At 41.7% G+C, this 109,684-nt stretch overlaps 5 protein-coding genes and 1 non-coding gene across 12 annotated transcripts; 3 read left to right on the forward strand and 3 right to left on the reverse strand.

Moving 5' to 3' along the window:
• The first annotated feature begins 3,831 nt into the window (after window positions 1-3,831).
• trnaq-uug lies at window positions 3,832-3,903 on the forward strand. Its single transcript has one exon. It is a non-coding gene; the product is annotated as a tRNA-Gln (tRNA).
• Window positions 3,904-4,121: 218 nt separating this feature from the next.
• LOC120731771 (tensin-2-like) lies at window positions 4,122-36,723 on the reverse strand. 5 transcript variants are annotated; one of them, XM_040028989.1, is made up of 27 exons: window positions 35,747-36,723; window positions 26,637-26,742; window positions 26,505-26,542; window positions 17,006-17,038; window positions 16,859-16,908; window positions 16,513-16,696; window positions 16,343-16,393; window positions 16,048-16,170; window positions 15,884-15,948; window positions 15,557-15,640; window positions 15,325-15,437; window positions 15,092-15,152; window positions 14,750-14,825; window positions 14,185-14,314; window positions 12,163-12,228; window positions 11,764-11,880; window positions 9,698-11,086; window positions 9,435-9,585; window positions 8,475-9,337; window positions 8,207-8,338; window positions 6,864-6,956; window positions 6,591-6,668; window positions 6,400-6,477; window positions 6,140-6,308; window positions 5,909-5,977; window positions 5,606-5,635; window positions 4,122-5,417 (listed from the first exon to the last, which is right to left on the reverse strand). In XM_040028989.1, the coding sequence occupies exons 1-27, from the start codon at window positions 35,867-35,869 to the stop codon at window positions 5,273-5,275; spliced, it is 4,617 nt and encodes a 1,538-aa protein (XP_039884923.1). In that variant the 5' UTR covers window positions 35,870-36,723; the 3' UTR covers window positions 4,122-5,272. The 5 variants fall into 5 exon arrangements, with proteins under 5 accessions (XP_039884923.1, XP_039884927.1, XP_039884925.1 ...); XM_040028993.1 differs by lacking the exon at window positions 35,747-36,723 and adding an exon at window positions 27,069-27,305; XM_040028991.1 differs by lacking the exon at window positions 5,606-5,635 and having other exon boundaries at window positions 35,747-36,722.
• A 3,418-nt stretch (window positions 36,724-40,141) lies between these two features.
• Window positions 40,142-51,192, reverse strand: eif4ba (eukaryotic translation initiation factor 4Ba). Of its 2 annotated transcripts, XM_040028996.1 has the most exons (15): window positions 51,079-51,192; window positions 49,199-49,339; window positions 47,830-48,035; window positions 47,256-47,372; window positions 47,086-47,140; window positions 46,817-46,963; window positions 46,273-46,395; window positions 45,860-46,117; window positions 45,486-45,747; window positions 43,574-43,662; window positions 43,219-43,480; window positions 43,033-43,070; window positions 41,834-41,963; window positions 41,369-41,441; window positions 40,142-41,280 (listed from the first exon to the last, which is right to left on the reverse strand). In XM_040028996.1, exons 1-15 carry the CDS (start codon window positions 51,089-51,091, stop codon window positions 41,203-41,205), a joined length of 1,992 nt encoding a protein of 663 aa, XP_039884930.1. In that variant the 5' UTR covers window positions 51,092-51,192; the 3' UTR covers window positions 40,142-41,202. The 2 variants fall into 2 exon arrangements, with proteins under 2 accessions (XP_039884930.1, XP_039884931.1); XM_040028997.1 differs by lacking the exon at window positions 41,834-41,963.
• A 3,091-nt stretch (window positions 51,193-54,283) lies between these two features.
• On the reverse strand, window positions 54,284-57,961 carry LOC120731774 (keratin, type I cytoskeletal 18-like). 2 transcript variants are annotated; one of them, XR_005695413.1, is made up of 7 exons: window positions 57,414-57,961; window positions 56,083-56,165; window positions 55,838-55,994; window positions 55,582-55,746; window positions 55,372-55,497; window positions 54,871-55,161; window positions 54,284-54,558 (listed from the first exon to the last, which is right to left on the reverse strand). XR_005695413.1 is itself a non-coding variant. In XM_040028998.1 (7 exons), the coding sequence occupies exons 1-7, from the start codon at window positions 57,867-57,869 to the stop codon at window positions 54,519-54,521; spliced, it is 1,248 nt and encodes a 415-aa protein (XP_039884932.1). In that variant the 5' UTR covers window positions 57,870-57,961; the 3' UTR covers window positions 54,284-54,518. The 2 variants fall into 2 exon arrangements, 1 of the variants encoding a protein (XP_039884932.1); XM_040028998.1 differs by having other exon boundaries at window positions 54,941-55,161.
• An 8,534-nt stretch (window positions 57,962-66,495) lies between these two features.
• Window positions 66,496-71,932, forward strand: LOC120731776 (keratin, type II cytoskeletal 8-like). Its single transcript, XM_040028999.1, has 9 exons — window positions 66,496-67,037; window positions 68,305-68,513; window positions 69,081-69,141; window positions 69,278-69,373; window positions 69,471-69,635; window positions 70,082-70,207; window positions 70,347-70,567; window positions 70,674-70,714; window positions 70,942-71,932. Exons 1-9 carry the CDS (start codon window positions 66,585-66,587, stop codon window positions 71,250-71,252), a joined length of 1,683 nt encoding a protein of 560 aa, XP_039884933.1. The 5' UTR covers window positions 66,496-66,584; the 3' UTR covers window positions 71,253-71,932.
• A 15,166-nt stretch (window positions 71,933-87,098) lies between these two features.
• Window positions 87,099-91,169, forward strand: LOC120731777 (keratin, type II cytoskeletal 8-like). Its single transcript, XM_040029000.1, has 9 exons — window positions 87,099-87,508; window positions 88,812-89,020; window positions 89,119-89,179; window positions 89,282-89,377; window positions 89,486-89,650; window positions 89,759-89,884; window positions 89,974-90,194; window positions 90,284-90,336; window positions 90,444-91,169. The coding sequence occupies exons 1-9, from the start codon at window positions 87,185-87,187 to the stop codon at window positions 90,530-90,532; spliced, it is 1,344 nt and encodes a 447-aa protein (XP_039884934.1). The 5' UTR covers window positions 87,099-87,184; the 3' UTR covers window positions 90,533-91,169.
• Window positions 91,170-109,684: the final 18,515 nt, after the last annotated feature.

Here is a 109,684-nt window from a genome sequence, read left to right on the forward strand (position 1 = left end):
ACTACAGATGTTTTTATGCCAGGTTTTCTATCTGCACCGCAGAACTAGCATATCCAGAGCCCACCAGCACCTTAGATATGTGTCATAAGCTTATTAGGTGTTGATTCATGTGCAGTAACTGGTAGTAAAGTGTGTGGGTGTTAGGTTAATGCTCATGGAGAGTTGATCCTTGTCCTGTGGCTTGGGCTATTTCCAAGTCTGGCACCAGCACTGGATCAAGCCATTCTGCTGCAAGGGGTTTATTTGGCTCCACAGCACCCATGTCAGACATGTATCCTGGCCCAGCCATTTTGTGTCCTCAAATGCTCCGGCCCTTCTCCGTGAGCTGGCTTGCTGTTTGGAAACCAGGAGAGTGGAAATAATAAATCAGAAACACTGACCCACTAAAACTATGGGAATAGTTTTCGTGGCACTAGTGCAGACACATAAATAACTTTCATAGTAACAGAGCTTAAACTGAAATATGCTCTAAGGACAGCTCGATTTCACTTTTGGCTATTATGCCAGGACACCAGCTGATCACACAGCCAAACTGCAATGGGGCTTTATGTGCACTTTGTGTATTATAATGCATTATGATATTTTTATTATAGCCACAAGTAAAATAATTTGCTAAAGTGACCAACTTTACAGAGCAACTGCAAATCTATTGTGCAAAATAGTGCTGATGCACTGAAAGTGGAAAATTAATAAATTACAGAGGACGTTTGAGGGACAGGCTCAGAGGTCTGACAGCAATTGCAGAGCCTCCAAGGAAAGCCCAGCAATGCCAAATGTGTCTGCCCAAACAAACACATTCTACATGTCTTTTGAGAAGAAGAAGAAATAGTATATCCAGAGTGATCAAGAGTGGCCTTGGGTCCACCAGATCATGTAAAGTACCTGAGAGCTTTTGGAGCTAGATTGTGAAATCATGTGTTGATCAGCTAGTAGATGTCCTGCTGTGCAATGCAGCATGCATCCATGTTATGCCTATGAAACTCAGGATATCCTGCTTGAGGCACTGCCACCCTGTTCCACTTACATCTGTCATCATCGCATGCCTCGGGCTGCTGGTCAGAGCCCTCATGGGCTCACTTCCCCCAGGCAGTGTAGACGGTCGGCACTTTAGACAAGCAGCAGATCAGCTGAGGGTGCCAGCACTTTAACCCCACAATGCACTGTCTCTCAGAGAGAAAAGCAACAAACTGTAAGTGAGAAGATAGTTGATTACAACAAAGCATTCATTATAATTCCCCTCATCCACAGGGGACCGTGTCTGAGCACCATTATGTGCAAGTGAATCCTATACTTGGTGACAGGCAGGCTACTGGTGGTGAAAATGGGCACTTCCTCCACTGTTGTTCTCAGCAGTGCATGCTAACACCTACGGCAGTTCTCAGTGATCACACATATCTGTGGCAGAGCCTCATGTTTATCGGTCTGAGAATGACACAACAGCCGCCACAGTTCTCACTGAAGAAGAAAAAAGTCTAAATATTTCTGCACTTAAGCAACAGTCCAGTTTTTGAGAAAACCCCCCCCACAAAACACATATCTGGATGCAGAAATCACAAACATAAATCTGACAGTTTTGGATAAAAATATAGTCGTGTTATGAAAAAAATGCATTTTTATGTAGAGATGTAAATCCATCCACATATTTCTTGTGATATGGTTTCAAGTGACGAGAGTGGAAGTAAATGCGGCCATTGCCAGGAAAGAAGAGCCCCTTAATATGGTGACAGGGGAAGATGAAAGGCATGATGCTGGGATTCAGGAAGCAGCAAGGACAAGGAGGAAACAACATGATCAATATGTGTGACGTGGAGTCAGCACTTTTCGGTTCCTTTGGCTCAGTATTACTGGGTAATGTAAACATCAAATTCAACATGGCTCTGAACATCTTTAGAACCTTTGAATCTGCTTGAATGAGAGTAACTGCAGCAGCTGCATCACTGCATGGTGTCCGGGCTGCGCCATGCTGAACTGTAAAACTATACAGCAGGTGATGTAAACAGCACTGTTTTTCAGCGGCAATAAATGGCCATCCCTCTAGGACATTTACCACGGGAGGTGCGTGAAGGAGAGCAATAAAGTCAGGCAGGACCAAAAACAACCCAGTTCTCAACTTTGCTTTCTTCTTCTTCTTCGTCTTCTTCTGTTTTTTTTTTTTTTTTTTAATTTAAAATCGCTGCTAGAATTTAATTTGCAGAGCTAGCAGGTTCAGAACAGTATAACCATCAGTCTGGTAAATTAATAACTGAATATCGCCTTTGCCCATTCCACCTTCAGTACCTGTACTACTATATACTAATTTTAATGTACCTTTGTTTGTATGGTCTGTTGAAGTCAACAAAACAAATGCAGTTCTTATTATATGTGACTTAGACTTTAGTGATCTTTAGTCTGCATTCACTCTCTGACTTTATAAATTCCTTTTTCATCTTCATTTTTTAAATGTATTTTATAAATGTATTTTTTTAAATAATTACTCGGGGTTGGGCGTTAGGACATGGAAGCTGTTCCTGGACTTTATAAGCCACGCACACGCAAACACACATTGAAGACAGTTACGTGAGTTGTTACATGATCCGCTTCTTGACTATAAGGGTGCGGCGAGACCAAGCATGTTTTTATTCACAAAAAATCTTAAAGAGAAATCCTGGACTTGTACTGTTTTCCCTTCGGAACCTCGCCAGGAGCAGCAATGTGGAGATCCAGTTGCTTATTAAAGTTCCTCTAGTTCCCTCTTCTGGAAGAAGCAGGAAGGACATGTCTACTCGTCACACGTGGGTCCTTGTGATATAACAAAGCAACAGTACTAATGAGTACTAAAGCCCTCATTGCTTCAGAACAGCATAGAGCTATTCAGCCATAAATCCCTGCGTGCCTGCCAGAAAAATGCATTTTTATGCAGTAGTTGAGCTTATTCCAGCAATCGTAACAAAGAAGCCTTTTGTTGTTTCAAAGAAACGAACGGGGGAAAAATACACAAGCATAAGCAACTTATGGCTCTCAACCCTTTCAGGTGATTTAAAATTTGAATATTGGACAGAGAACCTGCTAAACAACTGGGCTTGAAAAATACATAGGTGTGCGGTTATTAAGTACCCTGGAATACCTGATGTAGTTACTGTGTCGTTATGTTCATTACACAAACCCTTACCTCAGTACACTATGTCCATGGCGCTTCTAGTGTCGATTTGAGTTGATGGCTTGCGACTTATTTTCTTGGATTAATAATTTCAAATGTATGTAATATTTCTCACCTATAATGCTATTGGTTAAAAATAAAGCCTCGCTTTTCACATGCATAAAGCTTCACGGTATATTAGATTATAAATTTAACTGAATCCACACTTAGCACTAATGAAATTGGGGAAACTTTATTTTGAAAACGACGCTTTTATTTTGTCAAGTCGTATCGGATAACGAGTAGCTAGCTAGATTCTAAAGTGATTATCCCGTACGATATAGGATTGTATTGATTTTATCAAACATGTCGGTTAGGCAGACGTGGTGGACAGTTTGCATTTTTACATTGATGCTTCGAATATAACGAATTAGCTTTTGTTTCTTATTCCGACACGGTCAAGTCTCTGAAGCTATGATTGTTAGCTTGGTTAGCTTTATATATACGTATATATGTGTGTAACCAGCAGTGTCCGAACACCAGATAGATGCAGCGAAAAGCCCAACGTTAGGTAAGATATAACCGGAGAATTAATGTGTTTAATCCTAAACGACAGGTTAACAGCGTAATTATTACCAGTGCTGACATTGGAGGAGAGTATGATGAAACATATATACGTGTACTTGAAGCCGTATGTGCGCAGCGTTAACGTAACCGGTCCCATGGTGTAATGGTTAGCACTCTGGACTTTGAATCCAGCGATCCGAGTTCAAATCTCGGTGGGACCTCGTCCTTTTAATCGATGCGTTGTGATTCCTGTCGTGCCTAAATTATGCGTTCAAAGGCTGAGATGTACCAAATCAAACCGGCAGCCAGATGTTAGCAATTAGAACGTCACAACTAAGCTATCACCTGTTCTTTGTAAGTAACACAGAGAAGATGATCCTTTAAACTGAAATTGTCTCAAGATGTGCGTAACTTATAACTTTAATTATGAAGACACTACTTGGTTTCAGAACACTTGCTTTAATGTTCTTGTCAAATATGACACACATCATTCTTTTCACCACCTCAGACACCTAAAATATATTACTTCTTGTACATAAAAATCCAATATGAAAAATAATAATTGTGCTGAAGTCACCTAGATACTGTTTCAGTGTACAGAAAAAACACAAATTGCAAAATGAAAAATATATTTCAAAAAAGAAAAAACAACAGTTCAAAATATCACAATAGTCTTTGGTTTTAAGTGAAACAGTTCACTCATGAAATGATTATTAACTAAAAACTTCTCTATGCGCTTTTATTATGACATTACCAACATAAGAAAAGTTGTTCATATTCATGTAATGCTTATGACCTCTTAACTTACTGCATGTTTGTTAAAATCTATTTTAAGATTATATTTTACATTACAAAATTTTTTGCTAGATAGTCTGCATTTTAAATTCTGGTTAACATAATGCTCTATTGTAGTTAGACCTTTATTAGTATTCATGCTGTGAGGACAAAACTGATAATGTTTCACATTTATATGTAATGAGTGAGTTAAACTGCAGCCACACCTTTGCCTTAGATCATCAGAATACACACTTTCATGAATTCACTTGCTTTACTCTTTCCAGTGTTTCATAAGTGCAACTATACCAGTTTACCCTTGAACACATGACTCTTACTTCCTGCCACATTCTGAGCCCTTTTTCTTCAGCTTTTGATACTGATGTATGGAAAATGTTAGGAAAATAACATGGATGCTTGCTCATGCAGTTTCAAAAGTTTGTTCATCATGTGAACACTTTGAAAAATGATAACATAAATGATTTTTAACAACAATAATAAAAATAAAAGATACAAACACAAAACAAATTAAATCTCTTTTTCATTCTTATTCAGCAAATATCACCAAGTTCCGGTCAATCATTGGCTATTCCTCTAAATAATACTTTGACCTACAGAGCAGTGATTTGTCAGAATTAGATTCTCTTATAAAAACAGTCATACAGCCAAGCACAGTGATGCAAATTGTATAAACGCAAACAAAAATGGTATATACACACACTTCATGAGAAAATATGTCAAAAACCATTTTAATGTCTTCCCCAGATCCCTAACAGTCCAGAGAGGTTTTTTTTCCCAAAAAATTCTCAGTTTTTCTCATCTCCGTAGCTGTGGTCCCAGCATGACTTTGTTGATAAAGTTGACGATTGCTACAGCTGGTTGCTCGGGGTCCATCTCTGCAAACAGGTGACACACATTCTCTGTAGCAGTGCCTGTCCGTCTCGCCACAAAGCCAAACATCCTGCACCAGAGGGCAGACACAAGAGGTCAAAAGAAAAAGCAAACCCCATTTAACACTGAGGGAAAGTCAATTTTCTTTTGAAAAGCGAGTAGCAAATCCAATGGTGATCAATTGCCATGCAAAGAAGCACATAGTGCCAGCTGGTATTGTCACTGATAAGGGAAAAACACTGCCACACAAGCACTTACTTGCTTGACGTGCTATCAGAATTAGTCCACCTGAAGCACGGGTACACAAATAGAGACAAAGTGACAAGGACACAGAGACTGTTTTACTAGGGAAAAGAGTAGCAATATACATCCATTTCTCACATAAAAAAGCGAATATGCAACTCACAAAGAGAACTTATATTAGAAAAATATAAGTCATTACAGCAGCGACAAACACACGTCTGTTCCCACCTTTACTAAAGATAATCAACAGTGACATAGAAACAAGGGTAGTTTTTTATTAACATGGATAAAACTGGTTTTAGTTTATCAGCGACCCACCTCTGATCATGAGGATCAAGACTGCTAAAGGTGATACTGTTGATTGGGTAGTGTCTCCTAAAAAATAGCCTGTGTAAACATACATAACATTAAGTCTGGCATGAAAGAAAGACTTAATACTTCCTATGATTGTTTAATACAATAACAAATACCACAAAATTTACAAATAATACTCATTAAATGAAACTGACGCTCTTCCTAATATGTAACATTGTAGTGATTCATAAGTACCTTCTTTTGCTGTCGGTTAGTGTGATACCCTGAGAGGACACTTTGAAGTGGACCATGGTTGCCACTGGGCGTGGATTCAGAGACAAAGTGAACTTCGTTGCCTTAGAAACTGCTTCGGGCCCAGTTAACGACTCTGTTTCCACAGAGTTCAGGTAGAGGACGTTGCACGCTGGTTCATTAGGGAAATGACAAAGATTATTATTATTATTAATATTATTCTTACAGGTCAACGTTGTGAAAATATGGAGCTTGAGAAGTACCTGCTCCTTGTTTGAGGAGCTCAGCTGCAGTGCTGGTATTTGTTGCACTCTGCATTTCCTGAAGCTCCCCAACCAGATCTGAAACATGATGGATTTCATTTAAGGCTGTAAAATGCCTCCTATTCATAGAGGAGCATTTAACTGTTCTCTCATAATAGATTTAGTTTGACATCTATTTAAAAAATTAATACCTTTTTCTGGGATGTGAAGAGGACATGGCAAAGAGATGGGAGTAATTGAATGCTGGTACACCAAGGCGGATAAACTTCCTGAGACAAAAAAAAAAAAAAAAAAGGTTAGAAGATTGCAAATGTGACAGATTAGAAGGGATTAAAACACAGGAAATTGAGGCTTGGAATGTAGTAAATATTCAAAAACTGTATGTAGATTAAAATGCTAAGTTTCTCACACAACACTGAAAATGTGAAATAAATGGCAGCATTTGCATCTACAGTGTAACTAACCAAAGTAGGACTCATTCTGACAGCCCTTGATCTTCACTCCTCGCGGCCCAGACTCAATCAGGAAGTGTCTCACCAGCTGTTCCAGAGGATCCCCTGGGAGACAGGAGATTGAAAAGGAAGGAAGGATGAAAAAGGGCTTGTTTTGCTGCCAAAAATCTTCTATAAACATAAACGAAAATACAGCATAATGTAGCTGATATCTTTTATTCTGACCATATTATATTTATTATGTTCACCATGAACCATTTTAATACATTAACACACTGTATCACCATCACAAAATAATTTATTTGGCGTTTTTCAAAATGCAGCCATCAGTGTGTCTTTAGATGCTTTGGTAAATGTCCATTTTATTTCTTTATTTCTTTCTGTGTTCCAGTTTGCATGCTTTATGGGCCCTTTATACCAGCCGTTTTCAACCTCACAAACAGCACTGCATAGCAAAAGTGCCATACATTCTTTGGCGCAAGTGGTCATTTCGGCTGATTATGCACCTCTCAACTTTTGTAACTTCACCCAGGATCTGATTTATTTATTTATTACCAACAGTTTAACTATATATCAGTGCAGAAAATCATAGATTCACTCATAATACAAAAGGAGACATTGCAACACTGGTTTTGACTTCCTCTGATTTGGAGGTTTTGTCTCAGTGGCGACACCTATTGTTCAGGAGAATACTACAGTGACAAGTTGTGCCCTAGAGAACAGTAATTGAGCCCTTGGCAACCATTGGCCTCTAGGGAAAAACATGTATTCACTAACAAGTTGCCAAGTTGGTGGCTGGAGGAATTGAGGCACAGAGGTGTACAGTGCTGTACTGAAAACGTCCGGACATCTGTAGCTTGAATGGAAGACGCTGAAATGTGTGCAAACACTTGCCAACTGTTTGCTGCAAACCAGACACATAAACTGTCAGCCTTCAGAGTAAACATTGTGCTTTCTGAAATGTATGGGTTGCAGTGGTAAGGCACAATTTTACTTTGAATGCAGAGGTTCTCTGTTTCCAGTTTGTGTTGCACTCATTCAAGTTTCACTGTCTCTTGTCGAGTAGTCATTGAGTGATTGCAGACAAGTTGATACCTTCCATGCAAACTACTGTGTGCAGCAAACATTATTGTTTGCAGTTATTGCCTTGGTTACTAGCAGATTGCTGCTAACAAAGAGGTTTTAGCTGCAGCAACGAATTTCACCCAGCAGCAGCCAGCAACCTCCAGGAACTGCTTGTCAAATTGTTGGGCAATACACCGGTTCACTAGTGAGAGGTTGCCTGGGGGTCGCCGATCAGTCTCTAAGCCTGTGTGACTGAGGCATTATAAACAAGCTAAACTTATGATAGATACCTTTGCTCCAAGAGAAGTTGGCATTAGGAGGAGGGGTAGCCACCTTGAGGGCCAGGCCATAGGCACCCTGGAAGGAATTGCTATCTCTGATGAGGAAACTTCCTGGCTCCTTGTCCTTCAGCACAGCTATGGCTATGGTAGAAACATTAGAGCTATGATGTAATGGCCCAAAACAGACACACTGACCATAATACGAGTTAAATACGAACCATCCTGATGTATTAAGTGTTCCTGATACTACCAATTCATGTTTCATTAAAGCTCTCACCTTGGTCTCTGGTGATGCCTGGTTTGTACCAGTACTTGGAGCTGTCCTGGACAAACTTAGCATTGACCCTGATGTCTGGCTCCTCCCGGCAGCTGTGCTGTACAGACCCCCTCCTCTGCTCTCCAACAGCAGGGGAGAAAGTAACATGATGTGTGGGGGAAGGCGCTGAGGAAGCCCGAATTAGAGAGTTGTGTCCATTTAGGGATCCTGCTGTTGTGGAAAAGCGTTTCTTCTCTGGGAGCGGTGGCTGGATGGTGGGGATAGTGACTGCAGTGTACCCAGTGTATGGAACATGGGGGACATTTAGTAATGAGTAGTAATAGGATGCTGAGGGAAAGTTTGGTGTATGGTATCCATCGGGAACAGGTGAAGGCGGTTTGGTGTCAGCTGAGCTGTCTCTGTCTGGAGTCAAGCTTTGTCCTGCTGTGTCTGTAGCAGATGAGGAGCGCAGAGGAGAAGACTGTAGCTCCAGGGAACCAATAGGAGAATTTGGGAAAGTGGTGGAAGGGCTAGAACTTAAACTAGTTGCTGGATTTATGGATACGCCTCTGCTGCTGTCTGATGGGCTATCATTAGGGAGGGCAGAACCATTGAGTTGCACTTGAACTGGGGTGATAATGACAGTTGCATAGCTTGAAGCATGTGATGTGTTAGATCCATGTGCATGTCCCGTTACCTTGACTGCTCCAAGCTTACCATCAGGACTGCTACTTTCAGAAGACTCACCTGATGTTTGCACGGGGTTGACAGGTATGATTGAACCTTGAGTTTGTGTTTCTGTTGGCTTCACATTTTTGTTACTTGCGCTGGACTCTTGAGGTGTTGATGTGTCTTGGCTTTGAGAAGGACTGTCGACATTTACACTAATGAAAAGACCACATATGATAATTTTCTTCATATCTTTATATGTAGCTGTATTTTCCAGAATTGTGAGATCTCAGAAAGCAAAGTTTCACTCACCTGTCTTCTGTGTGTGTGGGGCTGCTGCTACCAATCAGTGTGTAGTCATGGTCAGAGTCTGGTCCAGGGGTGCTTGATTGTCCATTAGAATCAGACTTAGTTTCTGAATGTTGGGATATCTCATCTTCTGCGTCTGTCTTGGCCTTTTCAACTTTGATAAGAGAGATTAAAATATATGAGATGAAAGTATAACATAAGAGAGTGATGATGATAAAAGAAGGGAAAAAAGCATGTTAACCCATCCACTTAGTCCTTTCCTCTACCTTTGCGATGCTCATTGTGCATTTGGTCTCTGGATCCCAGTGGGGTTTCGGGCAGCTTTCCTTTTGCAGGTGATGGGCTATTAGCAAGAAGAGGGGAGGCTGATCCAGAGTGATATCCTGAGGCATAACCTCGACTCTCATGGCTTTCAGCTGGAGATGACTCATAAGGTGAGCAGGGGCAGGAGTGGCGTGGCTGTAAGGGCGTGTGGTATCCACTGCTGGCTCCATCCCGTATATCTATTAGTGACTGGGGGATTGGGTAGTTCTGGTGAGGTGCAACAACAAATCTAGGGTGCTCTAGATTTGGACCTCGGTCCAGAGAGGGTTGGTAGAGATGAAATACAGGCGTATTGGATTTGCACTGCCAAAATTCTGCCTCTCTTGCTATGTCCCATGGATTTTCAGTTTCCCATTGTGGAGGTACACCTGTTCCTTGAGACCAGTGTATTGTTTCTGATTGGTCTGGGTAAGCTGAGTGTATTGTTTTAAGTGAGGCTGATTGATGTTCACGTCTGCAGGAGCAGTCTTGCCAGGGACAACCAGAGGACTGTGCAGGAGAGCCAAAGAACATCTCTCTGTAAGGGCTTGATGGCTGCGGCTGGTTGGATAGATGAGACCCTGGGACGTGGCTGGAATAATGAAGAAGGTGACACTCGTCCCCAGTGCAGAGTCTATTTGAAGCTGGCAGGGTGTGGCTGTGTGGGTGGGCATGATCACGAGTGGAATAAGGGTAACATGGCCTATGGACAAAAGGTAGAGGTAGAGGGGGAGTTGAACGTTCCCATGGCAACTCTGGTAGAGGATGGACACTGTGGCGATGACAGAGCTCCATATGAGCTGAATGAGGATGAGGGGACACTGATTTGGATGGTAAAACTGGCAGAGTTTGACTTTTTGGATGATTTTTAATGCTTTTGCAACGTCCAAGACAGTGACTGTTGGGAAGACAGGGCTCTCTGTCCCTCTCCAACCCCATGTCACCACACTTTATACTTGCTTGTCCGCAACACAAGTGCTCTCGTCTCAGCCCTCCAGGACCCAATGGGTCTGTATCATCTAATATAGCTGTTTCTCTGTCCCTTTCTTTTCCTCTTGTCTTCTCTTTTGTTTCATCTTCCCTATTGCTTCTCCTCAATGGATAGTCAATATTATCTCTTTCATTAATGGATAGAGCGGTGTCAGCCAGGTGATCAGAGGGGACTGAGGAGTAGCTGGAATTTGAGGTGTAGGTGAGAGTCTTGGATTGGGTGGAAGTTTGAGTCTTCACTGTTGGGCTGGTAGTGAGGCAGCCATTGGTTGATGCTGGTGAGGCAGTTGCTCCTGGTCCACGTCGCTTCCTCACTTGGGCGTATAAGCTTCCATCCAGCGGTCCCCTTGTATGAAAGATATCTAATAAAAACAAGATGGAAATCTGATTCCTCCTTCTTTATCTAAAGCCCATAGTCAAAATATGAAGAAAGCTCACCTTCTTTCTATTCTAATGTTTCTTTCAGGACACAAGAAAAAGAATCCAGTCATTAGCAGGTCTAAAAAATAGGTAACTACAACCTCAGATGAACTACAGAATATGACATACTACACTGGGTCATTATTTATCCGACTAATACTGAGCTAAAATGAAGAAACAGTGTGTCAAAAAATAAGTATATTACTGTTTCTAGAGAAATTAAGGGGAAAATTAGTCCAAACCTCAATCCAGTTGAAATGCTGTGGTGAGAACTTAAGAGAGTTGTGCATAAATGAATGTCTGCAAACGTCAACGAACTGAAGCAATGCTGTAAAAAAGAGTGAGTCAAAATTCCTCCACAACTATGTGACAGACTGATAAAGTCATACCAAAGATGATTACTGCATACTATCACTGCTAATTGTGGTTCTACAAGCTACTGAATCATGGAGTGTACTTAGTGTTTCATTGGACTGCGTCTGCAGTTGATCTGAGGTTGTATTTATCTCATTTTAAGCCCTGGTAAGGACTAGATGATTTTTTATTAAATAAAACAGAAGACTTAACAGAATTTGACCATGGCTGTAGATCTTCGATGTATATGTAAAGCATTTCTTACTTTCCATGCTGTCTTCATGATGCAGATTGAAATTCTCATAGGAGTCCCATCTGACAACAGGATCCGAGGTGTTATATTCCACTTTGATGGAGGTGTCATTCTGGTGGTATTCTTGACCTCAAACACAACGTTTTTATTTGAAACATATTTACACATAGCTCATTACTAATATATTAGATTTTATTAGTATTTATGAGTGGTGTCCTGTATGTGTATTGTTTTTACTTTATATAGCTATTGTATTAAGCCTGCTGGTATAGCAGAAGCTAAAATCAAGGAGTTTCATGCCGTAGAATAGAAGCATAAAGTGTTGAACTTAATTTAAAATGAGAAAGAAGAGACTGGGTGCAAGGAATGCATGAAATGATTCAAAGATATGCAGGTAACAGTGATATTTACCTTTTATTTTTTCTGGTCCATTAGCGAAGATAAACTCCACTGTAGCATCAGGGGGGAACCTGTCATCTACAGAAAGGCAAACATAAAGGAGTGACTAAAATATCCAGACCGTAACTACAGAGAGACACCAAAACAAAGTAAATAAATAAAGATACTTGCTTTTACTCTCAGCATAATGGAAATAAATAGGCCAAAAAAGGAAACAGAGCACGGCGCATCATAGAAGTCTATCTAAAATTAGCTTGTTTTTTAGTTTCATACATAAGTGTGGATTTAATATTAGTTGTATATTTTATGCATGAGTCAGCATGTAGCACTTAGAGGTACTGTCCTTAGACTGCTGCTTAGTGAACCACGTTAAACCATTTCTGTTTCATCTAAGCTGACGCTGTCCTTTGCTATTTGTCTCTGAAGACAAACAAAACAATGGTCTGAGGAATAAGTGGGTCTTGAATAATACAGTCATGTAAACAATTTCAAGTTTGCAGCAGAATTATACAGCAGAAAGTTTCCTTTTTGTAGTATTTTATGCTGTGAGGCAGAGTCTAAACAACCATGCTGCAGTTATTTAGAGTACTAACAGTACTAACTCCCCTTGAAGATGGGGTGGAGCCAAGGGATAGCAAAGGGCGGCAACAATGACACAGACTAAAGTTTTACAACCACACACAGCAAGTAGACATCAAGTAAGCCTGCTGGGGGTGCTATGCACATAATTACAGGAATAGAGTTACAGACAGTAAATGCTCCTTTTCAGAACCATTGTAGCTAATGTCTTTATATGTGCACATTTCAAAGAGCACAAGTCATTTCAACAGTAATTATGTTATGAGCTTTACTAACAGTTACAGAAGAAAAAGTTTGGCTAATGCTCCGGTTTTAAAAGAAAATTCAATTAAGAGTTACATAAAAAGCTTATGATTGCTCAAAAAAGTTGAGAAACACTTTGAAAATAAATCAGATCTCAACAGGGAAAAAAATCATGCTGGATATCTGTCCTGATATGACTGGGTAATGTGAAAGAAAGGATGCCACATCGTTGGATGGGAAGAAAATTATCACCATGTCAAAGACACCTCAAAAATCAAAGTGAAAAAAATTATGATGCAGCAGGCTAGTCCAATTTGTAGAAATTTCGTTGCAGCAAGTCAAAATTGTAGTCAGTAGTTTGTATGAAGCTGGGCATTGTCGTGCACCAGGAGGAACCCAGGACCCAGTGCACCAGCTTAGGGTCTGATAGTGGGTCTAAGGATAACATCCCGATACATAATAGCAGTCAGGTTGCTGTTGCCTAACCTGTAGAGGTGTGTGAGTCCCTTGATGGATATGCCTCCCCAGACCATCATTGACCCACCATCAAACTGGCCATTTTGAACAATGTTACAGCCAGCATAAAGTTCTCCATGGCTTATCTGGGCTTTTTCACATCTGTCACATGGGCTCAGAGTAAACCTGCTCCCATCATCTCAAATGCCAGTGAGGCTCCAAGATGCCAGGCAGTGAGCACAGGGCCACTAGAGGACGTCAGGGCCTCAGGCCACCCTCCTGAAGTCTGTTTCTGATTGTTTGGTCAGAGAGATTCACACCAGTGCTCATCCTGTTTCTCTTTGCAGAAAGGAGCAGATACTGGTCCTGCTGATGTGCTAAGCACCTTCTACAGCCCTGTCCAGTTCTCTTAGAGTAACTGCCAGTCTCCAGAAATGTAACTGGCCAAATCAATACTCCAGAAGTTTAACTGACTTAATGCTATACTTTGATTAAAAACACTGTTCTTTTCATTTTTGAGCAGTGTAGACATAAGGAATGATGACATACCTCTACATTGCTGTTATGTCTGGAAAACAAATGCTTAAAGTGAGTTGCAGAAAAAGTGACGTTGTCTGAAACAACTGACTGTAGTTACCAGCATCAGTTTCTATGCCCAATTGTCTGACTCTGTCATTGCTTCAAGCTGGCATTTTTTTTCTTGCCATTCCATGCTCCTCCAAACAACTGACAAACTTTGGACTTGTAATTTTATACCTATGCAGGCTTGGTCGAGTTCACTCTTGCCAAACCACAGCTGGGCTCCATGAACAGTACAGGTGTGGAACTGGACTCTAAAGACCACCTCTCTTTCTGTTGCTCGTCTCCGCCAGTGGTAGCACTTTACCTATGGACAAAGATGCATATAGAAAAGCAGTGTACAACGATAGTCTCAAGATATTGATAGCAGCCCCTTACACTGAGATAAATAAAATGCCTTCTTTTATTCCTGGGCTGCTAAGGACTTGAATATTTTTATCCTCTTGATGGGAGAAAATGAGCATGCAGTCTCGGGAAGATTTAACTCTTAAGTGGTTTAAAAATAATCAAGCACTGTTCAAAAGTAAGGTTACAAAAGTGCATCAGAGTCAGGAGGGCAAAAAGTGTTTTGTGTAGCCGTTTTGTTAAGCGTGGATAAAATCCTGACAACAGGATTTAGCTTAGCAGAAGTGCTGTAGTTATTGCAGTGATGTACTGTATGTATTTGTGGATACGGAGAGGATATAAATCAAAGAAAGGTTGTAAATTACTGACATACAGTTAATCATGTGCTATTTCTCACCATAATGTCCCCCTTCAATAGTAGTGCTGGCTCCATAGTCACGCACAGCTTTCTTGCCCTGGAGCTTTGTGGATCACTAGACACACACACACACACACAGGTACACGCACACAGAGTAGAAAAAATGGACAGTCCATCTTAAAATACATAAAACAAGTCAAAACATGCCACAGTTGGGTAAACACTGGCAAACAGCATAAGCTTTAACATAAGCAGAGTCCCAGCTCCACCTAAACACAGACAGAGTCAACATGTGTGAAAGAGACTGAGGGAAGGAAAGAAGTCTGCCCACAGGAGGTGAGCTGAAAACACACACACACATATAGCTGACCAGTTACTTACTAGACTCCTGAGGTATACACCAGTTGAAGAGACTGGTAGATTTTCAGGAAAGGATAAAAACCTGCAAATACAGAAACAAGTTTAGGGATAATAAAAAGGGTAAGAATTTGCAGACAGAGGCTTTGTTGTTTTCTCCCCCCCCCCCCCCCCCCCCAAACATTGTAAAACACTGACTGTTCCCACTTTCACACTGAAAATTACCATTAAAAAAAAGTGCAGCCTATAAAACTGACCTCCTCCTGCCTGGAAGTTTGGTAGTGAAGGAATGAGGATTTGGTGCAGGAACAAGGGATTGCTGTTCATTTTGATGGTACCTGACAACAAACCACCAAAGTAGTAGATGTATCTGTCAAAGATAGGTGAAGAAATGGTGTGATGACACAGTGACTGAGGTGATAACTGCAACACAACAAGAAAAGATTAATGGCGGGCGGAGGAAATGGATGATATGCAGGGGATTGACACCTCTTCTGAGAGGACTGCAGGGACGAGGAGACTTTATCTTCACAGAACTTCCTCATGGCCAGTGTGGTGAGGGCCTGGTCGGCTCTGTGAACACGGGCAGAAGTGTATTAGTTCATTCATTATTTCTTGAGGTTGATGTTGATGAGGTGTATGCTAAGAGGAAGTCATGAAATCTGTTGGTGGCTTTATCTACAGATTTAAACAAATCCACAAAGATTGTTTTAGTGGCTTTTTTGGACATAAGGGCTCATTTGTGCAAACAGTAGATCCTTACATATGCTGGCATATTGAGGCTAAGAGCAGACTAATAATCAAAATGCAGATTACCCTGCTGATATCTTGCTGTAGTGCATATAGGCTGCCACAATGACCCCTGTTTTTCCTTTGTTCCCCTGTCAAAACAAAAATCAAAGGGATTATCAAATCAGTTTTACTGGTGTTATAACTTTTTAAGCGCTAAGGAATCAGATGAGTATTCAGACTACACTGACTTTGCAGTGGAGGACCACTACATTGTTTGGATCAGAAGTTAGCCACGTCTCCATGGCCTTACAAACAGCACAGATCCTGTCCAGGGGTGGAGCATGAAGATCGGGCCAGGCGTAGTCCTGCACCTGCATCGCAGAGGAAGATATTTCAAATACTAGTGGTTTTATGCTTTGTAAAGTATTTTCATTAACCCTAAATATACATATAAATGTACCCACAGTATATCACATACATTAATCATGCACTTCGGTGATGTCTTAGTAGCCTGAGTTATGTGTCAGATGTGAGTGCCTGTACCTTTGGGTAGAGTCTGGTGATGTCATGTCTCTTCTCTGATAAATTTAGAAGCTGGGGGAAGGCAGAAGAAATTTACAAATCCAAAACGCCAATGCTTGAATCTAATATTAAACATTGTTATGCCTGTTTTGAATTTTATGTTTCTTATTGTTTCAGCCTTTCACACTGACCAGAAACTTATCTTGGTGCTTGGATTTCAGCATGGAGGCCACTTCCTGTAGGTTTCTGCGGTACTGCTGCTCCTCCAGGTCTGGCAGGAAGAAGACTGAGATGATCCTCTCTGTGATGTAGGTGAGGTCAAAGTCGTAGTGGCGCTCCATCACATGCTCCATCACCTGTTCCACACTTTTACTTCTGGACATTGTGAAAATCCATTCTTTTAGTTCAGGCAGAGCAATAATTAATGTCCTCACTGTAGATTTTGCTGTTGTCTGTGTCTGTCTGTTATAAATGCACAAAAATGCCTTTTTTCTTTGGTTTGAATGTGTTTGTGTTTTTGATCAGGCTTTGCGGTACCTTGGTATGGAGCCTCTCTTTTTCTGCGAAGTTGATTTAGTGGAAGTGTGCTGCGAGACAAGCAGAAAAAGATCTCGGTGCTGCACTCACATCATCATAAAAATTTCTCTGTGACAAAAAACATGTGATCCCCCCCCCAGAGCCTACCACTTCTGGTGTTGAGGTGCAGCTGGGAGTCACCTGAAAGGAAAGAAAGCACGTGGTTGTTTCTTTGCAGCTTTAACAGACCCACACATATACATTGGGAGGAAGCAGCTCATGCCAAGTCATGTGTTTGGTTTAATGCTTTTGGTGCAGCTCCAGCAGTACAGATGAGGAGATGGAACGCTGTGGAATGAGGAGAGCTGATGAAGAGGATAGTAAAATTCACTCTCGCTCTCCTCCGTCTCAGAGCAGCTGGTTTCAGGAAGAAGCTGTCGGTCAACAGATGCAGCTGTTGCTTATGATGGACTAGTGATGGATGACACACGTAGAATGATCTATACACTCAGTGGTGCGCACAAGCGTAGATGTTTAGAAACAAACTTCAACAGCTGCTCATGTGTACATGTGTGTAAACAATTGTAAAAAACAAAAACAACAAAAAGCCTGAGGCCAAAGAGTGTTCTGTCAATTCTCATTCATTGCTAAATGGTGTTTATTGTGCTGACCAGGCAGCTGAATAAGCAGCTCAGGCTATTAAGAAGTGCTCAATAAAAATGATTGATTTCACTTTTTCATTCTTTTGGCCTCTTTAGAAAGAAACAGTGATAGATAGACTTGAGGGGGACTCAACATGTGGCATCCAGTCCTTGTAGTGATGAGCCAAAGGTAAGTTGCCAAAACTACAAACACACGTATACAGATGGAGAGAGACAGAGGGAAGCCGAGGTCATTTGAACAGAAGACAGCCACTGCTATGACAGTAAACTTTAACAGGTTCCTGTAGCTTCCTCTGTTCTGGATTATTTGATACTTTTCGGACTCATCTGGAGGTTCTCGTAAAATGTAAAAATGTTTAATGTGGCTGAAATGATAGAAAGTAAGAGGGTAAAGAAAAATGGAAAGAAACGCATGGATAAAAACGAAAAACATTCAGTAATCCAGTGCAACTAAGGGCCCCAGTAGTGCGCTTTGACAGGTGACACCATGTCAGGTTTCAACCTTTGAACTTTCCCACGAGATTGAGCCGCCCTCTGTGGCTGTGTTGGCAAGTGCTGACAGGCCTCAAGCAACAGGTTAACTAGTCAAATGCCAATCACAGTGAAACACAGTGAAAGGAAAACAGGAAAATCTGCGACCATGCAGGATTACATTCACTAGCTCTGTGGTGACATAACAATACATTAAGACTGTGGCTGCTTTGAACACTGTCTTTAGTAACCATCTGCTGTCCAAGCATCTGGTCATTATCAAAATCAGTCTGCAGACCCCATGGCCAGTTGACTGGTTAGCATCTAGCAAACTTTTATTTCCATGGCCTGCGTTGTAGCCAGCAGACAAATTTCTTTTTCCAACAAGGAATCAGTGTGTTTATGAATGCAGATTATTTTTATGCAGATTATTTTTGGATAGGCAAAGGTTTCAGGGTTGCATTTAAGCTATGCAATCCATCTCTCCGTGCAAATTTTATTCCTGCATGCAACCAGAGCCTGCTCTTCATGATAGATCAAACTAAGTACACAAAAACAGAGATTTTCTTGTAAGAAAAACCTCATCCTTTACCAAAAGGTTCTATGTCTTTATGCACAGCATCTGTCAAAGTAAGCCACTAGTACAAGCTGTGTTTCTTATTGAGTACTTAGTAATAGATGGCTTAGTTAGCATTAGCCTGTCTCTTCAGGCTCACTAATGTGTTTGTTGTTTTCATGTTCAGTGTGTGTATCCTTATAGTTGTGCGTGTTAGCTCAGCTTGGTTTTAAATAGACACAATAAATGTTATGTAAAATGCAGCACTGTGATGTGACGATCACCAAATTAAGAGCTGAAGCAGCTGCATCACGATTGCTATTCAGCTTCTCAGAAAGAGACTATATTACACACTGGTGCGCCACCACTCATATGTTGTTGGCTCTTTGCATGCTACAAATAACAAAGGACATATTAAGCCACTGAAGTTCTCTGAAGGTGTCTATGGTATCCAAAACTAGACATCAGCAGCAGATCGTCTGAGCGCTGTATCTTGTTGGCGAGGAGAGGTTGTCAGTCTGACTTATTCCTACTGCTACACTATTGTCAGTGAGTTTTCTGAGAAGTAGAACACAATTTATTTTAAGTCACTTTAAAAGAGCTTTGAAACCAGGAAAATTGGATTAGTTTAGTGTTTTGGCAAGAGGACAGTCGAATTGAGATTTCTACCCAAAATAAAACTTTCAAATTTCACAGTGCACATTTTCTAATACACAAAAAGCAGATTACAAGCAACGTTGCAGTGGTGACAAGTATTACACGCAGAAGGTTTAGGCCTGTGTGACTGGAAAAAAGGGGGACGTAAATGAGCATGCAACCTAGGGAGGAATGAGTAAAAAGGGGAGTGAATGGGAAAGAGCACAATTGCTGCTTCATAAATTAGCTCCTGATGAAATTATAAGAAGGTCGTGTTATGTAACATCATGTACCTCCTATAAAGACAGACAACCAGCATAACAACACTTATTTATTCAGCATAAACGTGGGACGCTTTAGAGTCACTGAGTCCATGAAGTAGTTATAAAACTTATAATAGGAAATGAAAGAATGCAGAGATTCAGCCACAGGGGATAACTCTTTTCTTAACAGGTTTAATAAAGGTTGTTACTGGATAAAGTAGTCAGTTCCTGGAAGGAACAGTGGGAGACAGACATAACACATGCATGTGTACCCATGTATAAACATGAACATGCACACACGCACACAAAGAAGACCAGGGTTTGAACCCAGAGGCATAGAACATAGAAATACAGCAGGAGAAAGACATCAGAGTCAACAGGAAGCAATTTGCAACAGGATGTCAGCGCTGCTCGGCCTAGGTTCACACGTAACGCACACACAAATCACAAATTACACGCAGAGCATACACGTGTCTTTGGTAGCTCTGCCAGCCTCAGGGTCTTCATTAATGCATGTGGACTGTAAGCTGGAGCCACTGGGAAAGGAGCCATCTGGTTCAGTTTGTCTCGTTGATCAGTCAGCAATTACTGAGGTGCCAGTGACAGCACTCGACCCCTCTACACCACCCCCCGCTTCAGGGGACTCGATGACTGTTACTGAACTCATTAGCCGATTGATTTATCAGGTGAAACGTCATTTCATTTTTTTTGTCAATGAGAAATGGCAAACATCCATCCATTTAGTTTCTTTGGTTTATCTTGGTAAAAAAAATGGTAGTGCTGAGCAAAGCAAGCAATTGATAACAAAAAGATGGCCTTTTTGAGATGTTTGCTTCCTTGCTGGCAGCTAGATGCCAATATCGATGCCACTCTTGTGTGCATATAAAATAGGACGCTACAGCTGATAGCTGTCTCACAAGAAAGAGTAAAAATGAGGAAGCACCAAAATCAGTGAAAATCTAGCTCCTGCTGTCTGCTTCCAGTCTAAATCCATCTCAAACAGACAGACGTGTGATAACTCTTGGCAAGAAAGCAAATATTTCCCCCAAAATTATCTTTGAAAAGCTCTTTAATGTTTTCTTTCACAGTGTAGCTTAACAGTAAATAAATAAATAAATCCTTGACTTTTAATCACTGTTTAGATCCACACTCTTTCCAGATGAATGTGCCTGATCCCATCTGCCGGTGGATCACTGACTTCCTGACGGACAGGAAGCAGCATGTGAGGCTGGGAAAGAATGTCTCGGACTCCCGGACCATCAGCACCGGCTCCCCTCAGGGCTGTGTTCTTTCTCCTCTGCTCTTCTCCCTGTATACTACCTGCTGCACCTCCACCCACCAGTCTGTCAAGCTAATCAAGTTTGCAGATGACACCACCGTTATTGGACTCATCTCGGACGGGGATGAGTCTGCCTACAGGAGGGAGGTTGAACGTCTGGTGTCCTGGTGCAGCCACAACAACCTGGTGCTGAATGCCCAGAAGACAGTGGAGATTATTGTGGACTTCAGGAAGCACACAGCCCCACTCCCCCCCATCATCCTGACTGACACCCTCATCACCTCTGTGGACTCATTCCGCTTCCCGGGTACCACCATCACCTAGGACCTGAAGTGGGAGCCCACCATCACCTCTGTCATAAAGAAAGCCCAGCAGAGGATGTACTTCCTGAGGCAGCTGAAGAAATTCAACCTGCCAACACGGACGATGGTGCAATTCTACACTGCAATCATCGAGTCCATCCTCACCTCCTCCATCACCGTGTGGTACGCTGGAGCCACTATCAGGGACAAACAGAGACTGCAGCGTGTTGTGTGCTCTGCTGAGAAGGTGATTGGCTGTAGACTCCCATCTCTGCAGGACCTGTACACCTCCAGGACACTGGGGCGTGCAGCTCGGATCACAGCTGACCCTTCTCACCCTGGACACAGTCTGTTTGACCTGCTCCCCTCAGGCAGGAGGCTCCGGTCCATTCGCACCAGAACCTCTCGCCATAAGAACAGTTTCTTCCCCTCTGCTGTTGGACACATGAACAATAACCATATGACTGTTCCCACCACTAACGCATGACCCTACGCTGTGTTCACTGCATCATTCCATGTTTGCACTGATCCCCACCTGCACTCATGTATATATCTATCTACTTAGCACTTTTAATTCTTATTTTTATGTTTATTTAAGCATTATCTGACAGTATGTTTTGCACTAAGTAACGCAGCAATTTCCTAATGTTGTAAACCTGCTCAACATTTGGCAATAAAACCCTTTCTGATTCTGATTCTGATTAAACTTTCCCTCCTTTTAATCCCATCCACAGCACAGCAACTGCAGCTGGAATATGAATCTGATCTGACCACTGCCACATCCTGAATTATTCCTGGGAGAGGAAATCCAACACAGAGAGATCTGTCACAGCAGGGAAGGCAGAAGATAAATGTGAGTGTCTGAGACACAGGCGTCAGCGTGCCATGTAGAGGGAACGAGCTTCAATCTGACAGTCAACTCAGAGCTGACATCATGCCCCAGAGAGGGAGAAGTGAGTAAGCCTTCAAACCAGAAAGTGGAAAAATCTAAATTACCAGGTTTATTCCATGTTCTGTACTCTCACAAAAAGTCACTCATGCCCAAAGTTGCTGAAAGCTAAAATAAAATCTGTGGGCTTTTATTTTTAGCGGCTGGAGAGATTCAGGAGGCTTTACCTGAAACACGCTCCCTTTCTTGTCTTGTTAGCAGTCTGCCTTTCATCCTCCTGTCATCTTTGATCCCTCGTTTCTCTATTTCCTACCTCCTGGAGTCTGTCGCCCCCTTCTAATCCCCCCTCTCTGCCTCACTACTTAAAAAGCCATGGAGCAGGATGACCACAATCATCCCTGCCATGAAATGCAGGCATGTACTCCTCCTGAATAAACAACGGCAGATGACAAAGAGCATCTCGATAAGCATCACGCGCATCAAAGGCACAGCACCAACTAACTAACAAAACTGACCCATGGGATAAAGCAATAAGAGCTCAAAGTGAAAAACCAAATGTCGAGGGAACACAAAGTAGACATAGGAAAAAAGGAAGACAGGAAGAGGAAAGAGGAGAGGCAAACAGGGACAGTAAAAGAGACTGACCGCTGGCCAGGAGAGAGATGTCAACAGCTGAACATGCCTCCTGACCACTGACACAGAGCAGAGAGATTTCTCAGAGCTATTTTAATAGAGCTCCTTATTTTAGACTAAATGTCCCCCAGAACACTTACAGGCTCATTTTGTCTATTTGTCTGTCAATCATCCCACAAAGTCTCTTTTTCAAGAGATCTGGCAGTCAATTTTGAGGAATGTGTCACGTTGCTGCCTCATAACTAACATACATTTGGAGCTGGTCCCATTGTCACCGCATGCCTTTTGACATTCAGCAACTGGAAAAATAGCAGCAACTGAATCAAAACTTTCTATCTGCATCCCCTGCGCAATACAGTGACATCATCTAAGCAGACACCATTTTTTTTAAAACATTGTTACGACCCTGTTAAGAAAATGGGAGCTGTATAATTCCTGGAATATTAAACAAAGCATTACGGTGTGGCTTAGCCTCTCAGGAAATTAAAAAATATAAACGCTTTGAGCGTGCATCTGTGTGCACCCTTGTGCACGCCGATGCTTTATTGTTGCTAAGGTGAGTAAAGCAGTAAAATTAAATTAACCGTGATAATTATTTGTGGACAAGTACATCATGGTTATAAAAAGCAGCAGCAGCAGCACAGTGACAGTGATAAGCCACCACCCTAATCGAGTTACAAAGATAAATAATCTGTTGGGATTTTGTAATAAACGGCATCCACTTTAAACATCTGTTGACTTCTCGTCTACCTTGTGCCCCAGCTGTGAGACGTGCAGGAGAAAGTGGGCGGCTTAAGACAACGGAAAGGAGAAGAGACTCAGAAAACCAGGACAGCTGGTCAAGAGCTAGACTAATAATCAGCATCTGCTCGAAGAAGAAGAAAAAAAGGAAATCCAGCCTATAATCTGTTGAGCATTTGCAAACTGATCTGAATTCACATCATTTCAAACTCATGACCCTATGTCACTTCATATATCAGCACAAAACATTAGGAGAACAGCTGGTGTGCATGAGCAGACAGTGTAAAACCATCTGTATTTCACTGCATGACATTAGGATCCATCAGATGGTGTCAGGACAGGTGACTGGGTCCCTTTGTCTCTGGTATCCTTTGGTCCTAAATGGTGACTTTGCATACACACAATAACAAACAGCACAGCACTGAGGCAGTAGACGGTAATCTGGAACCTGCATCATCATATCTACAGGATTAATATTGATACAGTTAACAGTAATAAAGTACAAGCAAATAAAAATACACAGACACAGTAGCAGACACATGCACACAAATACATCCAATCAAACCCTTAACAAGTCTTGCACAAAATGTATTATATATAAACGAATGAAACACAGATTAGGCCCAGTTCCCATAAACTACTAACCTGCTTGACTGTCTCATGAAAAAGTAAGTCTTATGAATCCATTCTCCAGTTTAAATAATTAAAATCAGCGTATTTTTGTAGGTCACAGCAGGAATCTCTGCTTAAATTTCTGCACTTTCCTTAATCACAGTAAACAAAATCCTCTTTCTGGGCAAAGCAAGAGCTCTCTGGCTACGGCTTTAATGGAATAATATGCACAATCACATGCCGCACAGTTTGAGCTAACACCGTAGAAAGATGGTAAGGCTGTTACTTGGTAGAAAATAAAAACCTAGACAAGCTGAAACTGATGCTGCAGCTGCAGGCGAACTAAAGCAAAAAGCTGTAGTCAGTCAATATAGAGCGGAGCGTGTTTTTACCTCACAACAAGCAGCTTCAGTCTTTCCCTCAGCCTCTGAGCAGCGTTGTGTGTAGAGTGTCATACACTACCTCCCTCTCTGCTCACTCTCCTTCACCAACTAAGTTTGCCCCCCCCTCCCTCCCTCTCTTGCATACACTTGCAGAGTGCCAGCAGCACATGCAACATAGCGTTTCCCCTCCCGATTTGCCTGTGCCTTACGCACAGAAGGCAGCGACGCACATCAGCCATGCAAGCACTTTCCCTCGCACGCGTACATCAATACGCCACATGCAGACAGTGGGTGCTGATGTACAGTGACCTCTCCGGTGCCCCGAGGGAGAGTGATGACAAGAGGCAGGAGGACAAATAGCAGCGGGGACATACACTTGATGAGATGGGAAAAGACAAGACGATGCGCAAAGGATAAAAAATAGGGGGAAAAAAACATACTATAACTGTAGTGGTGACTGCCGTATCACACTGATGAAAGGATCAAACATTTGAAAAGGAGATAAGAAAAAAATGACACAGAGAAGGTGGGAGATGCTTTAACTGTGACGGCAAAACATCAGAAAAAGGAGAAATCTAACAGAGATTAAAGGTTAGAAGAGATGATGACAGTGAGACGCAAGAAATGAAAGAAGTGAAAAAGAAGGTGGTGCTATAACATGTTCTATAGCAAGAAGACAAACAGCAGAAACCTACGAGGGGTGGGGGGTATTGGTATATGAAGCACACCAGTCTGAAGCCTTGACCCAGTGTTCCTTTTTATTTATGAATAGCCCCAAATGGGACTGATCACACGCACTCTCACACAGACAAAAACTGCCTCCCCAGCTGCCTCTCACTTATTTGCGTCCCCTGTGATCACTCACTCGCAGGCATCTGCGGCACTCGCGTTATTTTCTATATTTACCCGCTCAGACTTCTCCTATCCAGACTGATCATCATCCTGCGTGACGATATCCACTCACCGTGGCACCCGCCCTCCTGCAGCCTCCGAGAATTGTTTTTGGCTGTTGCCCCGGTGACCGGTGGAGGGTGGATGCATATGACAAAAATAATAATCCTCTTTTAATACGCGCAACTAAGTCACAACAGCTGGTAGAGGCGTGTCATACACCATTAGAGTGTGCGAGTTACCTTGGTGAAGAAAAGAGCAGAGAAATATATATGACAGGTCCTTCTGTGTGGCGCTGAGAGGGCAGGTGTGCTGCTTTTGAGTGCATATATACGATTTGTGCTGCTGGATACTGAGTGAGACAAAACAGTCCCGCTCCAGCAAGGTCATGAACTCACTCAGTGGCGTGTGACACTGAGGTGATGTGAGTGGGGTCACATGAGAGTAGAAGCTGCTGCTGCCAATGGCTTGACATGAGCTGTGGATGGAGAGAGTGCTTCTCTCACACAGTTTAAATGAAACAGGCCACTCTTTGGGGGACTCTATAAGCAAAGGTCGGGACATCTTACTCAAAGTGTATAAGCAGCTTTTTTAAAACCAGGACTTACTAATGCACATATGCCGCTGTGGTGAAGCTCAGCTGAGCTTAAAGTGTTTACTGGGCAATTTCCTTTCTAATCACCAACAGACAAATGCAGATTGTCTTACGGCAGAGCATGTGGTTTGAAGCTGTGAGCACTAGCTTCGCTGAGCTTTGTGAGTGCGTTTGTTCAGAGAGCACTACAAAGTGACTGCTTGCAAACAAGGGCTTTCCAGTTTTCCAGTTGAGAATCGTATTTGGCTTTCTTATAACAAACAGCAACTTATCTGTAGACGGACACACAGACGGCATTTGTTTGCAACGTGCATTATCCCCTGAGACTTCTCGTCTAGGCTCGTCCTCACTGATCCCTCACTGTTCATTCAGACCACTGACAGCTCACAGATCCCTGTTGCCCCTAACTGATCACCCCGAGAGCTATTTTCACAGTGCTAATGATGAGTAATGATGTATCATATATACAGTCATGACCTCTAAAGCCACAGACTTTATTAAGAGTCACTTTGAAAAACAACGGAGACTTTCCGGGTGCTTGAGAGCTCACCCTCTCATCCATGTTACTGCATGGATGAGTGCAGTTCTGGAGGCAGGCCTTCTTTAACCAGACATCTAGGTCAATGCACATGGCTTATTCCACTTAAGACTAACATCACATTAACGTCGGTACCCGACAAACCTTTGAAAAAGGTGCACAGTTTGCTCTGGGCAGGAGGAGGTAAGGTATGCAGGTAGAAAATGTATAGCTCACCTTGGCTTCACATGTCTTGTGAACTGTAACCTTGCACTCTGTAAGCAAAAAGAAGCAATAATTTACTCCGAGAGTCAGCGAGCTGCTCTGACCTGCATCTAGATCTGCTACCACCCTGAGATGTGGACTCACCCTTGCAGAAAGCCGCAGGGGTGTCAATGTTGTGCTTGCACACGTCACACATTCGTCTCCTCTTTAGTGTTTTCAGTGTGAAGGCATGGTTCCCTGACTTGGAGAGCTGCGGATACACAGGACAATCAAAACTGATCACCACACACGAGACATAGAAATGTTACAAAGGACGAAATAAAGGCTCCTCCTCAGTGGAAATCATTCATTTAGTGAGGCGGTAACTGTGTGCATGAAAGCAGCTTGAAACCATCGATCCCCTCGTGATAACATGAATAGTAGATTGTGGGCCTGCTTAGGTTTACCAAGTTTCTCAATTTGAGTTTAGCATTCTTCCATCTGAAGCACTAGATGTTCACTATCCCCTGCGTGGCTGCTGTCAGTACAGATATGCGCTGGTTTAGTGATACACCAGCATGAGCACTGGTGTCCTACCTGCTGTACGTTCAGCTTCCTCCACTAATATCAGCTGTCGTATCATGTTGTCTTTGAAGGCATCCTGTTGTCTTGTCTTTTAACTTGTCCTTATTCTGTCTCAGTCTGGGGGCTAAGACTGAAAAATGAAAAGCTTTACGTGCTGCTGTTCCCAGTCGACTGTGCAGTATGGTCACAGGCAAGACGAATAGAACCTAACAGATTCTGTCAGGGGATAAACGTGTTTTAATCTTTTTATTATTTCACTGATCACTGACTTCCTGACGGACAGGAAGCAGCATGTGAGGCTGGGAAAGAATGTCTCGGACTCCCGGACCATCAGCACCGGCTCCCCTCAGGGCTGTGTTCTTTCTCCTCTGCTCTTCTCCCTGTACACCAACTGCTGCACCTCCACCCACCAGTCTGTCAAGCTAATCAAGTTTGCAGATGACACCACCGTTATTGGGCTCATCTCGGACGGGGATGAGTCTGCCTACAGGAGGGAGGTTGAACGTCTGGTGTCCTGGTGCAGCCACAACAACCTGGTGCTGAATGCCCAGAAGACAGTGGAGATTATTGTGGACTTCAGGAAGCACACAGCCCCACTCCCCCCCATCATCCTGACTGACACCCCCATCACCTCTGTGGACTCATTCCGCTTCCTGGGTACCACCATCACCCAGGACCTGAAGTGGGAGCCCACCATCACCTCCGTCATCAAGAAAGCCCAGCAGAGGATGTACTTCCTGAGGCAGCTGAAGAAATTCAACCTGCCAACACGGAAGATGATGCAGTTCTACACTGCAATCATCGAGTCCATCCTCACCTCCTCCATCACCGTGTGGTACGCTGGAGCCACTATCAGGGACAAACAGAGACTGCAGCGTGTTGTGCGCTCTGCTGAGAAGGTGATTGGCTGCAGACTCCCATCTTTGCAGGACCTGTACACCTCCAGGACACTTGCGGCGTGCAGCTCGGATCTCAGCTGACCCTTCTCACCCTGGACACAGTCTGTTTGACCTGCTACCCTCAGGCAGGAGGCTCCGGTCCATTCGCACCAGAACCTCTCGCCATAAGAACAGTTTCTTCCCCTCTGCTGTTGGACACATGAACAATAACCATATGACTGTCCCCGCCACTAACACATGACCCTACGCTGTGTCACTGCATCATTCCATGTTTGGCACTGATCACCACCTGCACTCATGTATATATCTATCTACGTAGCACTCTTAATTCTTATTCTCATGTATATATCTCATGTATATCTCATGCACATATCTTTCTACGTAGCACTTTTAATTCTTATTCCTACTTTTATTTTTTCATGTCTATTTAAGTGCTATTTATGACACTATGTTTGCACTGAAGCACCGCAGCAATTTCCTAATGTTGTAAACCTGCTCAACATTTGGCAATAAACCCCTTTCTGATTCTGATTCTGATTCTGATTATTTTACCGTGGTCACTGTTTTAAGCGTCTCCATACTGATCAACCACAACTTCACAACTGTCAGGTGAAGCAAATAACAATGATTGTCACATTAAAGTCCTGCTAGTAAAACATTCACATGGGTTCTCGCATTCCTGTGCATGTTACTTTTACACATCGTATCCCCAATTGTATCCAAAGTCTGCCTCACTCCTCCTTTGGTGATGGAATTCCCAAAAGCAGTGGCCTCCCCCGGCAGTTCAAAAACATGGAAAAAGTACCAAAAACACTGAGATGTCCCGTAAACTCCCCTACTCCAACTTTTCACCAACTAAAAACAAATATTCCCCGATGACTGAATCCTCATGTTCCCCTGGTTTGACCTCTAGTGTCATTGTCAGGTTAACCTTTTTTCCTATTGGCCATTTCCCTGACTAATTTATGATCAATATTATGAATACACACATGCATTGTCATCATCTCAAAGAACTGTGTTGCCTACATACATACTGACTTTGAAGATAAATCTTTTTCAGCTAAACAAAAGACTAATATTTAACTTACATTTAGTCTCCCTGTTAGTCTGGCTTAAGTAGCTGGGGCTTCTCCTCTTTGAAGACAGGCTCAGTTTCCTGTCAACATTTCAAGGTGGTACCACACTGGGCAGTCCTGGCAGCTGTGTAAACCCAGGGTTTGAGCTTCTTTACGCAAAGCCAAAGGTACAGTAAATCTGACATAAACAGGCTTAGTATGACTGTTCACTCTCTCTCAGAAAACAAACAAACATTATTTTGCTTAATATGGTGGGAATGATGATTGGCTGCATTATTCTTCATGTAAGCACTAATAAAAAAAATGATCATTTGAAAGCAACGATTAATTTGAATGTCTTTAAGGCACATCCACACACAGTTGTGGTGAAGATATGCACTCTAATAATTTCACCTCCCCGACTCATAATCCATGGATTTTTCTTTTTATAAACTCATACTCAACTGTCCCAGCGAGAAGCGGGTCAATGTTTATACAGAGTTATGGCAACGCCCTCCCAAAGCAAAACCTTTTGACGGCATGTGAAGCAAATTAAACCATTACTTTTTTCCTTGAGCAGAGGACGAGGAGGGGCCTGGAAACATCAGGAAGGAGATGGTGTGAGAGTGCGGTATGTGTAGGAGAGGTGGAGGACAACAAACATCCCATAGTACCACTACATGCTGAAATTTCCCTTCATGTTAAATGCCTGTATCTAATTAAAATAAACACATCTCAGCTGAGACATTTTTTTGGACGCCTTGGTTTGACTTTAACTCGGGAAGGTGAACGCCGGTTTGGTCCCTCTCACAAATGATTATTGACTGGCCTCGCTTCCCTCACCGCCTTAAACTGTGAGTGACGCTAAACTGGAATATTTTATAAAGGAGCCTTGCCTCTCAAGTGGAGTGTACACCGTTTAAATCCTTAATGACAAGCAATGTCAACTGAATGTTTTATGCGGCCTCACCTTCAGCTTTTGTGCGGCTGCTTATAATGCGAACGTAAACGCAGCTGATTTGCAGACACTGCGCTTTGCAGCACACCATATAACAGCTGCAAAGTTTCTGACTTGCTTCATTAAAAATTCCAAATGCTCTTTAATTTGACGTTTACTTGCTTACTGAACTCAAGTGTTTCGAATCCAATTTCAGTTGAAAATAAAGGTTTACCAAGCAATAATATTTAAGTCTCAAATTAAAGCACTGCAATTTATTTTAATCTCATTTTAAATGACCTCACGGTTAATAATCAGGAGCTTTAGAATAATACTTTTTTCTTGAAAATACACTTATTTGCTGTCTTACTAAGCGTTAGACGAAGGCTTCTCCTGTTTGTTCGCTAAACATGGGATTACATCCAAGAGGTGGTTAGAACATTACTGTTATAATTGTTTTTTATGCCTTTATTTAATCACGTCTCGATTATTGTAATTAATTCACTTTGTTCACTAGTCTGAAGGAAGCTTCTTTGGAGCGTCTGCAGGTTGTTCAGAGGCTTCTGTCTAAGTCTTTTAAGTACTCACATGTCACACTGTTACTAATTCAGTTACACTGGCTCCCCATTAACTTTTGGGTCCACTATATGATTGTGGATTAGACTTTTAGAGCTCTGCATTGACACAAACCAGCATACATCAGTGAACTTTTACATCCATACATGCCCAACCTGTCCCCGAAGTCATGCAAGCAGGGCCTGCTGGCTGTGCAGGATACAAGGCTGAGAACTGAAGGAGCATTGGCTACTGTGGCCTCCAAACATACAACTCAACCCCTCTGAGAGAGCCTGAGAGCTGTGGACCCAGTGATCTCTTCTAAAAGGCAGCTAAAATTGATCGATAAAAATTGATTATTGATTAAAACTTTAAAAAATTGGGTAACCTTTTGTTTTGACGTTTTAGCATTTTTGTTGTGAAGCAGTTTGTGATATTTCTTTTGAAAGGTGCTAAAGTTTTACTTGCCTGCATGACAGTATGAATGTGAGCAGAGGGAGCTAAGCATGCTATTTGATGGTGGGTAGGTGGATTAGAGTGGGCATATATGACTATAGAAAAAAAAAGTTGCTAGAATCTCAAATCCAGTGGTCAATTTTCTTCCACTTATGCAATACAGGTTTTGTGGGGGTCATCCCTCAATCAACCTAATCCCCAAGCATGTCTTTGGACTGCAAGAGGAATCCCATACGACACTGCGAGAACATGCAAACTCCAAACAAACCGTCCTTGAGTCTAGGGTCCTCTTGCTGTGAGGCCCCAGAACTAACCACTGACTTTGTCCAGTCATACTGTTCATACAGTATGGAGTGTAGATTAACACAGATCCACCAAAGAAAGGATTTCCATAATGAAATCACTGTTGCACTCATTTTCTCAGGCTGCCTAATATTTGTAACCCATCTAGCCACCAAGCCCTCTGAGATGAATTTGGCTGCTGCCTCTGATGGACCGCGTTACCATCATGCTGTACGCATTGATCTCAAAAACAAGAGAACGGAGTACCGAGTCATCTGACTATCGACACGTGCTCATATAAACGGTAACATCCAGTGAATGTGATGCATCTGGGTCTGTGTGTGTGGTAGTGTGGAGTATATGGGGGGGAGGGCTGAGGGCATATGAGGGGAGAGGATCACCATCATCTCATCTCAGCCGTTTACACTCTGAATGTTCTTATGTAACCCGTGAATATTGGAGATTGAATCAATTGGACTAATGCAACCCAAAGAGATGCGGTACACACCAATGCATGTGTCACTTCACAAGTCTGAGATCGCCTGCAGAAATGTTCCCTCGGCTACGGCACTGCAAAAAAGCTACAATCATCACTCAACGTAAAGCAAACTGAATAAAAATTAAAATAAATTACGGGAAAGGATAAAGACAAAAATCATTCAGCGGCATAAAAGCAATGTAATATGTGTAATACATACCTTAAAAATATTTTGTATGACATATGGTGACAGTACAAACTCTAATAGCAGTGAAGTAAAGAACACTTGCAATGAAGTCACAGTTAGATGGCACGTGACTAACAAACATTGCATCATTTTTTCCTTTGTTTTTGCCGCGGGTCAAGTAAATGACAAAGATTTTTAATGTTGCAAATCTTTGCCACTGAAGAAAAATCACTCAAATGTGGCTTTTTACATTTTTATTATAGAGATATGGCATTAAAGCAGCATATCAGTTCCACGCTATAACCGTGGCACTTTCCATCTGTTGTTGCCAGTAAGTCAGAAAGTTGGACCTGAAATATCAGAATGGGTCAAGGCTGCTACCCAGTGGACATACTGTGGCAGTGCAGCACATTTTCCAACTGAGGAGGTTTTCACTGTTAAACTTATTTGAAAAGCATTGACAGCTGTATATATTTTTTTCATCATGGTGATGTAATTAGTTTGGATGTACTGCTTTTGTTCCAGCGAACACATTCTTGTTACTGCTGTACTTATATTATGCAGTGCACTGAAATTTGGTTTGAAGCTCTTACAGAAGTTTAGAAGATTAAGTTAAAGCTATAAAAGTATCCAATAACTACATGGTAGCACAATAATACTGTGCACCAGTTCAGCAGGATGAGTAAAGTGGCATGTGCCACAACATCTAGTGTGAAAATAAATAGTTGATGGATCAGCAATACAGTGTGTTACATTGGAAGGATATTTCTAGTCTTTATTCGTTCTTGGCCGGGTTCCGAGCAGCCACAGCTCTGGGGGGAAGCTATTGTTCAGCCTGGTTGTGTGGGTGCGACAGATGGCAGTAGTTCACAGAGGTGAGGGCATGGGTGTGTGGGGTCCTCACGGCTTTCCTGAGACACCGATTCCTAAAATATCTGAATGATCCCTCAATCAGCTGACACACACGTTTTAAGCCATTCATTATTCATCTGACATTTTAATCAGAATCTTAGGGAACAGTCTAGTTAAATAATAACCTTTATAAAGTACTTTTGGTATGTGAGCAGAGAGCACATTTAGTGGTAGTTATCTGTCAATTAACTCAGGATAAAGAACAGTCCTTTCCACCTATTCCAGCTTACTTAACAACATTAAGTAAGGCGAGCCAAGTTAAACAGCTTTGGAGAGATGCTATCATCATGAAACTGAAATGTACGGATTTAAACTTGTACTAAAAACAACATTTTCATGTGAACTGAACATGTCTTTTCAACTTTGAAGTTCAGTTGTTACAACAACACCGTCATTGTTGTTTGCTCGTCTAAAAGTCATTCGATCTTTAAATTTTTCCCAGGTCACATGTCTTACTGAGGTGTCGCCTCAGGGCGACAAATCTTCTCCACATGATTTGAAAGTTGACAGCCGAGCCCATGATGGCAAAGCCCGCTTCTGCTTAACTCTTGCTGCACATTGTTTGGATTTTGTTCTAGCAGCCCATCATTATGGGTCTGGTTCACAGTGTTTCTGAATATAACTATACAAAAGGATTTTGTTCCATACAGAGGGACAGAAAATTACACATCGGGAAAGCATTTTTAACACCACGCTCAAAACATCAGGGCGACAAGAAGGACGCTGTCAAATAACTGGAGCACAACAAGACGGCCAAAGTTTAGTTTAAACTGGAACTGCACAAACAACTGTCGAGGCATTTGTCATAAAAGCAGTACAGTTCAAAGCTGAGGTGATGCTGACAAATGCTTTGTCATTTTCATTTGACTCAGACAGTAAACACAAACTTTTTGGCACGATTTGCTAAATGCTTTGAATGCTTTAAAAGTTTGAATAATTTGAGCTTTCTAATGAATTTTACTGAGTTTTTTCAACACTAGGACTGAATATAAGCTACGCTGTGCTGCACAGGTGTTTGTTAGATTATGCCCAACCCCCTTTATATGCAGTGATACCAGTAAGAAGGATCTCTGTTTGCACGGACATTCAGTCTCCAGAGGCTCCCGTGGCTATCAGCAGTGTTGCAGTATTGCATTGCAGCATTAGAACCCCACCCCATTTGTTTTTTGCAGCCAAAGTCTGTGTCATTCTCCAGGCATCTCCACTGACCAAAGAGCCCGAAGGACTTCCACATCTAACGTGTGGATGAAGAAAGGGACTGAACTGCATTTATTAGGGCTTTGTTTTGTTTTTTACCCTGGCTTTTTAAAATGAAGCTGTAATGCCGCTTTGTGTCATGAGAGTTTTCTGTCATGTGCCTCAATACAAAACTTTAGTTATCTGAAATATACACTGTACCACCGCCTCACATTGGCAAAAATATACAGCTGCAACCACATACGCACACACGCCTGCACGCATGCATGCATGCACGCACGCACGCACACTGTAAATAAATACAGAGTACAGTGACACACACACATGCACGCACGCACACCTCCTTGGCACTAAATGCCTCATTTCTTTTTTCAGCGGCACCTCACAAGTGATGACATGCTGGAGACCAGGAGTCACAAAACTCTCACACACACTCACACACAGACATACAATCTGCCCAGGAAGGGACGGGAGCAGGTGGCGAGCCAGGAGTGTGCTCAAGTTCTGGCTGGGTATTTATAACCTGCAGGAGTAGGGGGCTGTCGCCTCTAAAAGTTATGAAAATGCTCAAAATAGGAACAAGAATTAGTTCAGATTTTCATTTGTGTGAAAGAGAGGAACCCCCCCCCAAACCAAAAAAACCCAAACTCCGGCACTGATAGTTGCATGTACAGATTCACACACTTCATTCTTCTCCACTTCATACGAGTCCACCCATTCAGCTGGGACTATGTCATCATAATTTGGCATGCTCTGACACACACACACAGGAAAACACAAGCAAGGGATATGAAGCCACAAATGATCTAATGTTTTTGTTACAGCAATATCTCCAATATCAGAGAGAAACTACACACTCGTCACACAGATGTCTGAGCTTTCAGCTTCATTTCACTGTGTGTTTTATTAAAGATGCACAACTTTTTTCATTTCCTATTTACCTTTTTTGTTCTTTCGCTCTCTTCTAACACTGACACAGAGCATGCCACAATGTGATTTACTCTGACATGTGAGAACACACATATTCCAGTGCGCATACCTTTATTTTAGATTCCATAAAAGTCTCCCAGGAGGCTTCATGCATGTGGAAGTGTAGCTTGCACCTAAATCCATACATGTTCCTAAATAGAGGCTGCAGACAGGCAGGCGGTGGGTCAAAACCAGACAGTAACTTATACCACTTCCTCCTGAACCTTTGATACCCGAGGAACATCATTTAACAGCGATCGCATGAATCCTCCCTTCCGCTGCTCTGCATACCCCCCTTTTTTCTTGGTTCACTGTTGATGACTGTGGTTTTAGTTTACAGTTTATTAGCTTTCTTAGCTCACAAGCTTCTGAGAGAGGTCTAAAAGGAACATGCCAAACACTTTGATCCCTTCGGTATGCACACTTCTGTTTATGATGTGCTGCTGGAATATTTCATAAGAGAGACAGAGCAGCTCTGGAGTCCAGGCCTCGTCTAATTTGGAAACACAGTGGCAATTCTTTGGATTCCTTTGGTTGTTATCAAGCATGTGATGAGTGTATAAGTTCAGCCTCTGCTGCTGAGTCAAATGGCAAAGCAGATCGAGCGGGTGCTGTGGATGTAAAGTGAGAGCTAGAGTGTTTCAAACGGACTTTAACAGCTGATCTCTAATGACCTGTGATTTTACTTTGTGTTTATCTTCAAACTGCACACGTTTGAGGATGGAACTGTGCACAACCAGCGTGTTGATGGTTACTCACTTACCTCAGCAAGCTGAAGGATTTCAGGAGGTACCTCAGGGTCTGCCTTCACAGGGATTCCTCCAGTTTCTGTGTCATGTGCGTGCTTTTGTATCCCCACAGTGCTCGTACTGTGAATGCACCCCATTCTTGCAGCAAACACGCCTCTTGCACCTCTAATCTTTAAATTTCCTCAGCTCCTCGCGAGTGATTTCCTCTTCTCTTCCACCCCTTTCAGCACTTCATGTTTTCTCTCTTCTTGTTCTCCAGCATGTTCCTCCGTCCTTCTCAGCGACTCCTCACACCTCTGTTCTTCGCCTCTGACGGCTTACCCTGCCTCGAAACCCACCCCAGATAACTTTCCACCCCCTGACTTCTCTTCTTACAACCGCTCTTTCTCCCTCTGTCACCAAGAACCTACCCTTCAACCCACATCCCCTTACACTCCCCCTGCGCCCCTTGCTCTCTGACTATCTTCACTCTGAAAACATACAAGCATACACTCACCGCCTCTCTCTTCCCTCCCGCCCCCCTCCACCATTTCCACTTGCTAATAACTCCTTCTCTCCAGCTTACAGACCCTCAAATGTCTTGTGCTCTACACTTACAGACCCTCCAGTCTTCCCTGTCTCTCTCTCTCTCCCTCCCTTGCTGTGCGGGAGAAGGGGGCAGCTGTTTTGGCTTGTTGATGTCAAACCCTTCCCTTATGCTTTGGCTTTACTGCAGCTCCTCTCACGCTCCTCTTCCTCATGGGAGAGTGATTAGTTTGAACCTCTTTCACACATGTCATCCTTCTGGTCTCTGTGGCTTTGCTCATGAGAACTTAACTGCTGGCTTGATAGCACTGATCACTCTTCTCCCTCTCCGCATTGTTTCGAGAAAAAGTCTTCTATCTCGGCGTGTCCCATGGGCGTTTATGTAGCCTAAAACGTAATCAGCTTCACCTCCCTGTTTGACAGGACAAATGACATCATCACCAACCTCGCTTTATTTCCTCACTTGGATGCAGCTCTCTCTCTCCACTGAAATTAAAACAATGACACACTCTGTGCTTAAATTTTAGATCTGTGTTCATTCCTTCAGACTACAGCTCTCTCTTTCTGTTACACACACACACACAACTGTAATCCTCAAACTGGGCTCCCCAGACAAAATACTGCTTCAATCTGGGGGTTTTTGCAGTTGGGAGGGGAAAAGCTTCAACAATAAACTCTTTTTAAAGCCACATTTTTAGGGCTTGGCTAGGCTGTACAAAGCAGTCTTTGGTTTAAATGTGAGACAAATCTGTGGCCGGGAGCTAAATTGGGCATCAAATCATCAGCATCTACAGCAGCAGTGAGAAGAAATCAGTGATAGTGAGAGATTAAAATCTGTATGCTATAAATTCAGATAAAATCAAAGCAGCTTTCTTTGAAAACTTAACGTGTGGACATGAACCTCTGTCATTTTGTGGTGTGAAGTGGAAAAGGGTATGTAGGACCCTCCTGTGTGTGCCATCCTCTTAACTGTCATGGCGACAGGTGTGGGGGCTGGTTATGTGTGGATACAGTGGGGGAAACAAGTATTTGATCACCTACTTGACCTATTTGTAAGTTTGCTCGCTTTCAAAGAAACGAACGTGCTTTGACTTCTATGGTAGTTTCATGTTAAAGGGGAGATACTGAATATCAACCAATAACCCAGAAAAAAACACATTACACAAAAGTTATAAACAGATGCATGTCAATGAGTGAAATAAGTATTTGATAATTTTGTACTTGGTGGAGAAATCCTTGTTGGTGTGATCTTTCTTGTAGTTGGTCACCAGGTTTGCACACATCTCATGAGGGATTTTGGTCCAGTCCTCTTTACAGAAACTTGGCAGCTCGAAGCTTCAGTTTCTGCCACAGATTTTCTATCGGACTGAAGTCTGGAGACTGGCTAGGCCACTCCATGATCTTAATGTGCTTCCTCTTTAGCCACTCCTTTGATGCCATCTTCAGTGTTCTGACTGAAGGAAGGAGGATTTTACACATTTTACTTTCTCCCAAATCTTTCCTGAATGATTTAGATGCTCATTAGCAAACTTACGATGAACCTGTACAACTGCCTTCTTGAGAAGGGGGACCGTACCACGATTTCAATCTATTACAATGTAGAGTTTTACCAGTGGTGACTGTGGTTCCAGCTACGTTCAGATCAAGTTCCAAGTTTTGGACTGATCCACCATTAGCTCCATGAGCTAAGATCTTGCACAGAGCTCCAGATCAAGGGTGTCTGATGGTCATTTAAATTTCACTCACATATATTTCACTCAGTGACATGTAAATAAATTTAAAACATTTTAACTTTTGGTTGATATTCTGTCTTCCCCATCTCAGCACAACAAAGCACTCAGACCATGATTCTGCTCGCTAAAACTGCTCAACAGGACAGGTTATTGTAAAAAACACTGTTTTCCCCAATGTTCATGTTAAAACTGTTTTCACTGAAACAGAGTACCACAATGGAAGGGCACTCAGATCTTTACCCAAGTAAAAGGAACAGCACTGCAGTTTGCTACCCCTCACTCTCCCAGTTGATGCACCTATGGTATCATCTTTCTTGATGTGTTCACAAGATTTTCAGAAAACGTGACCTTTGACCTTGAGGTCGAGGACACTGATATTCAAACTCGACAGAGATTTTTAGTAGACGCACATATTGTATAAGTTTCAAAATCCTACGTTGCCTTGTTCTGAAGTTGTCACATTCACAAATTTGGATGTCCCGGTGGGGTGGCGACAATACCCCATCAGCCTTTTATGGCTGAGAGACAATTAAAATAACACTATTACAAAAAGTGTTTGATCTAAATCAGGGGTCTCAAACTTAAATGAACTCCACTCTCATCTCATTGGAGGGCCACTTTAGTGTTCAAGTAGTACAAAACAAACAAACAAGAAAACACCCGCAAATATTTCTGAAAATGTAGAGTTTTGTTTGTTTCTTTAAAATTACAAATATTGTACAACAGGACAAAACTACAAACGTGAAGGCAGTTTTTTTCCTCACTCTTAACTAACTGAAGCCTTTCATTGAGCTACCAAATAGACACATTAGTCCTCTCTTTCTGACCAGACATGTGGCGGCACTTCTGCTATCATTTTGTTCGTATCTAAATAAAAATGCAGACTAAGTGCACACATTAGTTTTTGACTGCTAGTGAAAAATGTTTTCTTTACAAGTAACTATCTCACTGAACTAACACAGACAATCCCTCAACATGTTTGTGCTCTCTGCTCATATTGCCCTCATATTAAATCATTTTTTTGCTTTTTAAACAATTTATTTTAAAATTGCCTTCAACAACAAACAAAAAAACTAACTTCAAGGGCCAAATTGCATCATATTTCTTCACATCTATATAGTTTGAGACCCTTGCTCTGAAGGATGCACGCTTAAGCATTAATCTCATGTTGCAGCTGGTGCACTATTAAGCGCTTTATAAATCTCATGTTGCAGCTGGTGCACTATTAAGCGCTTTATAAATGTGAATGATTATTGATTGAAATCAATGTTTAATATTTTAAAAGTCGCATTTTGTATGTGAAACCTGAATCCATGGATGACCTTTAATGACGCTTCTCCTTATAGTTTTCAAATGTAAAACACTGAAATCATACTGTCCAATGCTACAAGCCTATCCCAGCTGTTATTGGTGGGGGGTGGGATGTACACCCTGAATAAGCTGTTGATCGGTCACATGGCTTTTACACAAATGTTCACATCCATGGCCAATTTAGAATCACTATTTAATCTGATAAGCATCTCTTGGGACTGTGGGAGAAAGCCAGAGTACCTGGAGAGAACCCACAGTCACAGGGAGGACGTCCCGATTCGAACCCAGGATTTTTTCTCTGTAATTCTTTCTTATCTAGGCTTTGAAATAATGTGGAGTGTGTTCATGCACACACACAAACACCTGCGTTGTTTTCCATGTCTGCTTCCCAGCTTTGGCATTGCTACATCATGGCCACTATTTTTGCCTCATAAATATTTAAAAGACATAATTTGCACGTGCCTAAACACACACCCTTTGTGTCAATCAGTATTCTTTCCGATATCCGCTGCAAAGAATGGTTTGCTTTGAAGAGTCTGAGAAATCCCTTCTTGCATTAAAATGCGCACCTCCTGTGTGTGGAGGAGGGTGGGTGGGTGTAAAGCTCAGCAGGATCCTAACCAGCTGCCACCAGGAGCCGGGGCCTCAGCAGGGGGCCCGAGTCTGAAGAAACACTGAGGAAATCTTATGCCTCACAGACCACACCGGGAGAGCAGAAAGTTGGTTGAAGCAACTCAGCATATAGACAACCGTGTTTTCATGGGTGATGGTAAATCCCGTAGGTGTCACAACAGTATGTGCTGCCCACTCAGCATAACAAAAGGCAGCAGGGAGGAGTTGCATTTTCCCACATTAGAACTTTAATAATCATACTATTTGATTTCACATGATGACCCCAATTTATTACAAATTGGAAGACAGGTTCATATAACCTCATGAACAACCCCCCCCCCCCAAGCAAATCCACCCTTTCTCCATAGATTTGTACTCCTTCACGGGCAATGAATGATTTACACAGATCTGTTAACGTGACTGGATACTGGAGTACCATGAGCATTTAACTGGTCTAATTCTAAGGTATAGAAACAGAGGGACATCTGTACAATGATGGGGATTGTAATAATGGCACTTAATTGATTCTCACGGTAAAATTGTGTGGTGGCTTTTTTCTTTCTTCCTTCCTTCCCTGCAACTGTGAAAATATAAATCCTGCAAAAATATGTTTGGGAATCCTTTTGTTAACACCATCGACCAGCTTATTTGTTGAATGGTGAATCACATGATTGGAAAATTTTTAAATTAGCAGGTTTTGTCTCAATGCTCTTGATAATGAGTACTGGAAGACGGGATTTTCAAATTTCAGCAGTACACTTGTATATTTTTTTAAATACTCTATAACATCAAATTATTTAATAACGTATACAGAAGGGCTTGTAATGATGTTTTGCATTTCTAAAAAGTCAATAAAGGAGAGAGAAAAAAAACCCAAAACACATTTATAAGCTCCATCTTCAGTCATTAGATGCGCCTGTGATCCACAAATATACAAAAATCATTTTTCCCCACTTTTTCCATTTATTTATTACAATTAATTCAATCTTATCCATCACGTTTTCATGTGTCATGTATTCCTCTGTTCCATTTAAAACAAGTCCAGTATGTGACTATTCTTTAGAACCTGAAGAGTCCTGAAGGTGGAGCAGGGGGAGGAGGGATGGGTGAATGGTTTGAAATTAAAGGACAGGTTTGTAGGAGGAAAACAGAGAGGGGTGATGATTCCCCGTCCCTTCCCAGGAGCCACATCCATGTGAGGAGATTTTTTTTTTTCCCATACGCTATGTGAGATTATTATTTTTTTCTTCTTGCATTCATCGCCTTCTCTGTATCTCGTTGTTTTCCCTCTAATCGGCGTCATCTGCGTCTTCTCCTTGGTCACCATCCATTAGCAAAGCGGCGTACTTACTGGCTGAGCTGAACTTCTGCAACAAAATAAGAAAAATAATCAGTACTTTGACAGCACAGTGCAACTTTGCACAGATTTTGATGTGGCTGAGCTACAGGACTTACGGGGGTTGGGGTCTCTTCGTATTTCTTTGGCTCTGGGGGTGGTCTGGAGTCTCGGTCTCTTCTGTTGTCCTTTCTAAAGGTCAGAGTGAATGCTGACGTTAGGAAGTATCTGCACTAAAAAAAAACTAGTTGCGAAACCTTTAATGGCCACAGGTGAAAATAAATAAAGAGGAATCTGCTCGTTTTCATCTTCTGAAGATTAACAGCCATTTCAGAAATTTCAGTTCTGATTCATGTAGTTCTGACATGAATTATTTCTTGTGCTACAATATGGGGATCATGATGATTTGGTGTAGCACAGATAAAGCATTCATGTGCACACCAGGAAACCCTGTCTTCCCAGTGACCCACAAAAAAAAATAAAAATGAAAAAACAAACCACAAAGCACCATCAGTTGTGTAACCCGAGCACAGATGCCTGAAAAATATCCTCCCTGTCTCATTAAGAACTTTGCAGTTGCTAACCTGTCTGCCTCCTTCCTTCGGTCTCTGTTGGGCCCCTCTCCTCGCCCCCGCCCAGCTCCAGGCCCTGCAGGCCCCCCTCGTGCTCGTGGGGGCCCCCGGTCCCGACGCACACCATCAGCCTTGTTCTCATCTTAAAGAAGAAGCCAGACAGTTGAGTCAAGGGGGGCTTGGTGGACGGTGTACAGTAGACTACACTCTCAACGCACTGCAGCATAAACAGCTACTTTGGTTGGATTCAAAATGTGTTAGTCACTGATATAGGGCCAAATGAGAGGTGCACAACTGCCCCCACTACAAGAACGGGCCTCTGAGAAATCTGATGCCGGCTTGCAAAATGTGCCAAAAGGTTCCAAAACTTTAGAAAATAGTGAGAGCCACCTTGTGGCACCACAGCCATGAAGATATTATTGTTCTTGTAGTGTTTCGGCATGCACGTTCTGAGCAGGACCCGCTCCTAGCAAGACTCTTTGACAAATGCGTTCAGCACGATTTCTAGTAAGTGTGGAAAGCACAGATAAAAGCTGCACACCACATATGGTAAGTGAGCAAGTGAATCGATGAAACACTTTCTAAGGAAATCTGCTAAATGCATGAACAAAGCATTTGCACGACAACAAATGAAGTCCTGAACTATTCCACTTCCTTTTTCTGAGAATCTTGTGCTTTTCACAGTCTACAGAAACAAACAAACAAAACAAAAAGAAGTTCCCAGCTCTTTTTCCTGGACCACTCAAGGATTTGAAAAATCACTCTGTCATCACCTTTCAGGCGCCAATACTTACAAGATGTACTCTATAAGCACGTGCAAATGCTTCAGCTGTTTTTTTGTGCTTTTTTTGTTTCTCAGAGCACAGATGGGAAAATACAGCTGAAGCCGATTAAGTGCACCATACACTGATGATGTCGAGAAGAGCCAGACAAGAAGTCAAAGGGGACAGGAAACTCAAAACACAACTCCTAATATCACCTTGTTGACTGGAAGACCTAACCAAACGCAAGTGTGTGACAAAGTTTACTTTTCCAGCATGGAATGAGATGGATTACTCACTGTATTCAATTAAGACATGCAATATACTGTTTCTGCTTCACTTCTTCAGTCAGATTGTGCTTTTCTAAGATTTCTTCATTAGGTAATCGATGGAGACACCCTGGTAACTTGTTTTCGGAGTGGGGGAAATCCCACTGTGTTTAGCACTTACCCTTTCCAGATCCTCTTTCATCTGCAGAACTTGAGGAGCTAAAAGGAAAGGAGGAACAGTCAAGGCAAAGTATATTAAGGCTGTAGGGAATTCAGAGCATCAATTACTCAATCTACTACAATCTACTCATTCATTCATTCAAGAGCAGAATTTAAACATTGCAGGCTTCATTCAGTGAGTGCTCACCTGAACTTGGGAGGAGCTGAACCGCCTGGGGAGACCGGGGAGATCGGAGCTCGACCATCGCCCTCATTAGAGCCTGTGCTGGCTGCACTTCTCTTGGCCCATGCATTCTCCTTGGGAGGAGGTGCAGGCATCACCTTCAATGGCTCTTTAGAAGAGCTGGTGGAGGGGGGCCGGGATGAGGACCCAGGGGAAGTGGAGCCACCTTCTACCCCGCTGAATACCTCATTCTCACCGGAGCGCTCGCTATCTCGACACCGTGACCCTAGTGGGAGAAGGCAGTGTTTCAGTCCCAAGTAGGACAAAGACGAAGGAGAGATCGAGAAGAAGAAAGGAAGCAAGTGAAGAAACATCCCACCTCTTCCAGAAGTGCTTCCTTGCTGTGAAGACTCACTTCCTGTGCGGGATCGCTCAGTATGAGATTCCTCGTTGCGCCAGCTCGGGTCCCTAAAAGCAAAAAGGAAATCTTTATTTTCTTTCCTTTAGACCTTTGGGTACATTATGCAAATCAAACCACTGATGTCTGAAACCCAAACCACTATTTTAAGCACTTTGTTTCAGTGTAGCTACTCAAACAAAGTGCTCACACCACATGAGGGGAAGGACAGTTGAAACACTGCAACACTAAAACTAAACAAAATTTAAGACATGTTTTGGCTGATTGTAAACTGCAAATGGGGTAACAGGGTTTAAGCAAAGCAGGCTAAAAACACGGAAAAGGCCAAGCAAACAAGTTTCTGAGTTTTTGCAGAGACTGTGGGGCATCTGAGACAGACTGTTTCGAGTGCAATGTGACGACCCGACCAATAGTAAAGCAAGAGCAAGAGTTCAGCCCTCACAGTTCTGCTCTATGCAAATGACATGATTAGCAGATTTTCGCAGTGGACAATCGTGAACACAAACCCTGCTGCAAACAGATATTAAAAATATCAGTTGCTGTTTTTACCTTCGAGGAGATTTTAAAAAGTGTAACATGCAAATATTTGGAACTGCTACTATTATATGTAAAAACTTGAGCAACTTGTTAGGCCTTAACTTACTGATTACACAGACAAACATCTGAGAATTCTGGATGTAAATGTCAAGCAGTCAAATCAAGACCAACGTGAAAGGCGAGTTGCAGCTATAACAGAACAGTGAACCAAAGAACATCTCAGAAATCTACCATGAACTCTTCAAGAATCACAAGATGAGGCTTTGAGTGTCCGTCAAGTTGTAGGCAGATCTTATAAACATGCCATAAACATCTCAGAAATTAAACTGAGCTGCAAGAACTTATTCACGAGTGACGGAGAAGGGGGCGGGAGATCAACAGACGGATTGGTGCGGCGGCTGCAGTGATGCGGACGCTGTACCGGTCTGTTGTGGTGAAGAGAGAGCTGAGTGTAAAAGCGAAGCTCTCAATTTACCGGTCGATTTACGTCCCTACCCTCACCAATGGTCACGAACTGTGGGTAGTGACCGAAAGAACAAGATCGCAGACACAAGCGGAAGAAACGCGCTTCCTCTGTAGGGTGGCTGGCCTCTCCCTTAGAGATGGGGTAGAGCTGCTGCTCCTCCACATTGAAAGGAGCCAGTTGAGGCGGTTCAGGCATCCGACAAGGATGCCTCCTGGGCGAGGTGTTCTGGGCATGTCACACAGGGGAGGGGGCCCCGGGGCAGACCCAGGACACGCTGGAGAGACTATATCTCTCAGCTGGCCTGGGAACGCTTGGGTGTTCCCCTGGACAAGCTGTAGGAGGTTGCTGGGGAAAGGGAGGTCTGGGCTTCTTGATCCGGCCCCGGATTAGCGGAGGAAAATAGATGGATGGATGGATGCAAGACCAGAAGTGAAGGATTCTAATGCAACAGCGACAACAGCTGTGGCTCTACTAATTGCAAGGATCGATGGTCTATGCCTGGCTCCTCCAAGGTACTGTACCCTAAAGTGCTCCCGGTGCATCTGTATGAATGTTAAGTTAAAGAAAGCATTTGTATGAATGTGTGTGAATGAGGCTTAGGGTAAAGCAGCAGAAAAGCACTTTGAGCATCAGTCCAGTTAACAGAGACTCTGGCTGCAAAGAGCTTGTACAAGCTGTACAAGTCTCCACAGGATGCGTCAGCATTAAACACTTAATCATTAACATTTGAAAATAAAAAAGGTGCTCTCCCATTTCTGCATTAGGTCTAATTTACTTGTGCTTGAGAAAAAAAAAGGCAGAAAATTTAATGGTGTAATAAATGTACAATACTACTACATTCAAACATTACTCATCAGCCTCCCTGCTCACCTGTCCCTCATCTTTCTGTCCGGTCCCCTGCCTTTGTCCTCCTCCAGCTGCCTCTGCAGTCTCTCCTCCTCCTTCTTCAGCCTCTCCTCCACCTCCCTCTCCTTTGCTGCTGTGTCAACGGGTTTTGCTCCGCCAAAGATGGACGAGGCCCTGCTGCTTGAGCTTGAAGTGGCAGCAGGTGAAGTGCCACCACTGCCAGCGCTTTCCTCCTCTTTAGGTACACTACGAGGCTTCAGGTTCAACTTGGGTCTTTGCTGAGGAGCTAGGGTTGGAAAAGATAAAAGTACATACGTCACAAATGCACAACTTAACAAGATTTTTCCTGAAAATTAAGAATATTGACAAAGGATAGGATTTATACAATGAAATCTCACCCCTCTCTTCACGCCTGTCGTGCCGGTCTTCACGGTCCCCGTAACGATCCCGTTCTCCGTAACGATCTCGATCTCCATAACGATCCCGGTCTCCGTAACGATCCCTGTCCCCATAGCGATCCCGGTCCCCGTAACGATCTCGATCTCCGTAACGATCCCGGTCCCCGTAGCGATCATTGCTACCCTGACTGTCATCATAATCACGGCGGAAACCACTACCAAAGTTACGACGACCTCCTCCACTACGAGAGTCGAAACCTACACAGACAGCAGACCAAAAAAGAAACGTGAAAACAGAACGCTGTAAACACTAAATACAACCACAAAAAATAAAGATTTATTTGGGATCAGAATGTTAAAGTAATCTGGATCTTGTGCCTAAGAAGCAGTTTCCAGAACTTATACAAACAAACCTCCATCATTGTTTCTGCGGTCCCTGTTGTCATAGCGATCCCGGTAACGACCTCCTTCATTACGATCACTGTCCCACCGCTGGCCATCTCTGTGACGATCAGACTCGTAACGGTCACGTGATCCTGCATTAGGTCGAAAGTAATGGGACGTGACACACTGAACAGCTGATTGGATGGTGTTACCACACAGGTATTTTATATAAACAATTCAAAATTAAAGACAAAGAAATAATAAAATAAATAAATAACACCTGCTCCTCAGTTTGAAAGCTGAAAACCAGGGCTGTGACATAAAGCTAAGGCTAAGTTTCACAAAATTCTCCATAGTGCAAAAGAAGCCACTTAATGGACTTGCTGTAATTAATTAGTTCAGTCAATATACTCAGAAATTAAACTTTCATGCTTCAATTTGTGAAACTGAAATGGGAAAAAAATAGTCTCAAAGCATTCTGTTTTTCTGTTTGTTTATTTAGGTATATTTTTGTCTTTAGAGGGAATCTTATGCTATCGTGATAAAGCTCCAGCAGAAGCATATTAGACTCACTGTCTCCGAAGGCATCATCTCTCCTGGGAGGTCCATCATCAGCATCCGCACTTGGTCGAGCTCTCCAGTCACTGTCTGTCTTGTCAGGACCCATGTCAGCCATTCGCCCACCTCGGTCTCGACCACCCATAGGTCCGCTGTCTCTTTCTGAGATGTGAAGAAGGAGAGGAGACGCTGTGTTAAATTATCGAACACTTCAACGAGGGCAATGGAACGGCGCGTGACTGCAGAGGCAGAGATGATCAAAATGTCCAGGAATAAAAGTGTACCTTTATCATTTGACTGGTCTGCAATATCCACACGAATCCGGCGGTTGCCCAGGTTCTGTTGGCATGAGCAAAGAAGTAGTTTGTTACAACTATTATTTACTGATCCTTCCTGCACTATGGTGAAAGTCTCAGACTGTTTAATTGTCTTTTCCAACTTCAGGTTCTCTTACTTCCTCGCTGAGGCTGAGAGCCCTGAGGAGGGATTCTACGTCGTCAAATTCAGCATAACCAAAGCCTTTCAGCCTCTCTGGGTTACTGGGCTCTCGAGGCAGACGCACTGCACTGATCTGGACACAGAGACAGTTAAAGTGAAACACATTGATTAATAACATAACGCTCTAATTACACTCATGACAACAGAAACACACTACCCAAGTTTTCAAAATGCAAAATAACAACAGAAAAAAAAAACAACAACAACAACAAAAACTTTGTGTCGTTGATGTGACACGTTGAGGAACAAGTGTGAAAACAAACAGAATAACAAAGTGGACCTCTGCATCCTGTTCTTTTTTAAAATGCAAATTCAATCTTGCTGTTGTGTGGACAGCCCCACGTAGATGTGGACTGAAACTTCAGAAATTAGCCACACGTGTAACTTCAAAGTGATGATCTGGGAACCTGAAATGTAACTGAAACTGCAAAACCAACACACACAGAACTGCTGGCATCCTAAATGTTATTTGCCTTGGCTGTTATATACAATTATGAGTGATGGCTGTGTGTATATCTTGCTAAACCTACTGCCAAGCCGCGGAAGAAGTCTTTGATTGAGTCCTCAGTGACATCATAGGGCAGGTTTCCCAGGAAGGCGGTGTATGGCGGGCTGCGGGGGAGCCTGGCCCGGTCAATATTGGGCTCGCGAGCTGAGCGAGGCGCTGTAGGCAGAATGGAGCGGTCGATGGGTGGTGCCCTGTACGTGTCCTCCTCCGTGTGCCAGGAAGTCGAGACTGCAGAGACATTGGAGGAATCTTCAAATAAAAGCTAATATTTGAGCTTCCTAAATTCATGAAATGCTTTCACTTTAAAAAAAAAGAAAAAAAAGAAGCTACCTATACTAGGGTTACCTGTGAGAAAACAAGAGAGCTCATTGCATAGAGATCACAGTTTTACATAATGCAGACACTTAAGAAAAAAACAAACATTAGGTGCCATTGCCTGCTACAGTGCTTGTGCAAACTGGCCTGCGTTCGCATTCCCCTTAATGATCCAGACTCGACTACGCATCAGTTTGTCTCATCATCTCAGCTCCTCTCTTTCTAAACAAACGCCCCTCATATGGCGTGCAGCAATCACATTAGTCACACAAACTGGAGTTTAAGGGTCACACACACTCAGGTGTGGTGTAGATAGCCTAGTCTCAACATAGAAGCTGGAACAATTAACATACAAACAAACAGGGCATTGCCACTGACGCTGCATAAAAACCAAACTTTGACTTGGTAAATATGTTAATTAATACTTTCTTATAAATAAAATACATGCCTCATGTAACTACCCCCAGCTTGGATTAGTGTTATCACCCTCGTATTACAAGACATTTATATCTGCATATCATATCTATTCATATCTCACCCAGCTCATTTTCATGTAAACACTCTGCAGCACATTTCACATCCTGCCACATGTTTGACTACATGTGTTACTAGAATCGCCAGTTTGACCACATTCTTCAATTTTCCCAACGAATCTAAAGGATCTTCTGAACAAGAGAGAGAGAGCACACCGATTTTACTACAGTAATTGCTTTCAGGGCATTTCCACTGAGACTGGCTTGTCATACATAATATCTCCTTTAAAACATGTGACTGAATCAACAGCTATGCAATTAAAAGGATATCTCTGCCTACTGATTGCATAGCTAACCTGACTTACACTGACCATTTTGTTACCACAAACCACTCCGGCAGGTTGCTCCTTCAAATGCAAATAGCTCAGACAAACACTGCAGCCTTCAATTCAGAGATTTTGAATTTGCAGTTAAGGGGAAAAGGTAGAGCTAAACAGTCGTTACCAAGAAACATAATGCAGACTGTTTTTTAGTTCACCTACTGTTATGAAATGCTGCTAAGATATTACGATATTCCCTGTGTGCATTTCAGTGTGTGCTCACCATCTCCGTCCAGGTCATCAGTCTCATCCGCCCAGCTTGTGGACTTGGTCGGATAGCTGGGGGCGACGCTGCTGCCTCCACTGTCCTCCGCAAGAAAGTCAGTCAAAGTGAGGGTCTTCCCCTTCTTATTCTTCTTCTTAGCTGTAGGGAAGAACACAAGAGTAAGTAATGGTTACCTTGCCCATTGTGGACGTCTCTCTATGGAAGCCCCTTGCAAACAAAGTAACATATGGAATAGCTGCAGACTAAACTACCAGAAACTGCAGCATCTCAACAGTTAAAAAAAAAAAAAAACTACTAATGTTTTTGCCTTAAATGAGAGCTGCTGTTTAAATAGTGACGCTATTTTTAAGGTTTAGTAGTGAGATGATGTACAAGATAAGAGTGGGCCCCAGTGTGCGTGTGATAACAAATACTTCTTTTGCTACAAAAAAACAAAACTGCACACACACGAATGGGGAGTGGTCAGCCTGTCCAACAGTCACTGTGCAACAGACCAGAAAAGGCTGTTTAGCTCCAAGTCAGGTGAGAACCATAACGATTTCAAAACAACCTTACTGCAACACGTTTTTGAGGTTTGACTGACTGAATCATGCACAGACCACAGAATATTCTTGACAGTGTGTCCCAGTGCCAGCAGTTACCAGCCCCCAAGGGAGATGGGGAGGGGGGCTCGCACACAGTTCATGATGCAGGTTTTGACTTGGAAAAACAAAAACAAAAAACAGGGGGTGAGAAAGCTGGCTGGGAGCTTTATTGTGAAAATCCCAGCTGTCAGGACATTCTTTTGCACACATTATTTCAAAACCTACACAAACGCAGAGACCAACAAAGACTGTTTACAGGTCTGGTCCAGAATATTACACTAAGTTGTTGTTTACGGCCGTCAGGTTTGATCAAAATGGCTATAACCGCTTGTACTTTGCAAAACCAGCAAGCAAAATATTGGCTGTGGTAGCCTGCTCAGCGATCCTCACTTATGTGACATTGGTGAGCTAAGAGCTGCGTAACATTAAGTTTCAGCGGAGCTGTCTTCTTCTAAAACTACAACCCCGCGGTCAAACTGTTAGGGTAACTATACGGGTCTTTAGCTTGCCGTATACACTGATCGCTTTTGTCTTGGCGGCTATGCGGGCTTAGTCAGCAAAGGACTGCTGACGGGGGAAGTATCCCTGCTTAGCTGGCTAGGTTTTACGGCCTAGCTCGCGTCGCAGCGCCACGATCCAAGTGCGCCATCAATCGCGCAGGACTTGGCCGGCTAGGGAAAAAAAGATAGCTTAAAGTTGAGAAGGAGCTAGGGAAGTGTTTAGAATGCGGCCAAAACAGGCTCAGCTGCCCCATTTCATCAAACACCGACACCAGGCAGCCACGCTTGCACACGTGGGGAGACTCTTCGGGCAGCCCGGACTCCTCGGCCCGACCCCTCCTCCACACATCGCGCTTGCGCCCGGCGCTTATCTTGCTCTGAGCGCCACGGCGAAACCCGCTACGGTCATACAATGTGCCAGCTCTGCACGCAGTTCCGAACATTTCACAGCCTGTCAACCACGTCCACTGCGCACAACAACGCTTAAAGTCAAAAGCGGACTTCAGCAGCCGCAGTAACCGTGCCCAGAGGTAAATGCTACAAGTTCTCGGGAGGTTACAACGTTCACATTTATGCTAGTCGTTGCTCCGTTCATTCGCCTATGTCTGGCAGTATCGTCTTTACCGAGCCCAAAACAACCGGGAACCCCTTTTATACACGCGAGACAACGACGCGGAGCGATAAAGCGAAGAAAAAACAACCATCAAACTTCACGTGTTAAGTTGAATTGAAGTAAAATCCTCTTAAATTCTCCCCCGAACCAACCCGGATCGCTCACCCACATAAACCTCACCTGACGCCGCCATGTTGGAGAGCGAGTTCGTAGTAGTTCCCGGATGAAGGCGTCAGAGGTTTATTATCGGGAGCGCGCATCGTCGTCCACGAGAGCCTTGCCTCCTCCCTTGTTTACTTGCTGACCCACATCTGCTGCACCGCTGCTCCGTGCTCTGCTCAATATTTGTCGTATTTGTCACCGAACTGGTTGCAGCTTTCCCAGCTGTGTATTTATTTTAATCTTATAGCAATTTCAATCCACCTTTTCTGATTTTTTTTGCTTAAAATTCTAATGAATTAGTGGTAATAAGCCATTAAGTACTGACCCGTGTCCCAGAGATTATAGAACTTTTCTGAGTTTTCGTTTTTTACCCTAAAACATAATAATAAAAACCGTCCAAGTAGCATTTTTTTGGTTAAAGTGGTTAACTTTATATCAGCTCTTCATGATGGCTTGCATCTTATGTACAGGTTTGAATAACTGCCAGCTATCAGTTATATTATGCTGGTTTTATGATTATATCATCCAAGGTTATAGTCACTCCTTGGTAGGGATGGGTATAGTTTAGATTTTATTCGATACCAGTAACAAACCGGTACTTTTGAAACGGTGCTGGTGCTTAAACGGTGCTCAAACCTGTTTTTAAAGAATGGAGAACACAAAATTGGTCCAAAAACCTCTCATGTTCAGCTGTGTTTTTTTGTAAAAAGATAACAATGTTAGCCTTTTCTGCAGCTATAGGGCATATATGGTATCACTCTTGGCTGGAAGCAGTGCTTAAACAATGGAAAAAACACAAATTTTGTCCAAAAACCTCTCATGTTTAGCTGTTTCCCACTTTTTCTTTGGTCATTTTAGCCTTTTTGGCCAGGGTGAAGGGAGTATCTGCCATCAAACAAGAAGACACCCGCATGTAACTACAACGGTGTTTGCTAGTTCACCTTACATGCATTAATGCAGACCTTCCCAAAGTGTGGGGCCCGCCCCCTGGGGGGGGGGGCGCAGAGCCATTGCAGGGGGGGCACGGCATGAAAAGGGAAAAAACAAAACAACACAATGCTTGGACACTGCTAGCACGGGGCGCCCACACAAATGCAAAGCAGGAGATGAAGCATCGTTGAATATGTTTCCAAACCAACTTCATTCAAAGCCAAAGACTAGAAAATATGGTGAAGCATATCTTCCCTTTGGCTTCACCTGCACAAGTGCCGAGGTAGGTCTCCCCTGCAGAATTGGTCTTTCCTATGTCGGGAGCAGCGCTGGGCTGTTCAAATCACCGACAAACAGGATCCCACATTCTTGATTTTTAGTTCACAAACACTTGTTGTAATAAATAACTACTCCTGACATTTTGGAGATGTTAGCTCTTTATACAGTAAAGTTACAGTGGGATACAAATAATATCAGACTGATCCTGCCACGATTTGTTTCCCCCTGTCTAAATCACGGACAAACAGTATCCCACTGTTGTTTATGTTTTTAAACCCATTTTGCACAGAGAGGTATTTTTTTTGAAAAATGTATTGATAGCAATGTTGAATATTATTACACAGGAAAAAAACAACTACATGTAAAAGAAGTAAACCGTGGTGCTTCTGCCTTTCTAAATAGAGGGACAGTAACTGCGTGTTTATATGTAAGAGTGTAAAACCTGAAGATAGAGACAAAATACTGTTTATCTGCCATTCTGCAATTCCTCTCATGTAAACAATAACGTGGCGCACAGCTGACGTGAAAAAAGGCACATACCTTTGACGTTGTGTGACAAACTCTGTATTCCTCGTCCACACGTAAATGCAAAAAATGAGTTTTAAAAAATCTCAGTTTTCGGTGTGGACGACACAGCTGCGTTTTCAAAAATACCCGTGTAGGTGCGGACGTAGCATAAAAGAGTTAGTAGTTTATTTTCTTACCTGCAGATTACTTGTATTTGCTTAATTGTTTATGTTTGAGGTGTGAAATAAACCGCAATTGAGCAAAATATGTGTGTGTGTAGTTGGAGGATGTGTTAGTACGTGCGTGTGTGCGCATGCGGGGGGCGCGAACATTTTTCTGTAAAACAAAGGGGGGCCCAGCGAAAAAAGTTTGGGAACCACTGCATTAATTTAATAACGTGGTTAGCCTACTCAATGTAAATTACACACGAACAACATTAAGCTACTCACGCAGAGAAGAACGGCTGCTGCTGCCGTCATCATCCGTCATCATTTCTGCTACACTGGCAGGGCTGGGGGCCAGGACTCTCCTCTTCGGGTTTTTGGGGGATGTTGCATAACAGGCAATCCACCGGCAGTAGATGTGCACGGTGTGAGGTCTCGCAGCAAGCTATCAAATACAGCGCATTTCTCGGCTTTTAAAAAAAACACTATGCGTCGCCAGGTGTTTCATCGGATTTGAGGTGTTACCTCCTTTGACAGTATCACAGTATCAGCTTAAATCACTTGTTGCAGGCTGCTGAGTTTGCATCTTTTGCTGTGAAGTACAGCCAGACTTTGACTGCCTCTTTGGGCATTTTGAATGTGTAGCTCTGCTCTAAAAGAAAGTACGTACCTGGACCCGCCTACTATCCTCGGAAACGTAAAATGATTGGCTAGAATCTAAAGCGTATCACAGCTCAAGAAAAAAAAGCACCGAAATAAAGCACCGAAATGTGCGCTGCTTTTCGGTCTGGTTACTGCCGTTTATGTCAGAACCGGTGCCATCGTGGCACCGGATACCGGTACCCATCCCTACTCCTTGGTGCATATAAGTAGTAAGGCAAATTCTTATGCAGCCACCTAGGTGGCTCATTTAGGACTACTTCTTCCCCCTAGTGGCCACTTATCATGTTGCATTTGTAAGATTCACGTTACAAATTATGGCCTTTTCTCTGAATGGGATAAGCGGAAAAGAATGGATGGATCGTGGCTCATATGGATGGATCATGGCTTTTATTTCATCATAATATTTTGAGATGCAGCAAATGATAACACAGATAACAATTTCCCTGAATAAGATAGCAATATAGTCAAGCAAATTTGTGGATATTTTCTTTTTATAAATTGTTGGTTTCACCAACAGTAATGATCAGTTAATTTATTATTATTATTATTATTATTATTATTATTGTTGTTATTATTTATTTATTTATTTATTTATTTATTTATTTATTTTTAATTTAGTAAATGCCTTTACCTACCAAACATGAACTGAACTGAAGTGAGAACCAGACAAAAACTGTGAATTCAGGTTTAAGAAGTGGTTTTATTTGTTTTTATTTTGCGGTCAGATCAGGCAGTGATCCATGTTTCGCTGTGGTGGAATAATGCCTTTATTAAAAACTGCTTAAATTAGGGTTCACTTGACATGTGGTTATAGTGCAAAAAATGTCAAAACTCCTCCACCCACCCCACTCATAATTAATGGGTGTGGGCAGATTGCTTCCATTGTTGCGTTGACTCCCAATCCTTTGTTCCAAATTAGTCGGCGGCCTCCAGCTCGTCCAGTGCATCCTGGAGCCTGTGCAAAACACAAATGAAACATTTTGACTTCCAGAATATTCACATTAAACTGGCCTTGAGACCATAACCAGCTGAGATTTCTGCCTCGCATAATGTCTTGATGCATGCATCAATCATCCAGGTAAGGAAATCCCAGAAAGTTGATTCTGTTTATCTAGATGTAGCATTTTGATTCTGCTCATCTAGATGTTGCGTTTTCAGAAAACACTACATCTAGATAAACAGAATCAACTTTCTGGGATTATCTTGCATAATGGTGTAGTTATTTTTGGCCATGCAACTCATGCTATCAATTGATTTTCATATTCACCTCCACCATCACCATCATCTTGCCTTGACCTGCATTTTTTTTTCTTCCACCACATCTTTATAGCTCTTACTTGAAGTCTCCACCATCCAGCAGAGTCTTGTAAGTGCTGATCTCGCCCTCAAGTTTCATCTTCATGTTGAGCAGCGCCTCGTACTCTTGGGTCTGCTGCTGTATGTTCGCGCGTAAGCTAGCCAGCTCCTCCTCCAGCCGGATAATGAGGGTGTTATACTTCTCCATTTCCATGTTGTTACGTAGCTCTGTGTTGCGCAGGGTGTCTTCTAAAGAGGCTTTCTAATAAAAGGAGAAATAAAAGCTGTAAGTATAAAAAAAGATGAGGAAATATATGCTTTGCTAACTAAGAGTGGGCGCAGTGGTCATGGTATTCAACTGTGCCAATTTTGTAGTAAAAAGATATAGAGAATGCATTATGGAATAGGGTCATAAACTTAGAAAGGATTTGATAATTTCATGTTTATAAATAAAATCAGTGAAAATGCTTACTAAGCTCTGTTGAGATGCAAGTTCAATTTCCAGAGTCTGTATCTGTCGTGATAAGTCGCTCTTCTCCATTTGGGCCCCCTGGAGAGCTTCTGTGTTCTGTGATACCTGCACCTGCACATCTGCAATCTGCCAGGGACACGAAAGGAAGATGGTCAGAAACACAGTGGCTCAGCGTGTCTTTTGAATCAAACTTCTTGATGTCCACCGCACCTGATTTTCATGCCACCGTTTGAGATCTTCTGCGTTTTTCAATGCAATCTTCTCGTAGTTGGCTCTCATGTCCTCCATGATCTGGGACAGGTCCTGACCTTTGGGAGCGTCTACATCCACCTGCACACCTGACTGTGAGATCTGACTCCTCAGCTCCATCACTTCCTGTTCTCAGCAGAATGAGAAAAGAAATGAAGAAGACAACAAAACGTGTGACTCTATATGTTATTATCAATCTGATGAACCGCAAGCTCACGTTCTCATGGTTCTTCTTTAGGAATAGAAGCTCCTCCTTCACGGCTTCAATCTCGTTCTCGATGTTGAGCCTGCTCATGTTCGTTTCGTCGAGGACTTTCTTCAGCCCGCCAATGTCGGCCTCCACGGACAGGCGGATCGCCATCTCATTCTCAGATCTGTGGGAATGAGCAGACACAGTGTATGAGAGACACAATCGCAGAGTGTAAGAATGACTCCACATGCAAAGACGAGACGATCACATACTTGACTTTGAAGTCGTCGGCAGCGAGGCGGGCGTTGTCAATCTGAAGCACTAAACGGGCGTTATCCATTATTTTATCGAAGATCTGGACAGGAAAATAAAACATTGTTTAAAAAATTATTATTTTATTATTTTCATTTTACTTGATTCTGCTGTTTAGAAAGAACAGAGCTGCTTAACTCATGCACAAGTCAGTAGCCAGTTCTAATAATTATGTGCTTTGACACAGCATTTTTTGTAGGCCCGACTTGCCTTATGTAACCACTGATACTCAAAAAGTCAAACTGCAAAAACCGACCGCAGCATGATTGAATCCATAGTAACCTGTAGTCATAAAAGAAGAACCATAAACTGAAGAACAGGAAGCGAGGGTGTTCCTGTGCCAAAACAGAATCTGGTTTGTTTTAGCGTTGCCAGAGCAACATGTATCCTGTCTCAATAAATCATAGAGAGAAAGTTTCTCTTCTGTCCACCCAACTGCACATGTCTCTGTCTGTCTGTCTCTGTATGTATCACCGATCGCATCTATGCGTGCACAGAGGGGAAAATTCTTTATCGTGACTGTGGCAGTGAGTCTATGATTTCTTCTTGTTTCCTGTCACAGAGGGGAAGGGGAAATACTTTAGTGTGGTAAAAAAAAAAAGAGTAAAAAACTAAAAAAACCACCATAAATGTGTCATTATGTGATGCAGAAAAGCGGGACTCTGGAGAAGAATGTGACATTTGACTCTGCTGATTGTTATACAACCACTGCACTGACACGCATCTATCTGTGCGTGTGTGTGTGCACACTCACTCTGGCACTATGAGATCGCTTTGTATGTACGAGTGCCACACATCTGTTTCCCATTGAGCGCCTCCTACACTACGCATGCTTGTAGAATCCACATCTAACAAGCAGAACCATTTAGAAATGCTTTTGTCTGCTGGTTTTCTGAGAGCTTCGCAGTCCGTCTCTCGTGATGATACCCTTGTGTTGGTGATTCATCAGAGGAAGTTGGGGCCAGTCGAGAGTTTTATGGGGGAGGGGACTGGCTACAGTTGAGCTGCCACACCCGTCGTTCTCTTTAAAGAAATTTGATAACTTACAAAGGAAACACTGCTGGTCTCAGTAAAAGATTTCTCCAGCTTCATTTTCAAACACAGGTGATCTTTAAATAAAGATTATGTTAAAACCTTCTTGCTGGAAATATGTAGTGTTGAGTGCTGTCACATGCACTCATTGATTCTCAAATTTTAGCCCAGCTAAACTATTTCTAAAGTATCTTTCTCACTGTGTCTTATCAAACACCTTTTCACTTTTCTAACATTTTCATTTGTTTTCAGTTCTTACCTGTCTGCGTAAGTCGTCTATGATGGGCTCATACTTGCTGTAGTCTCTCATGTCAGGGCCTCCTTTCTCCAGGGCCTCCATGATCTTCAGCTCCAGTTCCTTGTTGGCCTTTTCCAGGGTCCTCACCGTCTCCAGGTAATTGGCCAGGCGATCGTTCAGGTTCTGCATGGCTCCCTTCTCATTGCCCAGGATCGAAGCACCGGAGCCACCACTGGCTGTCACGGACGCGCTGGCACCACCATAACCGGCACCACTGTAACCGGCACCCATGCCTCCACTCAATCCACTGCTCAGCTTAAAGGAGGTTGAAGGTCTAAGTGGAATACCAGAACGCAGGGAAGATGCAGAAGCAGAGGAGATGCGAACATCCTGTCCACCAGCACCAGCATAAATACTGGCAGCACGGTACACTGGGGTAGAGCGGGTGAAAGACATCCGACTAGATCTTGTGGTCATGTTGGATAAGTTTAGACACGGCAGAGGATGAAGTGAAAAATGAGATGTGGAGACTCACTGCTGGCTGGTCTAGAAAATGACGCCGGCAGTGGGAAGTGGGGAACTTATACTCCTGCCTCTCTCCCCCAATGAAAGCTGGTCTCTCAGACCCTGCCCACTTCAACATCACCCCAGTCTTTGTTTCCTGTTTCACTCACTCACGCACTCACTCACTCTCTCATATGCTTCCTTTTCAACCCACAATGTTTTTTCTGTCTCCAAGGAAATGTGTTAAACATATTTTGTGGTGTAAACATGTAATAGCCTTCTGAGCAGAACTACAGAGACCACATAAACCAACGCACACAACAAATAACAGAAAGCAGCAATGGACAAGCATATGTTTCTAGCGAGAATTAAAAGCAAATATTAAAGGGTAAAATATGGTGAGTATGCAACGAAATACTTTTGGTTTGCCCGAGAAAGGAATAATGCCTAGTACTTGCTGCATGCTTGCAAGTTTGTGGTCAGCCAGGCCCAAAATAAACAGCCTGTGCCAGCCTTCCTATCTTAACTGAACTGAATACAGTATGAAACAGCTACAACTAAAACATGGCGTTAAAGAAATGTCTCGATCAGATTAAGCAGATTTAGAAAAACCACACCAGAAGTGATGCCATCTGATTTACTAACAGACTCAGCCACGACTGTGATCGAATTCCAGCACACTGAGTAGGATGTACAATGATGAACAAAGAAATCGGACATAGTGCTAGGAATACCTGTGACACCCAAGCTTCAGCTGGATCTAAAGGCTCTGCAAGAGATGAAAAACAAAGGTTAGCTGATACCCGGGTCAAAGTACAATCAAAAGGAAATAAAAGCTGCCCTCATTCAACTGTCACAGTATAGGCAATTATGTGCACAAATCAATTTCTATTGAGGATTCTGAACAATTATCTTTGAAGTCTTATCTTATTTTGTGCCTCTGGACATTGCAGTTTTTCTCTTATCCTTTGAGAACCTCAAAGAAAGTAAAACAGAATACTGCAGTGCTCCTTGTAGCTGTCCTAAAAACGTGTTTGCAACATGATGAAGGTGAATAAATGAAGTGGAACATACACATATAGAGGACTGATATATACACTGGAGTAAAACCCTGTGATAGACTCTCAAACACAAAAACCTTTAATTTTCTTAAATCCAGTTACAGTATTTAGTGCTCCAGCATGACCTTGGAAGCGCTTAAGTGAACCTAAAGTTGTGGCCAGAGAGGGTTTTCCTCTCTGAGCCCTTAGAGACCTGGATAATGAAGCACCCACAGGGGGAAATTCCAAAGACTCAAACAACCTCCTGCACCCCCTTACAGCCTCATTCTTTTCATTTCTGTTCCTCCCTTCGCCTCCAAGCTTGATCAGCTTTCACCGTGTACATTCCCACCCTATTACTGTGTATGTCTTTACTAATTTAATTTAGTAACACTCAGTAAGAAGAGCTTGTACTGTAGAGTGGCAAAATAGCAAAGAAAAAGCAAAGAATGCACTGCAGCAGAGGCAGTTTAGAGGAACGATGAATGAAATCAGCATGACTCATACCTCATGACTTGTGGCCGCTGTCTCGTTTGTTTGAATGTGTGTTGGCAACCTTTTCCCCAGGCCAGTAAGTCCTAAACCTTGCAGTGACAAACAGAGAAATAAACTTGAGCTACAGGTTTATATAAGACTGCTTAATCTCTAAATTGCAGAAAACATCCCAGATTCAATCAAGACTCTTATCTTTAAATCCCGACTCACACCACTAAGATTTCTTTTTAAACCAAAGATAATAAAAGGAAAATAAGGGGATACTGGAGAGAATGGAGACTGTGAGTCATAGTAACACACAGCAGGAGTCTGGAAACCACTGCAGAAGTTTCTGTTCTTTTACAAATCTTGGCCAACTGTCAGATTACTGCAATGCTCAGACTGCTGCGGCCTTGAATTAATTTTACTTCCCTCCTTTCTCTTTAGTTTCCTTTCTTTACAGCGTAAACCGTATGCTCGTAGATGTATACAAAATCCAAAATCTACATTTGCATAGATGCTTTTGCATATTTATAATCATGCATATTGTATCTGTGGTCGTGTCACACATACACAAAACAGTGCTGACATGCATGTGAGTATGATACACTCCAAGTGACTCACATTTCTGCATCCTCCCTTCCTCTTTTTTGTCATTCTTTCACTGACTCATCCAAGATGCTCAAAGATACCAAAGAAGGGACCTTGTTTAAATTTGTACATACAGTACTGTGTAAAAGTTGTGAGCCATCCCTGACTTCTTTATGTTTTGCTACCCAGGAGCCAGACTTTTTTTTTTTTTTTTTTAATGGTCTTGAGCAATAGTTCTCCAGGCTTTCTTAAGGTCTTTCAATTTTTCTTTGGAGATTAGCAGCTGTTATACTTTTAGTCCATTCCTTGCAGCTGACTATTTTTAGAGCATTTTTGTATGTTAAGCCACTCAACACTGACCTATGAATCATTCAAGTATGAAAAAGGTACCTAACTGAAGATATAAACTTAATAGAGAGTACATTTTATGTCTTCAGGCACTTTTTCTCTAGCAGCCTGTAGACTTGTAGTCAAGACTGCCTAAACCAAGACCAAGACAAAGACAGACCGAGTCAAGACCAAGACAAAGTCGAGACGAGCAAAGACCGAGACAAAAAGGTCTTTAAACTGCAGCCAGATGCTGCTTCGTTTACTGGTGTCAGGCATATTTATGTGTTTTTGGGATGCACTCGCACAGCCCTCCTCACCACTGTCTACTGTCTCACTCACTTACTGAGAGGACAGGCGCAGCTCCACTTGACTGTCACATCTCTCACCCTCTCTGTTTTTCACATAATGATATTATCCTATATCCTTGCATGTGATTGGCCACAGTATGGAGGGATTGGAGCATAGCTGAGTCACTGTGTGAGAGCTGAGCAGGGAAAGGAAATTAAGTGAGGAGCTGGCTCTCGCTCAATGGGAGTCGACTCTTCTGATTCACTACAAAGCACTCTCTAAGCACGGCTCTTAGAGCTGATGCTTTTGCGCATGACACATTATCAAACGTTACGTTGTGTGTCATGGATACTGTTGACTCCAAGTCTCCCGATCACTATGTCGATCTGAGACAGCAAGACCGAGAAAGTGAGACCAAGACAAGACCAAGATCAAAGTCCGTCGAGACCAAGACAAGATCAAGTGAAGACCAAGACCGGTCTCGAGACATCCTACTCTAGCACCTTGTCACAAAATATGTTCTCATTTATTTACTTGATTCTATGAAAAATGTCAAAGATAACACATTTTGAAAGGCATTAAATGCTATCTTTGGATCAGTGAGGTAATTCCCAAAGAGCTATTAGCTGAAAACATGGCATATCTTAACACTGTGTGCAGTGTGTCCTTAGTGTTTCCTGTGACGTAAAAACTATCTACAGCAGATAATCAGTGCCTGAAAGTCATGTCCTCTCCACAGAGCTCGGACCTCGACGTTACTGAAGCACTGTGGGATCATGGCGAGAGAGAATGGAACAAAAGCAAGCAAGCATCCAAAGAAGACTACTTAAAGAAATGATAAGAAAGCTGCCTCAGAGATTCCAGGCTGCGTTAAAGAATAGAGGTGGTCACACTGGATATTGTCAGTAGAATTGTACAAACACATTTATTTTCTAGGTTAAACGTGGACCACTGGCAGACAAGAAAGCTCACACAGCAGAGGTTATTGAATTGTGTCGCCTAAGAGACATTTTCTCTGTGAGATGTCATTTTCATTTCTGGCACAAAGACATTTCACAGGAAGACCTAAAATGAGCCTGAGCTACGAGCTCGAGCTGATGCACTGGAGAGTCACCTACATGCCCCTGTGCACAAGGAGACAGATTAGCTTAGGTTCATTGCAGAGTTCAGCAATATAACTGATTTAAAAAATATCTGTTTAAGTGGTAATTTCACGAATTTATCCATTGTGTTTCAAAATGTATTTGAGGAAATGTGCGAGTTTATTCTCTACCAAAGTCCATGCCCTATTTCTCAGTTTTAAAGTGATTCACACTATAATTTTTCAGTTTAATATCTTTTACTATGCACCTCCTGTAAATTAACATTCACAATGTAGACGTTTTCACAATACCAACAAATAAATGACTCGCTTTATGCATGGAAATGGATTCACTTTACTGAATCTACCTCTGCGGTCCAACCACAAGGGGGCACAAGTCTCAAAGCAAACAAACCTACTGGAGCAGAAGAAGGGTGGTCCTCTGCCTTTAGCGAGTTTATGTCCATTGAGTTTATATACCTCTTACCAAGCGCGTAAATGTGTATTTCATCACTGTATGTGGGTGTTTTTTTGTTTGAACAGGCATTCAAGGGTGAAGCAGGAAAAGAGTTTTATAGCACATACTTTTGATTGCTTTCAAGGCTTGGCAAGCTCCTCTAAACACAGCAAAGTCCAACTTTGAAGACCAAAGAAGAAAAAAAATAACAGCAACGCCACTTCTTACTGTAATGAATATTTTTGCATGCCTGCTTTTTATGCCATTTCTAAGTATCTGCATTTTAATCTTTTATCATATACCTGTCAAATGATAGCTACACAACGGGGGAAATAATTGGATCACTTGCTGAATTTGTAACTTTTCTCATTTCTAAAGAAATGATCCGTCTGTCATTTTTATTGTAGTTTAATTTTAATGGGGAGAGACAGAATATCAACAATTAAAAACAAAACAAAACACATTATACAGGGTGGGCCATTTATATGGATACACCGTAATAAAATGGGAATGGTTGGTGATATTAAAGTCCTGTTTGTGGCACATTAGTATATGTGAGGGGGCAAACTCCTCAAGATGGGTGGTGACCATGGTGGCCATTTAGAAGTCGGCCATCTTGGATACAGCTTTTGTTTTTTCAATAGGAAGAGGGCCAGTTGAATGGCCCCCAAGGTCTCCCGATCTGACCCCCTTAGACTTTTATCTTTGGGGTCATCTGAAGGCAATTCTCTATGGTGTGAAGATACGAGATGAGCAGCACCTGAAACTACGGATACTGGATGCCTGTGCTGGCATTTCTTCTGCGGTGTTGCTATCAGTGTGTGAAGAGTGGGAGAAGAGGGTTGCATTGACAATCCAACACAATGGGCAGCACATTGAACACATTTTGTAAGTGGTTACGTCGAAACCAAGCACACCATTGTTTTTCATTACCAATAAGTTTGATGTGTCACATGGCCCTCTTCCTATTGAAAAAACAAAAGCTGTATCCAAGATGGCCGACTTCTAAATGGCCACCATGGTCACCACCCATCTTGAGGAGTTTGCCCCCTCACATATACTAATGTGCCACAAACAGGACTTTAATATCACCAACCATTCCCATGTTATCACGGTGTATCCATATAAATGGCCCACCCTGTATAACAGTTATAAATTGATTTGCATGTCATTGACTGAAATAAGTATTTGATCCCCTACAATTCAGCCAGAATTCTGACTCCCTTATATTGGCTATGTTCCCATATGCCACTCAAATTGCAATTAATCAATCACAGATACTCCTGAGCTGAATTCATTATGTGTGTAAAGTTGTCCTCAGAAGTAGTTTCTTCTATTCCAAATGGTACCACCACAGGAAAGACCAAAGAGCCCTTAAAGGATGTCAGGGAGAAGATTTTAGAGCTGTATAAAGCTGCATGGGCACTAAAACCATCAGCAATTGTGATTATTCATAAATGGAAGAAATATACAATGACCATCAGTCGCTTTCGGTCTATAGTTAGATGCCTCATGAGAAAGGTGGCAGATCAGCCCAAAACTACAAGAGATGATCTTGTTAGTGATCTGAAGGCAGTTGGGACTACAGTCACCAAGAACACTATTGGTAACACACGACACCGTTACAGATTAAAATCTTGTAGATTCCCCTGTAACACACACAATCAGTTTCAAGGTCTGACCAACCATTTCAGCTGTGGGAAAAAATGACAACCAATAAAATTCTAAAAGACAACATGTATTAATACAATGATCAAAAAATGAAGGAATAGTCAAGTCCAGTGTCCCACTTGCAAAAGGATAAAACACACAGTCCAAGGCCAGAGCCAGCTATGCCACAACTCAGTTACACTTTACATGTCGACCACCCTGTAAGTAGAAGGCCGGTAATCACTCTGGCCCCAGCAACACAACTATAGACCCAAGTCTATAAATCTGAGTCTTTATATCTCTGTGAAGGCAGTCCTTTTGTTTTTTCTTGCTGACCGTCTAAGTTCTTGATAAATGAGTTCTATCTCTGCACCTTCTGGGCCAACTTCTAGAGAGATTCCTGTAGAAAGCCAAAACCCGACCCGCGTGGAGCAGATCTACAAGTCTGTGGCAATTTATTTACAGATTTGAAACTTACTGGTTGATTGTCTCCACAGATCAGATTCTGAATTGCAAAGGTCTCAATAGGTTATGACAACGTTTGTTAATGAACATCTAAGTGATTCAGAGAAGGCTTGGGAGAAAGTTCTGTGGTGAGATGAAACCAAAATCGAGCTCTTTGGCGTCAACTTGGCCCGTCGTGTTTGGAGGAAGAGAAATGCTGCGTATGATCCAAAGAACATCGATCTTACAGTCAGTCATGAAGGTGGAAACATTATGGTTTGGGGCTGTTTTTCTGCTAAGGGTACAGGATGAGATCACTGCACTGTGGGGCCGATTGAGGGGTCCATCTACCATAAAATCTTGGATAAGAACCTTCCTTCAGGAGTTCTGAAGATGGGCAGGGGTCTTCCAGCTCAAACAATCAAACATTATTACCCCAAGTGTATGTATATTGTTGGGTTTTATAATAATAATGAGCATATTGGTCTGTAAAAAGAATGAGTCACTGATAACTGCTCATGTAACTGTAAGTTAACTTGTTGTGCATCCCACCCTGTCCAAAATGAACTTCTCAGTGAGAGTCAGTGGTTGTGAAATAGCTTTGTTTCTTATCGCTGCTAATTGCCTTCTCATATACCCCACCAGCTCGTCTTCTCAGCACCCTTCCTCACTGGCTTGTAGCATGTATGTGGATCTTTCTCAGCACATTCCTGTCCTGATGTGTCATCTAGCAGCTTCACACAAACCATAACATCACCAGCCTCAGAGGAGCGTTGGGGGATTAACTTCTGAAATGAACCTTTTCACTTTTCTCACACAGAAAAAAAAGGAATTATCAGGAGAGATGAGACAACTAGCTCTAATCATGTGTTAAAAAATAAAATTAGCACAAAGTGCAGCTCTGTTCATGAGCTAGTGCTCGTCGGAGAGGCTGAGTTAGTGAAACAGCAAAAAGGCTGTACATATGCTGTGCAAAAAGACTTGTACATATATGGTTGTCTCCAACTTTAGCACAAGTGCTCCATTGTGAAGTACCACGTCACCGTTTGAGATTAGCCAAGTGAAACACACATTTTTTGATCAGCCTACAAGTCTTTTTTCAGGTTGTACTTTCCATAAGATGTACCCCCTTGTGTCTGTTCACATTTATTTTGCACATGGCAGTGTACCATGGGATTTCTCTCTTTCCGTGAGCTCATAAATAGGTGGTCTTTTTTCCCTCCCTGACAGATAAAACCTGAAAAACAAAGAACAGACGTTTGCTAAAAATGTTGTTAGAGGGAAGACGTTGGGTTATTCTGGTTAAATTAGGCAACAGCCATTGAAATGCCCTGAAAAGATTGTGAGTCATAAATCTGCCAAGTGATAAATCAATGAAGATTTCCACAACGTGAATTGATGGAGTTGATGGATGTGTGTATATCAGCAGGTGAAGCGCAAACACAGAAGGAATGTTTATCAATGTGTGTGTGTACATAGCATAGATCGGTGGCAATTATTGCTGATAATGAAACACCCAGCCCATTACATAGTTTCTTTGTGCAAGCTGCACATTTGCATAAATCTGGTCCAACAGGTAACAAAACATTTGGTATAAAATGTTAAAAGACATATCTCAAAAAATACAAAGACAAAAAAGTGGTGGAACATATTCAATGTTTTAAATCTGCAGTTGTTTTGCTGGGTTTACATAGTCGATGCCCACCAGCTAGGGGAGGGCATCATACTGTCCAAGCACAGTTTACTTTGCCATATATCACAGCCTGTCAGAGGTGTTATAAAGTAGAAGGGAAGCTCATAAAGTGGTGTACATGTTCCTTATACCCAGTGTTTGCTGTGTGTGTATAAGTATGTGTAAAATACAATGAGGATGTAGATTGTATGTGTCCAAGGCGTGACTAAAGCATGTGAAGTAAACTTGGTTGCAAAATAATTTTAATGTAACTGTAACTATGAAGCATGGAAAATGCAACTTCACAAAGGTTGTTTTCCAGGTTTCCAGAGCTTCTACTTTCAGAAGCTCTGGAAACCTTTTTTTATATATAAAAAAGGCATTCTGATATTACGTAATTCTTGTGCTTTTAATGTGCTGTAAAAGTGTAATATGATGCAATTTTCTCCCCTGACATTCCCTCATCTCTCCCCCTCTTGCTCTTTCTCCCCCCTTATCCTTCACTCCCCTACTGAGGACACCAGCCAATCGCACCTCAGCAGGGTTCCTCCCCTACTCTGATAAATAGTACACAGGACCAGGGTGGGTCTGTCTGCCTGACTCTCCTCTCAGCAGTCTCTCCTCTCACAAAACCTCAGTGCTACAGACTTCCTCCAACACCATGTCTGTCAGAGCTGTGAAGACCACCGCCTACTCCACTGTGTCCTCACCCAGAATCCCAACGCAGGGCTTCAGCAGCCGCTCCTTCTCTGGCTATGGAGGTCATGGTGTGGGGAGTGCCAGGCAGAGCTACGCTGTCCGCAGCTCATATGGAGGAGTGGGCAGCAGTGGTGCAGCTGTGGGTGTTGGGGGCTGTAAGACGGTCGGTGGGTTTGCCGCTGGGGGATCCGGACAAAGATTAGGTGGCGTAGAGTTTGGATATTCAGGCTTTGGTGGAGGTGTAGCAGGTGGCATGGCCAATGAATTTGTGGCCCCCATCACAGCAGTGACAGTGAACAAGAGCCTGTTGGCTCCCTTGAACCTGGAGATCGACCCCACCATCCAGGCAATCCGTACTGAAGAGAAGGAGCAGATCAAGACCCTGAACAACCGCTTTGCTTCCTTCATCGACAAGGTCAGTCGAGGTTGTAATGAAATGTGAAATCTTGTGTTTGAAATTTATGCTGCAGAAAAGCACATACAAACTGCAAAACACCAACAGCAAACAATCCACACTTCTATAAGTGACAGGAGTGCTGGGGTGAAACTGAATGTGACGGCAGTAGCAGAACAGCACAGACAAACTGCAGAGATACGCTACAAGCCAAAATAAGTGAAAGATGAAAGAAGTTTCATTTCACAGAAGAGATCATCCTTAAGACATTCCCTGTCAAAACTTCATAACAATGTGCCATCTATACAGTCTGCTGGGAATATTGCCTGGTTTGCTTAATGGCTTTCCTGCTTCCAGTGTTTTCACTCTCAGGCGAGATCATAGAGCTCAGATAAAAGGATCAACCTGGATACAGAGTACAGGAGTGGGATGAAGAGCAGATGAATTTTGCTCAAAGGAGTGCATTCCCCATACGAGCAATATTCTGCAAAACGAGTGGTTGTGAAAGTAGAGAGCGAAGTGTCAGGTGTCTACCGAACAGAATCCCGTTTGGAAAATCTCATTTACCGAATTATTTTCAACGTTCATGACCTGAATTTTCACCACCAGAGACCTACCACATTCTTTCGTTATCTGTCGCTGAAACCCATAAACAGACTAAGGTTCACAAAGCTTTCAGGAGAGCAGGGTGGGACAGAAGTTGATATAAAAATCAATCACGCTGAGGCTAATTCTCCTGCTTGTAAAACACAGCTCACGCGTCCACTCCTTTGCGCACTGGTGTGATATGGCACACCCACAAACAGCAGTCTGCCTCTCCTGTGTTTGCTGAGTGGTAGCACGGACCCCACCCAAGGTCATGACGCTTAATGAAAGAGCTGTAAAAGGGGCAAGCTGTGTGGCAAGTGAGAAACAGTGCCACTTCGTGTTGAAACGCAACACAGTGGGTTAAACTTGAGACTGGAGTATTTGCTGTGACAGATAGAAGCAGCTGGAGGCCAGAGAAGTCTGGTTACTCATTTTTTCCTTTCAGTTAATCTCTGTATGTTTTGGATTCAAACAAAACTCTTCAGTCACACCCAACCTATCCACCACATATCCCAGTGACCAACCACTCCATTATTTATTGTTTTCTATGGAAAGGTTTTGATATTTGTGTAACTCCCCCATTGTTTTTTTTCATCCACCAAGTCAGAGCTTCAGTCATCACATACACCCACTCGTATCTGCCCATTACATGTTTCCTTCCTTTTTCTTACTAAGCATTCATCCACCTTTCAATCTTCAGGTACGCTTCCTCGAACAGCAAAACAAAATGCTTGAGACCAAATGGAAACTTCTGCATGAGCAGACCATATCTCACTCAAACATCGATGCTATGTTCGAGGCCTACATTGCCAACCTGCGCAAGCAGCTGGACAACTTGGGTCACGAAAAAGTCAAACTGGAGTCGGACCTGCATAACGTAACGGGCCTGGTGGAGGACTTTAAAACCAAGTGGGTGGAGTTGAGATTTTTCACTTTAATCTTGCACTCTAGCATAAGACATGCTTTATTTGTCCGAGATTTGGGAGTCTTAAACTGCCAACGATACTCTGTTTCCAGTTTTCCTAGAGTTGTGCAGTTTGGCTTTTAGAAAGCCTGCAGAGCTATTTTTAACTTCCTGTCAGGAACCCAAAGTTTCAACAAGATAGAGCGGATAAGAAGATAAAAATAATCATTTGCAGTGTGGTGGAGCAAAAATAACAATAACCCTGAATATTCACAGTTAATATTCACTGTCAGCACCACATGTATTCACGGAGGTTTTCTTACTAGAATAGCTTATGATTTAAACAGCTGCTCCTTTATTCAGGAGGGGTTGCCACAGCACACAGATCTGCATGTTTGCCCTGGCAGACTCTGGGATTTTTCACATATTAGGCAAAGATGGTAACTTATGGAACCATTTCCATATTAACTTATGGAGCTATCAGTTCTGACAAAGCACCTTTCCCACCATGATGATTGCACACTGCCTGTTTTTCTTTATATACAGACTAAAACAATTCTCCTTTTCTGCAGGTACGAGGACGAGATCAACAAGCGCAATGAGTGTGAGAACAACTTCGTCTTATTAAAGAAGGTCTGTGCAGGCTTTCTAGTAAATGCGTGATCTTGAAACTACAATTAGCCTTCATGAGGAAAAATAATGCCCTCTTTTTAAACTTTGACTGTAATGAACAATGAATGTTCTCAGTGCTGTCTTTTTTCCAATAAAGGATACAGATGCAGCATATATGATGAAAGTGGACCTCGAGGCCAAACTGGATGGACTTTCAGATGAGATTGAATTCTTGAAGCAGCTCTACGATGCAGTAATGACCTCATTTCATTTTTCACTTCCAGCCTAATAAAAAGTGTTTCTACAGGAGGCATCAGTTGTATTTTTTCCCTCTTTTTTGTCCTTCATAGGAAATTAATGAGTTGCAGAGCCAGATAAAGGACACATCTGTTGTGGTGGAGATGGACAACAGCCGTAATCTTGACATGGACGCAATTATCGCTGAAGTGCGTGCCCAATATGAAGACATTGCCAAAAGGAGCAGAGAGGAGGCTGAGTCATGGTATCAGACCAAGGTGGGACCACAAAGCTATGGGAAACTAAAGCCCACAATTACGTAATAGATCATCATCTGTGAGGACAGTCCATTAAGCTTATTTAATGTTCATGAACATTTAAAACTGAAGAGCATGAACTTGAAATCTCTGCATGGTACAAGAGTTTTACTTGTGGCAGATGGTGTGGGATGCCTTCTCTTTTCTGACTTTTCTGACCTCTATTGTCTCCTGATATTCTATCTTAGGCGATTTCCTTTACTTTTATTGCAACATACTGAAAAGTTTCATATACAAAGAAGTCAAAGAGCAGAAAGCCAATATGGATCTGGAGATTGCAAACTGCATGTTCGAGTGCTGCAACATGATTTCCTGATCCCCATGTCAAATTAATTGTGCAAAAAACCTGCCAGCAGTATCACTTTGTGTTTTAAAGTTTCACTATGATCTGTCTCTTTTCATGCCAGTACGCAGAGATGGAGCAGTCAGCGGGTAGATATGGAGAAGACCTCAAGTCAACCAGGGCTGAGATTGCTGACATGAACCGCAGGATAGTGAGGCTCCAGTCTGAAATCGACATGGTTAAAGCTCAGGTGAGGGACAGAGATTTTCTTCTGTTCATTTGAATGATTTGAGGTTTTGACATTAAGGTAATAATTCAAACTGCATTGCCGGTCTTATGAAGACCATTGAATTCAATGCCTCACTCTGCTTGGCTTCTCCCACTTTTAGCGAAGCAGTTTGGAAGCTCAGATCGCAGAGGTTGAGGAACGCGGCGAACTGGCGGTGAAAGATGCCAAACTCCGCATCAGAGAGTTGGAAGAAGCTCTTCAGAGAGCCAAACAGGATATGGCACTCCAAGTCCGCCAATACCAGGAACTTATGAATGTTAAGCTGGCTCTGGACATTGAGATTGCTACATACAGGAAACTGTTGGAAGGAGAGGAGAACAGGTCATCTAAGAGCACCTATGCTCTCCTACATCTTACATAGCAATATACTCGTGCTTTTACTTGTTCTTGTTCTTGTCTTTTATTTATTATTTCTTTCTTCCCAAAGGTTGGCAGCTGGAATTCAGACCACTGTGTCCAAGCAGACTTGTGAGTTCATACTTGTGTGCAACTATTTCTAGTTCTGCTTTGTTAATTGCTGCTATATAGAGCATTTTACTGGTCAGACAAGCCCACAACCTTGCCATGACCGAAGTCATCTTATCTAGATATCATATCTGAGGATACAGTTTATATTGTTAGAATCTCATAATATCAACTCTGATATATTAGCATGTGTCAATGTTAATCACTCACTTCTTCCTCTGAATTTGTAGGTGTGAACTACAATGCCTACGGTCTGGAGAGTTCCTACATCCCTTCCTACATCAGCAGTTCCTTTGATAAAGTCAAAGCAAGCAGTGGGTCTACGTCAGCAGTCGAGGGAACGGCAGTGAAGAGCACCACAGTCACCAAGACGGAGACAGTGGTGATGAAGACCGAGGAGAAAAAAGAGAAGGAAGAGAAGAAGGAGGAGGAGAAGGAGCAGGTGGAGGAGGAGAAGCCAGCAGCAGCAGCCGAGGAACCAGAGGCTGTGGAGAAGAAGGAGCCGGAGCACGTGGAGGCTGAAGCTGCAGCCGAAGAGTGATTTTCCATCCTGTTTTGAGAAATTCATGATTTGCTGTTGAAGATTAAGAAAAAGCACATTCTTTTTCATTATCCAATTTTCACCCAAAAAATGTGTGAAGAAGTGTAAACACACCTTTCCTTCAGATATTTTTAACACAGCGGTGCTTATCGAGCTTAAATATCCAAAAACTCTCTACATTCTCTACTGTCACCTGAAGCAGTGCCAGACTTTAACTCTTTCCCCCTTAAACCTCCCCATACCCTATGACAAGTGTTGACAATCACAATATATATTAAAGGTAAAGATGTGGTTTGACGACCGTTTGAATAGTTTGAGTTTGTTCTATAAGCAGCCCTGAAATAAAGGGAAACCTCCAGGTTAAGAAAATAGCTTCAAGGCTACTCAAACTAGGCTTTCGAGGGCTAAAGAGTTAAACCTTTCACTGCACCACACTTTTTTAGCCAAAAGGCGGCAGTATTGTTTGTGTTTTCACCCTGTGTACTTCAACCAACAGGAGGCACTGCCATCACACCAACCTGTAATTCACAACTTTTAAAAGAAGGCCATTATATGCTGAGCAGGCAGTGACAAACCTGTTGTAGTTAAACTCTTAAATGTGATGAAGAGCAGCCACACGAGTTCTCGTGACTTCTACTTTCTGAGTCCTGTTTGCACAATAATAAACGTTCAAACAGAAATCTACATGATGTGCTTGTGTTGCGTTTTTGCTGAAATTCACTGACACTGTTAATTTTTCTGTAGTTTGTTAGCTTGATAAGAAAGTGAAAACAAATAGAAACGTCTTAAAGATGCACAGAACAGTCGTTACAAAGCACTGGAAATCACCTCAAGGGAATTGCTATCTTGGTTTTTCCGGCTGCTAACAGTTGCTTTCTCCAACACAAACAAGTACCGCTTTTGATAAAGGAGGCTTTCGACATCTAACATGAGAAAGGATGATAATCCACACAAATCTTTCCCTGGAATACCTGGCAAGTCCCAGCCTGCCTTGTTCACCCTATTTCAAGAGTTTCTCTTTCACAAAATGAACTGAACGTTAGGCCTTCCTCAAAAATGTCTGCAACTGTCATATTGTCTCTTAACACCAACTAAAAGCTCACATAAAGTGTGACCAAAACAAAGAAATCCAACACATATCCTAAAAAATAAAAAAAACAAGCATCAAACAAGCAAACTAAAAAAAGAAAAACCCCAAACCCCTAAAACATACATTTCATACTAAAGCTGACAGTGTTGAGAATCTGCAAGTGCTTGGAAGGAACACATGTAACATATCTGAGGACAGGAAGGGTTTCTCTTACAGTCCATTGTTCCTTAAGAGGCCTTTGAGCCCATCTAGGAACAGGTTTGAACATGAATTATGGGTGGTGGTGGTGGTGCCCCACCCAAGGCCATAGAGCCTCTCATGAGGTTATAGACAGAAAACTTTGCAAATACCACAATCCCACCCACTGTTCACGACACTTAATGTACTGCAGCCAGACACAGGGAGAGACTAGAGCATGTTCAGGGTTTGAAAGTCTGATTGGGAAAAACAGTCAGTGTTTATAACAGCATAGTAACAGCAGAGCTGAAATGAAAGTAGTAGCTATAAACTCAGGCTTATCATGCTTTAAATATCCTCCCTGAACTTAACATGCCCAGCTTTGCTCAAACTGAATTTAGTCAACACTGCATAAGGTTTCACTTTGAAAGGATGAGTATGAGAAATGTACTTTTCACTCAGTTGAAACTACAAAGATAGCTGGGCACTTTCATTTGCTTTCCTAGTAGAGAGTTAGATAAGAACACACGATACCATCCATGTCTTCCTGCATATTAACTGCAACCTGCAGTTAGTGTAGCTTAGCACTAAGCCTGGAAACAATGGGAAGCAGCTAGCTCAGTCAAAATGCAACAAAATCCAAGCTCAGTTAAATTAAACACATTGATTGTTGTTATGTGCAAAAAAACAGCTGGAAAATGAAAACTAACCATTTTGTGGACTTAACCTCTGGTGGGAGCAGTTTCTTTCTCAAGGGTGCTGGTACAGAATTTTTAGTGCTGTAGCTGCTTTCAATGTCTTTGTGAAATACAGCCCTAAAACATTAAACGTTAAACTTGAAATAGCAAAATGCTAAAAAGAAAGAAAAATCTAAGCAAAGTAACTTAACCTGTCCGCCACTGCAGATCACACCCCGACAGTCCTGTATCCCCAGTGGCCTCAGTAATTCAGACCCAACCAGGAATAGGTCACAAGTATATTGTCTGGTGTATATGCTCTGTGGTATCTGTTTTCTTTTATGATCTATTCATGCTTATTAACCCAGCAGCCTGTTCTTTATTATTTTATACTTGGTCTTTTTATACTTACTGAAACTTAAACCAGTGGGTGATGATTTTATTGCCTTGTGCAACCATCTGCTCTGAATGTTTTTTGCTATAGCAATACTCTGCTGTGACACACAGAACAGCACGGCGCTGCATCGTTTGTTGGCCCATCTGTCCCAGAAGCTAGACCAGCTACTGTATCCATAACCTCAGGTCCTTGATGCAATTTAATTCATTAATTCAATGTGATGTTGCAACATTCGTTCAATCGGTGTCATCTGCCCTGAGGATCCATTGTACTACATTGCAAGTACGCTGTGAATAACAGACTCCTCGCAGCAGTACTGCTGGATTAACGTGCATCATTCTTGTTGAAACAGGAAAAGCTGACTAAGCTGCAGGTCACTGTGTTGAAAAGCATCGACACTGCCCCATTGTGTCATATCTGCCCCAGCACCCCTTTCAGGCCTGTGAAGAAAGACTTTGTCAGAGTGACAAGCACAGAATTTATCATGTCTAAACAAATATTTACCGTAACAAAAAGCACTCATTTCCTAGAAATACCATAAGGTACAGGTGTGAGGTGTAGAATTCAGGATGGATGCACTGAGCATGCCCCCTCAATATTTAAGACTCATGCATTTAACACCTCAGCTCTATAAAACCATAAAAAAATAAAACAATTCAAGGGCATATGTAGAAAAATGGCTTTTTCAGAAACGGTAGATCTACTAGGATTTTCCCACACAACTATTTACACATAAGTATTTCAAGAGTGAAGGGTCCAGTATGAGCAAAGTGTACCTAAAAAAGTAGTCAGTGAATGTATCTGAGGACACTTTATTCTTGCTGAAAGTCATCTAAGTTTTGATACTCAGTATTTGCTAAGTGATTGTAGTGCCAATTCACATAGCACTTTGTACTGTAAGGTAAAGACCCTGCAGTATCTGTGAGAAAGATCCAAAGATCACATGACTGCCTACGAGCATGCACTTTGTGACACTGAGAAGGAAAAACTCCCTTTTAAGCGGAAGAAACCTCAAACAGAAGCAGGATCAGGGAGGGGCAGTCATCCATCGCGCCCGGTTGGGTTGATGGAAAGAGAAAAGAAGAAGAGGGCCTGGGCAGACAGGACAAAAACAGAGAATGGGAGAGATGACTTTAAATTATAATGACATGTTGCAGTCATTTAGAAAATAACTGAATAATAGCAAAGCAAAAATAGAACATTAAGTCATGCCTGTGTGTGTGTGTTTGTTGAGAATAATTACATGAAATTAAGAAGACTTATATTATATATTATCAGCCTAATATTGTAACAATTTAGGATGATTGGAGACTCAATTAAACACATTAAAGTCATAAGTCACCTAGGTGCTTTTCTTTACATAGAGACATTTCCATCACAAAATGAGGCAGACTCCACCCGCTTGTATTTCCTTCCCAATGCTTAAGTGAAACCTACACCCGTGCTGTGAGGGGTGGGGAGAGGCTATAGTGACAAGAAATATGAAAGAAACTTGGCGGTTGCTGTGTTTGGTTGTGTGAGTCACTGATAGCTTAGGGGGTTAGAACATGTCTTATATTCACAGTTGGTTTTTCTATATTTGTGTAATGTAATCTATAGAATGCACCCTTATCCAACAGCTGAATTCCTTTGAGAGTAAACGTGTTCACGCCTGAATGACATGAAATAATAAATGCTTTCTCCGTGTCACCCACCTGCATACATGCAAATCCTGTAACACTGTGCTCTTAAACCTGTATCGTTACATTAAGAGATCTTTAAACAGTATAAACAGCAATCTAATACTTGCTTTAATCGAATTAGCTTGACACTGCAGTGAATTTTCCGTCAACATGCCCAGCTCGTAATGCACCTGAAGTAACTTTTGTATCACGTAGCCAACCCAACACAAAAACACAGGGCATGCATAAGCCTACTAAAAAAAATAGATTACTAAAGTAGCCATGAGTCAGATCATTAGCTCATGAAAGACAAAGATTTTTTTTCTTCCCAGACTTGTTCAAATGTCTGACATAAACTTTGGCATTGCTTTCAGAAGATAATCAACTTATTGTGCATGATGACATCATTATAAATCAAAAATCTAGCCTGAAGTGGTGACTGATTAAGTTATAACAAGTGCCTGCAATGAAACACGATGACTTGCATCATGTCTTTCCAGTGTTTTTATGATTTAGTGGAGTGAACAGATTTAGTAGTCTCGGCTCTCTAAAACCACACTAGCGGCAATTTGGGTAATCGCTACCACAATTAGTCTCATCTAGAATTTGTCTGTACAAGTTCTGACACATAACGTTTCAGATGTGTTTCTTTACTATAAAAAAGACCTGCTATTCAGCTTGGGTAACAGGTCTTAATGCCTCTGCAGTCTTGGGGTGGAGGTGACTGACAGATAGAGGATCCACATCAACAAAAAGCAAGGGTGAATATTCTGGATGCCTGCTAGAGGTGTGCCTCTTTTCTTTTGTTAAACTGAGGCACGCACCTGCAGCAGGTACTGCTTTCTGAAGATATTATTTCTTCGGGTCATGATGCAGGACACTCACATTGCATTGTGACAATTTCTTGCAGGTACCAAATGAAATTTCATTGCACTGATTTAATCCTGGCCCAGGCCCTCAACTTTTTGGAGCTTGAATTGCTTCTTTCCAGTTCTAAATTGAACATAGGTGGGATTGTGAGTGTGAAAGGTTGTCTGTCTCTCTGTACGGGGTGATCGTGGCTCAAGAGTTGGCAGTTCGTCTTGTAATTGGAAGGTTGCTGGTTCGAGCCCCGGCTCGGACAGTCTCGGTCGTTGTGTCCTTGGGCGAGACACTTCACCCGTTGCCTCCTGGTGGTGGTCAGAGGGCCCGGTGACGCCAGTGTCCGGCAGCCTCGCCTCTGTCAGTGCGCCCCAGGGTGGCTGTGGCTACAATGTAGTTTGCCATCACCAATGTGTGAATGGGTGGATGACTGAATGTGTAAAGCGCTTTGGGGTCCTTAGGGACTAGTAAAGCGCTATACAAATACAGGCCATTTACCCCTACAGGATATCTCAGTGTAAGCTGAGATAGGATCAAGCCCATTCTTGCAAACCTAAATTGTATAAGTGGAAGACAATGAATGGATGAATGGAAAATCACCTTAATTGTAAATTTGCATTTGTTGCAACACTTTCTCATCCATCCATCCATGCATACATACATCCTCTTCTGCTTGTCCAATTCAGCATCCTATTCCAACTACCGCAGCTCTAGAGGCGGGGTGGACAAGTCGCCAGCCTGTCGCAGAGATTTTATCCATATTAATTAACAGGTGTATAATTAGCTTAATTGGGCCAGTGTTGGCCTAGTAAAAGTAATTTTAGCAAGCACAATATGTCATTCACACCTTCCCTGCACCCCTCTCAGCCATCCAAAGCATTCTTATGTTTGTTTTACTGACATGTCAGAAAAGTTACCTGGTTTAACAAGGCTGTCAGCTGTCATTTTTCACTGATACAGATTGAAAAGTTGTTCACTCCCTGCGGGGCATCTGTAGAAGGCAGAAGGAAAAGGACGCTTTGGTTAAACTGCTGCATAACTCTGGGGCAACTGACAGCAGCACCAACTTGTCAGATGGAACCAGTTTGGTTCGAACCCTGTATTGACAGAACTGAGCATCTTTCCCTGAAGGCAACCACCAATTAGGATTGGGTGTGTAGCTCTGAGAATGGAGCAATGTCAGAAGATCTTTCTACAGTTAAATTTTTACTTCTGGTGATAACAGCACAGACTGGTTTTCTGTTTGTTCTGTGCTAGTGATGAATCCACAAAACAACAACTAAAGGCCAAATATTCTTTGCTTATTTGCATGCAGATTAAGTTGTATTGTTTTGGTTCTCACTGGTTATGTTGTTTTCCTAAACCCCTCTTTGTAAGAGCATGTGTTTAGTTAGCAAAGTTTGATTGTGTGTTGACAGAAATGGTGTGTAGGTATGCCAGAAGATAATATTAAAAAGTTGTCCCTGAGATGCAGGACAGTCATATTGATTATGCTTACTGATTTATTCAAGGTAGTTCATGCATGAAGAGCTGTTCTGCATGTTCAAATTCTGATCTGTCTGTAAATCACTCATGGTGAGATAATTAAGGTGTGGGCCTCCCCTCCACCCTTAATCACTGATGTCCTCTGATAGAGAAACAGAAGTATTTCTCTTTGTGTTAATCTGTGTCTGGGTCTCACACATAACTTTCACTCCAAAGTATGCACGGGTGTGTCTAATGAACGTTTCCTGGTGTTGCATAAAAGAAAGAATGGTTATTTCAGCAGCTCCGTCGCCACAGCGGGTAGTGGCGCACATTTGATTTGGCAGAATTTCACATTGGATGCCCGATCCCAGTTATCATATGCTGAGAGGCGGGGTACACCATACAAAGGTCACCAGTCTGTCACAGGGCTATTACGGAGAGACAGACAACCATTCACAATCACAAGGCCACTCCTACGGCCAATTAAGGATCACCGGGAAACCTAATCCTGTGCAGGTCTTTGGTCTGTGGGCGGTAGCCGGAGTACTCAGAGATGACCCACAAAGACACACGGTTTCTTAAATTCAGTCTCCCTCTACTTAGCACAAAATGCTTGTTTTGAAAAATTCACGTTGTGAAACCATATATGATCATAATTCCCTGAAATGATCTTCCTGTAGATGGGGCAACCTCATCTTTCTTTATTTGCAAGTTTGGAGTAAGTAATATAGTTTCTTACAAAACCCCCCATTAAAATGTCTTGTTTTTCATCATCGCTACCTAAAAGACTGCATTATATTTGTTTTGGCAGATTTATTGAACTATATTTCAGCATGGGTTTTAACATTTGCTTGTTATTATGTGAAGTAAGGCCCTAGGTTTAGCGTTAGTGGCATTTAAGCGCTGATAATCAGCAAACTACAGGCATCCTGATGGCAGAGTGTCTTTTATGAGCACAAGTTAATAATTTACTACTATCAAAGCTGGCGTTCACAGTGTATGAAGCTAAAAGTGCTGGGAGGTTTGATGGTATCTCCTCGCTTCTCTTTTACTTGTTCAAACAGGCAACTCTGCGGGTATATGCCAAGCAGAGTAAGGTGGTTTTTGAACAGGTCTCTGTGTGTTTGAATGCTACAATTTTCTTATTCCAGCCCCTCATTTACTGTAACATTTACACTAGGTGCTATCTGAATTATCACTATAAACACGCCCAAGTGTGTATGTGTGTGAGTGCAGGCACACACATACAAACACACACCACAAGCTACGCAACAGACATTATAGAGGCGACGTGTAAGCAATGATGAGAAAGTGGTTGCTAGGCAATACAGTAATAATAACAGTAGACGGCAACACATCACCCAGCATGAGTTATGGTGAAAGAATGTTGTTTGTGTGATGACAGGAAATACACTCATGAGTTAGTTTTACTATATATGGCTATTAAAGGATATTCCTGTTCCTTTCACCTGCTTAACCCCCAACATGCTCAATCTTGTACAACACGGTATGAAAATAATAAACAGTAAATTCTTGCAAATGAAGTCATTATTAGTCCAACATATTCAGCCTCAAATCATGATGTCATGATGGTTCTAATTCTCTATGAATAGGGAAGGCTAGCACAGTTTACTCTGTGAGAGGAGAGTGAGGTGTCACCCTTTGACTGCGTGTCTTTGACTGTAGTTTACCTGCACAGCCACACACTTGAGTTAACCTGTAGGTTTCGGTGTATGTGAAGAGCGTATAGGAGTAAATTCTGTTGCTCTCTATTCAAGGTAATGATTGACTGCAGACTCCCATCTCTGCAGGACCTGTACACCTCCAGGACACTGGGGCGTGCAGCTCGGATCTCAGCTGACCCTTCTCACCCTGGACACAGTCTGTTTGACCTGCTCCCCTCAGGCAGGAGGCTCCGGTCCATTCGCACCAGAACCTCTCGCCATAAGAACAGTTTCTTCCCCTCTGCTGTTGAACACATGAACAATAACCGTATGACTGTTCCCACCACTAACACATGACCCTACGCTGTGTTCACTGCATCATTCCATGTTTGGCACTGATCACCACCTGCACTCATGTATATATCATGTATATATCTATCTATCTACTTAGCACTTTTAATTCTTATTCTCATTTTTATTTTCATGTCTATTTAAGCTTAATTTATAACAGTATTTATAACAGTATGTTTGCACTGAAGCACCGCAGCAATTTCCTAATGTTGTAAACCCACTCAACATTTGGCAATAAAACCCTTTCTGATTCTGATTCTGATAAGGAGGCTGAGGTCGGTGCTTGCCTTGTGTAATGTGCTGAATTGAGTCACTGAGAGGACACTAACGGTGCTGAACCACCTCCGATCGGGTGGGTGGTGTCCTCAGAATGTGCTTGCTGCAGGCAAAATAGACAAACCTGCTTCTGCAAGTTTTCTGTGTGGCTGCCCAGCACTTAATAGATACATGGGGGCCTTTTCCTTTCTATAATAGTCCAACATGACGTACCCACATGGCGCATATAAACAAAACACTGGTGAAAAATGTTTTCCTATGGTTAAGTGATTTCTTCCTGCATGCTTGGAAAGGCCTGGTTTTAGGAAAAGTTATCCACCAATGCTAGGTGCTACTAAACCCTCACACTGCTGGTTCAGCTGAGTTGCATACTAGAGTGGCTAACAGTCATCTAAAGATTAAAATATGACGGAGAACTGAAACCTAATATAACTCTGATTTAACAATGGAGCTTGCAAGGAGCTAGGCCTGGTATTTGGGAATTGAGTGAGACACTGATTTATTTTGACGGTAAAAAAATTCAAGCCAAAAATATGAGGCTTTTACCTTCAATAGTTTTTGAGATATTCATATTCAAACATTAAAAATATTTGATATCATTTCACATCAATCATTTCATATGTCCAAACTTTGGACCGCAGCATATTTTTAGGCAAATTATTGCTGGTCGATCAGAACGTGTTCCAAAAATGGAATGATTTGAGATGGAATGACCCATGTGCAAAGCAAAATAATGGGAAAAAAATCACACAGTGGCACTGTTGTATGTAATGCAAAAGGCTGAGTCAGGCTCAACCTTTTCTGATTTCCGGACATTCAACCAGAGCTTGCTGCAACCCCACTGTGACTGTCTTAACTCTGATAAATGGGAGAGGCGCTGCTCGAATGCTCAGTCTAAACAAACAAAAGGGTCAGGTCAGCCAGGTGTGCAGGCCTGTGAGGCTGTAGTTACATGCAGCACTGCTGTGAGATAAATAGTACTGGCATGCACTATGAAAATCCAAACATGCTGAGGGTTAATATAACGGTTAAATATATGACAACTTTGTTATATTTGTTAAACCTCTTAGCATATTAAGATTTGCAAAACAGCAGCAAAACAACTGCTGAGGCTGCTGGGAATACCAATAGTTGGTAGGCCTAGTAGGCAAACTGAAAGCTTGAAAGAGTTTAAAAGTTTGGGCGATCACAAAAGTCAGTTGGATTTTGTAGCGGCTTGCTTTGAAATTTGATCTGTCACACACAAACCCACACACCCACAGAGAGACAGAAAGACACACACAGACGCGCGTACAGTTTATATTTGTTCATCACCTCAGACAGAACTGATGCTGTTCAGTTGTGGCACAACTGTTGAAACAACATAAAGAAAATAGAACAGAAATGAGAAAACAGACAGTGCAGGTACTGCCTGTGACATCATGCAAAAGCAGGTGTTTTCAAATGCCCACAAGCAAATGAGCTGGTTGCTAGGCTTTCATTTGGCTAGACAACTTTCTTCCCGGTGTGACAAAGGGTGAGTCATCGAGTTAGGCTGCCGTTTGTGCCAGAGTTCCCATGCGTGCCTACAACAGTAGTAAGGCGGTTTTTGAGCACGTCTCTGTGTGTTTCTGTGCGCATGCATGTGTGTACACTACAAGTTAAAATGTTAAAGTCCAAAACTGTAAAGCAATATCTCTTGGTGATGTCTTACTGAACTGCGTGGGTATGTCTGAGCGTGTGTTTGCATGCCAACAAACTGTCAACATTGTGACTGTGAGAACTTTGTGAACAGCAGCAGCTCTGCAATGCAGCTTAGCATCTTAGCATCGCTTTGTTGCGTTAACCTTTACAAATGTGTCCCAGTTTAACCACATTCTCCTGGTTTGGCATCTACAAGATATTTCAATGCATGACTTGTGGCTTGTGCTGTGTTGTAAGGGTGTGCACCTTGATTTTTTTTTTTTTTTTTTGCAGGTGGTGAAATTCTGAGGCCTAAGAGTAAAATCCAGGGCGACATCACTCCCTCCTAAAGAACACACCCACAAACTTAAGCCAAAGCAAGCACAAAGGGGGCCATTGATGTGTCCAAAGGTTTTGGCTTCTCTCTTTTATGTCCACTATTCCTTTTATGTTTAGTCAATAGTTTACATTTGATTGTAAAGTCCACTTAATACATAAGGCTTTGATAATTTTCTAGTGAGAATACAAATGAACATTGCAGAGGACAGGACAGAAAATGTGTGCAATTCTATAACATGGAAAGAAATGTGCTTAACATAGAGTAATTGTGGTGCTGTACAAAGACACTGAAGTCACAAATGAAGAAACGTGACCCTGTTTCAGATCTGGATTAAAGTGATCAGACAAGTGTGAATATCTGTTGGTATAGAAGTGAGAGAGACAGATGTACATCCTTTATTAATTCAGTTGCAGATAGAAGAGAGAACATCACAAATTAGCTGTTTATGTGAGCATACTTTATCAGTATGCTAATATACAGAGTGGTGCAAATATTAGTTCAACAGGTCAACACATAACACATAATGCTATAAATGCAAGTATTTACCAGGTTACTAAATGCTTCTTAGACAGCTCTGTGTAACTTCCTGGTTTGCTTATGCACAACAAATCTTTCATGATGATGCTATCCTAGCATGGGTGGTGACTTTGTTTGACTTCAGGTGTATTGGCCAAGTTTCTCTGGACCCCCCAACCCTGGGCTCTAACACTAACACACAGTTAATTCTATATTTGTCGTAAGTCTACTTAACATCAAAGGTCGATGTAGCTTGCTGATGTTTCTGTACCCAGTGGTTTAAATGCAAATCTGTATGTAAAATATGTACGTATGCAGGCACGTTAAACGTAATGTAAAGGTTGATATCTGGGTAAAGAATGTAAATAAAAGACACAGGGGCATGCATAATTATAATTCATTTTTTTGTGGGCGGAAACCACCATACGAAGAATTTGGTATCACCTCTCTGAAAAACTCAAAATTGTTTTATAATTGGTGAAACTGTTGCACAACTGTTTCCTTGGTCACAGACTCAAGAATTCGTAAAGATTAGACTGATTAATCAGACTTTCACAACCTGCTTATTTTGACGGGAATGTGCTCCACCCAAAGTCACATCAGACACGAAGATGACTATCTCACCCACAGTGGACAGATATAGTGATCTGATAAACTAAAAGTAAATAAAGTAAAAGGAGCAGCAATTGTTTTAATTATAAAAAGGAGCGACGAAATAATTATGAGCGTCCATTCCAGCTTGACGAAAGAGAATGCACTTTGTTAAGTGCGTTAAGAAAAGAACTGAGTTCAAACTAACAAGATGCAAGGCATAGCTGCTCAGCAGGTTTTCTGCAGCTAGAGGCAAGGCCAGAGGCTAAGCTTCAAAACAACAATGGAAAGTTTAGATCACGTTAACAAGAAAAAGAAAATGCAGGTAACGTTTCGGCTCTTCAGAAGTGGAGTTCCTTGTTTTGTGCTTCACTTTTACTACCAAACTTTTCTTTGAACTGGACATGAGTAATAAACAGAGAAGGTTGCATGTTTAGCAGATTTTCAATTACAACCTGAAATATTTCATTTTTTAATATATTTGACTTGAATAGGGATCATAATGTAGAAAATGAACATGTTGTTGTATCTAGTAAGACTAGGAAGTAGCAATACTCAGATTCAAATTTTATGCCACCTCATCTGCCTAGATGCTGCTTTATGGATGTAGTTGTTGTCCTAACCATGCAGCAGCGTACCTATTAGTTAACATGTGCCACCAAGTGATCCTAATAAAATGTTTCAATGTGGTGAGGTGGGAACAACTTCTGAAATCAACTCCCCCAGCCTGAACATAAATGTTCAGTTTTGTTAGTATGTTGAGAGAAAGAGTAAAATGTGTTGCCTTAAATGGGATACAGCAATGCAACTTACAGTACTAGTTAGATACTCATCTCAAATGTGCACTGCATTCACAGATTGAACATAGCTTTCATTCACTCCATTTGATTCCTTATTGAAAAAGTCAGTATGAAGAGGCATAGCCTACCAAACCACACCTTCACAGTGTAAAACTGTCCACACCCTGGTCACACATACTACAGTGGTACAAAAGGGAATTCCAGAAACTAGGTTATACTATGTGCCGTAGTTCTTTTTTTTGTTTATGAGATATAAAATTATATCACTTCACAATGGCACTTTTTAAATGTTTTGAGACCTTTATTAAACCATAACTTGCAGCCTATCACATGTTCCGTCAGTCAGGTGTGCAGCTGGAATGGCGCTGTTACTGAACTCCCCATAATTACTGAGCTATGCTCTGATAGTTTGTTCCTTCACAAGTATGTAAGACAGGCACGAGAAAGCCATTCAGAGTGGGTGGAGACAGGTTTTTAGAGTAAACACTGGAGCCTGGACACATATAAAGAGTTGGTCACAGTTCTTGAAGCCCAAAAGAAATAACACTGACACATTTTAACTCATTTTAAAGGCTTTATACATCTTCACAGGAAGCCTGACTTCAGTGTTTTGGGTTTTGCACTTCAGATTACTCAGACTTGACCAGCTTGAGCTTTTTAATTGTGACAATTGTGTGACAAAATTTAATTGTGTGATGGGTCATGGCTGATGACATTTTAAACAAGGACAGACAAAACGTATAGCGATAGTGATCTGTCGTGATCACTTTGTTGCTACATTTACCAAGATTTTATTTGAATTTTTTATTTTTGTCTTTGCTTTTCTACTGGAATTGCACCACTCCTAATTCCTGTTTATCAAATATCTCAATGAAACAATTGTTTGGACCAGATACCAGGGCCCCACCCTGTTTGATGATTCCTACTGTGTGGGTTGACTTATTGGCACTCAAGTTTGCACGCTGAGAATTGCTGTGAAAATACCGCACAGCATTAGAGACAGCACTGAAACTGATCTGTTTATGCAGGTAACATAATCCCGGGTCTCTAACTGACTGTTTGAATTCAGTGAGATACAAGAGTGGAACATGCATTTTCTCAGAATCACAGCTGGGCAGCAGCTAGTTGAGCTTTTAGAGTAAATTCCACACCACGGTAGAAATTAAAGGCAAGTGCATGTGAAAAGTTGGGGAAGAATGAAAAAGAATGCAGACCTCTCCCACAAAGGTACAGAGGTGAGAAACTAGTGTGTCAGTGTTTAAGTATGGGAGCGGTGGGTGCGGTCAAGTAAGCACAAAAAACAACCACTCAATCTTGAATGTACATCACTGATTCATGGAGCAGATTATTTTCAGTCGAACAAGGAAGAACAAACTATAAGCGTAAAGCATTATTTTATACAACAATGTTCTGGCAGCACTTATGTTGAACTCTGCCTGGGGCATTTGACTAAATAATACTTTATTCTTGAAGTTTATTCCTTTCTTTGCAGTAATCCATGCTTGAATCTCTCAGGTTTGCGTAAATACTGATAACACAGATGAGTTAAGATGTCTAGAATCAGTATTCAAAATGCAAAACAGTGTAAAAGCAAACAACTCCAATGCAAATGTGTATTTAACTAGATGCACAATGTGATACATGCACTTTTAATTGTAACTACAGGAAAAGCTTGTTTGAAGTGAGTGCAGTTTCATGTAGGATTCTTATTGTTTCTGTTGTGATGCAGATGCCTCATATGCATTTGCATGTAGTGAACTATATGCAGTATATTTTTAAAACTTGTTTTAAGGACTGTGTGGACATTTATTTTGCTATAGCTATAACTATACTGTACTGTGCAGCATGCTAACACAATGCTAACAGCAATGCTAACAGCACGCTATTCTTTTAGACGCAAACATTTCTCTCTAGAAAACTAGCAACACTAGGCTGGGCCATTTGTTTTGAATCATGACAAATGTCTTTACAAATGACAATCATAGATGGTAATATTATTCGACTCCACGTGCCAGACCATGTATGGCTGCGGTGGTAGATCTGTTATACTAGAATGGGCACTGGTACATTCAACTGCTCATGAACTTAGCCTGTTATAATTAGGTGAATATGGAAATACAAACTTGCTAAATATCAGGTTCTTATAATGCTGTTAGGATGATTGGTTGGGAAATGATTTGTTTGGCAATGCTTCCGATGCTACCTTGATGCCAGGGACAGTAGTCAAACCGCTGGTGCACATCTCAGCTACATATTCTGGCCTATACTCTCTAATAAGTGTTTCATGAATGTCATTACTGCTGAAAAGATTTCAGTGTTCATGAGAATTTTAGTCACTTTCTTGTGCTTCCTAAAACTGATCTTGACTTCGAATGATTTAATCGTAGTTTTGATCAGAGAGGACAATACAAACAAAGTGAATACTAGTGATAAAATAGCACATACGACCGTACAAGCACCATCCAAATTTTGGTTATTTATTGATGCATTTTGTTATGATGTCAGTGAAAAGCTTACACAACTTAAACAGTAGTTAGGGTGGAGCCAGCTTCATCTAATTAATATATAATGATGGGTTTTTTTGTTTGTTTGTTTTTTTACAGCTTTTGGACCATTGTATGGTGTGATCCAGTGCTTTATGTTAAGGTGTTACTAAGAACTAATCAGTAACTGTTATGGTATGTAAGATATTGCCATATAAATTTAGCAAAGGAAAAGTATGGTATGTGCAGCATGACACATGTCACACTTAAATATATTAACCTGATTGCATCTGCTAAATAGACAGTACATAATGAATGCACTAATGAGGCAAAGAGTCATAATTTGAGTTAAGCTTAGTATTACTTTGGTGATTTGTTTGTCAGTGGTTGGAATATATGTGCATGCTTTGATAAGAGAGGAGAAAGCTAGTTTATATGAAAGAATGTACATATCAAGACTACATGTGTGTTGGTAGTGTATAAGTTTATGTATTTTGTGATATATTTTGACTGTGATTCAAATTTTTATCTTTTGCTTCAGTGGATGCAATAATAAACATAGAGAATACATAAAAGGTTTTCTTTGTTGTTTTTTTTTTATTCCACTTCACTTGGCTCTGCGTTACTTGTTTGCTCCTTCTCCCTTGTCCTGTTGCAGGGTGTGTCCAGGCTTATCTCCCTGACAATCCCTCCCTACCTGTTTTACAAGACTGGCCACTCCTGTCATTGAGAGCAAGAAGCGTGTAAGCTGAGGTGGAGGGAAGGCTTGAAAGCCAAACTCAGAGGGCAGGTGAAGATCCTCCCACCAGCTTGTACAGCCATAAAAGCAGCGAGAGTGTGCTGTCAGACACTCAGAGGGACTTGGCTCTCCTTTTGAAGACTTCTCAGCGTCAGTTTGCTTCTGCTCAACAAGTTGAAAATGTATCAACCCAGGAAGGCAGCATCAGTAGTGAGCTACAGCAGCAGCAGCAGGAGGTCGGTTCCCACCTCAAGCTCCTACTCCATCAAGAGAACCACATATGGTGGTGTTGGTTCGGGTTTTACTCCTAGCATAAGTGCATCAAGCAGTTATGGCCTTTCTAGCCAACCACTACTTGGACAACCAATCACTGCTGTCCAAGTCAACCAGAGCCTGCTGGCTCCTCTGAACCTGGAGATCGACCCCACCATCCAGGCTGTCCGCACCCAGGAGAAGGAGCAGATCAAGACCCTGAACAACCGCTTCGCCTCCTTCATTGACAAGGTTTGTTCCTCTGATCTCGCTGTCTGACTGCCTGTTCTATGTACAATTTACTGCAGGCCTCATTATTGTGGTACAGAAAACTTGCATGCCTCTTGGGCCAGATTTATCTCTTGCTTCTGCTACACGTGAATAGTTCAAAGTTTTCATCTTGGATATGTGAATGAAAACAAAAAGAATTAGAAAGTTAAAAGTAAGTGAATTGTCTAGCACACTAATGGCAATCTGTTTTCAGACGAGTACCACACTCAAAATGCAAATATGCTCTTGACATTAGCAGAACTGACAAAGAAAGGCAGTTGTGACTCTTATCTGGGTGGTGTATTCACCAGTGTCTTACAGCCTTTGCGATTAGAGAAGCATTTGAAAACCTCAATTCTGTCAGAGGTCATGACAGAGTTGATTTTAAACTAGCAGCTCCATTTAAAATCTGCTCTGAATAACAGCTGGCTTATAGCCCCGTCCAAGCCTATCTATCCACTGTCTAAACATGGGTGGCGATTACAATGCAACGACTCGCCTATTCCTCACTTGGCAGACGAGCAAAGGGAACAGGGAATTATCTGCACTCTGTCTGCATAGTCCAAAGTCTGCAATTTGCACATTGCACTTATCACCTGGTTGTTATAGGCAACACGAGGACAGAGCTGCAAATCAGCCTTTACTTCATATAGATGTTACAGTCATACTGTCTGCACTGATGGGAACTATGGGTCATGGGTTTCTTCGTGTGAAACTGTAAATGGTATACCTTGACACTCGGACACACAAAACAAGTGCTGCAATTCTTTGTCTTCTGTGGTTTAACTGCCACACCCAGTTTTTATGGCTGGAGAGCCAGTGTGGCTTTCATAGCTCAACAATGCACGTAGGATGACTCATAGCCAAATTGCAGACCCAATAAGAGAAATCCTCAAGGCCACGTAGACGTTGGTGAAACATCTGCATGGAATATTCTGCATTATTAAAGAAAAGAAAAGATAAAATGATACGTGTTTCAAAATAAAAAGGCCTAAAAGTTTACTTTAACACTTTTAGTGTACATTTGAAGAACTGCCTTCACGAGTCACAGCTGTTGTGACTGGGGCGTGGCAAGTCAAATAGATGTCTAGCTGCTCACTCAGTAAAGTTGTGCAATCTTTATATCTGATAACAAAAGTGCTGCACATTATACCCTTCTTTAAAAATTAAAAGAACCAAACCACCAAACAGACCTCAATCCACATTCATATATGATTCAACGTTAAAAACACATGAAAATGATCAGCATCTGATCTTTTGTCTTAAATTTTGTGCTGTTTTCCAGGTGCGTTTTCTGGAGCAGCAGAACAAGATGCTGGAGACCAAATGGAGCCTCCTGCAGCAACAGACCACCACCCGCTCCAACATCGACGGCATGTTTGAGGCTTACATTGCCAACCTCCGCAGGCAGCTCGATGGGCTGGGTAATGAGAAGGTCAAGCTGGAGTCAGAGCTGAGGAACATGCAGGGCCTGGTTGAAGACTTCAAGAATAAGTAAGTGTTTACATGACACATATACTGACCAGCACCTCCTCTAAAGAGCAGACATAAAAAACGGAGAGGTGCTGATGTATTGCATTGTGTTCCAACAGGTACGAGGATGAAATCAACAAGCGTGCAGCAGCAGAGAATGAGTTTGTGCTCCTGAAGAAGGTGGGAAAATGTCAAGATGACCCTTTAAGTTTTAAAAAAAATGTGCGACTTTTGATGTAGTAAAAGTGACCGTTTTTTGTTTGTATGTGACCTCATTTCCAGGATGTTGATGCTGCCTACATGAACAAGGTGGAGCTGGAGGCCAAGGTGGATGCTCTTCAGGATGAAATCAACTTCCTCAGGGCTATCTATGAGGCTGTATGTAGTTTCTAATGTCTAATTTAACCAACTTATTGTGATTTCTCTTTTTGCACCATAATAATTGTTTTTAACTTAACTGTTTTCCATAAACAATTTGTTCTGTAGGAGCTTCGTGAGCTGCAGAGCCAGATCAAGGACACCTCTGTCATTGTGGAGATGGACAACAGTCGCAACCTTGACATGGATGCTATTGTGGCTGAAGTGCGTGCTCAGTATGAGGACATTGCTAACCGCAGCAGGGCTGAAGCTGAGAGCTGGTACAAACAGAAGGTGAGGGAGCAAAGCTGATGCTCATCCCCTCTCTGCTTTTAATACACACTACAAAAGGTCTACTCTCTGGATTATGTTTCTGATGCACCTTGTATTTTTTCATAATAGTATGAGGAAATGCAGACCTCTGCTGGACAGTATGGTGATGACTTGCGCACAACCAAGGCTGAAATCGCTGAGCTGAACCGTATGATTGCCCGTCTTCAGAATGAGATCGAGGCTGTCAAGGGACAGGTACATTTCAAGGCCTTTTACTCTGAGTACACCTTATAGTGTAAAAAGATTGGCAACTATTAAAGAATGCGTGACATGATTCTCCACAGAGGGCCAACCTCGAGGCTCAGATTGCAGAAGCCGAGGAGCGCGGTGAGCTGGCAGTGAAAGACGCCAAGCTCCGCATCAGGGACCTGGAGGAGGCTCTGCAGAAAGCCAAGCAGGACATGGCCCGCCAGGTGCGCGAATACCAGGAGCTCATGAACGTCAAGCTCGCCCTGGATATTGAAATCGCCACCTACAGGAAACTGCTGGAAGGAGAGGAATCCAGGTGAGATAAACTGAATTGTTTAGTTTCATGGCCCATGCATTAGACTCATATCTAAATTAAACACTAACTCTCTATTATTAAACCATTAGACTGGCCAGCGGAGGCGCCAGTGCAACCATCCATGTGCAGCAGAGCAGTGGTGGTAAGTTTTTTTATAAAAAAAAAAAAATCATGTATAAAACATAAGCTAATAGATGACATAGAAGGATGGATCATCACTTTACATTCATGCTTTGCTTTCTTCTCCAGGACTGTCCAATTCCTATGGTGGTTATGGTAGCGGTGGTCCCATCACCAAGTCTACAGTGTCATCTGTCAGCAGCAGAAGATACTTCTGAAGTCTTTCGAAAAAGGAGAGCCGTCCCCCTTTCCCTTCAGAAACTCTTGAACTTACTCTAAATCTCTAGCTTTTTCATGGTGCTATTCAATGCTGTTAAACATGTTCAACCAGAGTGCTGAATATGCCCCCAAAATCTGTGATTCCTAACACGGAAACTCTTGACTTTGTTCTGTTCAACAACATTGTAGCAGGAGTTTCTGAAGGGAATCTTAGCCTTTAACACACAAGGCCCAGGTCAGTTAGCGAGGGATCATTTCGTTTCTTTCTGCACTGACTTCCTGAGAAAAATAAATAAATAAAAAATGGAGTGCTAAAAACTAGGCAAGGAAAGACCTTTAAAATCATGTCAGGAAGAAGAGCAAGTCACTGACCAGATCTGATCACTGGAAAAAATACAGGAGTTTGAAATTTGTGTCTTTACATGTTTACAGTTAAACTTTGAACTGATTGGTTATTGTCTCGCTCTTTTTTTTGTTGGTTTTTTTGTTGGTTTTTTACTGTTCTGTTCATTTTTTCCCTGCTTGGTTTTGCCTTCAGACTAAAACTACTTTGAAACCAGATTTATTTTGTAAAGCGACACGACTGAGTGTTGCTGCAAACAACATCGAATAAATCCAAATGAAATAAATCTGAGATTAAAAAAAAAGGTTGTCTCTTACTCTTGTTATTGTTGTTGTAAATGAAATTATTCCTGACTACTTCAAGCTGAGGAAGTTTTTTTTGGTTTTTTAAACAGGAAGATTTCTTTGCTGAGATTTCACAAGGGGGCAGTGCTGCCACAGTTTTAGAATTTGAACTCAACCAGGAAGCATTCACTATGTGTGGTCTCCAAATATCAAAGTCATAATTCATGTTTCAGAGGTTTATTACGTTATCGCTCAGAGTGATCACACAACAGCTGTAAAAAGGACAAAAAATCTGACCTTTTTAATCCAACAATCACTTTGACAGACTGCTGTGTCAGCAAAAGAGAATATCTGTGTAACATGAGCAGTAGAGATAACAGAGACGTAGCGTGGGAGGTTTCAGTTGGGAATTTACTGCATCTGCAACCATATGACACAAACATAGAAAATAGGAAGTGGAAGGCTCCAAAGCAAAGGGTTAGGCAAACAATGGCATTTCTATGATGGTAAGAAATAAGTAATGCCGCAAATCTACGTCTCTGTTTTTCATATTGTGAATGACTTAACCATAGACCGCAGGCTTTTTCTCTAAAATATTAGTTTGTGAAACCAACACGCCTCAATGCTTCAGATTAGAACAATAACACTCTCCACAAAGAGGTGGACAAAAGAGTAGGGAAGAAGAAACACAAGTACTACAGTCTACCCTACATTCACCACGAAATCCAAACACTGTGTCAACATACAGTATTTATATTCAACACATGTTGCAGAACAACTGCTTGCAGGATTTTACACCTTGACCTTCATATTGTGTGAGCTCAAAAACCAACAACAAAACAGGCCGAGTTATTTTTAAGTGTGCTATTTTCTGCACACTCAAAGGTGTATTTTTAAATGTGCCTCCCTCAATTTAAGTCTACATTGGCAGGTTAACAAGAAAAATCCCTTTTATTTGCTTCACCTGGAGCACAAAACTTCTGGCAGTGATCGTACAATTTATTGACTTTAATCCCAGAGGAATTAACGTCAAATCGACTCAACATAATTGTGCCAGACACACGCCAATTGCTGTATTCACTCGTGTTTTCACGTTAAACCAGTTACATCACAGCTGAAACAGTTGTGAGGGAGTTGTCTTTTCACCCTGAGGTGGCCAGAAGGAAATCACACTTCCTACAATTATAAATGCTACATTTATCCCCAGGACAAACCAACAGTTTTGGCTGAAACACGTTAATACTTGCACAGCTTGCATACCTGCTTTTCAGTGGCACGGTGTTTCCTGCTGTGCAGCACTGTTATTATCCAGTATATGTCTATTTGGGCAATTAAGACAGCCTCAATGAACATTCATTGGCAAATGAGAACAGCTACTCCTGTAATGTTGAGCATGAAAACACAAGAGGGGCAAGGATGGAAAGGCACCGGTCATTAACCTCCCTGGAGAGACTGTAGAGTCTATGAGCAGCTTGTCCTTGAAAAGGATCAGTGGTCTTATTGTTTCACACGTAACAATTTCTCTGTGTCAGCAGGGATCGGACAGAAAACAGGTACTGTGCCCCTGTTTAAAGGAGAGACAACCTTGCAGGAGCACAGATGAAAAAAAAAAAATGCACCATCCCCTCTAATTAACTAGGCTATTCTTTTTTATACATATATAGATAATCAGGATAATAATAGTGATCTTGAACAATAGCAGAAGAATTAAAATGATGACGAATGCTTGAATTAGAACTATGGTGTCTACAAGTACACGTGGCGCTAACACCTGCGGCCTCAGACAAGTGTGGCTGCAGTAGAGAATAAATCAAAAGACACGGGGGAAAAAGAATTGTCTATGCAGTACTTACTACGACATATTTGTAGTAAAACACAATTATCTGATAATAAACGCCATTTTAAAACATATTTAGTGCTAGGTGAACAAATTCATATTTAAAAACTCACATTGTTAAATATTATTATATTGATTTTAAACAGGATTTGTTCAGTATTACAATAAGTTCCTACTTTTTTTTCATTTTTGTTACACTCTGGGTTTGATAAATCTTCAGTTTAGAAGTTTAGTCTTCATTAATTTAACGAATCTGAGAATAAATATGTTTGTTTACAAGAACCCGCTGAACCTGCTGCCTTTGGATTATAGCAGTTAAAGCTGATTTGTAACATGGCATCAATTGTGTTTGTAAGTAATACTTTTGAAATACATAGACGATGCTACTTTTAGCTTCTCCCTTTGCTCTTCCTGATGCAACCCTGATGGATTTGTGTCTTCTCCCAGGATTCAGCTGGGACGTTTTTCTTGTTAGGCGAATTTGCGAACAACTACACTATTAAGCCACTTAAAAAACATTCACACACCTATATAAAATTATTTGACACAAAGGTCAACCAGTGATGAGAGTATAAAGATCAGCCACCGTTTACAGCATTAGCAAATTCCCTGGTATAAGGCAGTCATATATTTTATTAGAGTAATAAAAAAAGCTGCTTGATGTAAGTGATTATTAATAGACCTTTGTGTGTGAATGCATGCTTATGAACATTACAAGTTTGAACTTTTTACTTTTTTATGGTAACTGGGTGTGAAGACTAATTATTTAGAAACAAGGCATGTATGAGCTTTTATATTCACACAACACACAACAGACCCGAGAGCACAAGATCTCATTCAAAATGAAGCAAATTTCATTAGGAGTCAGATCTATCATAGAAGATGACCTTTGTTTTCTTTGCCCTTACTGCTGTGTGAAGAAACACACTAATGAGCTATTGATTAAAAGTGGGTGGGTGGGTGGGGTGTGCGAGCTCTTAGACAGCATTGGAAGAAATCCTCCGGAGTGATAGCCAAGACTGACCGGACCCTTAACCCAAGTCCTGCACCACGATCGATAAACATTACACCTTCCACAAACCCTAACACCTCTGCCAGTGCTGGTGAATATCAGCAGCCGCGACTGGAAACACCAATAAGCTGTGCGCTGCATGTGGAGTGAGCACGGGTCAGATCACTTAGTGTCTCTGTCAGGTGGTAATGGGGGGACAATGTGTAAGTGTGGGAGTGTGGGAATGTGGACTGAATTTGACTCAATCCTGAGTGCAGGACTGAATTAAGGACGTGGATGCAAATCCACATTTGCTAGATTGACATTCTTCAGCCACTGCATTTGATTCTGTTTCGAATCATCTAATCGGAGAATCCCGACTGTTTTGGCGTCACACCTCCGGCAACATTTTCTAAAGATGACTCTGTTTCCTGTCCCTTCAGTGTAAACAGACAAAACCCCCTCAAAAACAGGATATATCCGACAAAAGGGGAAATATTTACAGCTATAATCTGCTGTAACAGGTAAGCAAGTGAAAGTCAAGGTTTCACAGCCACAGCAAGAAGCATGGAGTAATTGTAAACATGCAGATTGAATGAAGTTCAATGTTAAAAAAAAATCTTTAAAAGAGAAGAAATCTAAAAAAAAAAGAAGCAATGTTTACAAATGTTGGACCTCAGCTGTGTTATTCCAGTCTGTCCTGGTACAACAAAATGAGGTGCGTGTGTAATGTCACGCTATATTAACCCAGTCAGTCCACAGCAGGTGAGAGATAGGCTGTCTTGTGTTAGCGCAGCTGCTTTGTGCCCTCCAGCTGATCTGTTGTAGCTCCTTTCCAGTGTTCAGACACTCCAGCTCTTAAATAGGGTTAGATTTATAGTGATGTCAGCTCTGTTCTTGCAGCTTTGGCCTCAGTAAGAAGCCACTCTTAAGGATTTTTTTTTCCTTTTTCGTAATTCTTTTGTAAAATTTGCATGTACATTTTGGGTGTTAAGCTGTAAAATATGTAACACAATCAGATATTTTCGATTAGTTCTTAATTGTAGTTATTAAACAATCTGTCCATTTTCCTGAATGCTTATCCAGATCAGGGTCATGGGGATATCTTAAACAGTGATAACTAATTCATAGCGTCTTTTCAGTTCCGTTTCATTGGATACAAAGTGATGCTTCCTCTTTTCTTTTGACGCTCGCCACAGAACATGCATTGAAGCAATTGCCTGAATGTTTGCTTATGTATCCTACAGCAATATTTCACTTCTCCGCAGGCACTGGCTCTGTCGTCAGTGACAAGGCACCGTGTTTGAGTGATGGCGCTGTGAGGCGGGACAGACTGATGTGTGGGGACAGATTACCTGTGCCAGGGCACCTACACCAACCTATTCAGCCTGTGGGAAATGATAGATGCCCGGACTAATTTTAAACTCTGAACTAAATTCCTGTTACCAGAGGCAGTGATGGGGAACTGGGACACAGCTGGAGGGTGCAGATAAGACCTGAACTCACCTGAGCCTCCACTCTTTCGGTGCCCTTTCAGCTGCCGCGTCGGAAAAAATAAAATAAATAATGACAGGGCATAAATGACTGATTGAACTGAGTGGAGAGTCATTGGGGGCACGTGCTTGTGATGTTGGCTTTGGGCAGCAGCAGTAAAACAATACTATATTAAAACAGCTTAGCTTCAAATACTGATTACAAAAAACTTTAAGACAAAGAAATCATTTTTGTTGACCTCCCAAATTCATGCAACAACTGAAGAAATCCAGAAAACCTTAAAAACTATTGAATAAAAACTTTAAAACATGATCCCCGGAGGATGAATAGTGAATTTGGTGATCTTTGTCTTTTAATTTTAGTCCATAATGAGGTTGCTAACTACTAATGTGAAATGGACTGCCATGAAATGTGCATTATATCCTGGTTCCTGGTCAGTCTTATAGCACCGCTAGAATCTTGTTTTCACTTACCCAATAAAACAGCTTAGACCTCCAAAAATGATGGGACACTGGTGGAGAAGTTGCAGTAGCACTGTCACCTCATAGCAAGAAGGTCCTGGGTTTGAACAGTTGGCCGTAGGTGTGAATGGTTGTCTCTCTGCCCTGTGAGACACTAGGCAAGCAGAAGAAAATGAAATATCCCAGGATATTTCCTCATGATGTGCGCGTCTTTGTTTGTGCTGGTTGTCATAAGTCTTCAAAAATATACAATTTATTTTGTATTTTAGTGCCAACATTATTTCCAAATTCTTATTTTCTCCAGTATTTTTGTTTATTGCATTATAGGAAACCCAATCACAGTGTGCCGTTTAGCACTTCATAAAATAAGATTGTGAACGTGGTGCCATTTGCTCAAAGGACCTCTGAGCCTAGCCTGGCTGAAAACTGAAGTTGTGAGGCGTAACATACTTACATGTAATGTGAATGCAATGTGATTGTACCTGAGGGGGAAAGTGCTTAATCATTTTAATCCCAAAAAGATAAGCATTTACTAAAAATGCTGTTCTTTGTTAAACTGCTGTTAAACCGAGAGCTCTACCATCACTACTGCTTTCTATCCTCTTATTTATTTATAGATTTTTATCTTTGATTAAAGTAAGCTGAGAGTTAATCTCGTTTTTTTTTTTTGTTTTTTTTTTTTGGCTTGCTGAGAAATGATTCTTTATAAACAGAAAAAGCACAAATTTTCTGCTTTAATTAGAGTGAATTGTTGAGTTCCACTGAATTTGATTTGTTCTTATTAGACCAAAAAGGGAAGAAAATTAGTTTGAAGTGCTCGTAGCTTTGGTGAGATTATTGGAAGCATGTGCTCTGTTATATCTCAAGCAACTTTAATGCTCCTCTCTTATTTATTAACTAGTTAGAGAATAAAAATCCTTTTATGGTCTTTCCATAAATTATGTCCTGTGGCTTTATTTCCTGGGTTACAGTAGTAAATGTGAAAAGCAATATAATTTGAATAGAACTCATAACCAGAAGGTTACCATAAGGTTACCTTGTGTGCTGTTTCATGCGTCCATCCAGGTTTCAGCATGTAGGTAGTTTCATAAAAGAGAGTTTATACTTTGCTGATAAGTTAGTGCGAGTCATTTTATTTTATGATTTACTAGATGCTCTTTTCTTGGGGAAGAAGGGAAAAGTTAGTTGATAGTCTAATTGAACAAGACTGCATGTGGGGAAGTTTTCCACTTGAGGCTAATATAAAATAAAATAGTAAACATCTTAAAACTACACATATAATACCTCAGCACTCCTCAGCACTCTATGCAGCAGAACTCCTATGTGCTTAGTGATCAAGACAAATTTATTCGTTTTATCTCTCACAAGCAAAGATGTTCAGATAGGAGCTTCCCCTCTTGCTTCCACTACAACGGATATTGGCAAACGGCTTTTTTTTTTTTTTTGCCTGTCCCATTTGGATCTTTAGCCATGAGAATTGTTGTCTGAAGGCCAAGAAAGATGCCAAGCGGATTTATTTTACCAATTCACCCGAAAGACACCCGAAAGACAAAACGCCAAAACACAGACTTAACAATGTGGTGTATGCTGTACAGTGCAGCGAGGAATGCCCAGACCTCTACATTGGAGAGACCAAACAGCCACTTCACAAGCGCATGGCACAACATAGAAGAGCCACCTCCACAGGACAAGACTCAGCAGTCCATCTGCATCTGAAGGATAAAGGTCACTCTTTCGAGGATGCCAATGTTCACATTTTGGACAGAGAGGACAGATGGTTTGAAAGAGGAGTGAAAGAAGCCATCTATGTCCACTGTGAGCGACCATCTTTGAACAGAGGCGGTGGTTTACGACACCAACTCTCTGCCATCTATAATCCAGTTTTGAGATCCCTTCCCAGATGCCTTAACGCCCACTCACATCCTGGGCCATCTGATCTCAGGAATTCGCATGATAAGGTGGGGCCAGGTTTCACAATGAACACACCCAAAACTCTGGCTGATTGGGACCCACGCCCAGTTTCACACCTTGGCTCAGGCGACTAGAGGATCATCAGGGGGTCCTTTTGTCCCTCTGTGGGGGGATACTCCCACTAGGTTTATATCTGGGACTCTCCACCATTTGACCTTAGAACTGAAGAAGCTTCTCGGATGAGAGGTGAAACGTCTTCAAGCAACTTAAAGAAGTCCAGACGCTTTTCTTTGCAAGCTCCTTTGACTACGATGACCTGGATGACTGAGAACCTTCACAGACATATTTTACCAATTGGATCATCATGACCATGCCATATCGGTCCATTTGATTGACCTTTATTATAATTAGGTATTTATTTGATTTGATTTTCAGTTGTTACAGACGGGACAGACATGACTGGGGGATAGGACAGGGAAGAAGAATGACAGAAAGAGAGGGAGAGAAAGAAAAACAGAGGGGAGAAGAGATGGTGAGAAGGGGGAAGAAAAAAAAAGAAAAACAAACAAAACACCTGGATCACCTGTATGGAGATAAGAAAAAACAGAAGAGAAAGCAAACAAAAAAGTACAACACCATCACAATAAACTAGCTAACAGTAGATAACAGTAGATACTAAATATTACACGTTATTGTGCAGCACACAAGATCGACAGCACACAATGTGCTTTGAGGTAGCAGCCAAGAAAGGTGTAGTTTGTGTCTGTGTACACCCGTGTGCACACCTGTGTGCATCAGCACACTTGTATTCAAAAGGTTTCTCCATGTAATGATCTGCTAGGGAGTGTGAGGAGCCATAGCCCCGTCCCCCAGGGCATGAAGCAGGTATGGAGGAGATCCAGGCCCCAGACATCCAGAGGTCCCAGAGTACGAGGACCCAAGGAGGACCACCAGGCAAACGGCTTTATAGTGACTGGGAGGATTGTATGTGGCCAGTTTGCACACACTTCAGTGACTGATCAGAACGTTTTTTCAGCTGCAAAATGATTAACTTTAGCAAATTTTTTTCTATTTGTTTCTTTCTGTCTTACTCGCTCTTTCTTGAATGATCACATTCTTATTACTTTTTTTTTTTTTTTTTACCATTTTATATACATTTTTGAACAGGACCACGTTAATTAAATCACAACATGTCATCTATGAAGTATCAGCAAAGCTTTCATGTGTAACCAATTAATGAAAGCAGCCTTAAAGTTGTATGTATGTTTTCATGAGCACTGACAACGGAAAAGTTTTTAAATGCAGTATTGATCTGATAGTCCTTTGGGCTCTGTGGAGACAGGATATAAGACTCATCATCAGACAAATCAATGGGTTTGCTAATGCTGATTGGTGTCTTTAACTTTGCAATCTATAGCAAGGAAATCTCTATCTAGGCTTAAGGACATAGTGCATTACAGAGGCATTACAGAACAGACCGATTTGCGAAAGCAGGGAGAGGATACATGGAGGAAATTATTTCAAACTTTCTAGTTTTAGTATAATTTTTTAACCCCATATCTGACTTAAGTAAGATCAAATTTATCTGGAGCCACATGCAGTGTGAACAATAAAGGGAACAGGACAAATACACCTGAGCACTTTAGAGGCTTCTCAAAGAGGTTGCTTAACACTCTGCAGTTGTATGTTTTTCTAAGGTGCTTAACAGATCTGTCAAAAAAGGTTTCTCTTGACCTAATTTCATTATTGGAATTAGGTCAAGAGAACCAAACTTCTGAGTTATATTTAACTCAGAATGAACAACGAAATGAGTTCTGCTCAGTGTACACGCTTGCTGAAATGGATGAAACCATTTCACAGCTATCCCCCAGGTGAGTCCTGTCTGTCGTGGTGATGGAGGATTTCTCCTGGTATGTGCAGATAAAAACAGTCCCAATGATCATTTAGCCATCCTGGCGATCGCGCTCCGTCCACCTCATCCCCGTGTCTGATCTTCACACTACAACCTCCCTGCTCGCCCGCCTGCCAACACCTCATGGGGTGTTTAAGGGAGATAAATGAGCGGCGGCCTTATCGGGTAATAGATATCCTATAGTGGAAGTTGGATAATTGTTCTGTGTTTTCATTCTCCCTTCCCTCAGAGTTTTTTATGGCAGTAAAAGGAAAAAAAAAAGCTCCTCTGGTCATCACTTCATACACACCTACAACACTGACAAACACAGGCGAGGGTATTTCAAGAATTTCATCTATCCAAAAAGTGAGTTATATAGAAGTGTTTTTGTAGATTTTAAAGTATGTAATATATTTAATAAAACACATAAATAAATAATAGTGTGTGTGGGGGGGGGGTCTAATAAATTTGGGCTTTTTTCTTCCAAACATGATTTATTTCTGCACAAAATCTGAATATCGGCCAATTCAAAATTTGACTAAACGTTGTCTAAAAGCACAAACTCCCGGGATTCAAATCATATCCTATTTTAAGATATGAACACCGAAGCAACAATAGTTCCTTACTTTGTAAAAATTAAGTGCAGTGCTGCAGACTATTGTCAGTGTAATACCACAAAAAACAAGCTGCTTTCAGGCTTCTAGGTACTTAATAATAACAACACACAAGTCTCTCAAACCTGTAGTTCCCAGCCCTGAAATTTAACCAAGTTAGCTGATTTTTGCTGCATTCTCACTTCTTTCTGCACACACGTTCTTACTATTTAAAGCAGCTGTACACCATTCTCTCATTTTAAATGGTAAATACTGTAGTGTATCTGTTGCTGATTAATATTCTACCAGGTATCAAACCTTATCATCTCCTTACATCTACGCCCTTTTTAACTGCACAGGGGGGGGAAAAAGGCGGCTACAGAGACATCGCGCTGATCAACTTTGCGTGTTTTCTTTGAAAAAGCGTAGGTTATTGCTGAAGACAAATTGAGCAAGAGAAAACGAGAAAACCAGATTAAATTGTGAAGTGTTATTGAGGTTATGCAAGACTAATGGGATGTCAGCCCCTATCAGATCAGCCTGGCTCATGACCCTGGGTCAAACTGAAAAGCTTTACAGAAAACACTGTCACTGTGCTTTCACAGCAGCTTTTAAGATTTACTTCCTCACCGTCTATAAAGAACATGCTGGTTTTAACAATCTAAATTGAAAACTGCTGGAGGGGAAAATGATAGTGTGTCACTGGCAGGGGGGTGCCAGCAGTGGAGGGGACCGTAAAGAGGCAGTGACAGGTCGACGTGTTGGTACCTATCGGGGGAAATGATTGCCTCCGTTAGGAGAAAACAGAGGAGGGGGATGGGAGGATCGGACGTGCAATGTCATCCACACATAGTTTAAAACTTCACAATTCAAACTGTCTTTTTGAGAAGTTTCAAAGACTCAAATCAAGTATAGTAACTTTTACCAAGTATTGCTGTGATACCCTCAAAGCCCAAAATAATAGTTATAGGTCACTGGCCATAAAGACAAGAAATAAAAGACACAAACAAAATCTACAGCAAGGAGAAATATGACCTCAACTCAGGTGACATCACAAGGTCAGTCAGGTGATCTACAGAGATCGAGAAGTCACTGATGACATCTACTGGACAGGTGTTGCACTACCACTCTTAGAAACTATAAAACTACATACATTTTGTGCCACTTTTGTGCTAGTCATGGATTATAGACACACATTCACCATCAAAGTCTGCGCACAGCTGCAAGTTCTAGAAGTTACTTCTGAATATGCATTTTCTTTTATTTACACCTCAGATCTTTCACCTTTGGCCAAAATAAGCAAACCAAACATAACTCAAGCTGTATTGGTGAAACTAACCCCCAATGGTTATCATAAGAAACTGCAAACACTGTTATTAAAGACTTGGCTCTAGCAGCTTATGTTTAAACAAAGCATATGCAAAAAAACCTACCCCCATAAACACATGGCTGAGCTTCCCCATCAGCTCGCTCTTCTTTACAGTCGGATGAGATGCAGCAAGCTGCAGCAATCTGCTGTGACTGAGAGAACTGAATGCTGCTTTGTGATCAGCTACAAATATAGAAAATCCATTTGTTCTCCTCCAGCCACAGAACATCAGTCATACAGACAGTCCCAGTCCACCAGGAGTTCACCAGCCTTTGGCTAACTTTCTTGGAGGTCTGTGGTCCATGAAAGGTTTAAAAATAATTGCCCTTTCTCCTCAGTTCTTCTGTGAGTGTATGTGTGTGAGAGAATGCACTTGAGTTCAGTCGAGTTGTTCAGAAAATCAAAAACAGAAATAGATGTTCAGCAACAAAATTAAACTCAGCTGAAAGATAGCGGCTGTGTAAAATGAAGCCCACACAGTGCAATCCACTGGCAAGGCACTTCATAGTGTTGTAGCTTCACGTCTCTTTTTGTCTTTTCTTTTTGTCATCATATATTTCCAGTAGTGAAGCTATACTGAAGCTATCACATTCAAAGCATTTTTTTTTATTTTAAACACATTTAAAAAGAGAATTTAACTACATATATTTCCATGTGTAGTTTACATAAGTGAGCAGATGTTTTAATAGAAGCACTTGTTTTATATTCATCCTTTAAAACGAAGATATTCTGAAAAACAGTTGAGCAGTGTTTAATAAAGTAATGTGAAAAAGAAAAGTTTTATAGGACATCACGTTGGAATGAACTGATCAACAGCAAATATGAGCACCTCTAGAAAAGCACAAGTATTGGCAGTTGGTGGTTTCACCACATTCTTCCCAACAGCGCACAGCCAAGCAAATTCAGCCCAAGGTCAAACCGTGCAATGCTCAGGAAAACAGCAAAAAACCCGTAGCTACATCTCAGACTTCACAGGCTTCTGTTAGCATTTTAAATGTTTAAAAAACAAGGGAAATGACAGCAGAGCTTAAGTTTGCAAAGTTTATAAGATGTCAGGAAGACCAAAGTGGATATGTTTGGCCATAATACAGTGCACCATATTTTGTGAAAAGCAAGCACAGCATATCAGCACAAACACCTCACACCAGCTGTCAAGCATGGTGTTAAAGGGCTGATGGTTTGGTCTTGTTTTGCTGCAAAAGGATCTGGTTCACCAACAGGACAATGACCCCAAGCACTCTAGCACATCTACAACAGAATGGCTGAAACAAAAAAGGAATCAAGTTGTTGCAGTAGGCTAAGGATTAGGCCAAAAAATTCCTCCACAATGATGTGAGAGAGTGATAAAGTCATAGAGAAAGTGAATAGTTCAGTTAAGTTATTGCTGCTAAAGATGGTTCAACTAATGTCCCTCCAGGTACACAGCTAATATATTGGAGATTATGTATCGGAATTTCAGGAGCAGGACCACGCCTCCAAACACGCTCCTTCTGGTTGTCATCTACATAGGTTCCCCCAGTTCTGCAAGCTGTTCATTCTCGTTTACGTGGCCCACCCTCCCTCGCTTTTTGTTCTCAGTTCTTTAACTTCTTCGTTTCTATTTAGTGCGTGGGGATCTGCCAGGCCTGGGAGCCATCGCCTGTCCCCTTCAAGGTCTTCCCCAAACCGCAGCTCAATTCATGTCAAAGCATTCACTTTTACCTACTAAAACGCTGTCAAACCTAAAATGAGGACGTGGGCCCAGCTAGTGAAATGAGCTATTGTACATTTGTACGAAAGCATCTGTTTGTCAAACTCATCGGCGAATTCCCCCTGAAAAACACCAGCCGCTCTCTTTGCTCTCATCTGTACCACTGACCCAAACTTTGATGAGGAGATGCCTGATTTAATAGCACAGAGTGTAAATTAAAAATGTAGATTTTAGACCAGAAAGTAAAAGTAACATGGAGTTGTTCTTTTCTCTCCATGTCCAGCAGAGGGCAACGATTCCAGTTGCTAGTTCCTTTGACCAACAGTCTTAGCAAATGCTTTTCCTAATTTCAGGTCTTATTGATTACAGCATGTTATCTATTAAAAGTAAAAAAGCAGAGAAGGCTTTAAGTAGAATCCACCTTGAAACTGACAATTTATTACTGTGTGAGTATGCAGTGTTCTTCAGTTTCCCAGTCTAATCCATCCCTCGCTTGTCTCATCACATATACAGTGTGCTTCTAATGCCAACAGAAAAGAAAGAAAAATGTAACACTCTTCTTTAGACTCAGCAGTTCAGAAGTGACAACTGAAGAGAAACAACATACCTTTGCACCTTACTACAGAACAGGATTTGTGACAACTGATCAAGCAACCCAAGCCGAAAAAAATAAAGAGTTGTATTAAGCTTGGCGATTATCCATGAAGAATGTGCAAACAGATAACTGGGAAAAGACAATCTCAAACTGGTTATTAAGACTGGAGGAAATTTACTCATGAATAATGTCTCACTACTTCAGGATGTCGGTAGTTTGGGTTGGATTAGGATCAGGTGGAAGCAAAGTGGGCAGTGAGCACTCTTGAATCCGATTTGGTCAAATTTGCTTTCTGGGGAAAACGCTTTAGATAAATGGCTTCATAGCAAGACTCTCTAAGCCAACAATCACTTTGCTGTTCTGCTATTAAAATAAGCTATTAAAGAAAATAAAAGAATCATATAATCAGCCATCACTGCATTACGTATTTTTCTTACAATAAGCACAGACCTCTGCAGCTTACTGCCTCACAGCACTCATGTTTAGTCAACAGAGAATAAAAACAATAGATGCTGTATGGCTTTTTCAAGCTCTTAGAGCACATAGGATAATGCACATATGTGGTCTTATATGTTCCCCTGCTCCTACATTATGCTGAAATGTCCTGACAAAAAATTTGATCGATCTTGTCAGGAGACCAATCTGCTCACCTCACTCCCTACACACTTATTGATGAGGCACATGCGTTTTTCATGGGTCAAGTCATTTTAATTAGTCCTTATGCCAATATCACAGGCGAGCATTCGCTGCGTCTGACAGCTTAGAGGAATCCTAATTAAACCACGCTCACCCACTCACTTACTCGCACTCCCTGGGGTCGAACACAAGAGCCTCTGATCAGGCTTGAGCTGAGTGAAAATAATATATGACAAATATTATCGATTAGGCGGTCGTGATATTAACGGCCCAAGTGTTTCGAATTCAGCCAAAAACCCTGCTGAAGGTGAGGTTTGTGTTCTGTATCACTTTTTTCTGTCTAAACTAATTATCCCAGTCAGCCAGGGTAAAGGTAATGTGGCCCTGACTGATTTAGATTAATGCTACACCACAGCCGCACACAGCCAGCCAGCGCTTTACCGCTTCTAAGCCCCTGCCACTTTTACATCCGACAACCAGAGAGCTGGCTCAGGATCCCACAAATGGCTCTGCGATAGGTGTTTCGTTGTCTTATTAATGGGATCCAACTAGAGAATACAAAGCATATGTTGTAGTTTGTCTTATAAACAGCCCTTTAACTGAAAAAGCCATCATTATAATTGCTGACGATGGTCGCCCCTGCTAATAGCTCTGTCCTTGAATACAAATGTAAAGGCACGTGCTGCACTTTCTCAGGCTTTCGGGTTTACGTTGAATTAAAGGAATAATTTAAAATGTATTTAAAGTTGCATGCTTTTAACAAAATGTTCTTTTTTGTAACACTTATAGCTGAATACTGGGAGATATAGCATCTCCCCATTGTCCTACTGTTCACTCAGTTCTCTTAGTCTACAGGAACAACCCTGCTCCCCTCCAGACACACAAATTCTCCTGTTTCTCTTTTTGTTTACAAATTAATCCAATCAAGTCAAACCTGTTAATTAGTGAGGGTTAAAGGTGACGCTAGGTATGCCTGTCAGCGTATAGCAGGCTTGTCCGCTATAAGCAAAGAGTTCAAGCTGGGCTCTCGCCCAGTGTTGGACAAGCGACTGAAACAAATGGATATACTCCAAGAGGGCGCCACAGATGGCTGATAGGATCGGTCTGCATTGTGCTCTGATTGTTATTCCTCACCACCTCGAAGCAAATTCCCAGGGTAATTAGCCTGATTCCGATTGTAAGATTAATAAAATTATAAGAATTTTTCACTTCTGTGAATACATTCAGTAAGAACCTCCTAATACGGCACTTAAAGGCACATGTAGAGCATTTCAAATTATTTTCACCCAGTTTGTACACATCTTTCTCATTTTGTCCTCTGTAGAGGAAGTTGTCCAGCGCACAATTAAATTTGCTTTCCCCGCTCCGACAACTGTGAAGAATTCTTGATTTAAATTCCTCCTGACTGTACAATCCTATATGCCATGATCTCTTCTTCCACTTGTAATGGCCATGTCTCCAGGCAACTCAGCCTCCATTAGTGACACTGATTAACCCCACAGTTTCTGGCCGTTCACCGCTTGATGGGGCTGGACAGGCGATGGATCTGAGAAGAGACCGGTCGAGGAGAGGGGGAGCCTGAGAGGACTTGTTAAAATGTATGAGTTTTATCACATCTTGTTGAGGCTACTTCATTTGCTGTTTGAAATGGAGAGAATGCAGCCGAATGAGATCTGGTATTGGATTTTCATTGAGGAGTTGACTGGGCTGCCAATTAGATGTAATTTGATTGATGCTCTTCTAATTTGTTCGCTCTTCAGCTGTAAGCGGCCACGAGTTCATCTGAAAATGCAAAGTAGATAATTTTGAATTCTGGGGAGAGCGAGAGAGTTCTTTTGATGCTTTGTAGGGGGGAAAAAAATCACAGTTGACTCACTTCATCTACCCAAATTTACATCGTGCCAGTGCATCTATGCACTTTTTATGTATTAAAAGTCGAGAGATGAGTGGAGAGTTTTTTTTAATCTCATTTTCACTAAAACTGTGGACTGTCCTCATTACTTGTAAACAGAAAAAAAAAAACAATGGAGTAAATCACTTTATTTCTGTCTACTTTATATAAATCTAAAAAGTTTTTTTTTTAACCACAAGGCTTCACTTTGAGAGCTTGGATCCTTATAATGTCAGAGACGGTGTCTAAACAGCAGATGCCACCTGCACAAAAATCGGTCACATCAGTCACCTGAAACATGTTTTTTCTCTTGTACAGGCCCAATGCAAGATTTCCAGATATTCATCATATATAATAATTCAAGAGTAATATTACAAGTAGTTTCTTATTACAGTGGCATCTATGGTGTGATAATCCATCCTTGCAAATTGAGGCAGTATGGTTTCTTGAAAACAAAAGAATTTTTCACATTTCTTTTACATGTAACAACCCCGTTAACTTTTTCCCCTATATATATTTTTCTTGTAAGGTTACCATTTTTCTTTTTTTTTACTTCCTCCCCCTTTTGTTCCTTCATTGTTTCCATTCAAGGTTAAGTGCACTAGAAATCGAAAGACAACAAGTACTGTGAGCCCGGACACATAAACGTTAAACATGCTTGATTAAAGGGATGAAAGCGATACGCTTCTCTGGCAGATCTTGTTGGCTCCACTTGCAAATGAAAGAAAGCCCTGTCACCATCTTGCCAGGTTCAAATAAGATGGTGCAGATAGAGGAAACAGACTGTTACATCCTAAACAGACTTTCTAAATTCTGCAGCTGCTGTGAAGTTAGTTGTCGTAACTGTAAATGCCAGCTTTGGGCAGCATGATGTAGAAGTCAGCGTTAGTCTATGTCAAAAACAACTCATCTACCATTAAAATGTAATTAAGCACTGTACTCAAAGAGGATATACTTTAGGCTGACACCTGTATGTTAGAAGCTAAAGTCCTACAGAAATAATATTTCTATTGTCCAAAATCAATCAATATGCAGATTAAATTTGATTCACACTAAAACCGTTATTGTGTGTAATTTGTGCTTTATTGTTTATACTGTGTTAATGCAATGCATATGATTTGTACGTAAATAGGAATGTCAATCACTATTATGTATGAAAGAGGTTAGTCAGGTTAAGTCAAATATAACAATGACAAAAGTCAGATTTCTCTTTAGTTGTAAATGTTGCATTAAACCTGCATCATATGACTGCTCAATAGATTATTTATATCAGGTAAAGGCGCGGCTTGTTTATGGTTTCTCTCTTCACATTCAAGCTTGATATATTTTTAAAAAAGAGTCAGACAAGTTATGCTGATTTTAGTTTGCTTTCATACATCAGGTTCTTCCCTGCTGAGGTTTTCTGAGGTGCACTAACGGGAATTACATGCTGTGGAATTGAGAGGTAGAAGGTGTTGGCGCTCCCTATATCCCCGAGGAGCTGGCCTGACTTCTTTTATCTCAAATGAGCAGATCGGAGGACTGCTGATGGATTGCTGACTGCCTGTTAGAGATTTTCAGCTCTGCTGAGTTTATGCCTGGTAAGTTATGTTTGGAATCTGCACTTGCATGTAAACAAGTCTTGCTTTTATGTACAGGTTATGTAGCTACATAAATATAGTCTGAGCCTAATATCTCAGAAGCACTAATTGGGTTGGAAAATGTAAAAGTAGCATTAACAGTTTAATAAAATAAACATTTAATTAATCATGTTATTTACAGTTTCAAAAATTAAATAATCAGCCACACTAGCCTCTGGATTTATACCTGCAGTGTGCAGAATTAATTATTTGATCCCAGCTGAATTTCCTCACTTAAAAAGAAATGAACAGTTTCTAATTTTTATGGTTGTTTCATTTCAATAGAGAGAGAGAAATTCAGAAAAACACAAGACATAAAAGTTAGAAATTGATTTGAATGTCACTAAGTGAAATAAGCATTTGATCCCCTACAACAGAGCCAGAATTCTGGCTCCCAACCTGTCGACAGAATCAGTTTCTTCCATTCCAGTTTCTCCACCACCACGTGCAACATCAAAGAGCTGTCAAAGGACGTCAAGGACAAGACTGTAGACCTGCGCAAGGCTGGAATGAGCAACAAGACCATCAGCAAGACACTTAATGAAAAAGTGACAACTATTGGTGTGATTATTCATAAATGAAAGAAATATAAAATGACTATCAATCACCCTTTGTCTGAAGCTCCATGCGAGACCTTGTGCTGTGGTTAGATAAAACTTAAAACAAGCTCTTTGCCATCAACCCAGCCTACCGTGTTTGGAGGAAGAGAAATCCTGAGCATGATCCAAAGAACACCATCCCCACAGTCAAATGGCGGTGGAAGCATTATTCTTTGGGGGGGGTTTCTGCTAAGGGTACAGACTTATATCAGCTTATATCGGTTGGTGTAGGAGGATTTACTTTATTTTTGTGCCACAAAAGCACAAGAACCCAACTGCAATCTGCAAGCTGAACAGAAGTAATGGCTTTATACTGGTAACAGAACGTCAGCCCTTTGCAAGCATCTGCACAGATGCATGCTAATACAAAGCTAGCCAAGCATTCAGAATGATGTTAATGCTGAGTGCATGTTAACCTCAGCCCACCAGGCAACAAAGGCTGTCTTTAGGCTGGTTTTCATCTTTGCATTGTTGGCACTGTGGTTATATGTAAATACTTTAAAAAAATTGTGTGGTTTGTGGGACTGTAGCCTGCAGGTTTATATTTTTAACTGGTTATAGCCATATGTAATTATAAGATGGTACATTTTAGGTCATTTTATGGAGAAATGTGAAAGTAATGTAAAGAGTAGTGTAAAAAATTACTTTCTATGGTGAGTAATTATGTTACATACTGCATTACTTTTAAGAAAAGTAACAAGCAATTTGTAATTTTATAATACAATACTTTTTAAAACAATGACCACGACACTGGTTATTATTGATGAAACACTGCAGCAAAAGTGGATGGACTATGACAAGACAGTAAAGTAAATACTTTGATGAAACTTCTTACACGATATGACAGAGCTCCTTATGACATTTTCTCTCTCTCGTTGCTGAGACAGTGGGGTACTGATTACGGTTTAGTCCGTGAAATCATTCCCAGCTGGTTTCTCTCGTTAAGA

This window comes from Simochromis diagramma, unplaced genomic scaffold, assembly GCF_900408965.1.
Source record: "Simochromis diagramma unplaced genomic scaffold, fSimDia1.1 OVJJ01000483.1, whole genome shotgun sequence".
Classification (NCBI taxonomy): Eukaryota; Metazoa; Chordata; class Actinopteri; order Cichliformes; family Cichlidae; genus Simochromis; species Simochromis diagramma.

Excerpts from the sequence above, each read along its gene's own strand:
- LOC120731771 (XM_040028989.1), bottom strand. The coding sequence starts at position 35,869 with ATGGGGTGCATTCACAGTACGAGCACTGTGGGGATACAAAAGCACGCA. Across the intron at positions 14,315-14,749 it reads TATTGAAGGGGGACATTATG|GTAAAGTGCTACCACTGGCG; the intron begins GTGAGAAATAGC and ends CTTTGTCCATAG. Across the intron at positions 11,087-11,763 it reads TCATGAAGACAGCATGGAAA|ATATCTTTCATACAAGGGGA; the intron begins GTAAGAAATGCT and ends TGTTTTTATTAG.
- eif4ba (XM_040028996.1), bottom strand. Across the intron at positions 47,141-47,255 it reads CTCTCAGCCTCAGCGAGGAA|AACCTGGGCAACCGCCGGAT; the intron begins GTAAGAGAACCT and ends TCATGCCAACAG. Across the intron at positions 43,481-43,573 it reads AGGAAGCACTTCTGGAAGAG|GGTCACGGTGTCGAGATAGC; the intron begins GTGGGATGTTTC and ends TTCTCCCACTAG.
- LOC120731774 (XM_040028998.1), bottom strand. The coding sequence starts at position 57,869 with ATGACCACAAGATCTAGTCGGATGTCTTTCACCCGCTCTACCCCAGTG. Across the intron at positions 56,166-57,413 it reads TAGACGACTTACGCAGACAG|ATCTTCGATAAAATAATGGA; the intron begins GTAAGAACTGAA and ends TTTCCTGTCCAG. Across the intron at positions 54,559-54,940 it reads CTGGATGGTGGAGACTTCAA|GCTCCAGGATGCACTGGACG; the intron begins GTAAGAGCTATA and ends TGTTTTGCACAG.
- LOC120731776 (XM_040028999.1), top strand. The coding sequence starts at position 66,585 with ATGTCTGTCAGAGCTGTGAAGACCACCGCCTACTCCACTGTGTCCTCA. Across the intron at positions 69,142-69,277 it reads ACTTCGTCTTATTAAAGAAG|GATACAGATGCAGCATATAT; the intron begins GTCTGTGCAGGC and ends TTTCCAATAAAG. Across the intron at positions 70,208-70,346 it reads TCGACATGGTTAAAGCTCAG|CGAAGCAGTTTGGAAGCTCA; the intron begins GTGAGGGACAGA and ends TCCCACTTTTAG.
- LOC120731777 (XM_040029000.1), top strand. The coding sequence starts at position 87,185 with ATGTATCAACCCAGGAAGGCAGCATCAGTAGTGAGCTACAGCAGCAGC. Across the intron at positions 89,885-89,973 it reads TCGAGGCTGTCAAGGGACAG|AGGGCCAACCTCGAGGCTCA; the intron begins GTACATTTCAAG and ends GATTCTCCACAG. Across the intron at positions 90,195-90,283 it reads CTGGAAGGAGAGGAATCCAG|ACTGGCCAGCGGAGGCGCCA; the intron begins GTGAGATAAACT and ends TTAAACCATTAG.